The 144,179-nt window shown below is 37.5% G+C and overlaps 2 protein-coding genes across 5 annotated transcripts in view; both read left to right on the top strand.

Moving 5' to 3' along the window:
• The window catches only part of MNDA (myeloid cell nuclear differentiation antigen), a 17,964-nt gene extending 4,367 nt beyond the window's left edge, over positions 1–13,597 (top strand). The window contains exons 2-7 of the mRNA XM_003820984.6: positions 6,245–6,529; positions 7,391–7,527; positions 8,067–8,234; positions 9,678–10,094; positions 11,819–12,007; positions 13,283–13,597. Coding sequence (XP_003821032.3) covers positions 6,265–6,529; positions 7,391–7,527; positions 8,067–8,234; positions 9,678–10,094; positions 11,819–12,007; positions 13,283–13,330 — 1,224 coding nt within the window. The 5' untranslated portion in view covers positions 6,245–6,264 and the 3' untranslated portion in view covers positions 13,331–13,597. The remainder of the gene's footprint in view (positions 1–6,244; positions 6,530–7,390; positions 7,528–8,066; positions 8,235–9,677; positions 10,095–11,818; positions 12,008–13,282) is intronic.
• Positions 13,598–89,043: 75,446 nt separating this feature from the next.
• On the top strand, positions 89,044–134,580 carry PYHIN1 (pyrin and HIN domain family member 1). Of its 4 annotated transcripts, XM_057302372.2 has the most exons (8): positions 89,044–89,268; positions 94,387–94,671; positions 95,916–96,034; positions 96,571–96,738; positions 99,469–99,891; positions 101,283–101,471; positions 102,368–102,535; positions 134,201–134,580. In XM_057302372.2, exons 2-8 carry the CDS (start codon positions 94,407–94,409, stop codon positions 134,225–134,227), a joined length of 1,359 nt encoding a protein of 452 aa, XP_057158355.2. In that variant the 5' UTR covers positions 89,044–89,268; positions 94,387–94,406; the 3' UTR covers positions 134,228–134,580. The 4 variants fall into 4 exon arrangements, with proteins under 4 accessions (XP_057158355.2, XP_003821030.4, XP_008972714.4 ...); XM_003820982.5 differs by lacking the exons at positions 89,044–89,268; positions 134,201–134,580 and adding an exon at positions 131,145–131,264 and having other exon boundaries at positions 94,392–94,671; XM_008974466.4 differs by lacking the exons at positions 89,044–89,268; positions 134,201–134,580 and adding an exon at positions 131,145–131,264 and having other exon boundaries at positions 94,407–94,671; positions 95,889–96,034.
• The last annotated feature ends 9,599 nt before the right edge of the window (positions 134,581–144,179 follow it).

Genomic DNA, 144,179 nt, shown 5'->3' with positions numbered 1-144,179 from the left:
CATCAATTGAGATGATCATGTTTTTTTTGGTCTTTCATTCTGGTAATGTGGTGTATTATCTTAATTGATTTTTACAAGTGAAAAATGAGCATCTGTGTATTTTTCCTCATCTTTCAGGAATAAGAGAAATGTTTTCAGTCTTTTACCATTAAGAGTGTTAATTGATTGTTGTATGGTGAGCCATCATTGCATTCCAGGGATAAACCTTAAATGGTCATGATGCATAAGTAAATTTAACGTGCTATATAATTATGTTCGCTAGCATTTTGTAAAAAAAAAAATGCATTGACATGCATAAGGGATATTGTTGAGAAAATTTTATTTTTCTAGTGCCTCTGGCTTTGCATTGGAGTAATGCTGAGTCATACAATGAGTTTGGAAGTGTTCCCTCCTTTTCAAATTTTGAAAGACTTTGAGGAATTTTGGTCTTAATTCTTCTTTATATATTTGGTAGAATATACCAGTAAAACCACTTAGTCTGGACTTTTCTTTATTGAAAGGTTTGTGACTTCTGATTCAGTCTCCTGACAAGTCATAATGACTGTTCGGATTTTCTATTTCTTTATGATTCAAAATTTGCAGGTTGTATGTTTCTAATAATTTATCCATTTATCCATTTCATTTAGGTTATCCCACTTATTGATGTATAATTGTTCAAAGTATTCTCTTTATTTCTGTGAAATCTGTTGTAATGTTCTCTTTTTAGTTTCTGATTTTATTATTTGAGTCTCCTTCTTTTTCTTCTATGTCAATTCAGTTAAAGTTCTGTCAGTATTATTCACATTTTCAGAAAACCAACTCTTTTTTTATTGATTTTCTTTATTATTTTTCTAATCTCAATTTTACCTCTAATTTTTATTTTTTCCTTCCTTTTGATGGCTTTGGGTTTAGTTTGTTCTACTTTTTTAAGTTCCTTATGGTGTAAAGTCAGATTATTGATTTGAGAGTCTTCTTTGTACATGTAGTTGTTTAAATCTGTAAATTACCCTCATCACCATATTCTTTGCATTTAATGAAATGATGTGTTGTGTTTCTATATAATTTCTCTAAATATGGATTTAAATTTGACTTGTGATTCTTTGTACATGTTTCATTGTTTGTGTTGTTTATTTTCACAGGGTCATGAATTTTCTAGTTTTCTTTCTGTTGATTTCTACTTTTATTCCATTATGATAAAAAATATACTCTGTATGATTTCAAATGTTTAACATTTATTAACACTTGTTTGGCATCCTAATTTGTGGTATATGTTGGGACAATGTTCCATATGTTCGTGTGAAAAATGTGTATTCTACTGTTGTTGGCTTTACTGTTTTGGATATATCTGTTAGATATAATTGGTCTATAAGTGGTCTATAATGTTTTTCAATATTTATTTTTTCCTAATTTTCTTCTGTCAGATTGTTCTACCTATTATTGAAAGCGGAACATTAAAGTCTCTTACTATTACCTTAGAGTTGTCTATTTCTCCCTTCAATTCTGTAAATGTTTCATATATTAGGAGCCCTGATGTTTTGTGCATGTATGTTTCTAATTGTCATATCTTCTAGGTGAACTGGCCTTTTTAACACTATGTAATATTCTTTGTCTCTTATAACACTTTTTGACTGTTATTTTTATTTTATCTGATCCTAGTATAGCAAACTCTGCTCTCTTATTTAATATTTCAATGGAATATATCTTTTATTCCTTCACTTTCTATCTTTGTCCTTACATCTGTAAAATGAGCCTCTTGTATGCAACATATACTTGGATCCCCTGTTTTTAAATTCATTGTGATATATATGTATATATAATTTTAATATGCCTTTTGATTAGTAAATTTAAACCATTTACATTTGAACTAATTATTGATAAGGAAGAACTTAGAACTTATTGTTGCCATTTTTTATTTGTTTTCTGTATGTCTTAATAGGTTTTTGTCTCTTAGTGACTTCTTTTTGTTGATTTTTTTCTGTAGTGAAACATTTTTATGTTCTTCTATTCCTTTGTGTACATCCTACAGATATCCCTGTGGTCATCATCAGGTTGCATATGATATTCTAAAGTTGTAGCAATCTATTTTTAACTAATAACAACTTAACTTCAATCATATGCAAGATGTTTACTCCTTTACAGCTCCCCAACACATATTTTATGTTAATATTACAAATTGCATTTATATAATATGTACCAATTAACATTGATTTATAAATTGTTTTGCTTTCACATTTTAAATCCTATAAAATAATAAAAAATGATTACAAATCAAAATAGCAAAAGTCATGTTTCATGTTTATGTATATATTTACCTTTCATCAAGAACTTGTATTTTTGTATAAGTTTGAGTTACCATCTAGCATCCTTGTGTTTCAGCTTGAAGAAAACTCTTCAGTATTTCTTTTAGGGTAGATATAGTGGTAATGAAATCCTTCAGCTTATGTTTATCTGGGAATGTCTTAATTTCTCTCATTTATGAATAGCAGATTTCCCAGATATAGCATTTTTGATGGACAGACTTTTCTTTAAACACTTGAAATGTATTGTCCCACTACCTTCTGGTCTACAAAGTATTTGCTGAAAAATGTGCTCATAATCCTATTGAAGATTTCTTGGATATAATGAGTTGCCTTTTTCTTGCTGCTTTTTAAATGATTTTCTTTTTGTCTTTGAGTGTTGGTAATTTGAGAATAATGTGTCATAGTGTAAGTTTCTTTGAGTTTATCATAGTTGCAGCTTGTTTGATTTCTTATATCTGTACATTTAGTCTTTTCTCAAATTTGGAAAGTTTTCAGTCCTTATTTACTCAAATAATTTTGTTATTCCTTTCTCTTTTCCATCACATTTTCAGACTTACATAATGCATATATTGTCCCACTTGATGATGTACTGTAAGTCCTTTATAAGTTCTGTTCACTTTCCTTTATATCTTTTAAAAAAGTTGTCTTCAGCCTTGATAATTACACATGACCTGTCTAAAAGCTAACTGATTCTTCTGCCTATTGGTGTGGGCTGAGGAACCCCTCTAGTGGATTTTACAATGCAGTCAATGTGTTTTTCAGCTTCAGAATTTATGGAAATTTTTCTGGTAATTTCTATTTTTTGTCTATTCTCATTTTTTATTAATCATTTTCCTGATTTTATTTAGTTATCTCTACCTATTTTCCTTTAACTCATTGATCATATTTAAGAGTGCTGTTTTAGTCTTTGACAAGAAAGTCTGAGAGCTGTGTTTCTTTAGAGAAAGTTAGTGAAGATGCATTTTTTTCTTTAAAATTGACCATGTTTACCTGTTTCTTTGTATACCTTTTGTTGAAAACTGGACATTTGTAAAAACAGCCCCCTCTCAACCATTGTTAACTGGCACCACTCAGGGGAGGACTTTTGCTCTTCAGCTAAGTATGAAATATAAACATTCTCTGAGGCCTATCTGGACGTGTGTCTTGCCTGGGCTTATGTGTATGCATTTTTTGTAATTCTCTCATATACACACTGCTTTTAAGCCATAATTTCCCTAAGAGCCACACTTGCCTCTTTTCATGACCTTAGATGTTCTACTGTATTCCTCTATTCATAATCTCTTGCCTTCTGGCACCCAGGGAGTAGCAGATCCCATGAAGCTCTCACAAGCTGGAGCACCCACCACTACATTTTGCAGCCTCAAATCTGACATTTAAACTATGCCACCATTTCCATCAATGCTCCAAGTCATGTGAAGCAGTTACTAGTCCCTCAAGGAACCTACAGAGAAGCTATAATGTTGCAAAGCAGTTCCACACTTTTCCTTCTATTCCAAAGGAAGAATGAGGAATTAGGAAATTTCCTCCTGATCACGTCACACCATTCAAGGGAGAAAGTTAAACAGGGACAAAGAAAAACACCTAGAGGTTTTCCACTATTTTTAGTGTGGCTTAATCTTGGTTTGGAATTTCCTTTGTTGCAACCATTTCTTAACAGCTGAAAACATTAGTTTGGTTCATAAATTGTTCTTTATTTGGTGTTTCCATGGTATAATGAAAGTCTGGAACGTCCTTGTCTGCAATCTTGCTAATGTCACTCTCAGTAAGTAAGAGAACAATTTTTTAAACCATAATATTCAAATAACATTTTGACCAGATACAAAATTTTAGTTTGAAAAATATTTTTGCTTGAAAACTGATTCACAGCACTTCACCTGAAACCCCTGGGACAACTCTGATTTTTAATTCGTTTTTTTAGGGGGGGATTTTAGAAAGACTACTTAATGCATACATTGTATGTAGGCACTGCAAGTGTCCCAGTAGAGGTAATATCAACATCCTAATATCAAATGCATTAAGAGTTCTTCAACAAATCATGCCACTATTCACATTAAAGTGAGATGAATAAGGAAGATTAAAAATAGCCACTGTATTAGTTCCTTCTCACGCTGCTATGAAGAAATACCTGAGACTGGGTAATTTATAAAGAAAAGAGATTTGATTTACTCACAGTTCCGCACGGCTGGGGAGTCCTAAGGAAACTTACAATCATGATGGAAGGCACCTCTTCACAGGGTGGCAGGAGAGAGAATGAGTGCTAGCAGGGGAAATGCCTGATGTTTATAAAACCATAGATCTCATGAGAACTTGCTCACTATCACAAGATGACATTTCAAGATGAGATTTGGGTTGGGACATAGCCAAACCATATCAGCCACGTATTACTTCACATTATATTTCTAATTTGCAAGATGATTTTGCTACCACACTTCCCTGCTAACTCTCATCCCTTCCCAAGCCCCCAAACCACACAAATCTTTTCATCCTTCAGTTTCTTCTTAGGTTTTAAAATTGCAGACATATAATTATGGATCAGTACTATGTAAAAATTACTTTCTTAACCTGCTGCAGACTGTTCAATCAGATTATTTAATCTTTGTAGGTGTTCTACTCAGTATATCTGGAAGATTTTATCATTTTGCTTTTAATATTCTTTGGCTTTACTATATGTGCCCATATGTGAAATTTCTCTTTATCTGATAGGTTTAAACACAGGAACACTCATGTTCTCCCAAAAGAGAACAATTTACAGCCCTAAGAATTTGGACATTCTAATTATATAAAAGTTGCACAAACACATGGTCACCAACCTAAAGGAATACCCGTAAATTTAAACAGAAAACTGGAATATACATTAGGAACTGAATGCCCTTAGGTAGTACACAAGGGGTTAAAGAGGCACACATAAGTGAGAGTGGGACCACAACAGCTCGCAGAAGATAAAGCCTCAATTAAGCATTAAAAACTCTAAGGAAGTATTCAGAGGAAGAAAACTGGGAATGCTTTCCCAGATAGCAGGAAGGGAATTAGCAGTAAGAAGACCTGAAAAAGAAAGACATATTGTGTATTTCTAGAGCATAAGGTATAAGAAATTCAAAAGTAACAGACACACACAAAAAGAAAGATACAGTTTATGCAAGGCCTTTCAAGTCATGCTGAGTAGAAATCTATACTAATAAAAATCAAAACTCATTGAAGGATTTCAGGAAAAATAGAGTCATGTCTTTATCCATAAAGAAACCTACTTGGTTGTCTGACAGAAACCTTTTAGTAAAAGTAAGACTAGTTGGAGGTAAATAATTGACTGTAAAAAACAAATGTGCAAAAAATAAATGCTGCAATTCCACACTAGAGAGCAGATAGGAGGACGGCAAAATGACAATTTTATAGATGCATAGGACACAGAGAACAAGTTCTAAGCCCCAGGGAGAAAAAGTGCTAATGGGAGCTGATTAGGGAGAGCCAAGAAGGACTAGAGTCCATTCCACAACTCAGAACTGTAGTGCTGTGGCAGAAGGTTATTCACATAAGGTGAGTGGCTGCAGCCCATTTATACTTAGGCCACTTTGGTCATAGTGGATAAGGGAAGAATCAGGAACCAAGAGGTAGGCATTGAGGGATAGGCTCAGGCCCCAATAAAATATCAGAAGAGGAACCAGGGACTTTGACACCACAAAACCCATACTATAAATACTGCAACAATTACCTGTTTCCAAACATCATTTCACCACATACACCTCTGTCCCAACTTATCAACATTAAAAGGGAAGAACTTCACTGAACCTCCTAATAAAGCAAGTCTTGATCCATTGTTCACAGTGACATATCTGGTAACTTAGTCCCTTTTTCTTATACGCATCCAAGGACAACATTTTGGCCTGGGACACTCACTCACAAAAGCATATCTCATTTTTTAAAATTGTCTGCATAAATGTGTAATATTGTGTGTCATTTTTACTTTATAGGCCAAGCTATAACTTCAGAAATGGTGAATGAATACAAGAAAATTCTTTTGCTGAAAGGATTTGAGCTCATGGATGATTATCATTTTACAACAATTAAGTCCTTACTGGCCTATGATTTAGGACTAACTACAAAAATGCAAGAGGAATACAACAGAATTAAGATTACAGATTTGATGGAAAAAAAGTTCCAAGGCGTTGCCTGTCTAGACAAACTAATAGAACTTGCCAAAGATATGCCATCACTTAAAAACCTTGTTAACAATCTTCGAAAAGAGAAGTCAAAAGGTAATAGAGAAAACCTTGCACATAGCTACTCTGCCTTGAGTCTCCCCAGTCTTCAGTAGAACCCCACCTTGGTCATAGCTGGTACATCCCTTTTCCAATTTATAACTCAGCAGTCATGGGGATGTTGGCACCTCAGAGACTGACCAGTTGGCAATTTAGAACATTCTGTTTCATATGAAAGAGATTGATATATTTAGAAGAATGTATTTGAGGTAAGGATAAAAAACCAAAGACAGGGATTTATGAGAGGGTGAGTGTTTCAGTAAATCAAAAATGTCAGAAAATGAAAAAAAAAAGCTACTTTAAAAAATGTGTTTTATTTGAAATATTTATATTTAACCAATTTATGCAGCAAATAGTTCTATTAAGAGACGTGTAGAATTTTTCCACTTAATAAATCACTGTTCTTTTTTTAATTCAAAAGCCAATATTAGCACTTTGCCACATTACAATTCAGATCATATTTCCTTTCAGGTCATATTTCTGTCATTTGAACAGATATTGCACAGAACATGACCAGCCTGTCAGCATCATGAAAGCCTTAGATATTTAAAAGAAATGGTAGGAGAACAAGACTGAGAAAGGGTTGATTGAGGCACATGGAGTTCACAGGAAAGGAAGCATGTTCTCACTGTAAAGGGGAGGAGTGAGTAAAGCACTGAGGAGAATGAGACAGTGCCTATGCCTACCATGCTGCTGTTGGCCTCCTAGCAGCCAGGCTGGGTTAATGCAGTAGAGGTAACAGGCAAATCCGAACTCTCATGCAGGAGGTGACAGCAGGTAATATTGAAACTGCCTCAGCTGTCTTAGATAAGCTATTCCACTCTAGGCCTATTGTGCCCTTTTCTTTTCTTTTGTCAGTTGCTAAGAAAATTAAAACACAAGAAAAAGCTCCAGTGAAAAAAATAAACCAGGAAGAAGTGGGTCTTGCGGCACCTGCACCCACCGCAAGAAACAAACTGACATCGGAAGCAAGAGGGAGGATTCCTGTAGCTCAGGTAAGCTTGAGAAAGAGGAGCACGACTGAAGCCTCACAGAAGATACTCTGCTATGGCACGTGGCTCTTTACTAATATCTCAACACAGCTTAGATTTACCAAATTAGTAATTATGGATCTTCTTTGTGATGAGTAAAGAGTTAGGTATCGTAAAAATGTAATAAAAAATTTCTGTGACATAAATATATTATCATCTCCATTATAAAAATGGGGTAATAATCATATTGGATATACATCTTGCCCATCCTTACACAAATCTAGATTTTCTCATTCCAAGTCCAGTGCTCTTCTCATCACACCACAGTGGTGATAACACTAATGCATCTGTTGAAATCATCCATCTACTTTTTAGTGCAACAATCTATGCCCAATATTATCTATTGTCCATATCTTCAAGTGACAGATTGTAATTCCCTGGGGTTTCCAAGGACATCCCATCCAACATAAATAGAACTTAGTATGTTGTAATGAAAAAGTGAAAACTTGCTCTGCTTCTTTTGATACTAAACCCCATTAACAGGAAAATTAAACTACTTTCAGAAAAGAAAAACTCCAAACAAAGAAAAGACTGAAGCCAAAAGGAATAAGGTGTCCCAGGAGCAGAGTAAGCCCCCAGGTCCCTCAGAAGCCAGCACATCTGCAGCCGTGGATCATCCCCCACTACCCCAGACCTCATCATCAACTCCATCCAACACTTCGTTTACTCCGGTACACTCTTCCTGGTCCTCTTCTCCATTTTTTTTTAACCCAGTCACAGTGCATTCCACTGTTACTATTGTTACTCTCATGCATAACTCTTCATATTACTGATTTTCTGTGGGAAAACTGTTTTCCATATTATGATAACTTGTTTACATTGGTGAGAAGCCACATGCAAGTAAAGTCCAATTACCTACAGGTAATCACTGTGTGTAAAACACCAGGACAGACCACTAAGCATTTCTGGTCTGTGCAGGTAAGTAGCCTGGCTCCTAGTACCAGTACATACAAGGCCATGGCTCATCTTTGCTCCCCACACTTCCTATTACAGATCTGCCAACGTTCTCTTCAGAAAAGTATTCTGCTGCAACTCAAATAGGCCAGGACACTGTGGAGAGAGGACATACGAGATAAACAAACTTGTCCTTTTTTCATTGTTGTTAGCATTTTAGCCACTGTGAAATGCTGTGTATACACAGTCGAGGACATAGCTCTAACCAGAAATCCTCTACCTGAGACTACTTACATGCTAGCCAGGCCAAGTCTTTCCACTTGTAAAAGCACTGTTTCTTGGGAAGAAACAAACGAGTTTGGCCCTCAAAATGGCAGAGTACACTAGTGATCATTAGAATTTCTAATGAATGTTTGATCATTAGAACATCTAATGATGTTTGAGGCTTCTGGTGGGCATGGTTCTTCATTTTTAATGCTGTCCAAGTTGTTTTCACTTTGTTGATTGTCTTTGATAATTTAAGTAGGTAGAGGAGATATTTGGATTTGTTATTATATTCTAATCTTTCTTTAAAGTTTCTTCACAACAATGTTTTCATCATCTGCTACTCTAGATTGTTCATGCAGAAGATCATGCTTTGCTTCAGGAAGATTATTCTGAGTCAATGAGGGTGATTTAATTTCCAAGCCTGTTGTCTGCTACCTTAGGCTTTCAGTAGCTAAACTTTACCAGCTCATGTGCCTTTCCTTTCTGTTCAGCAATCCCTGTCTAGCCTAGCCCCCAGCTGTGAAAGTTGTTGGGTCGAAAGCTCTGCAGAGTCACTCGTGCAGAGTGACTTTGTATTCCTGCTCAAAGTTTTTGTTGTTGTTGTTTGTTTGTTTGTTTGTTTTTGAGACGGAGTCTCGCTCTATCGCCCAGGCTGGAGTGCAGTGGTGCGATCTGGTCTCACTGCAGGCTCCGCCTCCCGGGTTCATGCCATTCTGCTGCCTCAGCCTCCCGAGTAGCTGGGACTATAGACGCCCGCTACCACGCCCGCTAGTTTTTTTGTATTTTTAGTAGAGATGGGGGTTTCACCGTGTTAGCCAGGATGGTCTCGATCTTCTGACCTCGTGATCCACCCGCCTCGGCCTCCCAAAGTGCTAGGATTACAGGCGTGAGCCACCGCGCCCGGCCTCCTGCTCAAAGTTTTAAGTTTATTTTCTTGTGTCTGCCCAACACAGAATCAGGAAACCCAGGCCCAACGGCAGGTGGATGCGAGAAGAAATGTTCCCCAAAACGACCCAGTGACAGTGGTGGTACTGAAAGCAACAGCGCCATTTAAATACGAGTCCCCAGAAAATGGGAAAAGCACAATGTTTCATGCTACAGTGGCCAGTAAGACTCAATATTTCCATGTGAAAGTCTTCGACATCAACTTGAAAGAGAAATTCGTAAGGAAGAAGGTCATTACCATATCTGATTACTCTGAATGTAAAGGAGTAATGGAAATAAAGGAAGCATCATCTGTGTCTGACTTTAATCAAAATTTTGAGGTCCCAAACAGAATTATCGAAATAGCAAATAAAACTCCCAAGATCAGTCAACTTTACAAGCAAGCATCTGGAACAATGGTGTATGGGTTGTTTATGTTACAAAAGGTAAACCCTTAATTTTGTTTTAATTTTCTCTACCATTACCTGGAACTAAATGTCTTAATTTGCCAGACTTACTGTCTGAATATTGGAACACAAGAATTTATATTGACTGGAGATAGTGATGAAGTTGTCCCACAAAATAGGAAATAGGACTAAGTGACCTATTAACTTTCTTACGCCAAAATAAATGTAGGGACTTTGAAAAAAAGTTAGTAAGAAATATTGGCAGTAATGATCTGTTGTCAGCCACAATGAACTAGGACAATACAGGGTCCAAATCAACGGGAGCAAGCTAATAACATCATCTCTTTCAGCTCCATCCCAATGAGCACTGATAATTTTACTTTGAGTTTTGATAAATTTATTTTAAGTAATGAATTGTGCTACCAAGGTTGAATTCTGGTTGTGACATAATTTTGGAGTAATAAGTGGATTGACTGGTATGCTCATAAATGCAAATACGTTCAACAGCTATCCATACAATCTAAACATTTGTGCTTAGATCAGTTGCCCTTCTATCTTATTTATTTATTCATTTATTCATGAAGATAGCATTGAACAACTGAGAAATATTGAATTCCATGATACTTAAAGGATAAGGCAATCTCTTCATATTATTTACAAAAAAAAAATAATTCCAAGGCACAGAGTTTTATTGATATGTCCATGTCCAAATTCAAGATGCTAGTTAGGATAATGCATTCCATCCCTTTCTCCACTCTAAAACATTACACATTTCTATGAACTCAACTAACATTTTATATGATTGACTGCTTTATAACCCTATATACATGTCTTCCAATATAGCCCCTTAAATTTACCTCCACATTTTCTCACACTCTCTTTAAGAGATCTTGCTTATAAATGCAGTTACAGAATTGATGAGTAATAGCTTAAGTGTGTGAAACACTACAGAGTATGAATGGAGGGAGTTAGGTCAATGGGGACAAGATATTGGAAAAGAATAAGTAATGAGGAAGGCTGAGAAAGAATGAATGATTGTGTTATAGAAGATTTTTCCTTTAAAATTTCTCATAATCTGAAGTAACTCAGGAGTGGAAAACCAAATATTGTATGTTCTCACTTGTAAGGAGGAGCTAAGCTATGAGTACACAAAGGCATACAGAGTGATCTAATAAACTTTCAAGACTCAGAAGGGGGAGGCTGGGAGGGAGGTGAGGGATACAAAACTATATATTGGGTACAATGTACACTACTTGGGTAATGGCTGCCCTAAAATCTCAGAATTCACCACCATATAATTAATCCATGTAACCCAAAACCATTTGTACCCCAAAAGCTATTGAAATTTTTAAAAATTAAAATAATAATAAAGTGAAATTCCTCATAATCTACTGAATGAATAATTGTAGAAAGCATACATTTGTTTTTCCACAGGACCATGAGCCAAGAAGTTCTATAGGAATGTTTGATTCCTCTATATCTAGGTGCTTTATTTACTCTCAGCTGATCTGAAGGTGGTAGCAGGAGAAAAAGAGGGAAATATTTATTGTTGTATAATTGCAGAAAGAAAAATACCTTGAGCAGGAAAAAAAAATGCTGGATAATAAAAGATGGACCCTGTGAGATGGCAGGCCAAGCCACATGTATGATCTGTACCTGTCATTCCTGTCGTGCATATTGCATTAACTTTGTCATGAGACTCTTTCTCATCTATATGATACTAACAATCCTCTCAGAAACAGGATGTTAATCTTCTTTTGCAGAAAAGCGTACACAAGAAGAACACAATCTATGAAATACAGGATAATACAGGATCCATGGATGTAGTGGGGAGTGGAAAATGGCACAATATCAAGTGTGAGAAAGGAGATAAACTTCGACTCTTCTGCCTTCAACTGAGAACGGTTGACCGCAAGCTGAAACTGGTGTGTGGAAGTCACAGCTTCATCAAGGTGGGAACTGGATAGAGGAGAATGAGTTTGCTAAAGAGGCAAATAATTTTGCTTAGGCTTTGGGAACACCAGGTTCCTCATGTATTACTCAGAGAGTCCAGCGAGTGGAAGGAGAACCTAAACAATGCCCTTGCATTTGTAACTGGAAGATTTTCAAAAGGATATTAAGGTAAAGGCATTCATACAGCTCTAGAAAGGATACAATACTAGTGTTAATTGATTTAAAGATGTGTCTAGGGGCAGGGAACATAGGGCTCAAGAGCAAGGGCTTTGAATAAGACAGATCTGATTTGAATCCTGGATTTAAGAAGCACTAGTTGGCTGATATTGGGGAAACAGTTTCATTGGTCCTCTAAAATAATGGAAGTCTCCACTTCATTGGGATGGTTTAAACATTCAGACAATGTATACATATTAATTATCTCACAACCTGGCACATCATAATAAACTGATCTGTGGTAGATAGTTTTATTTTTAGGAAGGTAAAGCATTGGAGGGACTTTTAGGCAAAGGAAATGATACATGAAAATTCCAAAAGTGTGACACAGCGTAATGAGTTCTGTACAACTGAAATTCAGTAGATGCAGAAGACTGTGGGACCCAAAGATTAAACAAAAGGGACTACTGAGGCCCAAAGATGAAAAAGAAATAGAAGTGTGGCTTTTTCAAAAGTAAATTAATGGAAACTTTATTGTTGAAAATACATGAAAAATTGAAACAAAATTATGCAGAAGAATGCCTGATCACTTTGATATTTTAGCAAAAAATATTCCGGTGTCTTATCTATGGAGTTGCATTACAGAGCAATTAGGCTTGGGGCAGAGATATCTATTAGAAGTTGTGTGCTGGATTCACTCATATCCTTACTGAAGAGAGCTTATTGTTGGAAATTCAGGAATTGTATGCACTGCTTGCTAAAGATGTGGTAGTTTGAAATCAGCCATGTGAAAATATGTATGCCACCAGACTCTGCAAATGTTACAAATCGAAACTTTTAAAAAAAATTGGGTAGTTTGTTAACCAGGATACCACAGAAGTTTATTTCAAAAATCCATTCAGGAAGGAAAAAGACAAACAGAGATTAGTTAATGGGGGGAAAATGAGTTTTTTGAAGGTAGATCTTCATAACTTTGTGACTAACGAGCTTTCATAGGGGATAAGGAGAATAATGTAGCCAATGGGAAGAAAAGATATGGCAGGTGAAAGGAGAACTATAAGCAGAGCTTCATTTCAATATCGAGGGTCTCATTATGTCTTTCTTATCTCTCTTTAAAGGTCATCAAGGCCAAGAAAAACAAGGAAGGACCAATGAATGTTAATTGAAATATGAAAGCTGAAATGCAACAAACAACTTCCGCTTAAAACAATTAAGTTGTTAATAACTGTGATTTTGTAAATTTCAGTAATTCATTTAAATGATTTTTCAGTAGATATATTCTAGCATATTAAGAGCTTTTATAACTGAGTTATAGATTAGTTTGCTTTCTGGAATAAAATTTTCTTCTTATAGTCTTCCTTTTTTTTAAATATTACATTTTGCTTTTATGACATTCACAAGGCAAAAAATAAAATATCTTTTTTTGAAGGACATTATTTTCCCAAAGTCTTGTCTATGTTCTCTTAAGATCAATAGTGAGCTGCTTGAGGCTGAGTACTTTGTGCATTGTGAAGCACATTCTAGAGATGGGGAGAGACACATGGGGCCTTATCCACATTGGAGTCTATATTGTGATCTTCAGAGGATAAGTCCGCAGTAAAGGCTGTGACTAAATTTATGTAGCCCATGCTTAAATGAACAAATACCGTGGCCTAGGGAAGTAGCAGATCTAGAGGAAAGGATTCCTTTATGCAACTGTGTCCTCCAGAAGGGGGCCGTTGGGGTAATTGGTTTCTCTGAAGGGGACAACAACGGTTATTTGCATAAAGGTACCAATCAATATATGCAAGATGCTTTCCCCTCCTTATTTGGTGTGGATTATCATATCCATTATATTCCATTTTTCTGACTTGTAGATACATCTACATATGTATTCAAAATCAGAGCAACTAAAAACATAAAACAAACATTGACTGATCTGAGGGGAGAAATATACAGCAATGTAATAGTAAGAGACTTTAGTACTCACAATAATGAAGAGATTATCCAGGCAGTTATTCAATAAGATAATAGCAGACATCAACAACTCAATATACCAACGGACCTAACAGATACAAACAGAACATTCTACACAACACCATCAAAATACACATTTGCCTCAAGTACGCATGGAGCATTGTCCACAACATGTCACATTCTAGGTCACAAAACAAGTCTTAATGAATTCCAGAAGAATAAAATTATAACGAGCATCTTTTCTGATTATTATAGAATTAACCTAGATATAAATAACAAATAAACAACTGGAAAACTGACATATATGTGAAAATTTAAAAACATGCTTCTGTATAGCCAATGGATCAAAGAAGAAATTAAAAGGGTAATTAAAAAAATGAGACAAATGAAAATGAAACCACAATATACTAAAATGTATGAGATACAGCAAAAGGAGTTCTAAGAGGAAAATTTATAGTTATAAGCATTTACCTTAAAAAAGAAAGCTCTCGAGTAAACAACCAAATGCCTCAGGGAACTGAAAAAAAGAAAAACAAATTAAGGCCAAACCTACAAAGACTGAATTAAGAAGAAACAGAACACCCGAAAAAAACAAATGACAAACAAGGAGATTAAATCAGTCATCAAGAAACTTCCAACAACAACAACAAAAGGCCAAAAACCTGATCACTTCACGGGTGAATTCTACCAAACATTTATGGAATAATTGACTCCAATTTTTCACAAATTATTTCAAAAAAATCAAAGAGGAGGGAACACTTTCACACTCTTTTTATATGAAGTCAGCAATACCCTGATAGTAAGGCTGCACAAGAACACTACAAGAAAAAAATATATATAGGCCAATATACTTTATGAGCATAGGTGAAAAAAATCCTCAACACTAGGAAACCAAATACAATGGCACATTAAGAGGATTATACGCTATGATAAAGTAGGATCTATCCTTGAGATATAAGAATCATGCAACATATGAAAATCAGCCAATCTGATACATAATGTATGTTAGCAGAATGAAGGACAAGAAACATATGATCATCTCAATCAGTGCAAAAAAAAGCATTTGACAAAATTCAACATCCTTTCATGGTAAAACTTATAGACAAATTAGATAAAGAAGTAATGTACCTCAACACAATAAAGGCCAATTATCACAAGTGCATAGCTAACATCACACTCAATGATAAAAAGTTGAAAGTGTTTCCTCTAAAATTAGGAACAAGACAAGGATGCCCATTCTTACCACTTCTATTCAGCATAGTGACAGAAGTCCTAGCCAGAGCAATCAGGCAAGAGAGAGAAGTAAAGGTATCTGAATAAGAGAAGAAGAAATCAAATTATCTCTCTTTGCTGATGATATGATTCTATACTTAGAAAATTCTAGAGACTATGTCAAAATGCTACTAAAACTGATAAAATATTTTAGTAAGCTTTCAGGATACAAAATTAACATACAAAAATTAATAGCATTTCTATACACCAATAATACCCAGGCTGAGAGTCAAATCAAGAACACAATCCCATTTACAATAGCCACAAAGAAAAGGAAATATCTGGGAATACAGCTAACCAGGGAGGTGAAAAATCTCTACAAGAACTACAAAGCACTGCTGAAAGAAATCAGAGATGACAGAAATAAATGAAAAAATATTTCATGCTCATGGATTGGAAGAATCAATATTGTTAAAATGACTATACTGCCCAAAGCAATTTACAGAGTTAATGCTACTCCTATTAAGCTACCAACGTCATTCTTCACAGAATTAGAAAATGCCTATTTTAAAATTTATATGGAATCAAAAAAGAGCCCAAATAGCTAAAGCAATCCTAAGCAAAAAGAACAAAATTGGAGGCATTACATTACCCAACTTCAAACTCTACTATAAGACTACAGTAATCAAAACTGCATGGTACTGGTGCAAAAACAGACACAGACCAATGGAGGAGAATAGAAAATTCTGAAATAAAGCTGAACACTTATAACCATCTGATATTTGACAAGGTGGACAAAAACAAACAAGAGGGAAAGGACTCTCTATTCAGTAAGTGAACTCCCTATTCAGTAAATTCAGTCACTGACCAGCCATATGCAGAACAATGAAACTAGACACTTACCTTTCAACATGTATAAATTAACTCAAAATGGATTAAAGATTTCAGTGTAAGACCTCAAACTACAAAAATCCTGGAAGAAAACCCAGGAAATAACCCTCTTAACATCCACCTTGAATAAATTATTTAGTTAAGTTCCTAAACGCAATTGCAACAAAAACATAAAATGATAAGTAGGACCTAATTAAACTAAAGAGGTTCTATGCAGCAAAAGAAACTGTCAACAGGGTAAACAGAGAATCTACAAAATGGGAGAAAATATTCACAAACTATGCATCTGACAAAGGTCTAATATCCAGAATCTATAAGGAACTTAAAATAACAAGCAAAAAACAAAAAACTCCATTAAAAATGGGCAAAGGACATGAATAGTCACTTATCAAAAGAAGACATACGAGTAGCCAACAAACATATGAAATAATGCTCATCACTGTTTATCAGAGAAATGCAAATTAAAACTACAATGAGATACTATCTCACACCAATCAGAATGATGATTATTAAAAAGCCAAAAAGCAACAGAGACTGGCAAAGCTGAGGAGAAAAGAGAATGCTTATAGAGTGGTGGTGGGAATGTAAATTAGTTCAACCACTGTGGAAAGCAGTTTGGAGATTTCTCAAATAACTTAAAACACAACTACCATTCAACCCAACAATTTCATTACTGGGTATATACTCAAAGGGAAATAAGATCATTATACCAAAAAGACATGTGCACTTGTATGTTCATTGCCATGCTATTTACAATAGCAAGGACGTGGAATCAACTTAGATTCCCATCAGTTGTGGACTGAATAAAGAAAATATAGTACATATACACCATGCAGTATTATGAAGCCATAAAAAAGAATAAGACCATGTCCTCTGAAGCAACATGGATGGAGCTGGAGGCCATTATCCTAAGCAAATTAAGGCAGGAACGGAAAACCAAATATTGCATGTTCTCACTTATAAATGGGAGCTAAGCAGGGAGTACACATGGACATAAAAATGGGAATAATAGACACTGTGGAGTACTAAAGAGGGAGAGAGAGGGGAGGATGTGGATTGAAAAACTACTAGTTGGGTACTATGCTCACTACCTCACAACGGCAGCAACAAAAAAACTATAGCTAATTAATGTTGATGAAAGACTACCTTCTCGCCCTTTAGGATCAGCAGCAACAACAAAAAAAGGTGGATGATCACTTCACTTCTATTCTACCATGTAGCTGAGGTTCTTATCTAGTATAACAATAAATAAAATAAATAAAGATTAGAAAAGAATTATTTGTCTATAAACTCTATTCATATATGTTAATTATCTGCATAAAAATTATAACAAATAAAATAAGAAAACTACTAGAGTAAGTAAAATTAATCAAGATAGAAAGTGAGATCAGTATATAAATCCAACTTATATGCATTTGCAACAGCCAGAAATGAACTTTAAAAAATAAAATATGCTACTGAAACTAACAAATACAAAATATTTAGAAATAAATATAATAAGAGATACGCAAGTCCTTTATATTGAAAACAACAAAACACTACTGACATTAGAAATATAAATAAGTGGATCATGTTTGTCGGCTAAAAGATTCAAAAGGTTTTAGATGTGCATTTTCCTCAAATTGATCTATAAATTCAAGGAAATCCTAGTCAACATCACAAAAGGCTTTTTGGTACAAATTGACAGGCTGAATATGAAACGTATATGAAAATGCAAGGGATCTAGAATAGCCAAAGCAATTTCAAAACATAAACACAAAACTGGATAATTTGTACTCACTGATTTCATGACTTATTATAAAGCTATAAAGATAAAGGCACTGTGATAATAGCAGAAATAAAAACATATTGGTCATTAAAATAGAACAGAGAGTCCAGAAATGGATGATTCATAAATGATCAATTGGTGTTTTATGAAATAGCCACTGGAATTTAATAGCAGTAAAATAGTCTTTTCAAAAAATGGTGCTGAAAACATAATGAGCATTGACTTGAACTTCATCCCACACAGAAAAATATTAATTGAAGGGAGATAATAGATTAAACATGAAACCCAGAACCATAATTCAGTATTAACACAGAGGAGAAAATCTGCGTGAACCTGGGATAGACTACACTTTTTTAGCATGTAAATAACAGTAAATGGAAAAGAAAAGTTAATGACCCGGATGTCATCAAAATTTAAAATGTCAGTTCTTCAAAAGACATATTTAAGAAAAGAAAACAACAAACTCCAAACTGGAATAAACTATTCTCAACACATATTTGACAAAAAATTTGTAACTAGCATATGCAAAGGATTCTTAGAATTCTTCAATTCTATCAATGCTTCAACGAAAAGGCGGCAAACAACTCAATGTAAAATGACACAATATATGAACATTCTACAGAAGATGCGCGGATTATAAATAAGCACATGAAAATTGTTTAGAATCTTTAGTTATCAGGGAAATGCAGATGAAAATCATAAAGAGATACAACTTCTTACAGGAATGGCTGAAATTATAAAGGTATAGTGAATATAACAAGTGTTAGCAAAAACATGGAGCAATGGAAATGCTCATATTTTTCTCTTGGTAATTGTCGAATACTACAACTACTTTATAAAATAGTTTTCTTAAAATTTTAAACAAACACTCGTAATATTATCAAGCATTCCACTCTTAGATAACCCGGGGCGGGGGGAAAAAGTATACACTGACCAGTTTTGTGTGGTGGTATGTGTCTCTAATCCCAGCTCCTTGGAAATCAGGTGGGAGAACTTGAGCCCAGTAGTTGGAATCCAGCCTGGACAACACAGCCAGACTTTGTCTCTTAAAAATAAAATTAAAATTTGGATTTAAAAAAGCACACACATTTACCATGATCTTGAACAGGAACGTTCATAGCAATTTTATTTGTAATAGCCAAAAGCTGAAAAAGTAAAACCAAAGAGAATAAACTGTAATATATTCATACTATGGAATGCTACTCAACAATATAAAAGAATAAATCTGTCATATATATTATGACACAGATAAATCTCAGATTTTATTGAGAGAAAAGGCCAGGAACATGAAACTGTGTGTTAATTTTTAAAACAAAATAAAAAGAGTTTCCGGTTTCATTGATCTCTCTCTTGGCTTTTCCCAAATTTTTGTGTTCTTCATTATCTCCGTCTTTTCATTTACTATGAGTTCAGTTTCCTAGAGTTCTTTTTATTTATCTGTTTTTTGTTTTGTTTTTTAGATTTCTAAGGAAGAAGCTTATTTATTTTAAACCTCATATTTTTAATAGAAGTATTTGAAGCTATAATTCTCTCTGAACACTGAATTAGCTAATCTCACAGTGTTTGAAATGTATTGTTTTTATTATTATTTAGTAAAAATATTTCCTAATTTCCCCTCATGGTTTATTTTATGAAGTATTTAGAAGTGTATTAATTTCTAAATATTTATAGATACCTTAAATATATTTTTGCTATTGTTGTTTAATTTTATACTGATCAGAGAACATACTTTGTATAATTTTTTTGTTTCTAAATTTATTGCTTTTTCTTATTAACCAGAATATCACCTATCTTGGTGAATGATTTGTGTGCAATTGAAAAGTATATTTCTGTAGTTGTTGGTGGAAGTGATATTAAACACCAATTAGGTGAAGTTGGCTGGTATCATTATTTAATTCTATTATGACTGTATATTTATCTACTTGTTTTATCAATTACTGATAGATTTATCGAAATTTCTAACTATAATTGTAGTTTTATATATTTTTTAAATTTCTGCAGATTTTCCTTCTGTTTTAAGCTTGTGTTTTAAACTCATTTGTTATAGCTCTTTGATGACTTCAACCTTGCTAATTATAAATTGTACCTTATAAATCCTTGATAATATAGCCCTTGCTTGGAAGTCTACTTTTTCTGATATTCATCCAGTCATTTCAGCTTTATCATTATTTGAACTGGTGTGGTAAATATTTTACATCTTCTTATTTTTAACCTGTGTCTTTACATTTTATTTGAGTATCTGGTAAACTGCAAGTATGTGGGTCTTGCTGTTTTACCTGTTCTGAAAGCATTTGCATTTTAATTGGAATGCTTAGGTTATTTATATTGAATAAAATTTTTAATGTGTTTGGGTTTAATGCTACTATCTTGCTACCATTTATTTTCTATTTATCTGTCCTGTACTTTTTCCTACTACTACTATTACTGTCTTTTAGTACAGATGGTCCTCAAATTATGTTCTTTTATTTGTGATTTTTCAACTGTACATAGGTGGAAAAGGGATATGCATTCAGTAGAAGCTGAATTTTGAAACTTAATATTTTCCTGGACTAGTGATATATACTATGATACTATCTCACAATGCTGGGAAGTGACTCAAAGCACAGTTCCCAGTCAGCCATAAGATCACAAAAGTACACAACTGATACTATACAGTGTACTAAGTAAAATTTTGATTTATGATAGTTTCAACTCACAGTGGGTTTATCAAGATATAACCCCATTATAAGTTGAGCAGCATCTGTATTCCATTTTATCTAAGCTATTGGCTTAATAGCTATATGAGTTATATTTTTAATCTTTTGCTCTAGGATCTATAATGTACATCTTTAACTTATTTCAATATACTTTCAAATGTTACCACTTCACATAAATGTATGAACTTTATAACATTGTTCTTCTATTTTCTTACTTGTGTTGTTTGTGTTCTTTTTGTAATGTATTTTACTCCAGCTTATTTTATAAACATAATAATATAGAGTTATTTGCTTTAAACATTTTATTACTTTTAGAGTATATATATATACATATATATATAAATGGAGAACACATCTTCCCTATGTATTCATATATTATTTATTTCTATAATTTTTTATTACTTTGTGTATATTCAAATTTCTATCCGATATCATGTTCCTTCTGCCTAGAGACTTTCCATTAACATTTTAATGTATCTATTTTCAAGTGAAAAATATTCTTAAATCTTGTTGGTCTAAAAACGTCCTTATTTTACCTGCATTTTTGAAACATATTTTTAATGTATATAGAAATCTAATTATGTATTTTTCTTTCAGTACTTTAAGTATGTTATTTCCTTATCTTATGGTTTTGTGTAGTTTTGTCAGAGGCATTTGAATAAGAGCAACTCCATCTTGGATAGGGGCTGGGTAAAACAAGGCTGAGACCTACTGGACAGCATTTCTAGGAGTTTAAGGCATTCTTAGTCACAGGATGAAATAGGAGGTTGGCACAAGATACGGGTCATAAAGACCTTGCTGATAAAACAGGTTGCAGTAAAGAAGCCAACCAAAACCCACCAAAACCAAGATGGTGATGAGAGTAACCTCTGGTTGTCTTCACTGTTACACTGCCACCTGTGCCATGACAGTTTACAAATGACATGGCAACATCAGGAGGTTACCCTATATGGTCTAAAAAGGGGAGGCATGAAGAATCCACCCCTTGTTTAGCGTATAATCAAGAAATAACCACAAAAATGGGCAACCAGAAGCCCTCAGGGCTGCTCTGCCTATAGAGTACCCATTCTTTATTCCTTTACTTTCTTAATAAACTTGCTTTCACTTGACTGTATGGTCTTGCCCTGAATTATTTTGTGAGTTCCAAGTACCTTCTCTTAGAGTCTGGATCAGAACCCCTTTCCAGTATGAGTTTCTGATAAGAAAATGTGTGCTCCTTCTTATTTTTGTTCCCCTGTACAGATTGTGCCTCTTTTCTTCTAGTTCTTTTAAGACTTTCTACTTATCACTATTTCAGCAATTTAATAATAATCTGCCTCAATGTGGTTTTCTTTGTGTCTAATCTGTTTGTGGTTTTTTGGATTCTTTGTGTGAGCTCTGGATTTATACTTTTTATTAAAATTGTATTTCAGTTCTGGTTTCTAGCCTAACACAGAAGGAACTTAGAAATTATCATCTACAGAAGATAGCTTTAAAAAATTGAAAAATTAACAATTATTTTTAGATTCATGAAAGAATTGAGATCACAGGAAAGATACACTGCCCCAAAAATTCTGAGTCACATGCAAGCAGATATGGAGAATCAGAATTATGAGAGCACAGACCTACATGAAGAAATCTCAATGGCAACCTGTATCAGGATAAGAAAACCTTAACTGTAATTGATTAATTGCTGGATGTTCAGTGTGGAGAATTTTGAGGATTTGCATCACAACAGTGCCCTTCTTAGGAAAACCCCACACTTTTGTGAGCTTTACCTTGAAGAGCCTAACAGGTTCTCACTGTGATAACCAGAAACAAAGTCCTTGAGTGATTCTGTCAGGGAGAGGGGGAAAGTAGCCAGTTTGATATATTTCCAGAGCACTCTGTTCTCTGTAACAAGACCTGTCCTCAAAAGACTACTTCACCAGCCCCCTAACCAACTGAGATTTTGCCAGAGCCTGATATGGGGGAAGGGAAATACCTAACTCCTACCCTCTCTAGCTGTCCTGTTACACCTAAGTTTGGGGGAAGGGAACTGAGAAGCACTTGTGAAGGTCAGGGCCCAGGGACACAAGCTTCCTAAAAGACTGAAACTTAATCATATGTCTATAGAACGCTTCTCTTCCTCCCACCCCTTACACTACATCAATAGGGTTCCTATATAATAACAGGGCAATACAAATAAAAGATATACATATATCAGAAATTATTTAAGCAGTCTCTATACAACCCCACAGATAACTGGGGAAACAAACATAAGGGTTCCAGAAGAATTTTTAGCCTCTAACACTGATAGCAGCAGGAGTCAGACATATGCCTAAGCAGATAGGGGTGTGTCCCTGGTGAAACCCCACCTTCAAGCGGAAGATACTTGAAAGCCAAGCTACAAGTCCCAGGTAAATCCATGAACCAGATTAAGAACCCCTCTTCCCATTTGGCACACGTTCCTCTGACTGATCCTCACTGGTTACCTATGTTACATATACTTACCCTTCCCTAATTGCTTTGTACACTGTTGTGTTCACTATTGAGTGATGTCTTTGTTTTAGCCTTTTTTGCCTACTCACAAACCAATCGGCACATACTCACCTATTCTGAACCCATAACAGCCCCAGACTCAGCCACACTGGGGGAGAAACCACTCAATTCTGGACGGTTGACCATTCTCACATCCCTTCTCCACTGAGAGCTGATTTGTCGCTCAATAAAATTATTCTCTGCCCTCCTCACCCTTCAATTGTTAGTATATCTTCATTCTTTTTGGATGTGAGACAAGAACTTGGGAACTACTGAATGTGGGTACAAGCTATTACACAGGTGGGCTGGGGGATACACCTGGCCCAGCCACCTGAGCCAGTGCACAAGCCAGGTGCAGCCCGAGTGTCTCCTGTAGCAGGTAGCATGGTCAAGCAAGGTCCAGGCAGGGGGACATCACTAGCCAAAGATCCCCATCTTACAAAGTAACTGAGAAAAATCCTGTGTCTACACCTACAGCTCCAGCAAAGAGTAAACAAAGCCTAACACCTAGCCAGAAAAACATGAAACCTCAGTTATTTTTAACCAGTACTTGCTGTCCTGTTTTCCAAAAATCATAAGGCATACAAAAAGACAAAAGACACAACCCAAAGTGATAGAGAGGGCATGCATCAGAACCAGACTCAGAAATGGCAGTGATGTTGAAATTATCCATCTAGGGATTTAAAACCACGCTGATTAATATGCTAGGGAATTTAATCTTAAAAGTGTACAACATGCAAGAACAGCTGTGTAATGTATGAAGAGAAATGAAAACTTTAAGATAAAATCAAGATGAAATTCTGGAAATAAAAAATGCTATAGAAAAAATGAAAAGTGTATTTGTTGGACCCATCAACAGTTAGGCATTGCTGAGAAAAGAATGAGTGAAATGTCAGTAGAAGCTTCCAAAATTGAAATAGAAAGAGAAAAAGAATTAAGAAGGAAATATCTTGAACTGTAGAATATTTAAAGACATAATGTATGTATAATAAGCATACAAGAAGAATAAAAAATGAGAAAGAAAAATAAATATTTGAAGTAATATTGACTGAATTTTTTCCACAAATTAATGATAGACACCCAACCACAAACCCAGGAATCTCAGAGAACCAAACAGAATAAATAAAAATGACACCCACACATATACAGATTGGAGAAAATCAAAGATAAAGAGAGACTCTTGAAAGAAGTCAGAAGAATAAAATACTCTCATTATAGAAGAGCAAGGATAATAATAATATCAGACTGCATATCAGAAACCATGCAAGATTGTTAAAATTCAACAACCAGAAAACAGTTCAAATTATAAAAGATTTGAACAGACAATTCCTCAAGTAAGATATATGGATGTAAAATAAGCACATGAAAAGATCTTCAACATCATATGTCATTAGAGAATTACAAATTAAAACAAAATGATCCCACCACACCTATTACAATGGCTATAATCCAAAATGCTGACAATAGCAAATACTGATGTAGATTTGGAGCAATAGGAAACCTCAATCACTACTGACAATGAAATTTGAGACAGCCACTTCAAAAGACATTTTGGTAGTTTCTTACAAAACTAAACAATTTTTTTTTGAAATGGAGTCTCGTTCTGTCGCCCAGGCTGGAGTGCAGTGGAGTGATCTCGGCTCACTGCAAGCTCCACCTCCCAGCTTCACGCCATTCTCCTGCCTCAGCCTCCCTAGTAGCTGGGACTACAGGCGCCTGCCACCACGCCCGGCTAATTTTCTGTATTTTTAGTAGAGATGGGGTTTCACTGTGTTAGCCAGGATGGTCTCGATCTCCTGACCTCGTGATCCGCCCACCTCGGCCACCCAAAGTGCTGGGATTACAGGCGTCAGCCACCGCCCCTGGCCCTAAAACTAAAAAAATTCTTACCACACAATCCAGCAATCATGTTCTTTGATACTAACCCAGAGTTGAAAACTTAAGTCTACACAAAAACGTGTATACAAATGTTTCTTGTTGTCAAAACTTGGAAGCACCAACATGTCCTGTAATAGATAAATGAATAAACAAATTTGGTACATCCATACAATGGAATATTATTTAATAATAAAAAGTAATGAGCTATCAAACCATGAAGATACATGAAGGAATCTTAAATGTATATTGATAAGTGAAAGAAAATAATATAAAAAGGCTACATACTGTTTGATTCCAACTACTAAATGTTATTTTGGAAAAGGCAAAGCTGAGAAGACAGTAAAAAGACCAGTGATTGCCAGGAGTTCAGGAAGAGGAAAGAGGAATGAAAAAGTGGTGCCGGTGGGGAGGAGCCAAGATGGCCGAATAGGAACAGCTCCGGTCTACAGCTCCCAGCCTGAGCCACGCAGAAGTCGGGTGATTTCTGCATTTCCATCTGAGGTACCGGGTTCATCTCACTAGGGAGTGCCAGACAGTGGGTGCAGGTCAGTGGGTGCGCGCACCGTGCGCTAGCCGAAGCAGAGCGAGGCATTGCCTCACTTGGGAAGTGCAAGGGTCAGGGAGTTCCCTTTCCCAGTCAAAGAAAGGGGTGACAGACGCACCTGGAAAATCGGGTCACTCCCACCCGAATACTGGGCTTTTCTGACGGGCTTAAAAAACGGTGTACCACGAGATTGTGTCCCACACCTGGCTCGGAGGGTCCTACTCCACGGAGTCTCGCTGATTGCTAGCACAGCAGTCTGAGATCAAACTGCAAGGCGGCAGCGAGGCTGGGGGAGGGGCGCCCGCCATTGCCCAGGCTTGCTTAGGTAAACAAAGCAGCCCCGAAGCTCGAACTAGATGGAGCCCACCACAGCTCAAGGAGGCCTGCCTGCCTCTATAGGCTCCACCTCTGGGGGCAGGGCACAGACAAACAAAAAGACAGCAGTAACCTCTGCAGACTTAAATGTCCCTGTCTGACGGCTTTGAAGAGAGCAGTGGTTCTCCCAGCACGCAGCTGGAGATCTGAGAACCGGCAGACTGCCTCCTCAAGTGGGTCCCTGACCCCTGACCCCCGAGCAGCCTAACTGGGAGGCACCCTCCAGCAGGGGCACACTGACACCTCACACTGCAGGGTACTCCAACAGACCTGCACCTGAGGGTCCTGTCTGTTAGAAGGAAAACTAACAAACAGAAAGGACATCCACACCAAAAACCCATCTGTACATCACCATCATCAAAGACCAAAAGTAGATAAAACCACAAAGATGGGGAAAAAACACAACAGAAAAACTGGAAACTCTAAAAAGCAGAGCGCCTCTCCTCCTCCAAAGGAACGCAGCTCCTCACCAGCAACGGAACAAAGCTGGACGGAGAATGACTTTGATGAGCTGAGAGAAGAAGGCTTCAGACGATCAAATTACTCTGAGCTACGGGAGGACATTCAAACCAAAGGCAAAGAAGTTGAAAACTTTGAAAAAAATTTAGAAGAATATATAAGTAGAATAACCAATACAGAGAAATGCTTAAAGGAGCTGATGGAGCTGAAAACCAAGGCTCGAGAACTAGGTGAAGAATGCAGAAGCCTCAGGAGCCGATGCAATCAACTGGAAGAAAGGGTATCAGCAATGGAAGATGAAATGAATGAAATGAAGCAAGAAGGAAAGTTTAGAGAAAAAAGAATAAAAAGAAATGAGCAAAGCCTCCAAGAAATATGGGACTATGTGAAAAGACCAAATCTACGTCTGATTGGTGTACCTGAAAGTGATGGGGAGAATGGAACCAAGTTGGAAAACACTCTGCAGGATATTATCCAGGAGAACTTCCCCAATCTAGCAAGGCAGGCCAACGTTCAGATTCAGGAAATACAGAGAACGCCACAAAGATACTCCTCAAGAAGAGCAACTCCAAGACACATAATTGTCAGATTCACCAAAGTTGAAATGAAGGAAAAAATGTTAAGGGCAGCCAGAGAGAAAGGTCGGGTTACCCACAAAGGGAAGCCCATCAGACTAACAGCTGATCTCTCCGCAGAAACTCTACAAGCCAGAAGAGAGTGGGGGCCAATATTCAACATTCTTAAAGAAAAGAATTTTCAACCCAGAATTTCATATCCAGCCAAACTAAGCTTCGTAAGTGAAGGAGAAATAAAATCCTTTACAGACAAGCAAATGCTGAGAGATTTTGTCACCACCAGGCCTTGCCTAGAAGAGCTCCTCAAGGAAGCACTAAACATGGAAAGGAACAGCCAGTACCAGCCACTGTAAAAACATGCCAAATTGTAAAGACCATCGAGGCTAGGAAGAAACTGCATCAACTAACGAGCAAAATAACCAGCTAACATCATAATGACAGGATCAAATTCACACATAACAATATTAACTTTAAATGTAAATGGGCTAAATGCTCCAATTAAAAGACACAGCCTGGCAAATTGGATAAAGTGTCAAGACCCATCAGTGTGCTGTATTCAGGAAATCCATCTCACGTGCAGAGACACACATAGGCTCAAAATAAAGGGATGCAGGAAGATCTACTCAGCAAATGGAAAACAAGCTAAAGAGCATAGTTTACATTAGAATTCGCTCTGATGTTGTGCATTCTGTGTTGGTCAGGCTTGAGCCTAGAGGCTCAAGTGATTCTCATGCCTCAGCTTCCTGAGTAGCTTGGATTACAAGTGCGCACCACCATGCCTGGCTAATTTTTGTATTTTTAGTGAAGATGAGGTTTCACTATGTTGGTCAGGCTGGTCTCAAACTCCTGGCCTCAGGTTGATCCACCCACCTCGGCCTCCCAGAGTGCTGGGATTACAGGTGTGAGCCACCTTGCCTGGCCCTTTAATGCATCCTTTAGGGCTCAAACCTCAAAAGAACATTTTATCTGTTCTATCTAAAAATAACACTACTAATTACTTACTCAAATTAATATATTGAGAATTCACAACAATTAATCTTTTGCTTCCACAAGAGATACTTTATCAATGTAAGATCTGCCTTGTGTTGTTCTGTGCGAAGCAGAGAGAGAGTAGTGTCCGTAACAAGAAGCAGTTGGGTTCACTGTTTGCTGCTAAAGCCTCTTTTCTATTTCTTGCCCTTACTCACTAATCTACTAAAATTTCTTCAGCACATCATTCTCTTGTCTTCTTAAAGGTTTTCATCTTGCTTCTTCTACCTGAAAACCTCCTAATTTGGTCAAACCCATCCATTTTCTGGGTCTCAGTGTTTGTGTTAATGTCTCCTCCTTAGGAAATCCTGCCTTTGATCCTTTCTCAGGTTAGTAGAAATCTTGTTGGTGTTTACTTTTGTAGAAGCTTTTTTTCTTCTTTTTCCATCACTTAAGACACAGTAGTTAATGGATATTTGTCTTTTCAACCAATCTGTAAGTTTCAGGAGTAGGGGTACCTGGCTGCCTTTTAAACCACTTTATCCCAGTTGCTAGTTCATTGTCTGCCTCATAGTAGATTGTGAATAAATACACTTACCAAATAACATAATAAATACCTGAGTGTAGTATGCCCTCCATATCCATAGATTCACCTAACTACCCATTGAAAATATTTGTTAAAGGAAAAGGATTTCCTTTGAACTGAACATGTATAGAATATTTTTTCTTGTCACTTTTTCTTGTTCGGGCTGCATTCCACTGTTACTGTTGTTACTCTCATGTAGAACAACTATTTACATAGCATTTATATTGTATTAGATATTATCATCTAGAGATAAAGTATGTAGTAGTATGTGTGCAGGTTATATTCAAATATATTCAAATTAGATATTACCATCTAGAGATAAAGTATGCAGAGATATTATCATCCAGAGATAAAGATCTTATATTATCTAGAGATCGACACAGAAGACTGGTGATTTATGCATTTCCAACCTGGTTCATCTCATTGGGACTGGTTGGACAGTGGGTACAGCCCATGGAGGGCGAGCTGAAGCAGGGCAGGGCATTGCCTCACCCGGGAAGCCCAAGGGGTTGGGGAATTTCCCTTTTCTAGCCAAAGGAAACCATGACAGGCTGTACCTGGAGAAACAGTAGACTCCTGACCAAATACTGTGCTTTTCCCACAGTCTTAGCAATCAGCAGACCAGGAGATACCCTCCAATGCCTGGTTTGGCAGGTCCCACGCATACAGAGCCTTGCTCACTGCTAGCGCAGCAGTCTGAGATCAACCTGCGATGCTGCAGCTTGACAGCGGGAGGGACATCCACCATTGTTGAGGCTTCAGTAGCTCACAGTGTTAACAAAGAAGCCAGGAAGCACAAACTGGGCGGAGCCCACTGCAGCTCAGCAAGTCCTACTGCCTCTATAGATTCCACCTCTGGTGGCAGGGCATAGTAGAACAAAAGGCAGCAGACAGTTTCTGCAGACTTAAACATCCCTGTCTGACAGCTCTGAAGAGAGCAGTGGTCCTCTCAAAAAAGCATTCGAGCTCTGAGAACGGACAGGCTGCCTCCTCAAGTGGGTCCCTGACCCCCATGTAGCCTGACTGGGAAACATCTCCCAGTAGGGGCTGACAGACACCTCAAACAGGCAGGTGCCCCTCTGGGATGAAGCTTCCAGAGGAAGAATCAGGCAGCAATATTTGCTGTTCTGCAGCCTCTGCTGGTGATACCCAGGCAAACAGGGTCTGGAGTGGACAGACCTCCAGCAAACTCCAACAGACCTGCAGCTGAGGGGTCTAACTGCAAGAAGGAAAACTAACAAACAGAAAGAAATAGCATCAACATCAACAAAAAGGACATCCACACCAAAACTACATCTGTAGGTCACCAACATCAAAGACCAAAGGTAGATAAAACCACAAAGATGAAGAGAAACCAGAGCAGAAAAGCTGAAAATTCCAAAAAACAGAGCACCTCTTCTCCAAAGGATGTCAGCTCCTCGCCAGCAAGGGAGCAAAACTGGATGGAGAATGACTTTGACCAGTTGACAGAAGTAGGCTTCAGAAGGTCGGTAATAACAAACTTCTGTGAGCTAAAGGAGCATGTTCTAACCCATCACAAGGAAGCTAAAAACCTTGAAAAAAGACCAATGACTAACTAGAATAAACAGTGTAGAGAAGACCTTAAATGACCTGATGGAGCTGAAAACCACAGCACAAGAACTTCGTGACACATGCACAAGCTTCAGTAGCCAATTCGATCAAGTGGAAGAAAGGATATCTGTGATTGAAGATCAAATTAATGAAATAAAGCGAGAAGACAAGATTAGAGAAAAAAGAGTAAAAAGAAATGGACAAAGCCTCCACGAAATATGGGACTATGTGAAAAGGTGAAATCTACATTGGATTGGTGTACCAGAAAGTGATGGGGAGAATGGAAACAAGTTAGAAAACACTTTTCCGGATATCATCCAGGAGAACTTCCCTAACCTAGCAAGGCAGGCCAACATTCAAATTCAGGAAATACAGAGAACACCACAAAGATACTCCTCAAGAAGAACAACCCCAAGACACATAATTGTCAGATTTACCAAGGTTGAAATGAAGGAAAAAATTTAAGGGCAGCCAGAGAGAGAGGACAGGTTACCCACAAACGGAAGCCCATCAGACTAACAGCTAATCTCTCAGCAGAAACCCTACAAGCCAGAAGATAGTGAGGGCCAATATTCAACATTCTTAAATGTCCAACAATGATAGACTGGATTAAGAAAATGTGGCACATATACACCATAGAATACTATGCAGCCATAAAAAATGATGAGTTCATGTCCTTTGTGGGGACATGGATGAAGCTGGAAACCATCATTCTCAGCAAACTATTGCAAGGACAAAAAACCAAACACTGCATGTTCTCACTCATAGGTGGGAATTGAACAATAAGAACACATGGACACAGGAAGGTGAACATCACACACCGGGGCCTGTTGTGGGGTTGGGGGATGGGGGAGGGATAGCATTTGGAGATATGCCTAATGTTAAATGACGAGTTACTGGGTGCAGCACACCAACATGGCACATGTATACATATGTAACTAACCTGCACATTGTGCACATGTACCCCAAAACTTAAAGTATAATAAAAAAAAGAAAAGAAAAGAATTTTCAACCCAGAATCTCATATCCTGACAAACTAAGCTTCATAAGTGAAGGAGAGATAAAATTCTTTACAGATAAGCAAATGCTGACAGATTCTGTCACCACCAGGCCTGCCTTACAAGAGCTCCTAAACACGGAAAAGAACAACTGGTACCAGCCACTGCAAAAACATGCCAAATGGCAAAATCATCAATGCTATGAAGAAACTGCATCAATTAATGGGCAAAATAACCAGCTAACATCATAATGACAGGATCAAATTCAAACATAAAAATATTAACCTTAAATCTAAATGGGCTAAATGCCCCAGTTAAAAGACACAGACTGGCAAATTGGATAAAGAGTCAAGACCAATCGGTGTGCTGTATTCAGGAGACCCATCTCATGTGCAAAGATGCACGTAGGCTCAAAATAAAGGGATGGAGGAAGATCTACCAAGCAAATGGAAAGCAAAAAAAAAGCAGGGGTTGCAATCCTAGTCTTTGACAAAACAGACTTTAAACCAACAAAGATCAAAAGAGGCAAAGAAGGCCACTACATAATGGTAAAATGATCAATTCAATGAGAAGAGCTAACTATTCTAAATACATATGCACCCAATACAGGAGCACCCATGTTCATAAAGCAAGTCCTTAGAGACCTACAAAGAGACTTAGACTCCCACATAATAATAATGGGAGACTTTAACACCCCACTATCAATATTAGACAGATCAATGAGACAGAAGTTTAACAAGGATATCCAGGACTTGAACTCAGCTCTGCACCAAGTGGAACTAATAGACATCTACAGAACTCTACACCCCAAATCAACAGAATATACATTCTTCTCAGCACCACATCGCACTTGTTCTAAAATTGACCACATAATTGGTAGTAAAACACTCCTCGGCAAATGTAAAATAACAGAAATCACAACAAACTGTCTCTCAGGCCACAGTGTGTTCAAATTAGAACTCAGGATTAATGAACTCACTCAAAACCACACAACTGCATGGAAACTGAACACCCTGCTCCTGAATGACTACTGGGTACATAACGAAATGAAGGCAGAAATAAAGATGTTCTTTGAAACCAATGAGAACAAATACACAACATACCAGAATCTCCAGGACACATTCAAAGCCATGTGTAGAGGGAAATAGCACTAAATGCCCACAGGAGAAAGCAGGAAAGATCTAAAATCAACACCATAACATTACAATTAAAAGAACTAAAGTAGCAAGAGCAAATAAATTTAAAAGCTAGCAGAAGACAAGAAATAACTACGATCAGAGCAGAATTGAAGGAGATAGAGACAAAAAAACTCATCAAAAAAATCAATGAATCTAGGAGCTGGTTTTCTGAAAAGATCAACAAAATAGATAGACCACTAGCAAGACTAATAAAGAAGAAAAGAGAGAAGAATCAAATAGATGTAATAAAAAATGATAAAGGGGATATCACCACCAATCCCACAGAAATACAAACTACCATCAGAGAATACTATAAACACTTCTACACCAATAAACTAGAAAATCTAAAAGAAATGAATAAATTTCTGGACACATACACCCTCCCAAGACTAAACCAGGAAGAAGTTGAATCTCTGAATAGACCAATAACAGGTTCTGAAACTGAGGCAATAATTAATAGTCTACTAACCAAAAAAAGTCCAGGACCAGATGGATTCACAGCCAAATTCTACCAGAGGTACAAAGAGGAGCTGGTACCATTCCTTCTGAAACTATTTCAATCAATAGAAATAGAGGGAATCCTCCCTAACTCATTTTATGAGGCTGTCATCATCCTGATACCAAAGCCTGTAAAGACACACACACACAAAAAGAGAATTTTAGGCCAATATCTCTGATGAACATTTATGTGAAAATCCTCAATAAAATACTGGCAAACCAAATCCAGCAGCACATCAAAAAGTTTATCCACCACAGTCAAGTCAGCTTCATCCCTGGGATGCAAGGCTAGTTCAACATACACAAATCAATAAATGTAATCCATCACATAAACAGAACCAATGACAAAAACCACATGATTATCTCAATAGATACAGAAAAGGCCTTCAACAAAATTCAACAGCCCTTCCTGCTAAAAACTCTCAATAAACTAGGTATTGATGGAACGTTCTCAAAATAATAAGTGCTATTTATGACAAACCCATAGCCAATATCATACTGAATGGGCAAAAACTGGAAGCATTCCCTTTGAAAACCAGCACAAGACAAGGATGTCCTCTCTCACCACTCCTATTCAACATAGTATTGGAAGTTCTGGCTAGAGTAATCAGGCAAGAGACAGAAATAAAGGATATTCAATTAGGAAAAGAGGAAGTCAAATTGCCTCTGCTTGAAGATGAAATGATTGTATATTTAGAAAACCCCATTGTCTCAGCCCAAAATCTCTTTAAGCTGATAAGCAACTTCAGCAAAGTCTCAGGATACAAAATCAATGTGCAAAAATCACAAGCATTCCTATACACCAATAACAGGCAAACAGAGAGCCAAATCATGAGTGAACTCTCTTTCACAATTACTACAAAGAGAATAAAATACCTAAGAATCCAACTTTCAAGGGATGTGAAAAACCTCTTCAAGGAGAACTACAAACTACTGCTCAAGGAAATAAAAGAGGACACAAACAAATGGAAGATCATTCCATGCTCATGGATAGGAATAATCAATATCATGAAAATGCCCAGGGTAATTTATAGATTCAATGCTATCCCCATCAAGCTACCACTGACTTTCTTCACAGAATTGGAAAAAACTACTTTAAAGTTCATATGGAACCAAAAAAGAGCCTGCATAGCCAAGACAATCCTAAGCAATAAGAACAAAGCTGGAGGCATCATGCTACCTGACTTCAAACTATACTACAAGGCTACAGTAACCAAAAGAGCATGGTACTGGTACCAAAACAGAGATATAGACCATTGGAACAGAACAGAGGCCTCAGCAACGACACCACACATCTACAATCATCTGATCTTTGACAAACCTGACAAAAGCAAGGAATGGGGAAAGGATTTCCTACTTAATAAATGGTGCTGGGAAAACTGGCTAGCCATATGTAGAAAGCTGAAACTGGATCCCTTCCTTAGACCATATACAAAAATTAACTCAAGATGGATTGAAGACTTAAATATAAGACCTAACACCATAAAAACCCTAGAAGAAAACCTACGCAATACCATTCAGGACATAGGCATGGGCAAAGACTTCATGACTAAAACACTAAAAGCAATGGCAACAAAAGCTAAAATAGACAAATGGGATCTAATTAAATTAAAGAGCTTCTGCACCACAAAAGAACCTATCATCAGAGTGAACAGGCAACCTAGAGAATGGGAGAAAATCTTTGCAAGGTACCCATCAGACAAACAATCCCATCAAAAAGTGGGCAAAGGATATGAACAGACACTTCTCAAAGGAAGACGTTTATGCCACCAACAGACATATGAAACAATGCTCATCATCACTGGTCATCAGAGAAATTCAAATCAAAACCGCAATGAGATACCATCTCACGCCAGTTAGAATGTCAATCATTAAAAAGTCAGGAAACAACAGAAGCTGGAGAGGATGGGGAGAAACAGGAATGCTTTTACACTGTTGGTGCCAGTGTAAATTAGTTCAATCATTGTGGAAGACAGTATGGCAATTTCTCAGGGATCTAGAACTAGAAATACCATTTGACCCAGCCATCCCATTACTGGGTATATACCCAAAGGATTATAAATCATGCTACTATAAAGACACATGCATGTGTATGTTTATTGCAGCACTATTCACAGTAACAAAGACTTGGAACCAACCCAAATGTCCAACAATGATAGAATGGATTAAAAAAATGTGGCACATATACACCATGGAATACTATACAACCATAAAAAAGGATGAGTTCATGTCCTTTGCAGGGGCATGGATGAAGCTGGAAACCATCATTCTAAGCAAACTATCACAAGGACAGAAAACCAAACATCTCATGTTATCACTCGTAGGTGGGAGTTGAACAGTGAGAACACATGGACACAGGGTGGGAAACATCACACCCTGAAGCCTGTTGCGGGGGTGGGAGCCTGGGGCGGGGCTAGCATTAGGAGAAACACCTAATGTAAATGACGAGTTAATGGGTGCAGCAAACCAACATGGCACATGTATACCTATGTAACCTGCACGTTGCACATGTGTACCCTAGAACTTAATGTATAATTTTTTTAAAATCTCAAAGAATTAGATTCCCTAGCATGAGGAATTTATCTTACTGGATTTTTTTTTTTTTTTTTTTTGAGACGGAGTCTCGCTCTGTCGCCCAGGCTGGAGTGCGGTGGCGCGATCTTTGCTCACTGCAAGCTCCGCCTCCCGGGTTCACGCCATTCTCCTGCCTCAGCCTCCCTAGTAGCTGGGACTACAGGCGCCCGCCACCACGCCTGGCTATTTTTTTTGTATTTTTAGTAGAGACGGGGTTTCACCCTGTTAGCCAGGATGGTCTCAACTCCTCCTAACCTCGTGATCCGCCCACCTCGGCCACCCAAAGTGCTGGGATTACAGGCGTGAGCCACCGCGCCCGGCCTCTTACTGGATTTTTTAATGCCACTATCCAGAAGTGATTAAATAGCAAGTTCAAGTGATTAAATCTGATCCAATCACTACACTTTTCCTTTAAAATTGCTATTAGGTTTTGTAAGTAAGGAAGTGGAGGCATTTTTCTAAGTGCATTAACTCTCAAAGGCCACAAAAGTATGTTTTTAAACTTATGGATCAAGTTGTGTGGATACGATTTCAGACCCCCAGAGGTTCTTTCAATGTGTCTAATGTCCAGCACAGCGCACCTGGTCAGAGTTTCGTTGTAACTTACAGCACCATGTTTTCTTTGGAGTGTTGTTCAGGGGTCTCTTGCATCAGAATGGCCTGAACTGCTTGTTAGGAATGCAGCTTCCTGATCTTACCCTCCAGTTTCTGATTCAGTAGGTCTGGAGTGAGCCTTGGAAAACTGCATTTTATTTAGCATAATCCCCTGGGGGATTGGGGGCTCCCCAAACTTTGAGAACCACCGCTAAGGGCTATTACGTTTCTGCAGGCAAACGTATTTTTCTTTTTTTGTTTTATGTAATACAAAGTAGGAGTTTAAGAATTTATTTTTGGTAAAACTAGAACACTGTCTTCAAATTAGTAAGAGCCTTGTGTAGGAGAAATATTCTCTTCAAAAATCCCTCCACGAAATTGATCTTAAAAAGACTAGCTGAGTCAAATCCTAACAGATCTGTCCTGTATCTGGCTGCCACCTTTCAAAATTGCTGACCTTACGCTTACGTATTCGAATGCTTCCTGGAAGTCAAAACATATTTTCAAAAGTTTCTAATGGAAAAGAACTAAGCCTGTCACTTGGTTTTAAAAGGTGGAAATTGAAATAAGACAAAATGGTTGAGACTAATTTCACATCACAAGAATACAGGTAAGAAAAGAATACAAATTTCCATAACTTCTATCAACTATCTTTTAGGTTAAGGATATTATGAAATAATCCTTCCCTTCCCAACCAACAATGAAGATGATTGATACAGCCATCATACTGAAGGATTCCTACTGTGTCAGCAATTATATTAATTTCTTATAGAAATATAAAGAGTATAACCTTCAAAAACTGGGTATTGTTAAATTATACATTGGATTCTGTTAAATGATAACAAATAAATATAAATATAAATAGTTAAATTAAAAATATATAGATATTACTTAATAGGTATAAGATACTCAAATTTATGAATGTACTTAAGTTTCTTTGTTTTACAATGAGAACACTTGGACACAAGAAGGGTAACATCACACACCAGGGCCTGTTGTGCAGTGGGGGGGAGGGGGAAGGGATAGCGTTAGGAGATATACCTAATGTAAATGACGAGTTAATGGGTGCAGCACACCAACGTGGCACATGTATACATATGTAACAAACCTGCATGTTGTGCACATGTACCCTAGAACTTAAAGAAAGTATAATTTTAAAGAAAGTTTGTTTTAAAATTTCATGCATTATGAATTTACTATGTCCCCTATTACAATGGTCTCTGCAATGAAGAGACCCTCACTGTCCTATTATGTTCCCCCAAGTAGTTTTATAATTTCTTTCATATGAGTCCTCTTTCTTCAGTCTACATTCCACTGTTACTATTGTTACTCTCGTGTATAACTCTATTGCTACTGATTAACTTGTTTTGGTGAAAGTGTTTCCCTGTTGTATTAGATAGGGTTCTCCAGAGAGATAAAACCAATAGAATGGATGGATGGATGGATGGATGGATGGATGGATGGATGGATGGATGGACAGATGAATGGACATACAGACAGACAGTTCAGAAGGAATTTGTTAGAGGAATTGGCTCACTGGGTTATGGAAACTGAGAAGGTCCAGGACAGGGCAACTGTAAGCTGGAGACCCTGGGATGCCATTGGTGTTGCTCAGCCCAAATCTGAAAGCTTCAGAATCAGGGAATCTGATGGCATAATTCTGAGTATGAGGCCAAAAGCCTAGGAACCTGGGGACCACTGGTGTTAAGTCCTGGAGTCCAAAGGCCAGAGAGCCTGGAGTTCTGATGTCCAAGGGCAGGAGAAGAATGTTCCAGCTCCAGGAGAGAGAGAGAAATCACCTTTCTCTGCCTTTTTCATTCAATCTAGCCCCCAGCACACACACACTTACAGCTGTTTGGCTGACGCCCACCCAAGTTGAGAACAGATCTTCATAACTCACTCCACCAACTCGCATGCTAAGAACAAGAAGTTCTTAGCTGAGCTCCTATAGCTCAGGTAAGCTTGAGTAAGAGGAGCAGGCTTCAATTCCCACAGAAGAAACTGCCATGGCTCTTCCACTCTGTCTCTCCAGCAGGCAGTTTTTCTTCATTAGTTTCTTATCAAGCTTCAGATTTATCAAATTGCATAATAATTAATCTTGTTTGTAAAAAGCAATGAGCTAAACACTTTAGTAAATATATATCGCACAAATATAGTATCTTCACCCCCCAATAGAGAAGAGTGTTAACTTCAGGTTCAGAGGGGAAAATGCTTTGTCCATATTTATAAAAACCTAGTTTTTTAATTGCAAGTCAGTACATCCCCAAACACTAGTACTTAGAGGAATGATGTGTATAACTTTCTAGTGTCTCTTTTTTTTTTTTTTTTAATGAAGCCATCTATGCCCTGGTCTTACGATAGGCCAGGAAATGTGCACCAATCCTTTGTTTCCAGAAAGACAATTGACATATAACAAACCTACTACCCAGTAATGAAAATGTGCTCTACTTCATTTGTCACTGAAAACAAATAACAGGAAAATCAAACCACTTTCAGAAAAGAAAAAACCCAACCAAAGAAAAGGCTGGAACCAAAAGGAGTAAGATATCCGAGGAGCAGACTCAGCCTCCCTGTCCTGCAGGAGCCGGCATGTCCACAGCCATGGGCATTCCCCACCTCCCCAGACCTCATCATCAGCTCCACCCAACACTTCCTCAACTGAGGTACACTCTCCCTGGTCCCCTTTTGCTTTGTTTTCTTCAACCCCAAATATAAAAATTTTATCTCCTACTTAAAAATAACATGGATAATTAGCTAAATAATCCAATATATATACTGAGAATTAGCTAGAGTTTAATCTTTTGCTTCCATAGGATACTCGATAAATTTGATATTATCTCTGACATCAGGAGGTTTTCTGTCCTGTGTTGTGTGGGAGAAATATAGAGAGGTATGGAGTTCAGAATAGTACAGGTAGATACAGCAGTGCGTTCACAGTTTACTGCTTCAGTCTCTTTTACGCCTCTTCCCTCTGCTCAATAACCTGTTAAAGTTTCTTTGATCCACATTATGTTCTTTTCTTCCTCAGCGTTTTCACACACCATAGTCCCTCTCCCTGTAAAACTCTTAAATGGCTAAATAGAGGTACTCTGTGGATCCCAATATTGATATTCTGTCATCAGGGAATCATCCCTGGAACCACATTCAGACTAGGTAAAATATTTACGGTGTTCACTTTAGTAGAATCTCATTTTTTCCTACCAATTATGTTAACTACAACTAATAAATGTTTGTTCATTCAATTTATTCTGTGTTGTAAGATTACAAGCTGCTTGTTGATCTGGTGAATCCCTGTAACCCAGAGATTTCTTTGAGTGACAGAAATTACTGAAATGTGAATCTGCACAGCTAATGAAGGACAAATGAGAGTTATCTAATCCAGCCATGAAAACCATGAAGGTTATATTTTTGTGAGGCCTAAACAGTACAAAAACAAACAAAGTGGTGGAATAGGATGGAGAGTTGAAATTGTGGAAATCCAGGCAGAAGGAAGACTATACACCACGTCTTGGAAAATAAAGGAAGTGGGTTGCAATTTGTAATTACATGTTCATTCTTATTAGGTTGTACTACTTTTAAAGTGGACTTCTCATATTTTACTATATCTCACATCATTGTTCATCTGATAATATATGAAAACTCCAATGTGTTTCTTATTCCAGAAAGGGGAGTAATTCTTATTCATGAATAAACACTGAAGGAGAAACATTATGGATCATAGTGGGAAAAGCCACAATACCATCTACATTCTCTCTCTCTCATTTTTTCTACTTAGGTAAAACATGATTACTTTAGAACTTGAGGAAATGGTTAAAACCCACAAGTCAAACAAAAGGTAATTAATTTTTAATTAATTGAAACCTTCCCAAGCAGATATTAATAAACTTTTCTCCGTATTTTTAGATATACTCTTTATAAGTTTACATTTTTTGCAATATAGTATCCTACAATGATTACTATTTTAGTACTTGTTTTATTCATTTAACTATCAGATCTATCTTTTCAAGTCTACGAATTAAAATACAAATTATTATTTAGTGGCAATGTAATGTTGAATTGCATAAATATTACAGAATTTATTTAAAAAATAATTCTCTATTTACTTCCAATATCCCAACCTCAATGCCTGTCCTAGGAACATTCATGCACCTGTGCCCTTTGAGGCTCCTATTATGTCCTTTAGAGTAGTTGTATAATTTATTTCATATGTGTACTGTAACCTTCTTGTCAACTTGAAATTTGTTGTTACTAGTGTTTTAGAAAAGTGTTCCTTGTGTTATGTTAGTTGGCAATATTAATGTAATCAATTAAAGTTAAATCCTAGTAAAGTCCAAACACCCACAGATGTTCATTCATTGTGTTCAGTGTGACAGGACAGATCATTTGCCTCACTTCTGGTGCACAGAGACAACTAGCATATTTCTATACAATACAGGGTCTAAATAATTAGGTTACGTGCCAATAGTTTCGTCTCTTTTTACTCTATCCCAACTGGAGCTCATAATTTTACTTTGGATTTTGATATATTTATTTTGAATAATGAATTGTACTACCAAGGTTGAATTCTAGTTGTGACGTGTAATAAGAATAATAAATGGATTGGCTAATTTTCTCCTAAGTGCAAATACTTTCAGCAGCTATGCATATGATCTAAACATTTGTGCTGTCTCCCTTCTGTCTTATATACTTATTTATTTATGAAGATAGTATTGAATAAAAATTTCGAATTCCATGATACTTAGAAGATAAGGTAATCGAATCCTCTCATTTACAAAATAATAATAATAATAATAATTAAAAGGCACAGTTTTACTGATATGTCCATGTCCAAATTCAAGGTGACAGCATGACACATTCAATTCCTCCCTCATACCCCTCAAAAAAATTACAAACTGCTATGAATTCAACTAACATTTCACATGATTGACTGCTTTATAACCCTACATACATACCTTCTAAGTTAGCCCCTTAAATTTACCTCCAGATTTTCTTACACACTCTATAAGAGATCTCGCATATAAATGGAATTATATAATTGATGAATAATAGCTTCTGTGTTTGAGATACTACAATACAGGAACCATGGATGTAGTCAGGAATGAAAAATGGCACAATATCAAGTGTGAGGAAGGAGATAAGTTTTGATTATTCTGCTTTCATCTAAGAACAATTAACTACAAGCTAAAATTGATTTGTAGAATTCACATTTTTATCAAGGTGGGAACTGGATAGAGGAACATTAGTTTGCCAAAGAAGTAAATGATTTTATTTAGGCTTCAGGAACACTAGATTCCTATCCTGTTACTCAGACAGTCCAGCAGGTGGGAGGAAAATCCAAACAATGTCCTTGCACTCATTTCTAAGTAGAAGAGTTTTTAATGATATTAAGGAAATAGTATTCTTATAAGCTTCAAAGGAACATTCAAAAGGATTATAATACTTGTGCTAAGTAATAAAGTATTTAAAGAAATTAGGATGACAGGGAAGTAATTTCATATAGTGTTCAAGAGAAAGGGTTTTGAATAAGACAAATCTGATTTGAATCCTGAATTCAACACTCATTAGTTGATTGATATTGGGGAAATAGTTTCATTGATCCTCTAAAATAATGGAAGTCTCCACTTCATCAGCATGGTTAAAATATTAAGTGAGACAATGCATATTTATGCATATAAGTTTACATATATGTAAAATTTATATAACATATCTCACTGCCTAGTACATCGTGAGAAATTAATCTATGGTAAGCACTACTTTTCCTATCACGGCAAAGATATTGGAAGGGGATCTAAGCAATGAAAATGACATATGCAAATGCTCTAAAGTGTGAAACTGCACTGTGAGTTCTGTACAACTAAAATTCTATAAAGAGTTTCTATGAAGAACCTATGGAAAGGTGCAGCACAGAATAAAAATTGGGGGCAGGGGCAGGTGGTAGAGTATAGCTGTTTGTCAGAAATAAAGAAATAGAAAATTCATTGTGAAAAACAGATAAAACCTAAAGATTTTATGCAGAAGAATGTCTGATCACATTGACACTTTAGCAAAAAAAAAAAAAAAAAGGTATTGTGGTAACAATTCTAGAAGTATGCATTAGAGAGGCATTAGGTTAGAGCAGAGATATCAATTAGAAGCAATGATGTGCCCAAGTCAGCTCTCACCAGAATACTTATTGCTAAGTATCTGGGGATTTTATGAGCTGTTTGTAAAATCTTTGGAAGTTTGAAATTAGCCATAGTGGAAATATTTATGCCAGCAAAATATGCAAATGCTACAAATAGATATTTTCTAAAATTGGGCAGCTAGTTTACCAGGACACCACGGAAAGTTTCTTCAGATTTCTATTTAAGAAGGAGAAAGACAAACAGGGCTGTGATGAATGGAGTAAAATATTTTTTGAAGCTATATCCTCATGATTGTGTGACTAATTAAGTGATGATGTTGAGAAAGAGAAAAGATTTAAGGAGCATTCAAAGATGATTCAAGAATATTATCCAGGCAACTGTATAAATGGTGCTACTGTTCACTAACATCAAGAAAGCAGAGAACAGCACAGTCTAGGAAGTGAAAACATGTTGTTTGGACAAGTTGACTTTGAGCTACCTGTTGGATATCTAAGAAATATCTCTCTATCAATCTGAAGATATATAGATCTGTATAAACAGATCTGGAACAAAAAAAGTAATTTTGTACTGGTGAGTTATGCACTTGTACATTTAGAGATACATGTTAAAATTATAGGTTTAGATGATATTATCTAAAATAATTGTATAATTCTACACTTATACTAATAGAAAACTGAGCACTCACTATGTTTAGGGAAGTGAGACAATAATGAAGCTATAATAATTATTCCCATATCATAGATAAAGATACCGATGCTCAGAAAATGTAAGCAATACACACCAATTGAAACAACTAGTTAGCGGTGGAACTGACATTCCAGCCCAGGCTGTGTAGATTTAGCATGCAGATTCTTAAGCAAGGTGAATGAGAAGATCAAACTGCCATAGACGGAGCCATGGAAAAGTTGGATACATATTTGGGAGTGACTACAAGTAAAGGATGCTACAAATGAGGATGAAATTACGTACACAGAGAGGTCAAAGATAAAGTGGAAATATGTATAATATGCATCAAAAATAAGTTTAACAAGGAAGAGGGTCAACACAGCTCATGTCAGACTCAAATAAACAAGGAAGTCTTGGAATAATTTCATCTTAAACCAAAAATTGCTATACTTTAGTGAAGGGCAATTGCTGATTCCCAGAAGAAGAAAACATGGCTAGCTCTCCATAACATCATACTAAATATCTCATTCTCCAAAAGCACACTAACGACAAGCACAAAGGTTCACAATAGGAGCCTTGATAACACTAACCAAAGTTAAATTTAAGTACAAATGATTAAAATGGAAATAGTGACATAATCAGGCAAACAGACGTATATATGCACGTAAATCGTTCCACATCGCAGATTCCCTAATTCAACAATCCTTTCATTTAAATTGAAACAACAGTAGTTGTACTGTGAAAAACTTTACCTAATATCCTCCTGCCAACATTCTGCCTAATTAAAATCTTCCCTGAATGTTTTGCACTGAGTAAATAAGCTATTCCTTGTCACCTGTGGTACTGCCTCACTGCCTTTGTGGAACTCCTGCTCTGTTTAAATGTACCCATAATGGGCATGAGAGCATATCTCTATTCAGGCTCCAGACCACAGCTGGGAGCAAGCACTCAAAAGATGATAATACGTTAAAGTAGATTGCTGAGAGAGAAGCAATGACCGTTGAGATTGGAGTAAAAGAATAATGTAGTCGAGGAGGAGGAGGCAAGATGGCCGAATAGGAACAGCTCGGGTCTACAGCTCCCAGCATGAGCCACGCAGAAGACGGGTGATTTCTGCATTTCCATCTGAGGTATCGGGTTCATCTCACTAGGGAGTGCCAGACAGTGGGTGCAGGTCAGTGGGTGCGCACACCATGTGCCAGCCGAAGCAGGGCGAGGCATTGCCTCACTTGGGAAGCGCAAGGGGTCAGGGAGTTCCCTTTCTGAGTCAAAGAAAGGGGTGACCAACGCACCTGGAAAATCGGGTCACTCCCACCCGAATACTGCGCTTTTCCGACCGGCTTAAAAAACGGTGCACCAGATTATATCCCGCACCTGGCTCGGAGGGTCTTACGCCCACGGAGTCTCACTGATTGCTAGCACAGCAGTCTGAGATCAAACTGCAAGGCGGCAGTGAGGCTGGGGGAGGGGAGCCCGCCATTGCCCAGGCTTGCTTAGGTAAACAAAACAGCTGGGAAGCTTGAACTAGGTGGAGCTCACCACAGCTCAAGGAGGCCTGCCTGCTTCTGTAGGCTCCACCTCTGGAGGCAGGGCACAGACAAAAAGACAGCAGTAACCTCTGCAGACTTAAATGTCCCTGTCTGACAGCTTTGAAGAGAGCAGTGGTTCTCCCAGCACGCAGCTGGAGATCTGAGAACGGGCAGACTGCCTCCTCCAGTGATTCCCTGACACCTGAACCCCGAGCCGTCTAACTGGGAGGCACCCCCCAGCAGGGGCACACTGACACCTCACAAGGCAGGGTACTCCAACAGACCTGCAGCTGAGGGTCCTGTCTGTTAGAAGGAAAACTAATAAACAGAAAGGACATCTACACCAAAAACCCATCTGTACATCACCATCATCAAAGACCAAAAGTAGATAAAACCACAAAGATGGGGAAAAAACACAACAGAAAAACTGGAAACTCTAAAAAGCAGAGTGCCTCTCCTCCTCCAAAGGAACGCAGTTCCTCACCAGCAACGGAACAAAGCTGGATGGAGAATGACTTTGACGAGCTGAAAGAAGAAGGCTTCAGATGATCAAATTACTCTGAGCTACAGGAGGACATTCAAACCAAAAGCAAAGAAGTTGAAAACTTTGAAAAAAATTTAGAAGAATGTAAAACTAGAATAACCAATACAGAGAAGTGCTTAAAGGAGCTGATGGAGCTGAAAACCAAGGCTCGAGAACTACATGAAGAATGAATGCAGAAGCCTCAAGAGCCGATGCGATCAACTGGAAGAAAGGGTATCAGCGATGGAAGATGAAATGAATGAAATGAAGCGAGAAGGGAAGTTTAGAGAAAAAAGAATAAAAAGAAATGAGCAAAGCCTCCAAGAAATATGGGACTATGTGAAAAGACCAAATCTACGTCTGATTGGTGTACCTGAAAGTGATGGGGAGAATGGAACCAAGTTGGAAAACACTCTGCAGGATATTATCCAGGAGAACTTCCCCAATCTAGCAAGGCAGGCCAACGTTCAGATTCAGGAAATACAGAGAACGCCACAAAGATACTCCTCGAGAAGAGCAACTCCAAGACACATAATTGTCAGATTCACCAAAGTTGAAATGAAGGAAAAAATGTTAAGGGCAGCCAGAGAGAAAGGTCGGGTTACCCTCAAAGGGAAGCCCATCAGACTAACAGTGGATCTCTCGGCAGAAACTCTGCAAGCCAGAAGAGAGTGGGGGCCAATATTCAACATTCTTAAAGAAAAGAATTTTCAACCCAGAATTTCATATCCAGCCAAACTAAGCTTCATAAGTGAAGGAGAAATAAAATACTTTACAGACAAGCAAATGCTGAGAGATTTTGTCACCACCAGGCCTGCCCTAAAAGAGCTCCTGAAGGAAGTGCTAAACATGGAAAGTAACAACCGGTACCAGCCGCTGCAAAATCATGCCAAAATGTAAAGACCATCGAGACTAGGAAGAAACTGCATCAACTAATGAGCAAAATCACCAGCTAACATCATAATGACAGGATCAAATTCACACATAACAATATTAACTTTAAATGTAAATGGACTAAATGCTCCAATTAAAAGACACAGACTGGCAAATTGGATAAAGAGTCAAGACCCATCAGTGTGCTGTATTCAGGAAACCCATCTCACATGCAGAGACACACATAGGCTCAAAATAAAAGGATGGAGGAAGATCTACCAAGCAAATGGAAAACAAAAAAAAGGCACAGGTTGCAATCCTAGTCTCTGATAAAACAGACTTTAAACCAACAAAGATCAAAAGAGACAAAGAAGGGCCATTACATAATGATAAAGGGATCAATTCAACAAGAAGAGCTAACTATCCTAAATATATATGCACCCAATACAGGAGCACCCAGATTCATAAAGCAAGTCCTGAGTGACCTACAAAGACACTTAGACTCCCACACATTAATAATGGGAGACTTTAACACCCCACTGTCAACATTAGACAGATCAACGAGACAGAAAGACAACAAGGATACCCAGGAATTGAACTCAGCTCTGCACTGAGCAGACCTAACAGACATCTACAGAACTCTCCATCCCAAATCCACAGAATATACATTTTTTTCAGCACCACACCCCACCTATTCCAAAATTGACCACACACTTGGAAGTAAAGCTCTCCTCAGCAAATGTAAAAGAACAGAGATTAGGACAAACTATGTCTCAGATCACAGTGCAATGAAACTAGAACTCAGGATTAAGAATCTCAATCAAAACCGCTCAACTACATGGAAACTGAACAACCTGCTCCTGAATGACTACTGGGTACATAACGAAATGAAGGCAGAAATAAAGATGTTCTTTGAAACCAACGAGAACAAAGACACAACATACCAGAATCTCTGGGACGCATTCAAAACAGTGTGTAGAGGGAAATTTATAGCACTAAATGCCCACAAGCGAAAGCAGGAAAGATCCAAAATTGACACCCTAACATCACAATTAAAAGAACTAGAAAAGCAAGAGCAAACACATTCAAGAGCTAGCAGAAGGCAAGAAATAACTAAAACTGAAGGAAATAGAGACACAAAAAACCCTTCAAAAAATTAATGAATCCAGGAGCTGGTTTTTTGAAAGGATTGACAAAATTGATAGACTGCTAGCAAGACTAATAAAGAAAAAAAGAGACAAGAATCAAATAGACGCAATAAAAAATGATAAAGGGGATATCACCACCAATCCCACAGAAATACAAACTACCATCAGAGAATACTACAAACACCTCTACGCAAATAAACTAGAAAATCGAGAATAAATGAATAAATTCCTGGACACATACACTCTCCCAAGAGTAAACCAGGAAGAAGTTGAATCTCTGAATAGACCAATAACAGGATCTGAAATTGTGGCAATAATCAATAGCTTACCAACCAAAAAGAGTCCAGGACCGGATGGATTCACAGCCGAATTCCACCAGAGGTACAAGGAGGAACTGATACCATTCCTTGTGAAACTATTCCAATCAATAGAAAGAGAGGGAATCCTCCCTAACTCATTTTATGAGGCCAGCATCATTCTGATACCAAAGCCAGGCAGAGACACAACCAAAAAAGAGAATTTTAGACCAATATCCTTGATGAACATTGATGCAAAAATCCTCAATAAAATACTGGCAAACCGAATCCAGCAGCACATCAAAAAGCTTATCCACCATGATCAAGTGGGCTTCATCCCTGGGATGCAAGGCTGGTTCAATATACGCAAATCAATAAATGTAATCCAGCATATAAACAGAGCCAAAGACAAAAACCACATGATTATCTCAATAGATGCAGAAAAAGCCTTTGACAAAATTCAACAACCCTTCATGCTAAAAACTCTCAATAAATTAGGTATTGATGGGATGTATTTCAAAATAATAAGAGCTATCTATGACAAACCCACAGTCAATATCATACTGAATGGGCAAAAACTGGAAGCATTCCCTTTGAAAACTGATAGAAGACAGGGATGCCCTCTCTCACCACTCCTATTCAACGTAGTGTTGGAAGTTCTGGCCAGGGCAATTAGGCAGGAGAAGGAAATAAAGGGTATTCAATTAGGAAAAGAGGAAGTCAAATTGTCCCTGTTTGCAGACGACATGATTGTATATCTAGAAAACCCCATTGTCTCAGCCCAAAATCTCCTTAAGCTGATAAGCAACTTTAGCAAAGTCTCAGGATACAAAATCAATGTACCAAAATCACAAGCATTCTTTTACACCAACAACAGAGAAACAGAGAGCCAAATCATGAGTGAACTCCCATTCACAATTGCTTCAAAGAGAATAAAATACCTAGGAATACAACTTACAAGGGATGTGAAGGACCTCTTCAAGGAGAACTACAAACCACTGCTGAACGAAATAAAAGAGGATACAAACAAATGGAAGAACATTCCATGCTCATGGGTTGGAAGAATCAATATCATGAAAATGGCCAAACTGCCCAAGGTAATTTACAGATTCAATGCCATCCCCATCAAGCTACCAATGACTTTCTTCACAGAATTGGAAAAAACTACTTTAAAGTTCATATGGAACCAAAAAAGAGCCCGTGTCGCCAAGTCAATCCTAAGCCAAAAGAACAAAGCTGGAGGCATCACACTACCTGACTTCAAACTATGCTTCAAGTCTACAGTAACCAAAACAGCATGGTACTGATACCAAAACAGAGATATAGATCAATGGAACAGAACAGAGCCCTCAGAAATAACGCTGCATATTACAACTATCTGATCTTTGACAAACCTGAGAAAAACAAGCAATAGGGAAAGGATTCCCTATTTAATAAATGGTGCTGGGAAAACTGGCTAGCCATATGTAGAAAGCTGAAACTGGATCCCTTCCTTACACCTTATACAAAAATCAATTCAAGATGGATTAAAGACTTAAACGTTAGACCTAAAACCATAAAAACCCTAGAAGAAAATCTAGGCATTACCATTCAGGACATAGGCATGGGCAAGGACTTCATGTCTAAAACACCAAAAGCAATGGCAACAAAAGCCAAAATTAACAAATGGGATCTAATTCAACTAAAGAGCTTCTGCAGAGCAAAAGAAACTACCATCAGAGTGAACAGGCAACCTACAAAATGGGAGAAAATTTTCGCAACCTACTCATCTGACAAAGGGCTAATATCCAGAATCTACAATGAACTCAAACAAATTTACAAGAAAAAAACATCAACAACCCCATCAAAAAGTGGGCGAAGGACATGAACAGACACTTCTCAAAAGAAGACATTTATGCAGCCAAAAAACACATGAAAAAATGCTCATCATCACTGGCCATCAGAGAAATGCACATCAAAACCACAATGAGATACCATCTCACACCAGTTAGAATGGCAATCATTAAAAAGTCAGGAAACAACAGGTGCTGGAGAGGATGTGGAGAAATAGGAACACTTTTACACTGTTGATGGGACTGTAAATTAGTTCAACCATTATGGAAGTCAGTGTGGCGATTCCTCAGGGATCTAGAACTAGAAATACCATTTGACCCAGCCATTCCACTACTGGGTATATACCCAAAGGACTATAAATCATGCTGCTATAAAGACACATGCACACGTATGTTTATTGTGGCATTATTCACAATAGCAAAGACTTGGAACCAACCCAAATGTCCAACAATGATAGACTGGATTAAGAAAATGTGGCACATATACACCATGGAATACTATACAGCCATAAAAAATGATGAGTTCATGTCCTTTGTAGGGACATGGATGAAATTGGAAATCATCATTCTCAGTAAACTATCACAAGAACAAAAAACCAAACACCGCATATTCTCACTCATAGGTGGGAATTGAACAATGAGATCACATGGACACAGGAAGGGGAATATCACACTCTGGGGACTGTGGTGGGTTGGGGGGATGGGGGAGGGATAGCATTGGGAGATATACCTAATGCTAGATGACGAGTTAGTGGGTGCAGCACACCAGCATGGCACATGTATACATATGTAACTAACCTGCACAATGTGCACGTGTACCCTAAAACTTAAAGTATAATAAAAAAAATAATAAAGAAAGAAAGAAATAAAGAATAATGTAGCCAATGGGAAAAACAGGCATTGTGCATAATGAGGGGAATTATAAGCAGAGCTTTATCTCAATTGGTAGGAGATTTCATTGTCCTTCTTATTTTTCCTTCAAGGTTATAAAGACCAAGAGGAACAATAAAAGACAAAAACATTGTAATTGAAATCTGCAAGTGGAAATAAAGAATCCTTCTTCAAATCAATTAGGTAATACTAGCACTGATGTTATACTAGCACCGATGTTGTAGAAGTTGAGATGCTTATTTAAAGAATAGATTCAGAAGATATATCCCAGCATATTAAGAGTTTTTATATCTGAGTTATAGATTAGATTGCTTTCCTTTCTAATTTCTTTTCCTAAATTCTGTTTTTTAAGAATACTATAATTTTCATCTATAATATTCATAATGTAAAAAATAAATTTTCATTTTTAAAGAACATTGTTCCCCCAAAGTGTTGGATATGCTGTCTTCAGTGCAGTAGTGAGCTTCTTGAGCCTGAGCACTTTGTTCACTGTGAGGGACGTGCTAGCGGGGGTGGAGAGAGACACACAGGGCCTTACTAATATTGGGGTCCACATTGTGATTTCTACAGGAAGAGGCCCCCCATGAGAGTCATGTGTATATTTATGCAGCCAATGCTTACATGAATAAACACTGTGCCCTCAGGAACGTTTCAGTAGGTCCAGAGGAAAGGATTCCTTTATGCAATTATATCCCCCAGAAGGAGAACGTTTGGGTAATTGTTTCCTCTGAAGGGACAACACTGGTGATTTTCACGAAGGCACCAGTGTGTGCAGGAAGCGTACCCCTTCCTAGTTGGTTTGGATTATTATGTCTCATTTATTTCATGTGTAGACACATCTCATTATTAGTACTACAAGTATATTTTCATATTCTCACTTTTTTTTTTTTTTTTGAGACAGTGTCTCACTCTGTCGCCCAGGCTGGAGTGCAGTGGCGCAATCTCAGTTCACTGCTAGCTCCGCCTCCCGGGTTCACCCCATTCTCTTGCCTCAGACTCCTGAGTAGCTGGGACTACAGGCGCCGCCACCACACCCCGCTAATTTTTTGTATTTTTAGTAGAGACGGGTTTCACCTTGTTAGCCAGAATGGTCTCCATCTCCTGACCTCGTGATCCTCCCACCTTGGCCTCCCAAAGTGCTGGGATTATAGGCGTGAGCCACCGTGCCCGGCAATATTCTCACATTTTAAATGTATGGATTCCAGACAAAAGTTACTCAGGTAGGTATACACATAGAGTAAAAGGCAATAAAAAGTAAATGAAATTTACTCTAAATGACAGTAAATATCATCTAAAGAAATGTAATATCTAAAATCAATATTTTAAAAGTAACTATTGCCTTCTGTTTCTAATAACTGCAAAGCAGCATATCCATCACAAGCAATAACGTAACTCAGAATAATATGAGGTGACAGTTTTTAGGCTTTGAGCCACAGGCAGCACAAAGATAAGATCCCTGATAGGAGGAAAATTCACAAGGTAAGTGCCACAGTTTCCCAAGTTCTCTGGCCTGGGAGGACTTCCTGACTACAAGCCAGTGAGCATTTGACAAAGGCAAGTGCAGCTGTCACACAGGGATGAGTAGTGAAGACCAATTTTTATGGTACCTGAATAGCTGGGATCTAGAGAAAAGGGACCTATAGAGAGGAAGTAGCATTCATTAGCTGAGTCCTGAGCTGCACATGTAGGAGGTGAGACAGTGTGAAGCTCACCAGAGAGTAGCTGTTATGGGGCTGATGACAGAACAGAAATACAAGAAAGTGAACAGTGTTGGGGGATATTGTAGGTTGCTAGAATGGGGATACATCTTTTGTACCATGTGCATCTACCTCACAAAAAAGGAAGGTTGCATCTGTGGAATAAAGACTGTGTGGTAGACTAAGGACTACTCTAGATCCATCCTAGCAAAGACTGAAACCAAGCCTCATCATGATTCTGAGAAAAGAGAGAATCTGAGTTTTTTCAAAATAAAGGAGGACAGGAAAGTTTTTAGGATTTACATAAATATATCATAGCAACCCATAAAACCAAGCCTACAAGTATGAATGATCAGACAATAATTGAAATGTCATGAGAATAGCAGCAGCAACAACTACAAAGTCTTCAAAGATTGTCCAACAACCAAAAATCTGTACAAGATATTATTTATATAATGCAGGATCCAATTCAAAGTTACAAACCTGCAGTGAGAGAAAAAAATGTGACCCATATACAAGAGAGAAATTAGGGGGAAAATCCAGTAGAAACTGATGATGGAATAGCACAGTATTGTATTTTCCAAAGTTGTTAGGGCAGTTATCAAAAATATGTGCAATAATCTGAGATAAAATATTCTCAAATAATTAAAGGCAAATATGACCTAAATAAGTGAATAGATAGGGAGACTCAGTAGAGTACCAAGTCAAGATTCTTGAACTGGAAATTTCAAATATTTGTAATAAAAAACATATTCACGAATTTCAATAGGCCTAGCAGCAGATTTCTCCGCAGAAGTCTTGCAGGCCAGGGGTGAGTGGAGTGATATATTCAGAGTGCTGAAGGAAAAAAGTGCTAACCTAAAATATTGTAACCAGCAAAGCTATCCTTCAGAAAGAAACAAGAGATAAGGACATTTCCAAACTAACCAAAGCTGTGGGAATTTATCACCACTATGCCTGCCTTAAAGAAATGATAGGGTTCTTCAAACTGAAAGAAAAAACTTGTCCATGTGAAACAAGAAAACGTCTGAAGTATAAAAATCACTAGTAAATTATGTAAACAGAAAAATTTAGAATACTCTCATACTGTAGTTATAGTGTGTAAAGCACTCATCACCTTAAAAATTAAAATATAAAACTATTAAAAATAATAGTTAACTACAATAATTTGTTAAGACATAGACAATATAAGATGTAAATTATGACACCAAAAATTCAATGCATAGGACAAGAATTGAAGTAAAGTATACAGGTTTTGTGGGGTTTTTTTCTGTAATTGAAGTTAAATGGTTTTAAATTTAAAATAACTTGTTAAAATGAAAATATGCTTTTGTTAGCTTCATGGTAACCACAAAACAAAAACTTACAATAGATACAATAAAACTTAAAAGCAATAAATCAAAATATACTACTAGAGAAAAATTTTAAAACGACTCAACTATATGGTGTCTACAAGAGACTCACTTTAACTGTAATGATATAAATAGGCTGAAAGAGAATGAAATAAGATATTTCACACAAATTGAAAACAAAAAAGCAAGCTATACTTATATTAGATAAAATACACTTAAAGTCAAAAACTGTTAAAAAAAAAAAAGACAGAAGAGTCCATTATGTAATGACAAAGAGATCACTACAGTAAGAGGATGTAACAATTGTAAATAAATATGCACCTAATATAAGAACACCAACTACATATAGAAAGTAAATATTAAGAGACTTAAAGAAAAAGACTGGAATACAATAATAGTAGAGAAACTCAAAACTCCACTTTCAGCAATGGACAGATCATTTAGACAAAAAATCAACAAAAAAACTTCAGCATTAAATGGTATTCTAGACTAAACAAACCTAACAGACATTTACAAAACATCAAAACATTCCTTCCAGTAGCTGCAGGTACGCATTCTTTTCAACAGCACCTAGAGTATTATTTCCAGACTACACACATTCTAAGCAACCAAATGCCAAACAAGTCTTGTTTGTTTGTTTGTTTGTTTGTTTGTTTGAGACAGGGACTCACTCTGTCACCCGGGCTGGGGTGTGGAGTGCAGTGGTGTGATCTTGGCTCACTGCAACATCCACCTCCCAGGCTCAAGCAATCCTCTCACCTCAGCCTCCCTCCTGAATAGCTAGGTCTACAAGTGCACCGCATCCAGCTGATTTTTTTGTGTATTTTTTATAGAGATGGGGTTTCACTATGTGGCCCAGGCTGATCTTGAACTTCTGAGCTCAAGCTATCCTCCATCCTCAGCCGCCCAAGGTGCTGGGATTACAGGCACAAATCTTTAAAAAATGAATAATATCAGGTATCTTTTCCAACTACAAGGGAAGAAAACTAGCGATTAATTAGAGGAACATGGTAAATGTACAAATACATGGAAATTAAACAACATGCTCCTGAGTAACTAATGGGTTAAGAAAAAAGAAAAAATACAAAAATTTCTTGAGACAAATAAAAATGGAGACACAGCATACCAAAACTTATGGGATACAGTAAAAGTAGTTCTGAGAAAAAAGTGTATAGCAGTAAATGCCTCCATCAGAAAAGTAGAAAATCTCAAAAAAAAAAACAACCTAAGGCTCCACCTCAAGAAATAAGAGAAAAATGAGAGCAAATAAACTCAAAACTAGTAGAAGGAAAGAAATTATAATGATCAGAGCAGAAATAAGTAAATAGAGATTTTTAAACTACAGTTTTTCATCACAGTTCTATAAAGTTATATTTTCTATATTCTGCAGATATTTTATCAGATACATGGATATTTGTAATTAATGTATCTCCTTGGTGAATAGAAACTTTTATTAAGTAGCAACACTCTGTCTCTAATAATTATCTATGTCTTAAAAGTCTATTTTGTTCAATATATTTGGTTATCATCTTTTCCTATTTTTTATTTTCATTTCCTTATGCTTCAACTGAATCTCTTATGAATAGACTCATAAGAACATAGAGCTGATTTTTTTAAAGAAATTTTATCAATCTCTCTCTCTATTAAGTTTAGTTCACTTACATATAATGTGATTATTTAAAAATCTAAACATGTTTTAACAGCTTATTTTTTATTTCAATTTGAGCAAATTTTCTACATTTTCATTTAACCCCTTTTTTTGCTTCTTAAACATTTATTTCTATAGCTTTTCTCTAATAAACCTGGAGCTTTAGCTGGTTCTCTTTTCCCTTGACTCTGTCCCTCCCCAGTCATGGTGATATTATCTAGAATTTTTCTTCTGTGCTATTGTGATTTTCCTTCCCCTTGCTTTTTTTTGGCCCTAATTTTATTTGTTACATTTAATTTTACTAAATTATTTGACCATACTTAGGCCCTACACACTTGCAACATTGCCTGGATTTGTTTTTCTTCTTATTTGGGTTCTCTGGATGTGGGTCTCCAAACTGCAAATTTTCAGAAGCCTTGCCTGCTTGAGAATAGATGCATCATTCTTGAATATGAATGGCAGCTTAGCTTTATACAAAGTTTTAGGTTTAAAATTATTATGCTTCAATACACAATACCTTAACTGAAACACTGGGACAAAGTAGATTATAGAATTCAGAATTATTTAGATTTTTGGAAAGGTAAGATATGCACATAACTTATATATGTAAAATACTCAGCAATATTAAAATCAGTACGTGGCTATTTAAACTCAAAATTTCTGCAACAATGTTTTTTTCTGTTCCCTGTTTGGTTTATTTTTGTTCTGATCTTTATTATTTTCTTTCTTTTGCTAACTTTGGGTTTAGGTGGTTCTTCTTTTTCTAGGTCCTTGAGGCATAATGTTAGGCTATTAATTTGAGATCTTTCTTTTTTTTTAATGTAGGCATTTGTAGGTCAAAGGATACAAAGTAGCGGATAGGTAGAATGACAAGGTTAGAGATCCATGTACCAAATAAGGACTAAAGTTAGTAAAATAGTACTAGGAATTTTTGTTAAATAAGTAGATTTTAGCTTTTCTTGTCACAAAAAAGTAGCTGTTTGAGATTATTAATATATTCATCTGCTTCACTCTAGTAATCATTTTACTGTCTATATTATACCCACACTTCATATTGTAAACCTCAAATATACACAATAAAATCTATTTTTTAAAAATTCTGCATCAAGCAATATTGTACTGAGTGGTATAAATAGTGGGTATAAATAGCCTAACATTAGTTCAATTCTGACTTTGCTTCCAAATAAGTATTGATTGAAAATTTTTTTAAGTAATAAATTTTTTGAGCTTTAAGAATTTTGTAATTATGAGTAATGATTTCACTAGATGTGCCTTAAATATCACTCCAGTCTCCAGATTTCTGCTGTCAGTCTGAGTTTTATTCCGTTGTATATGATGTGTTTTTTATCTCTAGGTGCTTCTTCTTGCTGGTGTCCTTTTAATTACATTATGTGTGTAGGTGGTTGTTTCTGTTTCCTTCTACCCAGTTTGGCACATTGTATTTTTTTTTATTGAGAACACTTATCTCTCTTTAATTCTTGGCATTTACCGATGTATTTTATTCACATACACCTCCCCTAATCCCTTCTACATGTTCCTTTTCTCCTAAAATTACTGCTATTGGGATGTTGACAACTCTATACTTTTTGTCTTTTATGTTTTCTTTTATTATTTCAACTTTTTTCTGTTTTGCTGCTTCCTTCTGTGGGAGTTACTCAATATGAACCTCTAATTAAGAAATACAAATTTTTTTTCCATTCCATAATTTAACCAATGCCTTGTATTCTTTATTTTGACTACCAAATTTTATTACTGGATATTTCCGCTTGACTATTTTATGATTTCTTTTTCTTATTTTAGCTGCTAATTAGGTATATTTGGCTTACTGATTTTAAAATCATGCTCCCTCTATTATTGTATTTGAGTTCAATAGGTACATGTTGTTTGGTTTGCAGTTTTACTTTCAAGGTAATTATTAAGGTTTTTGTTGTTGTTAGATAAATTTGCTCTTCAGATATATACACAGCATTCCCTGTGACCTCATAGCCCCATAAAGGAATGTACTACATTGTTTGGTAAAGTCTTTTGCTTGGTAAAGTCTAATAGCCCAAAGGCAAATTTTGCATTTGGGACAGTCAGACATTAGGAAGATGATTTCAGAAGCAACAAGTTCAGACACCGCAAAACCACAGTTAATCTCACCATCCCAGGCAAAGTATTAATCATAATTTAAATTTTAAATCTTTAAAAGGATTATCTTTAGGAAAAGTCAACTTCTCTGTGCGATAATACACCAGCACCAGGGCTATGAGGGATAACGGTGGAAGAATAATTTACACTTGTTCTATCTGCTGCTTATCCTGACCTATCTCTTGCTCTGTCCTAGTTTCATCCTTGTAGACTCCGGTATCAGGGCCTCTGTGGGGAACTGACAAGCAAAGACTGCTGTAAGGCAACATGAGGGATAAACAAGACTTTACTGTTTAAAAATGTTCTAAATGAAGCCCCCAGATGTTCTCTGCCCCAAGCTGCAGCCTCCACCCACAACCCACACAGAAGACACCAAGACAAAGACTTTGCTATAGTTAGGGAGTCTCTCAAAGAATTTTGCTTGTTTGTTAAATCTAAAAATCTCTTCTTACTCTGTAGTTTCTCCAAATTTTATTTAAAAACTTGGGGAACAGAGCCAGCAGCCTGTGCCTGTTAGCCATGTAGGCTTAGGTGGTCACAGATGGAGCCCTTTTTCATCATTGCCACTTTAAGCCCATTATTTCTTGGCCACCTCAATGATGTATGTGAACATCTCAAGACAGCTCTACTTTTCCAATATGTGCTGTCTTGATAGTATACGATGGGACACTTTCTAAGGCCCTGCCTGCTTAAACATGCCACACAGAAAATTTAGGGTTATTGAATGGTTGCTATTCCTATCATTTTGTCAGAGTACTTAAGTAGGTAGGGATATATTACAAATTTATAATATTCTTCTTACATTTCCTAAAGTGTCTTTATGGCAATACTGTTATCCAGACTTTATATTGAGTAATGAATCCCATTCATCCAAGAAGTCTAACTGAGGAGGCATATTGCTCAGTTAAGTGATGACTATATAAGTGCATGAATTAATTTTGCCAACTTAGTATCCCACAATGAAGGATTCTATTCTAGCACTTAGGCATAGGAGGTGTAGAAAAGTTTTTAATTTTAGTATGCCCAAGACACTACTTCTATTTCCTTCTCAAAGAATACAGGCCTTACTCACATATTTTTATTTTTAAATTTTAGGGCCTAATAGGGACATTAAAGGTCCTAAATGCTGTTTCTTGGAGAAATTTCTCTTTTACTTGCTCACATTCTTCTCTGTAAGAGACTTCTGTCACTTTCCAGACTGATTTTGTTAGGTTTTCAACCTGGTGAGGACACTTCTCACTGAAGTTCAATGACTCTGTGCATTAATACTTGGGATGAGAGGAATTCATGTAGGTTATGAAGATATCTGCCAAGACCAGCTGGTCGGGGAGACCCTAACCCAGCGGCACTAGAGGAATTAAAGACACATACACAGAAATATAGAGGTGTGAAGTGGGAAATCAGGGTTCTCACAGCCTTCAGAGCTGAGAGCCCGGAACAGAGATTTACCCACGTATTTATTAACAGCAAGCCAGTCATTAGCATTGTTTCTATAGATATTAAATTAACTGAAAGTATCCCTTATGGGAAACTAAGGTATGGGCCAAATTAAAAGGATAGGTTGGGCTAGTTAACTGCAACAGGAGCATGTCCTTAAGGCACAGATCGCTATTGTTTGTGGCTTAAGAATGCCTTTAAGCGGTTTTCTGCCCTGGGCGGGCTAGGTATTCCTTGCCCTCATTCCCGTAAACCTACAATCTTCCAGCTTGGGTGTTATGGCCATCATGAATGTGTCACAGTGCTGCAGAGATTCTGTTTATGGCCAGTTTGGGGGCCAGTTTATGGACATATTTGGGGGGGCCTACTCCCAACAGATATCTTTTCCCCGTGAGGATTTCTTTCATTTCCCATCAGCTGTGTAATTTTTTTTTGCCTTTATTTTGTTCATTTACTAAATATCCATCTGACTAGTTTGGATTATTGAGCATTGCTCTGAGTTGCTATTTTTTTAGGTTAGTAATTTCTGTGTTATCTCTCAGAGTACCAACAGAATATATCATTCCTTACGAACTGATTACAGGAAAAAGAGGCAGGATAACTTCCTGAATCATGTTTATTCCTGCTGTGTATCCTCTACCTCCGATCTCTGGATTCTGGCCCTTTATGAACTTTTCTTATGTTACTCTCTACCCTTAACCTAAAGACCAGCTCCATGAGTCCACATAAGCAGCAACCTAAAGCCCATAAGCAATCCATGGACCCCCATATCATCCTTGCTTTTCTCCAACTTACTTCTGCTTTGGTGGAACCATTCAGAGAGCTTCCAAATCCAGACTTCAGCTACCTTCTCTACCACCCAAGTTTGAATTAAAACTATTAGCATTCTTTCCTTTAAACAGCCTTTGATCATGCAGCAAAATTGGCTGTTTTGAAGGACCCATTTTTCAGTCATAACCTCATCCTATTTGCAGATCATTTAGTTACCACAATAATGTTATCACAATATTGAGTTACCACAATAATGTTACCACAATATTGAGTTACCACAATAATATCCGCTGATTGGTTCGATTTATTTAAGACTGCAGGATTTACAATACTCTGAAGCGTATCCACAATCCTTAAAAAAACAAACAAAAAAAAACAAAAAACAAGAAAACAAAGAATTTTTCACATCTTCTTCCCTACCAGAAGTTCAGTGTTCTTCCAAATATTGCAAGCCTTCAACACTCTCATGATATGAAACTGAAGCCACTTACATTTAATCTATGAGCAATGCGAAAATACTTGAGCAATCATGACTTCAATCATCGAGATAATACAGTTTAGTCATAGTTAAGAGGGCAGTTGGTGACAAATTCCTTTCTCTGTATTTGAGAAGGATCTCCATATTTGTAATGATGTTCTATCTCTGACAAGCTATGGGTTTATCAACACTTAATAATTGGATGAATGATTCATATAGTATATAAACCAAAATTGATTTCATAGCAGACCCTCCCCCATCCAGGAGATGCAGTCAAATATACTGGCAGCGATAGACAATTCTGCCACTGCCACTCTGTGAATAGTAGAAGATGGAGAAATGGCTAGGCATGTCTCATCTTTCTCCTTTGATATTTTAGCTGTATTCAAGGGACATTTACATCTCCTGGATAATAAAGTTTTAATATCAAAATTTAAGTCCCCTGGAGAATAACCTTCCAATATCAGAATTTGTTTCAGGCATGAATACATTACCAGAAAATAAAAAAACAATTCTGCCATCATTTTTTATTTCATTTTGATAAATTATTTACAGGAAAGAAATAGTTTAGTTTCTCTTGCTAAGGGTATAAAAATCTAAGATCATGGATGGGAGGAGTTACACAATTGTTCCATAACTTTGCCGTCTTCCTGGGGCATAGAACAGTATGATGAAGCCAACACTAGTAAAGTTTTAAGTGACTCAAACCAATGCCATTTTTTATTGTTACCTTTCAAACTACTTCACTTTCTTAGCCTTTCACAAGATTATAACATCCTTCAGCTCAATTTTTTGGACAGTTTTAATGATTTATTATTCTATTAGTACAAAACTGTTATTTCTACATTTTCTGGAGAAAAAAAATCAAAGTCTAGAATACTGCAAAAGAAGTTCCAGAGAGGTGACACCTGTGGGGATTTGCATAAAAATTTGGGAACTCCTTTGTTAACCACAAGATTACAGAGGAATTTCTTTTTTTCTTTTTTTCTTTTTTTTTTTTTTTTGAGACAGAGTCTTTGCTCTGTGACCCAGGCTGGAGTGCAATGGCACTGTCTCGGCTCACTGCAAGCTCCGCCTCCCAGGTTCACACCATTCTACTGCCTCAGCCTCCCGAGTAGCTGGGACTACAGGCGCCCACCACCATGCCCGGCTAATTTTTTGTATTTTTAGTAGAGACGGGGTTTCACCATGTTAGCCAGGATGGTCTTGATCTCCTGACCTCATGATCCACCCACCTCCGCCTCCCAAAGTGCTGAGATTACAGGCGTGAGCCACCAATCCGGGCCAGGTACTTTCTTTTTCTTCCTTTTTTCTTACATTTTTCTTTAGTATATCTTGTCATGCTTAAGCCTGAACAAAACACTTTATCTGTTCTACCTAAAAGTAACTCCACTAATTACTTACTCAAATGAATATATTGAGAATTCACAACAATTAAACTTTTGCTTCCACAAGGGATACTTTATCTATGTAACAGTGTCTCTGACCACTAAAAGTTTTCCTATTGTGTTGTTCTGTGGAAGAGACAAAGAATGTATTGTACGTAACAACAAGCGGTTGGGTTCATGGTTTGCCAATCAAGACTCCTTTATACTTCTTACCCTTGCTCACTAAACTATTAACGTTTCTTCCACATGTCATGCTCCTTTCTTAAAGATTTCTATCATGATTCTTTCACCTGCAAACTTCCTATTGGTTAAAACTATCCTTGAATGCCAGTGTTAATGTCTCTTGTTCAGAAATACTTCCTTAGATCTCCTCCCAGGCTAGGAAAAAATATTACCTAGTGTTTACATATGTATGATCTTATATTTTCTTCTGCCACTTATCACTGTAGTTAAGGATATTTGTCTTTTTGAGACTACAAGTCTCAATAGTAAGAGTTCCCTGACTGCCTTTTAAACACTTTATCACAGTGGCTATTTCAGTACTTGCTTCAGAGTAGGCTCTGAGTAAGTACAATTACCCCATGGCATAATGAATAGCAAGGAACAAAATCAAGTACCAGTAATTGTTTCTATGAAAAAGAGGCCAGGCACAGTGGATCACACCTGTAATCCCAGCACTTTGGAGGCCAAGGCGGGTGGATCACCTGAGGTCAGGAGTTCGAGACCAGCCTGACCAACATGGAGAAACCCTGTCTCTTCTAAAAATACAAAATTAGCTGGGAGTGGTGGCATATGCCTGTAATCCCAGTGACTCGGGAGGCTGAATCAGGATAATTGCTTGAACCTGGGAGGCGGAGGTTGCAGTGAGCTGAGATCACACCATTACACTCCAGCCTAGGCAACAAGAGCAAAAACTCCGTCAAAAAAAAAAAAAAGAGAGAGAGAGAGAGATTCATAAGCTGCCTGACAAAAATTTCCAAATAATTGTTTAAAGACACCCAGCATATTTCCGGGAATACAGAGAAACAATTCAATGAAATAAGAAAAACAGCAAATGACCAAGACCAAAAGAAGTAATATAGCACAGAGATTAAAATTAAAATTAAACACAATCTCTGGAGCTGAGAAATATAATGAATGAATTGAAGAAAATGTAGTAGAGAACATCAACAGCAGTACTGACAAAGGAGGAGAAAGAAAGTGTAAAACTGAGCACCAGTTATTTGAAAATATATAAGAGAACTAAAAGAAAAAAGGAATTCAAAGGAATAAAGAATGCTTAAAGGATTCATGGAACAGCATCAATAGAGCAAATATCTAAATATAATATAAGAAGAACAGTGAGAAAAAAAATGGAAAAGTTATTTTTTAAAATAATAGCAAAAAGCTTTCTAAATCTGGAGAAAGTTGTAAAAATCCAAGTAGAAGGTGAAAGACTCCAACTAAATTCATTTCAATCAAGACTACACCAAGATACATTATAATCAAACTTATAAAAGTTTGATGTGCCCATGTGTTCTCATTTAGCTCCCACTTATAAGAGAACATGTGGTATTTGGTTCTCTGTTCCTGCATTAGTTTGCTAAGGATAATGGCCTCAAGCTCCATCCATGTCCCTGTAAAGAGCATGATCTCATTCATTTTTATGGCTGCGTGGTATTTCAAAGTGTGTATATACCACATTTTCTTTATCCATTCTATCACTGATGGGCATTTAACATGATTCCATGTCTTTGGTATTGTAAATAGTGCTGCAATGAACATACACATTCATTCTTCTTTTTCAATAAGATATTTACACAAGGAAAACTGCAGTTTCCCTGACTAACAAAGTAGAAAGCTATGAAAATTTACGGAAGGAGTCTCAAAATTGCTTCTCTTCTCTGGGAGGAGACAGCAAATGGGTTTGAGAGCTATTTCACAGCACAGCATGAAATAGTTGGCACTAACCAACTTAAGTGACCCAAACTAGTGAGGTTTTTTTTATTATCTTTCAAAATATTTTATTTTTTTAGCCTTTCACAAGTTTATAACATCCTGCAGTTTAGTCTCTGGAGAGTTTTATCAATTTATTTATCTATTCTTATAAGGCAAATAGTGATTCCTGCACTTCTGAAGAAAATATCAAGATATAGACTACCATGGAAGAAGTTCGAATGAGCAAAAAGCTGTGGGGATTTCTGTAGAGAAAGATCTGGGTACCTATTTAGTAATCACAAAATCACAGAAGCATTTTGTCTTAATTAACACACTTTTCTCTTGTTCCTCTTTTGCTCTATTTTCTATAACTCATAATATGATTTGAACTTCAAAATAGCATCTCATTTCATCTTCTACCAAAAATAATTCTGATTATTATTTACTCAAATGCATATATTGATAATTAACTATATTTTAATATTCTGCTTCTACATGGGATACATGGTGAATTGATATATTTTGGGCCTCAAGAAGTTCTCTTTCACTTTTCATGGGGAAAATCAAAGATGTGTAGCATCCCTAGCAATACATGTGAGCACCGCGGTGGGTTCATTGTCTACTACTGGAGTTTCTTTCACACTTTTCCCTTCACTTACTAATCCATTAAAATTTCTTCAACATCCTTCTTCTACTTAGGAGTTTTATAAACCATGTTTCTCTACCTGGAAATCTCCTAAATTGGTCAAATCATTTCTTCCTCAGGCTAGGAGAAGTCTTCCTGATGTTCATATGTGTAGGACCTTGGGATTTTTTCTACTATAATACTTATGACAATTGTAATTAGTGAATTAATGTCATTTCACTGACACTATAAGTTTCAAGAGTAGGAGTACACTGTCAGCCTTTTAAAAACCCACTTCATCCAAGTGACTAGGACAATATCTGCCTCATATTACACTCTCAATAAACACAATGGCCCATTAAAACAATGAATACCAATTACCAAAATAAGAATCTTCAGGGTCCAATGAAGCATATGTGAAGATCATCTAATTCAGGAAAGGGAATAATGTATAAATTGAGGTGAAAAGAATGTCCAACCACAAACATAGAAGTAGAAGAAAAGGGAAGAGAGTTGAAGGATTCGGGAAAATGCCAGAAGAAGGAAAAGAACACATTAACATCTAGAGATAATATGAGTTGCATTTTATAATTGAATGATTTTTATTAGTTTTTATTGAATTTTTCTGCTCTGAAATATGAATTTTCTAGTCTCTTATTATGTCCCCCAGATATCAGAGATAGTCTAACAATTCAGTTAAATATCTCTGACCATCTGAAAAAGAAAATACTTTCTTTTTATTTACACTTAAGAAAGGATAAAAATTTTGATGGGCTGGAGTAACAAAAAGTGGGCACTGAGATCCTGCAGAACAATTGGCAGCTATTCCAGGAGAACACATAGGGTTCCATTCAGGGTGGCCACACTGGCCCTACCTATTTTGAGCCTGATTGAAATAGGGTTGCCACATACTCATCCCAACCAAGGCCACCAGCCCCAGCATCCCCTACAAATATTTGTTGGGAGCAATAAGCAGGTAGTGTGGGACACAATGGTGATATCCTTTGCCTTGGCCTTGCCTCTGCCCCCTGCCCCTTGCTGCTAGTTATTTCACCACCGCTGATGAAGGTTGGCCTGACTCTCCCAACCCTCTAAGCCATGGGAAATAAATTGGCATGTCTAGCCCTACCACTGTCTCACCTCCATCCCCCATTGGGTACTCTTCAGCCCCTCATACTGAGCAGCCCATGACTACACTACCAGAGGTCCCACCAGGCTATTAAAGGAGACTGTTGCTGCAATAAAAGCAATAATAATAAAGAATTGCAAAGAAAGATCAAGCAGGAAGAAGTGAGCTTTCCATACCAGACTACAGAGCAAGCAATTTTTCCTAAAGAAAATGAGGAATTATTGAAGATTATCAATCATGGTAGAATCGTGGCTTTGTAGAAAGATAACTGGTTTTAAAGAACTGATTAGAGTAATTAAGCCTGGAAGGAGAAAAGCCAAACAACTGTTAAAATAATCTCAGTCATTAAAGACTATGATTTTGTACCAGGGAGCAGGTAGAAGTCCAGCAAAAGGACAGGAATATGGACATTTAGGACACAAATAACATGGTGCAGCACCAAGTATGCAGCCACCGCAAGCAACACTCTCACATTTGAAAGAGCAGAGGAGACGCCTGAATCTCAGGTAAAGTTGAAAAGGAGGAGCAGACTTAAAGTTCCACAGAATAAATTGCTATGGCTCATCCATTCAATCTCTCCATCAGGCAGCTATTTATTCATTAGTTTCCATCATGTTTCAAATTGACCAAATTGCCTAATAATTGATCATCTTCTTTCTGCAAGGAAATGAACTAAAAAAAATTAGCCAGGGGTGGTGGCAGGTGCCTGCAATCCCAGCTACTCGGGAGGCTGAGACAGAAGAACTGCTTGAACCCAGGAGGCAGAGGTTGCAGTGAGCAGAGATTGTGCCATTGCACTCCAGCCTGGGCAACAAGAGTGAAACTCCATCTCAAAAATAAATAAATAAATAAATAAGCACAGACCAAAATTAGTATAAAAAGGAAATAATAGAGATCAGAGCAGAAATGAGTAAAATAGAGGCTAGAAAAACAACACAAATAGTTAATAAAACTAAGAGTAGGTTTTTTGAAAAGATAAAAAAAGTTTACAAACCTTTAGGTACACTAAGAAAAAGAGAGAGAAGACTTATATCAAATAAATCAAGATTTAAAAAGAAGTTACAATTGACACCATAAAAATAAAAAGGATCATGAGACCAATATAAACAACTAAACACCAATAAATTGGATAACCTAGAAGAAATCAATAATTTCCTGGATACATACAACTTGCCAAGATTGAATTGCAAAGAAATAGAAAATCTGAATACAGCAATAACTAGTAAAGAGATTGAATCAGTAATAAAAAGTTTCCTAGTAATCAAAATTGATGTTTACTAGGATGACCTGATGGCTTTATGACTTAATTCTACCAAACATTTAAAGAAAATCTAATACTAATTTTTCTGAAACTGTTCCAAAAATCTGGGAGGAGAAAATCCTTCCAACACATTTTATGAAGTCAGCATCACCTTGATATTATTAATAAAACCAGACAAGACATTACAAAACAGAAAACTACAGGCCAATATCCCTAATGAATATAGATGCAAAACTCCCTAAGAAAATGTTAGCAAACCAAGTTCAACAACACATTAAAAAGATCATTCACCATGATCAAGTGGGATTAATCCCAAGGATGCAAGGATGACCCAACAGACACAAATTAATAAATGTGATACATTACATGAACAAAATGAAAGACAAAATCCTTATGACCATTTCAAAAGACACAGAAAAAAATTTTGATGATACTTTAACACTCTTTCATGACCAAAAATCTCAATAAATTAGGTATAGAAGTAATGTACCAAATATAACAAAATCACAGCTAACACCATACTGAAAGTCAAAAGGTTAAAATTTTTTCCTTCTAGATATGGAACAAGAAAATGATGCCCACTTTCTCCACTTCTATTCAACACAGTAACGGATTTCATAGCCAGAATAATTAGGCAAGAGAAAAAATAATAGGCACCAAAAGTGGAAAGAAAGAAACTAAATTGCCTTTTATTTGCAGATGACAAAATTTACATATAAAAAGGTATAAAGAGTCCACCAAAAAACTGTTTGATTTAAACAAATTCAGTAACATTACAGAATGCAAAAGTAATGTACAAAAATCAATAGTGTTTTTATACATTAACGGTTAACTACATGAAAAACAAGTCGAGAAAACAATAGCATTAACAATAGCTACAAAAACAAAATATTTAGGAATAAATTTAACCAACAAGGTGAAAGAGCTCTACACTGAAAACTATAAAACATTAAGGAAGGAAAATGAAAAAGACACAATTAAAAGAAAATATATCTTGTATTCATGGATTGGAAGAATTAATATTGTTAAAATGATCGGACTACTCAAAATGATCTATAGATTCAATGCAACCTCCATCAAAATACTAATGATATTCTTCACAGAAATTAAAAAACAGTCCTAAAATGTATGTGGAACAATGAAAGACTCTGAATAGCTAAAGCAATTTTCAGCAAAATGAACACGGCAGGAGGCATCACACTATCTGACTTCAAAATATACTACAAACCTATAGTAACCAAAACAGAATGGTACAAGCATAAAATAAAACACATAGACCAATGGAACAGAATAAAAAGCTCACAAATGAATTCACACATTAACAGCCAATTGGTTTTTGAAAAAGGTGCCAACAACATACAATGGGAGAAAAACGGTCTCTTCAATAAATGACTTTTGGAAAACTGTATATCTACATATAGAAGAATGAAATTAGACATTTATCTCTTGCCACATTAAAAAAAAAAATCAAAGAAGTCTGACCAAGAGGGCTGAATAGCATTCTCAAGTGATTGCCTTCCTTACAGGAACACCAAATTGAATAACTATCTACATAAGAAAGAACCTTCAAAAAAATAAATAAAACTCAGTGTGGACACCAGCTTGGCCACAGTGAAATAGAGCACCAAGCAGGCTCCTAGGATTCCTCATTCCATGCCTTGGCTCCGGGATGGCATTTCTTAACCTGCCCTGGACCAGAGGGGAGCCCACTGCTGTGAAGGGAGAGACCCAGGCCTGGAAGCATTCACCACAAGCTGACTGAAGAGCCCTTGTTCCTTGAGTGAACATCAGCAGTAGCCAGGCAGTAATTCCTGTGGGCCTGGGGCAGTGCTGGCCACAGGAACACCTCTGCTTGTGGAAACAGGAGGGAAGAGTGGGAAAGACTTTGTCTTATGATTTGGGTGTCAACTGAGCTGCAGTAGAACAGAGCCCCAGATAAATTCCTAAGGTTCCAGACTCCAAGCCCTGGCTCCTGGTGCCAGGCCTGGATACAGGCATTCTGGGACCTGTCCTGGGAAGAGGGAGAGTGAACAATGCTGAAGGGCAGGACACAAGTATGGCTGGATTTGGCACCCTCTAAATGAAGAGCCCTTGGGCCTTGAGTAAACACTGGCAATAGCCACGTAGGGGTTACCATGACCCTTGAGTGAGAACCAGTGCTGTTCTGGCTTTTGGTCTGACCCAGGGCTGTTCCAGTGGTTATAGCCATAGGGGTGCTTGTGTCACACCTCTCACATCTCCAGGTAGCTCAGCATGGACAGAGAGACTTTGTTTGGAGAAAAAGTAAGGGAAAAGAAAAAGAGCCTCTTTCTGGAAATCCAGGGAATTCTCTTTGATATTACCCAAGACCACCAAGGTGGCACTTCTATGGGTTTGCAAGATTTACAGTATTACTGGGCTTGGGGTACCCCCAAATGCTAATATGGCTGCAGTGACAAAAGACTTAGATCACAACATTCAATTTCCTTTGAATACTTGGAAAACCTTCCCAAGAAGAATGGGTACAAACAACCCCAGACTGCAAACATCATGATAAATATTTCACTTTTCAATGTCCAGACATCAACAAACATTCATAAGCATAAAGACCATCCAGGAAAACATGGTCTCATGAAACAAACTAAATAAGTCACCAAGCACCAATCTTGGAGTGACAGAGATATGTGACCTTTCAGACAGAGAATTTAAGGTAGCTGTCTTGAAGAAGCTCAGTAAAATTCAAGATAACACAAGATAACAAGAAGGAATTCAAAATCCTATCAAATAAATTTAACAAAGAAATTGAAACAATTAAAAAGAACCAAGAGGAAATTCTGGAGCTGAAAAATTCAGTTAACTTACTAAAAAATACATCAGAGGTTCTCAACAGCAGAATTGATCAAGCAGAAGAAAGAGTTAGTGAGCTGGAAGATAAGCAATTGGAAAAAGCACAGTCAGAGGAGAAAAAAGAAAAAAATAGAAAAAGAATGAAGTATACCTACAAGATATAGGAAATAGCCAAAAAATGGAAAATCTAAGAGTTATTGGCCTTGAAGAGGAGAGAGAGGGACATCAGGGTAGAAAGTGATAAGAAACTAGAAATTCCATTACTGAGTGTATACCCTAAGAAATATAAATTGTCTTAATATAAAGACACATGCACATGTATACTCATTGCAACACTATTCACAATAACAAAGATTGGAATCAACCTAAATGCCAATCAGTGGTATGCTGGATAAAGAAAATATGGTACATATACACCATGGAATACTATGCAGCCATGAAAAGCAATGAGATCATGTCCCTTGCAGGAGCATGGATGGAGCTGGAGGCCATTACCCTTCGCAAACTAATGCAGGAACAGAAAACCAAATGCTGCATGTTTTCACTTATAAGTGAGAGCTAAATGATGAGAACACATGGAGATGTAGAGGGGAAACACACATTGGTAGCTATCAGAGGGTGGAAAGTGGAGAGTAGAAGGATGGCAAGGATCAGGAAAAATAACCAGAAGGTACTACGCTTAATACATGGTTGACAATATCTGTACAACAAACCCCAATGGCACAAGTTTATCCATATAACAAACCTGCACATGTACTCCTGAAATTAAAATAAAAGTTAAATTTAAAAAATGACATATAATGGAGCTTCAATATGTCTGGCAGCATATTTCTCAGTGGAAACCTTACACACCAGAAGAGAATGGTATGACATATTTAAAGTACTGAAGGAGAAATCTCAAAATTTTTTATCCTAGAATAATATGTCCAGTGAAAATACCCTACAAACATGAAGCAGAAATAGCTTCACAGACAATTAAAAGCTGAGGGATTTCATCAAAACCAGACCTGTCCTACAAGAAATGCTAAAGGGAATTCTCCAGTCTGAGAAAAAGCGATGTTAAAAAGCAAGAAAATATTATCTGAATGTACAAAATTCACTGATAATGCTAAGTACATAGGCAAACACAGAATATTGTAATTTACACTGTAATTGTGGTGTGTAAACTACCCATATGTTAAGTAGAAAGACTAAAAGACAAACCTGTCAAAAATAATAACTATAATAACTTTTCAAGACATAGTATAATGAGATATAAATAGAAACACAAAAAAAGTAAAAACTCAGAGGGGATGAAGTTAAAATGTAGAGTTTTTACTAGTTTTCTTGTTGCTTGTTTGTTTATGCAAACAGTGTTAAGCTGTTATCAGCTTAAAATAATGGGTTATGGTAACCTCGAACCGGGAAACATACAACAGATATGCAAAAAATAAAAAGGAAGAAACTAAATTATAACACCAGAGAAAATCACCTTCACTAGAGGAAGATAGGAAGGAAAGGAAGAAGGAAGAGAAGACCACAGAGCAACCAGTGAACAAATAACCCAATGGCAGGAGTAAGTCCTTATTATCAATAATAACATTGTATGTAAATGGACTAAATTCTCCAATCAAAAGACATAGAGTGAATGGATAACAAAACAGGACCCAATGATCTGTTGCTTACAAGAGACATACTTCAACTCTAAAGATTAAAATTGAAAATAAAGAGATGGAAAAAGATATTCCATTACAATGGAAACAAAAACAAGAGCAGGAGTCACTATACTTCTATCAGAAAAAAAAAACAGATTTCAATAAAAAAATAAAAAGAGACAAAGGTCTATTGATATTATAGACCTTGTACAAGGTCACATAAATGATAAAGGGGTCAGTTCAGCAAGAGGTTATAACAATCGTAAATTTATAAGTTTCCAACTTTGGAGCACCCAAATATATAAAGCAAACTTTATTAGAGGTAAAGAGAGAGATAGACCCCAATGCAATAATAGCTGAAGACCTCAACACCCCACCTTCAGCATTGGACAGATCATCCAGACAGAAAATTAACAAAGAAACTTTGGACTTAATCTGCGTTGTAGACAGAATGGACCTAATAGATATTGACAGAATGTTTCATTCAACTGTTGCAGAATATATATCCTTCTCCTCAGATGTATTATCCTCATGAATAGATCACATGTCAGGCCACAAAACATGTCTTAAAAAATTCAAAAAAATGAAATCATATCAAGTTTTTTTTACTATAATGAAATAAAACTAGAAATCAATAACAAAAGGAACTTTGACAACTATACAAACACATGGAAATTAAACAATATGTTCCTGAATGACCAGAAGGTCAATGAAGAAAGTAAGAAGAAAATTTAAAATTTTCTTGAAGTAAGTGAAAATGAAAGGAAACAAAACATACCAAAACTATGTGACATGGTAAAAGCAACACTAAGATGAAAGTTAATAGCAATAAGCACCTACTCCAAAAAACAGAAAATCTTCAAATATACAACATAACTATGCATCTTAAAACCTAGAAAAGCAAGACAAAACTAAACCCAAAATTAGCAGAGAAAATAAAGATCAGAGCAGAAATAAATGAAATTGAAATGAAAAAAAAAATTGAAAAGATCAACGAAATAAAATGTTGTTTTTTTGAAAAGTTAAGCAAAATGAACAAACCTTTAGCCAGACTAAGAATAAAGAGAGAAAACTCAAATAAATAAAATCAGAGATGAAAAAGGGGACATTACAACTGATACTGTAGAAATTCAAGGGATCATTAGAGACAACTATGAACAATTATATGCCAATAAATTGGAAAACACAGAAGAAATGGATAAATTCCTGGACTCATACAAACTACCAAGACTGAACCATAAAGAAATCCAAAACCTGAATGGAACAATAACAAGTAATGAGATGAAAGCCGTAATATAAAGTCTCTAGAGGTTCCTCAGAAAATTAAAAATAGAACTACCATGTGATCAAAGAATCCCACTACTAGATATGTATATCCAAGGGAAATAAAATCTATTATGTCAAAGAAATACCTCCACTTCCCTGTTTGTTGCAGACTATTCTCTATAGCCAAGCTATGGAATCAATCTAAGTGTTTATCAACAGAAGAATCGATAAAGAAAATGTTATATATATATATATATATGTATATATATATACAAAATGGAAATGCAATTTAGCCTCAAAAAAAGAGAGAAATCTTTTGATTTCTAACAACATGGATGAACTTGGAGGACATGATGCTAAGTAAAATAAGCCAGACACAAAAAGATGAATGTCTCATGATTATACTTATATGTAGAATATTAAAAAATTGATCTTATAGAAGTCAAGAGTAGAATCGTGGTTACTAGATGATAGGGTGCCTAGGAGGAGGGTGGGAAGGGAAAAGGATATACAAGTACAGTTCAATAGGAAGAATAAGTGCAAGACATCTATTGTATAGCATATTGACTATGCTATATGATGATATATTATATCCCAATAAATACAGAAAGAATGGATCTTAAGTGTTCCCATCCCAAAAATAATACCTATGTGATGTAATTCATTTGTCAATTAGGTAGATTAAAACATTTCACAATATATACATGCTTCAAAACATCATATTGTACAGAATAAATATACACAATTTTATCCAACAATTTAAAAAAATAACACTAATAATTAACTACTTAATCAAATGTATATATTGAGAATTCACTACATTTTAATCTTTGGCTTCCCCAGGAACACTTGATGAACTTAACATAATCTCTGACTGCAGAAAGCCTTCTCTTCTGTGTAGTTCCAGGGGAGGGGGAGAGAGGTGTACAGTCCAGAATAGTATAGGTGAATATAGCTGTGGGCTCACTGTCTACTCCTCCCATCTCTTTAACACCTCTTTTCTTTGCTCACTAATCTGTTCGAGTTTTCTTTGACACACAGCATGCTCATTTCTTCTTCAGGATTTTCAGACACCATATCTCTTTCACCTTAAAACTCTTACTTCTCCAACCCTATCCACTCTCTGGATACCAATATAGATATATCATACTCAGGAAATCCTCACTTAGACCTCTGTAGCCTAGGTAGAATCTTCATGGTGCACCCTTTGTGAGGAACTTCTTTCTTTTCTACTATTTATGACAATTGAAGTTAATAAATATTTTATTTCCCTCCTTACTCCGAGTTCCAATGTTAGTCTACTTTCTCAGTCTGTGGACCACTGTATTCTAGAGGCTATTTCAGTGTCTGCCTCATAGGAAGCTCCCAATAAATATACTTACTCAATTAAAAAAAATGAAAACTAAGTCCTAAGTTATGACTCAGTCCAACTAAGGAAAGGACCAAATGAAGATCATCTGGCACAGGCAAGAAGTTGATACCTATTATGAGACCAGCTTTAATGTATGCATGCATCTGGGACTAACAACTAATTGAAATTCCAATGAAATTTATTCCAAAAATTAGTGTTCTATATTTATTTGATAGGTAAAGAAAGGGGATAGACTAGCATAGGCCACAAGCAATGAAAGCACAACACCAGCCACAATTTAAACATGCTCTATTCCTCTTTTTCTTTATTATATTTTGTCTTAATGCATAACTCTTTCAGAAAGAGTAGGAAATGCAAAGAACTAGTCAATCAAACTGAAAATAATTAAATTTAAATTATCTGAAACTCCAGCATCCATATTATGCCCCTCTCAGATTTATTTTTAGGTAAATATATGCATTTTTTCGAAAATGGTTTTAAAAAATATATTGTCCTATTATATCTCTGTGAATAGTTGCATAATTTGCTTTATTTTCTGTATTCATCTTTTGGTTGCTTGTGAGGCTGAATATCACTGTTACTATTAATATTCTCATGGATGAATTTACTGTTACTGATTAACTTGCATTGGGAAAGGTGTTAGGCTGAATGGGTCACATAGATGAGAAGTCAGATACAGTTAAGTCCAATCAACTCACAGGTGATCACTGTGTATAGTATCTGAGGTCAGACCACACCAGGAGCTACCGGTTTGTAGATGAGGCTAACCCATGCCTCCAGCACTTTTTCTTATAAACAACCTTTCCTTCATTAATGTATTATGCTGCAATTCACAGGGACCTAGATGTCATCAGGAAGGACTTTAAAGATAATCCACTCTGACCCTTGGTTTTCTGTAAACATGCTACCTCCTAGAGCCCTGACATTAGGAAATACTGCATTGCTGGCAAAAGGGATAGTGAGGGAGGGCCCTCTGAGAAGGTCTAGCCTAAGGTATATGTATGTCTGTACAGTACTAGGAGTTGCTGTCCTGCATCTTGTTTTCGTTTGCTTGTTTTAGAGAGGAAGTCTCATTAAGTTCTCTGGCTAGAGTGCAGTGGCTATCCACAGGCATGATCATACTGCACTGCAGCCTGAAATTCCTGGACTCAAAGGATTTTCCCACCTCACTGCTGAGAGTAGAGGCATGCCCCATCATGCCTGGCTGCATCTTGTTTTTAATCTGTCACAGTCATTTTCTCATGTGTACAGCAGTTACTATGTTCTCAGGAACTGAATATTTAGTTTTCACTAAATGATAATTTTATCTATAAAATTCAGGATATAGGAAATAACAATATCCTGCAGAGAGGAAAATGTCACAATATCCCCTGCAAGAAAAGAGATAAGTTTCAACTTTCCTGCTTTCAACTGAAAAAAAAAAAAAAGAACCAGAGGTCAAAACTGACTTTTTAAATGGATAGTTTATCCAAGCGAGAGTCAGATGTGGTTATCCCTAATATAACTAATACGTTATATGCATTACGAACATTTTCTTACAGTGCTTGCTGTGTATTTTCAGTGTTTACTTTTCCATGAAAGGCAAAGTAAACACAGTGAAAATACCAGTTTTACAATGAGGAAATTAATTTGCTTTAAGCTTTAGGAAAACCAGATTTTTGTTTTTTTATATTTAGATTCCAAGCAGAAGGCATGAGAAACCAACTGATGCCCTTGTACTCACATTTAAACAGAGAAACTTATTAAAATATATTAGTAGAATGACATTTATTATAGGTTTCTGAAAGATATAAAACTTGTACTAACTAATAAAATATTTGAGGAAATTAAGAGGTCAGGAAACTAATTTAACATTGTGGTCAAAAAGATAGACTTCCTCTACATCTGGCTCATTAGTTACATGAGATGGGAGAAATAGCTTAAATATTCATCATGAGATCAGTTTAAAAGCCAGGAAGAAAAACTTGATTAAATTTGATTGCATGTAAATTCTAAATGTCTTTATTTTTAAAAAAAAAGGCAAAGTAAACACAGTGAAAATATACAGCAAACACTGTAAGAAAATGTCTGTAATGCATATAACTAATACAGGGTATGTATTCACAATATGGGGATGACCACATAGTCTCTTATTTGAACAGCCCATTTGCAAAATGGGCAAAAGATCTGAATAATCACTTTATTCAAATGTCAAATACACATGATCAGATGCTCAACATTACCAGCAATTAATGACTTCCAGAGCATCAACCTATATGGTACAAGATATTAGCCAAGAACAAGAGAGGATGTTTAACAGCTAAAAATAATTTATTGTGACTTTTACAGGAGCTTGAATACCCTCATTGGTAGAGTCAACATTAATAAAATCTGAATTATTACCATTGATATGGCCATGTCATTTTTATTGGCAGGTGCTAGAGAAATGCTACTTATACATGTAGCATTTACAATTAATACATGTAGCATTATAATTAATACATGTAGCATTAAACAATTATCAGGAGCATTCTGTCTATTAAAATGTAATCTTCCTTCAACCCTATTATCCACTTACATTTATATATTAAAACACATTATATATGACAAAATTAATACTCAGCTATTTCTTTGAAGTTTTGATTTTATTATATAAATGTAAAATTTGCATTTCAGTCCCTAATATCTTATTACTTAAAAATGTTTTATAGTATTTGTTATAGGGTAAAATTTATATGCAAAGAAAATTCATGCAAATCTATTTGGTGGCTTCATGACCTCAGGAGTGCACACCCTGTAGTTTGAGAATGTAGTGTTGTACTATGCATAATAGCTAACTACTAAATATTATATTACTGTTTACAAAATGCTTTCACATGGAGTCTCAAAGATGAAAAGAAAAAACAAAACATTCAGGGACAACTACTTATCTCTGGAATGAGAAGATAATTACTTTAAGTACTCAGCATGGAATGCCTGATATACACTTGCTATTTATTGTAATCTTCCAATGATTACATTTTCAATTAGGTAGATGACTTACCTGAGGCCACACAGCTAGTAAAAGGACTGAACTCAAGTTTTCTGAATGCAGGTGCTCTGTTCTTTCTTTTGCCAACTGCCTTCTTACAATACAGAGTGCAATGGCATATTTCTTTTTATTTAAAAAAAAGAAATAAAGAAAAACAAGGTTGGTGTTATTGGCTGTGATTTGGAAGGCACCAACGCAAACATCAAGTCCTATTATAATTGAAGTATTAGCAATTATTTTATTTTCCTAAGTCATTTATCTCTCTTCAGCTAGAATATCTGCACAGCTTGATCCCTCACTTTTTTTAGATTTCTGCTTAATTGACCACTCCTAAGCTTGACCTTCAGTGAACAAATGCTGCAAAATGGCACATGACACCATAAGTCTCTATTACCTTACATGACTTGCATTTCTTCATAGCAGTTATCTACTTGACATTATGGTATATAAGCTATTGCCATTCATTTATTTTTTAATTGGCAGCCTGCTGAAATAGAACAGATTGTGGGCAAGGACTTTGTTATTTATTTCTGTACTCCTACCACCTAGAATAGTATTGCACATACTATAGGTATTATATAAACATTTTAAAAAGAAATTTGTGGTAAATCAACTGTCTAGACATGCCTGCCTAAGAATGCAACCCTAAGAATCTCCACTTACTAGGCTTTATTGATACATTTGGTGTTAGTAATCTAGGGCCAGAGTTAGTTGAGCATGGATACCAAGTGTCTTCACTGTACATTCTCCAAGGGGGATTTCCAAGCCAGAAATAGCGTAGATGAAAAACAGAACAAACCACTAAACCATGTCTACTTGTGGAATAATTTCAAAACGGAAAAAGTTGAGAAGGCTTTTCAAAATCTAAGATATTATGCCAAATATATAGCACTACACAGAATCAAGGTAGGAAGCTTAGAAACTTGTGTCTCCAGAAGGAGTAATCCAACTTCCTATGGTTGCACTGTGCAAGCTACTCTAGATTCTAAGAAGGAAGTAAAACATGGTGTACTGCAGGGAAACTCAAAGTAATTGAGTTTGTTTGAATTTTCAGACTAAGCTGATAGAAAAACATGGTTTATTTTAAAGGTTCTGCTATCAGTTATTTTTTCATCATAATTTAACTGGTGAATCTGATATTTATTTAAGCTCTGAGTGTATTTTTATTCAGGTTATGCGATATGGTTTGGCAGTGTCCTCACCTAAATCTCATCTTGAATTGTAGTTCCCATAGTCCCCACATGTCATGGGAGGAACAGGATGGGAGGTAATTGAATCATGAGGGCTGTTGCCCCATGCCATTCTTGTGATAGTATGTTCTCATGAGATCTGATTGTTTTATAAGGGGCTTCCCTTTTCATCCACTCTCATTTCTCTCTCCTGCTGCCATGTGAAGAAGGATGTGTTTGCTTCCCTTTCCACCATGATTATAAGTTGCCTGAGACTTCCCCAGCCCTGTGGAACTGTGAGTCAATTAAACCTCTTTCCTTCATAAATTACCCAGTCTTGGGTATGTCCTTATATCTGCATGAGAATGAACTATACAGAGAGTGGGGTTCTTCTATAAGGATATCTGAAAATGTGGAAGCAACTTTGGAACTAGGTAACAGGCAGAGGTTGGAAGAGTTTGGAGGGCTCAGAAGAAGTGGAAAATGTGGGAAAGTTTGGAAATTCCTAGAGATTTCTTGAATGTCTTTGACCAAAATGCTGATATAAACAATAAAGTTCAGGCTGAGGTGGTATCAGATGGAGATGAGGAACATTTGGGAACTGGAATAAAGGTAATTCTTGCTATGCTTTACAAAAAGACTGGTGACATTTGGCCCCTGCCCTAGAGATCTGTGGAGCTTTGAAATGGAGAGAGATGATTTAGGGAATCTGGTAGAAGAAATTTCTAAGCAGCAAAGTGTTGAAGAGAAAGCAGATCATAAAAGTTTTAAAAATCTGCAGCCTGACAATATGATACAAAAGAAAAACCCATTTTCTGGGAAGAAATTCAAGCCTCCTGCAGAAATTTGCATAATTAATGAGGAGCCAAATGTTAATTACCAAGACAATGGGAAAAATGTCTCCAGCGCATGTCAGAGGTCTTCATGGAAGCCCATCCCATCACAGGCCCAGAAGCCTAGTAGTGAAAAACGGTTTTCTGGGCCCCCACAACCCACTGCTCTATGCAGCCTTGGGACATGGTACCCTGCATCCCAGCTGCTTCAGCTCTAGCCATGGCTGAAAGGGGCCAAGGTACAGCTCAGACCATTGCTTCAAAGGGGTCAAGCTCCAAACCTTGGCAGCTTCCATGTGGTGTTGGGCGTCTGGGTGCACGGAAGTCAATAATTGAGGTTTGGGAGTTTCTGCCTAGATTTCAGAGGATGTACGGCAATGCCTGGATGTCCAGGCAGAAGTTTACTGCAGGGGCAGAGCCCTCATGAAGAACTTCTGCCAGGGCAGCGCAGAAGGGAAATGTGGGGTCAGAGCACCCACACATGGTCCCCACTGAGGTACTGACTAGTGGAGCTGTGAAAAGAGGGTTACTGTTCTCCAGACCCTGGAATGGTAAATCCACTGACAGCTTGCACTGTGGGCCTGGAAAAGCCACACTCAATGCCAGCCCATGAAAACAGCCAGGAGTGGGGCTGTACCCTTCAAAGCCACAGGAGCAGAGCTGCTCAAAGCCATGGGAGCCCACTTCTTGCATCAGCTGACCTGGATGTGAGACATGGAGTCAAAGGTGATCATTTTGGAGCTTTAAGGTTTGATGAGTTCCCTATTAGATTTTGGACTTGCATGGGGCCTGTAGCCCCTTTGTTTTGGCTGGTTTCTCCCATTTGGAATGGGTTATTTACCCAATACCTGTATCTGCATTGTATCTAGAAAGTGACTAAACTGATTTTGATTTTATAGGCTCATAGGTGAAAGGGACTTGCTTTGTCTCAGATGAGACTTTGGACTTGGACTTTTGACTTAGTGCTGGAGTGAGTTAAGACTTTGGGTGACTGTTGGGAGGGATGATTGTGTTTTGAAATGTGTCCCCACCCAAATCTCATCTTGAATTGTAGTAACCATAATTTCCATGTGTCATGGGAGGGATCCAGTGGGATGTAATTGAATCATTGGGGCAGGTTGCCCCATGCTATTCTCGTGATAGTGACTGAGTTCTCACAAGATCTGATAGTTTTATAAAAGTCTTCCTTCTTCCCTCAGCTCTCATTTCTCTCTCCTACTGCTATGTGCAAAAGAACAGACTTGCTTTCCCTTCTGCCATGATTGTAAGTTTTCTGAGGCCTCCCTAGCCCTGCAGAACTGTGAGCCAATTAAATCTCTTTCCTTTATAAATTACCCAGTCTCGAGTATTTCTTCAAAGCAGCATGAGAACAGACTAATACACTTTGTCATAATATTCTGCAATTACAAAGTCATAAACATTTAAATTACTGTCACAAAGCTAAGAAGAAATAACTTGTCATATTCCAAACTCCTGGAGGAGCTCAAGCTCTGCTTTCTAAGTAATCCCTTCTCTGCCTTACTACTCGGTGATCACTAGACTAGGATCCCTGAGTGAGATGACTCAGTTACATTTTGGCTCTATCAGCAGCCACATGGCATTGGCTAGGGAAAAATAAAGATCAAAATAGTAGGCATTTGCACCACTAATTTTCTGCCATCTTGTATTTTCATAATTTGTGATTTATTTCCCTTTCTGACACCATAAGCTAATATAGTAAACATTGAAGAATACAGGAACATTATTAACTGGGCACATAGGAGTCTTTTTCCTTGTACCAAACATTCTCAGGCACTAAATCCAAAACTTAAAATGCAATAAAATCCATATACCACTTACTCATCACTCATAAATTATTTTTCTCTTCTTCACATGTTAACACCCAAAATCAAGCAAAAGCTATTAATAAATCTAAGTTCCAATGAAATTTGCTCGTGCTGCTGAACAAATCTAAGTTAAATTATAGATAGATATTAGTAACTAGAGGTAAGAATTCCCAAAACTAGATGTTGGGGTGAAGAGTTAACTAGTGATAACAGTAGAGAATCTCATTTCCAATTTCAGGGATAAATAATATCAGGGGAAATCCTGAGAGACAAAAGTGGAAGTACAGAAGTAAAGATGAGAAAATAAATTATTAACTAGGAAGATTCTTCAATGAATGCTTCCTAGAGTATGGTCTATTATAGATAAATTGAGCAAATAGAGGATGGAGATAACAGAAATTAAAGGTACAGAGTACAGTGCTATCGTTTAAATGCTTTTGTCCCCTACAAAACCAATGCTTAAACTTAGTACGCAAAACAACAGTGTTGGCAGGTGAGGCCTAATGGGAAGTGTTTAAATGATGAGGGCTCTGCTCTTATAAATGGATTAATGCCACTATAAAAAGAGCTTGTGGGGGTGAATTAGCTATTTTTTGGCTCTCTTGTCATGTGAGGACACAGCAAGAAAGCCTCATCAGATACTGATGCCTTGACCTTGGACTTCCAACCTCAAGAATTGTGAGAAACAAATTTCTGTGCTGTATAATTACCCAGTCTATGGTATTCCATTACAGCAGCGATATGCAGACTAAGACAGTGGGAAAATATGCCTTCTTCATTGCAGAAAGGGTCAGAGAACAATAGTTTTCATTAACCAGAAATGTCATTATCTCATATATTCTCCATGTGCCATGCAATGAACATGAGATGAATGGTGCCAGTTCTGGTTATGTACCGTATATTAGAACTTGTCCACATCATCTCTGAAGTTTCCATATGAATTCACTCTCCTCTCTGGCTCCAATACTAAGTCTCTCCTTTATTCCACTACTTTCCAAAGTAGAGAAATCAACCCTAGAACTACAGAAGCCCTTTCTGCCAACAGAATTTTCTGGAGTTTATGGTATTTGTTCAGGGCAAAAGGAAAATCAGGCAAAACCACAATATAGACTATAAAATTGCAGAGGAGAACTAGGTCTGAGAAGCATTCAAGTGGGAGAGGAAGGAATGCCACAGTTGTGAAAATGTGTTCTGGGTAGGTGACTGCAAAGTGAGGGGTAGAAATGTCTAACCCAACTGGAGAAAGCCTACTGGTGCCAGAATAACTGCTGCTTCCCAGAACACCCACCCTCCCCTAGGAATGTGGAACAGGCTGCAGAGCATCCAAACAATACCCTTACGCAGGAAGGAAATAGACTAAGAGTGCAACCAGATGGCTTAATAGGCCATCAGTGACTGTTTTTACCCTCTTTTCCCATTCCCTTTTCTTATGGCTTAAAAGACAAGTCATGCATGTATTGCAAAGGCAGAGATCTGCCTCTTCTTGCTATTACCCAAGATGGCCTCACATGTATCCCCTGAATAAATCTTTGACTACCTACCAATTTGGAGTGGTCTGCTCCTTTCTTTGGTCTGAGCTTGCCCTGTTCTTATGAAGGGTAGATCTTGATCCAGCAGGGAGTTTTCCCAACAGTCACCTTGCTATTTAACTATATTCACTCACTGTGCAAGTATCCCAACTCCATTATTCCAACTTGTTTACAGAATTCAATTCTCTTTAAAACTTATTATATACATAAATCACAATGTATATGCATTAAGTAGAACACACTCTATGAAATACAGAATAACATGGAAAAAATTGATATAGTGGGGAAAATAAAGCATAATAACAAGATTGAGGAAGAAGATAAGCTTTGACTCCTAGTTTCAACAGTTCAGTGAAACAAAGATGAGAGCTGATATCTGACTTTCATAGTTTCATTCAGATGGGAGTTGGATAGACAAGTGTTAGCTTTGCAAAGGATAAAATAATTTAGTTTAGGCTTTGGGAAAATCAGATTCCTGTGTTTTAACATAAAATGTTCAACCCAAGCAGGAAGCATGAGAAACCAGTCAATGCCCTTGTGCTAATATTGTAAGTGGCAAGGCTCTGGAATAAGATAGACCTTGTTTGAATCTGGCTCCAACCCTAACTAGTCACATAATTTTGGGAAAATAGCTTAAATGGTTGCTACAGACTGAATTGTGTCACCCAAATTCATATGATGAAGCCCTAACCCCCAGTGTGATGATATTTGAAAATACGAAGCCTTTGGGAGATAATTCTTTTATGACATCAGGGTCTTCATGATGTGATTGGTCCCTTTTAAAGAAAAGGCATCAGATCTCTCCCTGTCTCTCTGTCTCTGTCTCTCTCTCTCTCTCTCTCACACACACACACACACACACACACTCACACTCTCTCTCACTCACTCTCTCTCTCCCTCAACCCCCACCAAGTAATGACCCAGTATGAATATGGCTATCTGCAAGCCAGAAAGAGGGCCCACACCAGAAACTAAGTTGGCTGGCACCTTGATCTTGGAACCCCAGCCTCCAGAAATTGGGGAAATGCCTGTCGTTTAAACTACCCAGTCTATGTTATTTTGTTATAGTATTCTGAGACTCAAGTCGACTAAGACAATAGTCTTCTCTAAAATGGGGAAACTCTGCCTCATAGGTTTGATTTGAAAATCTAGTGACATAAAGCACATACATTATATTTTACAGTCTTCTAGTGCATCATGAGAAATCAATATGTGGTAGGAATCATTGTTCTTTGCAAGATAAAAACATTTAAAATATTCATACTATTGAGTATCAATAGTATCAATAGCATTGAGAACTATTTCACACTATTGAGTATTTAGGACATCAAGGTCTTCATGATGTGATTGGTCTCCTTTAAAGAAAAGGCATCAGATCTCTCTCTGTCTCTCAAAAGTGTGAAATAACTTTTCACACTTCTCAAGATACTCAAAAGTGTGAAATAACACAAATAGTTCCACACAACTGAAACTTTGGTATATGCAGAAGGGTATGGAAAATGAGGTCAGAATGGTAAAATAGTAAGCTACCTTTTTTCATAAAGGGAGGAATGGAAGTTTCACTGTGAAAAAAATAGGTACATAATTAGGAGATTTTATGCAATAAGAGGATGAATTGAAGGCAGCACACTCATTCCTCAGCTAGAAATTAGAAAAAACAGATGATGATGATGATGATGATGTTTATTATTATTATTATTTCGAGACAGAGTCTTGCTCTGTTGCCCAGGCTGCAATGCAGTGGTGCAATCTCAACTCACTGCAACCTCCACCTCCTGGGTTCAAGTGATTTTCCTGCCTCAGCCTCCTGAGTAGCTGGGACTACAGGCGCCTGTCACCACACCTGGCTAATTTTTGTATTTTTACTAGAGATGGGGTTTCACCATGTTGGCCAGACTGATATCGAACTCCTGACCTCGTGATCCACCCGCCTCAGCCTCCCAAACTAGGAAAAACAGATTATTAAGTATTAAGGAATTTTTCTGCTGGTTGTCAAATATTTTGCATTATAAAGGCAGCAGAGGAGGTGATATTTATACCACAGGAATCAGCAATTGCTACAAATCAGAGCTCTTCTATAGTTGCTACAGTTAGATTAATATCTACAGTTTTGCAACTATGTTCTATTTGTTGCATTTGTTCTTTGTTTCTTTGCTCCTCTTTTTCTGCCTTTTATGGTTTTAACTGAGCAATGATTTTTTTCTTTTCTTCTCAACATATGAATTATACTTTTTAAAAAATGTTTTATTGTTTGGCTTAGAGTTTCAAAAATATAGCTTTAACTCACCTAAATCTATCTTTAAATATTACTGTATTGCTTTATGTATACAACACATACCATATAACAGAAAATCCCCATTCCTCCATTTTTTCCCTGGCTCATTTCTTGTATTTATATACTATAATGACTGAATACATCATTACTATTATTACTTTAAAGAAAGTTATCTTTTAAATCAATTCAAAATCAAAATTTTTAAAATTTAATTGACTTGCATTTATGCCTTCTCTGATGGTCTTCTTTTCTTCATGTAGATCTGATCTCCTTCACTTTTGAATAATAATTTTGCCAGATATAGAATTCTAGATTGCCATGTTTTTTCTTTCAATACATTTAAGCATTTCATTTTATATTCTTCTTTCTCTTATTGCCTCCAATGTTTCTGACAAAAACTCCACAGTGATTCTTGGAATTGTTTCTCTATATATAATACAATATTTTACTTTCCTGACTTTGATCAAGATTTTTCTTTGACTTTTCTGCAGTTGAAATATAAAATGTCCAGATATGATTTGTTTTTCAGCATTTGTCACAGTGGATAATATCTGAGCTTCCTGCATCTGAGGTTTTGGCTCCGGCTGGTTTTAAATATTTCTTGGCAATTATTTCTCCAAATACTGATACAGGAGATAGAAAGAAATTATCTTAGGCAGATAGTGAAGGCAAAAGAGTCCTTGGCAGAACTTCCCTTCTAACAAAAAGAAGCCCAAAAATCACTTATTTTCTAATAAAGAGCAGCCTGAAAGATCGAACTGCAAACATAGAGAAGGAAGCTGGGAGCTTGCATGGGGGGATGCTGGCAGCTGCACCGATAGAAAAGGCTACCTGGTACCAGGCATGTTCATCATGGGGCTCCACCTTTCCTTTTTTGTTAGCATGTGTACAGTAAGAAAGAAATATGCAACATGGAGTAGCTACCCACCTGCATAATAAAAGATGGGGGTAGGGGCAGCCAGAGATTCGGGCCCTATGCAGATGGCACAGCTGGTCCTAACCAGTTTTTCACACCCTGTGTAGATCAGACACCGTCTCCCCACTAGCTCATCTATAAAAATCTCTGCATTTCACAGCAGATCAGCAACCATTTTTCCGGGACTCCTCTCTGTAGCAGAGAGCTATTCTCCTTCTTTTGTCTATTAAAATTCAGCTCTAAACCTCACCCTTTGTGTGTGTCTGCATCCTTGATCTCTGTGGCCATGTGACCAAGAACCTCAGGTGTCACACCAGACAAAGAGACCATGTCAGTACTTTTTATGCTTCCTTCTTTCTTTCTTTCTGGCTTTTCAATTATGTATTTGCTACATCTTAAGATATCCCACCACAGTTATTAGATATTCTGTGGGCTGGAGGGCTTAATATTTTTTTCCTTTGCATTTAGTTTTGGAAATTTCTATTGATCTATCTTCAAGGTAACATTCTTTTCTAGATTATGTCTGGTCTATTGATTATTTTCAATTTCTGTTACCATTGTTTCACTTCATACATTTTTGTTTGATTTATCTCTTAGTGTTTTCTTCTATCTGCTTATGTTACCCATCTGTTCTTGTATGCAGTCTACTTTTTCCATTAGAGCACTTAACACATTAATCATAGTAATTTTAGATTCCCTGTCAGCAAATTTCCACATGAGGATCATATCTGAGTCTGCTTCTAATGGTTCTTTTGACTCTTGAGACTCTGTTTTTCCTTGTCTTTAGCATAACTTGCTTTTTCTTTCTTTTTTTTTTTTTTTTGTCAAAAGGAAGACATATATGATCAGGTAATAGGAACTGAAATAAACAGACCTTTAGTATGAGATTTTTTGTTAGTCTGGCTAGTTGTTAAAACGTTATTTACTTTTTGTCCTAAATGTCAGTGCCAAAGGCTTCAGAATCTTTTACTGTCCTTTTTGTCTCTCCTCTTGCCTTTGAACTTCCCTGAGCATCCTCCTCAGAGAGTCTACCAAGAATAATCAAGAAAAATAAGGGAGGATAATATAAATGGCCAGTATCAGGAATGGAAAGGGATGACACTACAGATGTTAAAATGGTAATAAAAAATTATGAAAAATATTATGCAAATAAGTTTACTTACTCACATAATTCCTGTAAAACAAAAATGTATTAGAAAAAAAATCCTATGAAACACAACTTACCAAAACTGTCTTGTAAGGAAATAAAACAACTAAATATTTTTATATCTATTAGAGAAAGAGAAGTTGTAACAAAAATCTTTCCGTAGTGAAAGTTTTGGGAATAGACACTTTATGAATTCTATCAGACATTTGAGGATAAAAGTTTACCACGTTTATACAATCTGTTTTAGAAATGCCAGTTTGCTGTCACACCAAAATTAAAGATATTACACAGAAACTAAACAAAAACCAATTCTCACATGAAAATAAATGCAAAAACACTTTTAAAATATTGAAAAATTATACTTACCAATATACTTATCAATATGATAAATTATAATGCATCATTAAAAGTGTTTTATCTCAGGGATATAAGATTGGTTCAACATTTAAAACTCAATCATCTTTCCCTCTTCCTTGAGAAAGAGAAAGCTATTTACTTGAGAGACAAAAGGAGAAGGCACCTGATTGAGGTGGCTGATGGCCATGAATGCATAAAGCAATCTTGCTAACTGAGGCTCTCAACAAATGGGTTTTGTTCTGACTCTTAGGGATAATTAGAGAAAGGTTTTAACACTCTCCATTTCCATTTTCCTCTCTGAGATCACAAAAATTATTACAAGGTTTTATCCATGGGTTTACAATGGACTTTAAAAGTCCCAAATGTGGTTTCTTGGTGTGATTGTGTAAGAGAAAAGCTTCAGCTGAATTAAGTTTAAAAGAGTTTAACTGAGCAATGAACGATTTATTATTCAGGCAGCCTCCCAAGCCAGAGTAGGCTCAGAGACTCCAGCACAGCCACATAGTGGAAGATTTATGAAGAGAAAAAGAAAAGTGAGATACAGAAAATGGACATGAGATAAAGAGCTGGATTGGTTATAGCTCGGAGTTTGCCTTATTTGAACGCGGTTTGAACAAGTTGGCCACATTTGATTGGCCAAAACTTGGTGATTGACACGAGTATACTACAGTCTGTTTACACTTCCATTTAGGCCATCATTCACGCTGTATGAGAAACCTTTAGGCTGAACTTAGAATATGTAAGAAGGCAGCTTTAGGCTAAACGTGATTTAACATTGCTCTTCTACTTACTTTTGCTTTTCTCCTTAGAGGCTTTCTGCCGTCTCCTAGACTGATGACTGGGTACAGATTGACAAACGTTTTCTATAGTAAGCCATACAGCAAAATCTTTACATTCTGCAGCCGGATGGACTCTGTTGCTAGTCAACTCTTCATTGCACCATGAAGTAGATATTGACAATGCATAAGTGAATAATCACAGTTGTGTTTCAATAAAATTTTACTTACAGAAGTGGATGGTGTGTTAGTATTGTCCCACAGGCAGTAATTTACTAACATCTTGGTTAGAACATTAATCTGGTGGGAACTTTTCCTGAGGACTTTGAATGAGCATGGGAATTAGTACTTCAGATGATAAAAAGTCATGAAGGTTCATCCAGACTTTTTCCCCCTTATCAGGAGCTCTTGTATGTTCTATTAGTGAGCTTTCTGTGTGATGGCACAAATTGCAAATTATTGCCCACTGCTTCAGAATCAGTACAAATGCACATTTTTAAAGCATTTCTTTGCTTCATCTATTACAATTTTATCTGCACAGTATGGATTATGGAGCAATGTTCTGAATTGTCTTCATTGGTGACAGTAATTTGTATGTTGTATGCTGGAGTCCTAACCAAAGGCATTACTCTACATGCAATGATTACCAAAAAGGGGAAACAAAAATGTCCTGAAACATGGTAATTTCTACCAAGTTTCCTCTACTCTCTGACCTTTGAATTGGGGTAACCTGACCTTCCTAATATCACTCTCTACCTACTATCTACCTACTATCTACCTACTATCTTAAGACCAACTTAGTGTCTCTACATTAACAGCAACGTAAACCTATAAAAGAAAACCATGAACACTCGAAGGTATTTTTATGGCCATCCTTCCAGATCCTCCTTGCTTTTTCTTAACTTACTTTTGCTTTGATAAAGTTATCATATGGCTCCAAATCCAGACATCAACTATCCTTTCCATGACCCCAGTTTGTACTAAGGCGATCAGCTTTCTTCTGTTCCATAGATGGCCTCAGATCATTTGTATTATTTGTGAAGGAAACCAAAAATACTTCTCAAAATACTTAGGACTGTTAAGTTAAAGACAGAAAATGGAGGGGAACATACTGCCTCAGGCACTATTTGCCTGATGGCAGGACATAAATCCGTATTTACTGGAGAAAGCACCTGCTTTTCAGCCCGGAGAAGGCGCCACCAGGAACCTGAGGAATCTGGGAACAGATTTTACTACCTTCCCACATTTTCCCACCTTTTAAATGACTGGAACTGCTTTCTCCTTTGCTTTTCACTGTATAGAATGTATGGCTCTTTATTGAAATACTATTTAAGCAAGGTTTCTAAGCCACAGCCTGGAGAAAGAAATACTTTTGAACTGAGGCCTATCCCTTGTGATGAGTAGAGCACACATTAATAAACTGCTTGTTTTTCTTTTGTTAATTTGACGTTTGTTTTCAGGAGAGTGTCAACTAATAACCTAAAAAGGGAAATTTTAAAAAAACTTGTTTTCTCCCCTACAGCTGTATTTCGGGCCCCATTTTCCACTCATGGCCACATCCTGCTTGCAGATCTGCTGCTGGGTTAACACAACATCATCTGCCAGTTGGTGTCGTTTATTTGACATCTTGGGGTTATAGTACTCTGAAGGACACCCACTGCCCTTAACAGAAAAAACACTGCTGAGCAAAGGGTTTAACAGGACTCTCGCTCTACCAGAAGTTCAGTGCATTTTCCATGATGTTCAAGGCTTCGATGCTGTCATGTTGTGAGCCCACTATCCACTTGTGTTTTTCCATGAATAATGAAGGAAACCTGAGTAATCATGAATGTAATCATTGAGGTAAAGTAACCTAGTCATAGTCAAGAGGACAGCTAGTGTTAAACTCCTTTATATATATTTGAGAAAGGATTTATATATTCATAATAACTTTCTGATCTGGAAAGCCCTAGGTTTGTCAACTATTAATAACTGGGTGAATGCTTCAGGTAGTATTTAAACCAATTGCTATTTCATAGCAGACATTCTCCCATGCAGGAGATGCAGTAAAGTACTGGCAGCAATAGATGCTCCTACCAAGATCTCCCCCTGCAACCGCACAGGAAAGGAGGGAGAAGAAACCACCTTGCTTCTCTCATATTTGACAATCATTCATCGGAATAGAGGTCCCTAATGTCCCACATGTAAGCCTGCTGGCTAAGAAAGTTCTAAGATTGGAACTCCATTCAGATATCAACATTTGTAAGAAAAAAAATTTTAAATATAACTTTGATATAAATTTTACTTTGATTAAGATACCTACAGGAAAGAAACTGTTCATTTTCTCTAACAGGATGGAAAGCAAACAATACGGGTGGGAGGAGTCTGCACGTTGTTTCACAACTCCTCTCTCCCCAGGGCAAAGCAGAGTATGAGGAAGCCAGCACTGGTCAAGTGACTCTAAGAAGGGCCATTTTCCCTTGTTGTCTTTGAAAATACTTCATTTTCTTAGCATTTCAGGAGATTATAACATCCTGTATTTCAGTTTCTGAGAGCTTTACTGACTGATTTCCCTATTCAAAACAATCCTCATTTCCTACATTTCTGAAGGTCTCAAGATCTGGACTACTGTTGAAGAAATTCCCAGTAAGGTGAGTACTGTGGGTATTTTTTTATAGAAAAGATCTAGATGCTTCCTTGAAAGCCACAAAATCACAAGGGAAAAATCAATATTGGTTCTTCAGGGCAGTGGGGTGAGGGCAGTAGGGCTGGTATCAACTATATTCAGAAAAGTGAAAACTGCAGTTAATACTTCCAATTCTTTACTTACTTCAAAGATAGTAGATATCCTTTATTCTACAACTGGGGCACAAATGAAGGAATATGCATTTTGACCATTGCAGATTTTAAAACAAATTCTCTGAGTATATATTCTCTGAAGTTAGAAACCTTGGTGGCCATTGGGGTCTGGGCAAAAGACAAGATAATGATTTCATTCTTTTTTATGGCTGCATAGTATTCCACGCTGTATATGCATAACATGGATACAGCTAGAGACCATTATCCTAAGTGAACTAACACAGGAATACCAAATACTGCATGTTCTCACTTATAAGTGGAAGTTAAACACTGAATCCATATGGGCACAAGATGGGAACAGTAGACGCTGGGGACTGCTTGAGAGGGAAAGGTGGGAGCACTATGTGGGTTGGAAGGCTATCTATCTGGTACTATGCTCGCTACCTTGGTGATGGGATCACCAGACAACAAGCCTCAGCGACACACAGTTTACTCATTTAACAAGCCTGCACATGTACCCCCTGAACCTAAAATGAAAGTAGAAGATAAAATAAGACAAAATAATGATGTGCACAAAGTATCAGGAAATAATATTAAGTAAAAAACACATCTAGACATACAGCTGTATTTTATGGTATCTCAATTTTACAAAACATGTTCTCACACACAAACATATGTGAGAACGTTTTGTAAATAATATTATTCTACAAATGCAAACACATAGTAGAAAATGTATCCGTTTTGCAAACACAATTATTCAAATAATTCAAATAATTCAAATGTGTCAATATTTTCATAAGTATGTTTAACTTTTACATTAGCATCATTCTATACAAGATGTGAAAGGCAGTTTTTATTCATTTTAAGATTACTTCCTGCCCTCCTGAAAGTTAATGATGTTTTATTTTTCTAGTGGCAAGGTACAGGGGAGAGGCATGGAAGTCAATTTGAAATAGATTTATATTGTCAAAGTTCAGAATTTTTAGAAGACTTTCTGTATAGCCTGGTGCAATATCTCAGTGTACTTGACTAGAATATGAGATTTTAAATGTTGATTTCAGGATTTATATATGTTAGATAAATATTGCTATCAATTTTGTTGCTCAAATTTGTAAAAATGTTTTTTTACCTTGTTCATTTAGTATTGGAAGATATAGAACCTCCTATTATAAGACTGTAATTTCTTGTACTCCTCTCAAATTCATATATATAATATATAGATATGCTCACATGCATAGTTGTATAATGTATATTATGTGTGTATGTGATCATGCATACATGTTTCCAAACATAAACATACACATATAAATATATATATTTGTGGCACCATGTACATATGTGTGTATATGAAGATAAATATATTATATAACATTATATTATCATGAAGGACTATACAATAATGAAAAATAATATACATTTATTATTATTAGATAAATCTATAATTTAAATTATTGTATCTTCCCAGGAATTCAACCTTTTACCATGTGGTATCTGATAATACTCTTTGTCTTAAGATCTTTTAAAAATGATTCTAACATAGATAAGCTGGCTTTCTTCTAGTTTCTCCTTGCATGATAATTTAAATTTTTTTTCATCTTTCAGTGATCTTTTACTGACAACATACATATAGAAATTTTAAATCAAATTTGATAAAAGTTGTCATTTAACTAGTTAACCTCTTTATGTATAGGCTAATAATTAACATATTTTGGCCTGCTTCTGCTATCTTCACTTCAATTTATAACACTTCTATATTCTCCTACTTGTCTGTTTTTAAAACTTATATTTCCATCTCACCCTTTAAGACAATTACATTAGTAAACTCATATTCTTTTTCTTCCCTCCCTCCACCATGTTGGTATACTTTCTGTTTCTCTTTTCTTTGATCAGGGCTTTCTTTTTAAGTCATAGGCACACATAATCAAGTTCGTTTTTCATTCTTACTTGTCTTTTGGCCTGCAGCTTTTTAAAATTTTTTTTTAATTTTCTATTGAAAAGTACCTCCAAAAATGTTTCTGTGTGCATCTTTGTCTGGAAAAACTACTGATGCCTTGAGGTTCAGAGAATAGTTTTTGAGGATCTTATGTTTAAATATCATTTTGTTTAGATTGAAATTCTAGTTTTAAAATTATTTTTTCCTTCAAGACAAGATGAGAGCATTTCTTTTGTACCTGGGGGGCTCGGTATGTTTTGAAAATCAGAAGTTGGAGGTTTATAAAGATTACTTAATGCACATTTTTCTAGAATCCCCAGTGTTATCAGTGTCATTACTACAAAAGCAAAAGCGCTAATATTTCAGCATCAAAACATATGAATATTTGTGTTTAAGTGGAATAAATAAAAATCATACATAGCCTCCTGTAAGCTCACATCTGGTTTCATTTTGCAAATAAATTGTGTTGTCATACTCACAAAACAAATCAAAACTTCCCATTTCTAAACTTTTTGTTTAGCAATTTATATGGGACTTTGGGCCAGCATTATATAAAAATGATTCCATTCTCCTCTTTCAAGTAGATTTGTTGTTGAGAATCAGTTTCAATCTAATTTTTGGATCTTTGCAGGTGATCTAAAGCCTTCATTCTTGGAGGCTTATGGAGTATTTATTTGTTTTTTATGTTCTTCAGTTTCACTATATGTCTTTGTATATATTTTTTCCTTCATTCTATGCTTATCAATCTGAGGACACTCATGTTCTCTCAAGAAGAAAGCAATTAACCGCCCCAGGAATTTAAATATCTAAATTACACAAGAGGTACACAAATACATGTTTTCTATAATTAAAATATTTGTTTTTGTATTTATTTTTATCGAGGTGGAGTTTTGCTCTTGTCACTCAGGCTGGCGTGCAGTGGCATGATATCTGCTCACTGCAGACTGCACCTCCCGGGTTCAAGCAATTCTGTTGCCTCAGCCTCCTGAGTAGCTTGGATTATGGATTACAGGCACCCACCACCATGCCTGGCTAACTTTTGTATTTTTAGTAGAGACGGGGTTTCACCATGTTGGCCAGGCTGGTCTTGAACTCTTGACCTCAGGTGAACTGCCTCCCTCAGCCTCCCAAAGTGCTATGTTAATTTAAAAAGGAAATAGGAATCCATAGCATGCTTTGAGTGTCATCATGTGCTAAAGTGCACTGGTGCTAAAGAGGTCCAGAGGAGTAACACTCTGTCCATAAGGGCACTCTGAAAATTTCTAGAAGACAAACTCTCAGTTGAGTCTAAAATGTTGTAGGAGAGGCAGTCAGAGAGAGGAATGTGGGAATGGCTTTCCAGGCAATGAAAAGAGAATTAGCAAAGTCATGAAGCATGAAAATGTTTCATACTTCTGAAACGTAAGATATAAGGAACACACAAGTGCCAGAGGTTAAAAAAAAAAAAAAAGAATGCAGATTATTCAAAGTCTTCTGAAACAATACAAGAAGCAAGGAATGTATTGAAAAGAAAATGGGCAAATATTGAAAGATTTCAGTGGGATAAAAATGTGGCTTATAGAGAGAAATGTGGATCTGTGAAATGAAAATGAATTAGACAAATCAAGCCTAAAAGAAAAATCAAGCAACTATTGAAATATTCCAGCCAATAAATCCTGTGTTCCTGCAATAGAGAAAATGTAGATGTTCAGGAAAGTGATAGTTTTATGGGCACAGAGGACAAATATGGCAGGGCCCAACACCAAGGAAGAGGATACTGATGAGAGCTGACAAGAGAAGAGTTAAGGAGAATAGGGTCGGCGCCCCAGCATGAAACTGTAGTGCTGCGGCAGAAAGTTATTCATATAAGGTGAGAGGCTGCAGCCCATTTACACCTAGGCCACTCCAGTCATAGTTGTGGGTGTGGGAAGATTTAAGAAACAACAGGCAGGTTTTGGGGGATAGGCTCCAGCCCCAATAAAGGATGGGAAGAGCAACCAAGCACTTTGACACTCCACAGCCCATACTCTAAACACTGAGACAATTCCTTGTTCACAGACCTCCCTCTAACACCTGGACCCAATTCAACTATCCTCATTCAATGGGATGAATTACTTGGACATTCCTAAAGCAAAAGTTCTTCACTCAATTTCTACAGTAACACATTTGGTCATTAAGTCCTTCTTTATCACACATATTCATGGACAACTCTTTCTTTATTATTATTATTATTATTATACTTTAAGTTTTAGGGTACATGTGCACAACGTGCAGGTTTGTTACATATGTATACATGTGCCATGTTGGTGTGCTGCACCCATTAACTCGTCATTTAGCATTAGGTATATCACCTAATGCTATCCTTCCCCCCTCCCCCTACCCCACAACAGTCCCTGGTGTGTGATGTTCCCCTTCCTGTGTCCATGTGTTCTCATTGTTCAATTCCCACCTATGAGTGAGAACATGCGGTGTTTGGTTTTTTGTCCTTGCGATAGTTTGCTGAGAATGATGGTTTCCAGCTTCATCATCCTGATACCAAAGCCTGGCAGAGACACAACAAAAAAAGAGAATTTTAAACCAATATCCTTGATGAACATTGATGCAAAAATCCTCAATAAAATACTGGCAAACCGAATCCAGCAACACATCAAAAAGCTTATCCACCATGATCAAGTGGGCTTCATCCCTGGGATGCAAGGCTGGTTCAACATACAAAAATCAATAAACGTAATCCAGCATATAAACAGAACCAAAGACAAAAACCACATTATTATCTCAATAGATGCAGAAAAGGCCTTTGACAAAATTCAACAACCCTTCATGCTAAAAACTCTCAATAAATTAGGTATTGATGGGACGTATCTCAAAATAATAAGAGCTATCTATGACAAACCCACAGCCAATATCATACTGAATGGACAAAAACTGGAAGCATTCCCTTTGAAAACTGGCACAATGAACAACTCTTTCTTATGGGCCACTTATTCACATAGGCATACATCTTCTTTTAAATTGTCTGTATACATGTGTAACACTATATACCATTTTTCTCTTGCAGGCTCACTTATATCTTTAGAGATGGCAAATAACTACAAGAAAATTGTTCTACTGAAAGGATTAGAGGTCATCAATGATTATCATTTTAGAATTGTTAAGTCCTTACTGAGTAACGATTTAAAACTTAATCCAAAAATGAAAGAAGAGTATGACAAAATTCAGATTGCTGACTTGATGGAGGAAAAGTTCCCAGGTGATGCCGGTTTGGGCAAACTAATAGAATTCTTCAAAGAAATACCAACACTGGGAGACCTTGCTGAAACTCTTAAAAGAGAAAAGTTAAAAGGTAATTGGGAAGAGGGAACACCCACTCCCTGCAACGATCCCCACCCTTCCCAACCTTGATTAGAATGCCACCTTGGTCGTAGCTGATACATCCTTTTCCCAATTTGTGATTCACTGGCCATGACAATGTTGGTACTTCAGATGCCAACAAGTTGACAACTTATGGCATTCCATTACTAAAGTGGATTGACGTATATCGGAGTTGAGGTGCAGTAAAAGAACAAAAAGGAGAGGGAGTTGAAGAGAGACTGAGACTTCTAGTACATTCGAAAGATTACATAATGACAAAATAAAATTATAAAAATTGTTGTTTATATCTGAGATATGTACATTTAGTCAATTAATGTGTCCATTCTATTGAGAATATTCAACACACCATCATCCTTTATAATACAAAAGATAACAATACTTATATGTAAGCATTGCTCCCGGAAGTGTGAAGACCTCCCCTCTTGTCATGTCATTGAGTTAAAATAATTAAAACAAAGTCAGCCTGGCGCTGTTGCTCACGTCTGTAATCCCAGCACTTTGGGAGGCTGAGGTGGGTGGATCACGAGGTCAGGAGATTGAGACCATCCTGGCTAACAAGGTGAAACCCCGTCTCTACTAAAAAATACAAAAAATTAGCCAGGCGTGGTGGCAGGCACCTGTAGTCCCAGCTACTCGGAGGCTGAGGCAGGAGAATGGCGTGAACCCGAGAGGCGGAGCTGGCAGTGAGCCGAGATCGCGCCACTGCACTCCAGCCTGGGCGACAGAGCGAGACTCCGTCTCAAAAAAAAAAGAAAAAAAGTCAAAACTCACCATATCTCACCTCACAAACCTATTTAACATCTCCTTTCACTAGTTTCTGTAATTTAAATAGATTATCTGGAGAATATGACTAAGCAGTCAGCATCATGAGAACCTTACGTTTTAAAAGGAAATGATAGAATAGGATTGGGAAAGGGTTTGACTGAGCACATGGAGTTCAGAGGACAGGAAGGATGTTCTCACTGCACAAGGGAGGAGTGATGAAAACACTAAGGAGTGTGAGTCAGTGTTTGTGCCTTTGTTTCTCCTGCTGACCTCCTGGAAGCCAGACTAGGCTAATACAATAGAGATAGACTAAAATACACCTGAACCCTCAAGCAGGAGCTAAGAGCAAATAGTATTGAAACTGCTTCAGGTGTCCCCGATCATCTGCTCTGGGTTTATACATCTTCCTTTTCTCTGCATTACTTGCGAATAAAATTGAATCCATTCCAGTCAAAGGAATAATCCCATCTAAAAAGACGAAACAGAAAGAAGTGGATCCTGCTACACCTGCATCCACCCCAAGCAACCGTCTCACAGCTAAAGGAGCAGAGGAGACTCTTGGACCTCAGGTAAGCTTCAGGAAGAGGAGCAGGCTTCAAGTCTCACAGTGGAAGCTCTGCTGTGGCTGTTCCACTCAATCTGTCCAGCAGGCAGTTATTTCTTCATATGTTTCCCATCAAGTTTCAGATTTATCAAATTACATAATAATTGATCATCTTTCTGCAAGGCAACAAGTTAAACTCTTTAGTAAACATAATGTAAATATATATAAAATAAATATAATATTTTCATCCCCAATAGACAAGGATGTTAACTTGAGAGTCAGATAAAAAATGTTTGCCTATGTTTACAAAAGCCTAGTTTCTTAACTGCAAGTCAGCATGTCCCAAAACACAAGTAATTAAGGAATGATGTGTGTTACTTTCTCTGCTCCCTTTTTAAAAATGAAACCATCTATGCCGTGTTCTTTCAATTGGCCTGGGGATGTACTTAAGTTTCCAAGAAAAACAATTTATATACAATAAATATATTACCTTGTAATGAAAATGTGCTCTGCTTCATTTGACACTGAAAGTAATTAACAAGAAAAATAAACTACTTGTAGAAAAGAAAAAAACCATCTGAAGAAGAGACTGGAACCAAAAGGAGTAAGATGTCCAAAGAGCAGACTCGGCCTTCCTGCTCTGCAGGAGCCAGCACGTCCACAGCCATGGGCCGTTCCCCACCTCCCCAGACCTCATCATCAGCTCCACCCAACACTTCCTCAACTGAGGTACACTCTTCCTGGTCCCCTTTTGATTCATTTTCTTCAACCCAAAATGTAGGAATCTGATTTCATCTTCTACTGAAAAATGACATCAATCATCAGCCAGTAAATCAAATGTATAGACTGAGAATTCACTGCATTTTAATCTTTTGCTTCCACAGGCATACTCGATGAACTTGACATTATCTCTGACTGCAGGAAGTTTTCTGTCCTGTGTTGTTTGGGGAAGAGACAGAGAACTGCAGAATCTGGAACTTTCAGCAATGGACTCACTGTCTACTGCCCCCATCTATTATACACCCATTCCCTTTGCTCACTAATTTGTTCAAGTTTCTCTGACATACACCATGCTCCTTTTTCCTTTAGGATTTTCACACACCATATTTCTTTCACCTTTAAACTCTTACCTGACCAACCCTATCCACCCTCTGGATCCCAATATTGAGATCTTATCCTCAGGGAATCCTCACTTAGACCCCTGTAACAGGTTAAATCTTCATGGTGTTCTGTTTCCTAGGAACTTCTTTCTTTTCTACTGTTTATGACAACTGAAGTTAATAAGTGTTTATCTTTCCCACCTACTCAAAGTAGTTCCAAGATTAGGGCTAGTTTGTAATTCTGTGGACCACTGTAAACCAGGGCCTAGTTCAGTGTCTGCCTCATGGGAAGCTTCCAATAAATACCTTTACTCAATGAAAAAATGAAAACCCGGTGGCTCACGCCTGTAATCCCAGCACTTTGGGAGGCCGAGGCAGGTGGACTGCCTGAGGTCAGGAGTTCGAGACCAGTCTGGCCAACATGGTGAAACACCATCTCTACTAAAACTACAAAAAAATTAGCTGGGTATGGTGGCGTATGCCTATAATCCCAGCTACTCAGGAGGCTGAGGCAGGGGAATTGCTTGAACCAGGGAGGTGGAGGTTGCAGTGAGCTGAGATCGCACCACTGCACTCCAGCCTGGGTGACAGAGCGAGACTCCGTCTCAAAATAAAAAAGTAAAAAAAAAAAAAAAAAAGGAAACCATATTCTAAGATATGAACCATTACAGCTAAGCAAATGACAAATAAAGGTCATCTGACTCAGTCAAAGATACCTATTGTGAGGCCAAAAGGTTGTAAAAACAAAGAGAAGTGATGGAATAGGGAAGAGAGCTCACGAGTTTGGGAAAATGTAGGCAGGCAGAAGACGATACACCAAGACTTACAAATGAAAGAAAGTAAATTACAATTAATAATTGCATGATTCTGATCATCCTTATAATGCTGTACTCATCTCAAATTTGGACAGGTCAGCCTTACTATATGCATGTATCAACAATAGTCTAAAAACTAATTGAAACTCTAATGAGATTTATTATAAAAAAGAATGTTCTATATTTCTGATACACAATAAAGGGGATCAATTATGATGGGCAACAAGTGATGAAACCACAACACCAACCTTAGTTTGCTCTATTCCCTTTTTTCTTACATTTGATTTTGTATTAATATAAGACTATTTCAGAAAAAAAGGAATAAATGCAGACAAACCAGATCAAACTTAATTAACTTTACATGAAATTCCAGCATCCATAACATGCCACATTTCTCTATATACCCTCTCATATTTACTCCTATGTATACACATATTTTTTCTGAAAATATCATCATACAATGTAATGTCCTATTATGTCTCTCTGAGCAGTTATATGATCCCCTTCATGCAGGTCCTGTATTCATGTGGCTCCTTGTGAGGTTGCATATCAGTTACTATTAATATTCTCATGGATGAATCTACGGTTACTGATTAACTTGTGTTGGGAAAGGACTTTTCTGTTTTAGGCTGAATGGGTCACATGGATGAAAAGTCAGATCAAATAAAGTCCAATCACTCACAGATGATCACTGTATATGGTATTCCAGATCAGACCACTCCAGGAGCTGCTGGTTTGTGAATGAAACAAACCTACCTATTCCTCCAGTGCTTTTTCTTGAAATTGAACAACTTTCCCTTCATTAATGTGTTCTGCTGCAAATTAAGGAAACCTGGATGTTATAGAGAAAGGATATTAAAGACAATCCACTCTGATCCTTGGTTTTCTGTCAGCATGCTACCTCCTAGAGCCCTGACATTGAGAAAGACTGCAATGGTGGAAATGACACTCTGTAGAGTGCCTGTAGCCTGAACCTACTGAGATGAGGGCATTCTGAGGGGTTTAGCCCACAGGTGTTCTCACCTGCTTTAACAGCATTTATCTTAGGCAAGAAAAGTATGAGTTGTATGCTAAAAATTGCCCTGTCTACATTGGTAATAACTAAACACTGTTGATGTATGTGGTTTGTGGTGGACACCCTTTACCATTTTCAGCGCTATTCAATTGTATTTTGTCTATTTTTATGCTCTGGCATTTTAAGCTGGTAAGAGTAAAACTACAACTCATTATTTTATCCTAAATTTATTTTAAGTTAATTCATGATGATCGGCTCAGCATCCACTTGTCTTTTGTTGCTATTATATCTTACATTTTAAGGATTATTCTGTTTAAAGAAAGTCTTCTTTTACTATGTGGTCTCCTATATTACTTCCTCTGGCTATGAGACTACTTCAGAATATCCTCTCCTTCCCTGTATCCTGGCCCCAGCTCTACACATCTATAACTTTTTGGGGCCCAATGTTGTGACTTGAGGTCACTGAAGAGCAATTCTGTATTCCTCACTCAAAAATTTCTTTTTTGTATTCCTTTTGTATCATGCGCAGAGCCTAAAACCATTGGCCAACCGTCAGGCAACTGCCAGTAAAAATATTTTCCGAGAAGACCCAATAATCGCGATGGTACTAAATGCAACAAAAATATTTAAATATGAATCCTCAGAAAATGAGCAAAGAAGAATGTTTCATGCTACAGTGGCTACGCAGACACAGTTCTTTCATGTGAAGGTTTTAAACATCAACTTGAAGAGGAAATTCATTAAAAAGAGAATCATCATTATATCAAATTATTCCAAACGTAATAGTCTCCTAGAGGTGAATGAAGCCTCTTCTGTATCTGAAGCTGGTCCTGACCAAACGTTTGAGGTTCCAAAGGACATCATCAGAAGAGCAAAGAAAATTCCGAAGATCAATATTCTTCACAAACAAACTTCAGGATATATTGTATATGGATTATTTATGCTACATATGGTAAGGCATCAAAGCTATTTTGTGGCATTTTCTACAATAACACTTGAAATTAAAAGCCCTGATGTGCTAAATGGAAGTTTGCATATTTACTTAACATTAAAACTCAGGACTCTCTCAAAACTACTGACAAGTAGATAAAGTCTTCTTCAAGGTTAAGACCAGGATTAGGAGAACTATTAATGTTCTCATTCTTTCCAAAATATCACCCTGAAGTTCTTTAGTAAAACATTCACTGAGAAACCTTGAGACTTCATCAGCTATGACTATCTATTATGAGTCATAACGATCAAAGATAGTGAGGGATCTAGATCCATACAAACATAATACTAAACTTATTTCTTTGATTATAATCTCAATTGTAGCAAAAATCACATTGTTTTCATTTTGAATACAGTATTGTTCTTTGAGGCTTGAGTTCCAGTTTTGACAATCAGGGCAAGAAATGAATTGACTGTTTATACCTGGAAGTCAATTGCAGTAAACAGGTAGGACAATGTTCTGACCAAATGAAATGCATTCATCCAAAAGTATTGAAGGGCTGAGAAATATAAATTTGGGTGATACTTGGAGAATCAGGTAATCTGTACTTGTATATTAGATATGTCGCAAAAAAAGAGCAGAAAAATTTTTCTGATATGTTACTGTCAAAATTCACGAAACTAGTTAGCTTGAGACATTCCAACTCAGAAAACCATCTATACCTGGCTATTGAGTCCAGTAATTTCTTAGATGACTGACAGCTCATGATCTGTTATATTTATTTTCTAGAATGACCTCTTATTTTACCAGCATTGCTTTCTGTACACACTCTTAAAGAAATTCTTAGAAATACACATCCAGAACGATGAGTAATAGCCTTGATGAGCAAGAAATTGGAATGTTTGAGCTTAAGGACCTGAGTTCAGGATGGGAGCAGATGTTGAAAGAGATTCAGTAAATGGAGAAAGTCAAAAAAGTAATTAGATAGTTACTAGAAGCTTGTTTTTTATTACAGATTCCTCATAACATAGTGAATGATGAGTTGTAACAGATGCCCATTCTTTTTGCATAGCGGCAGAGGCCAAATAAGCCTACCAAGGACTTCAGGTTCCTTTGTATCAAGGTGCTTTGGGAAGCATAGCAGTCTTGGAGGTGAAAGAAGTTGAAAATGGGAAGATAACTCATTGCTCTAGAACTGTAATAGAAATACTTAGAACATTAAGGACTTAAACAAAAAGGATATTGAAGGAGAGCTCTGTGAGATGGTCTCGACTAAGGCATATGTATTATATGTCAATACAGTACTAGGAGTTGCTGTCTTGCATCTTGTTTTTAATCTGTCACAAGAGACTTTCCTGTATGCACGGTAGTTACTATGTTCTCACAAACATGATATTAATTTTTTGTTGCAGAAAATTGTAAATAGGAAGACGACAATCTATGAAATTCAGGATAAAACAGGAAGTATGGCTGTAGTAGGAAAAGGAGAATGCCACAATATCCCCTGTGAAAAAGGAGATAAGCTTCGACTCTTCTGCTTTCGACTGAGAAAGAGGGAAAATATGTCAAAACTGATGTCAGAAATGCATAGTTTCATCCAGGTGAGAAATAAAGAAACAAATATTAGTTTTCCAAAGATGAAAATCATTTGCTTTAAGTTTTAGGAAGCCATACTTCTGTTGTTTTACACTTAAAATTCTGCAGAGTTCATGAGAAACCAAATAATGCCCTTGCGCTTACATTTAAATAGAGAAAATTATTAAAATATATTAAGAGATGGACAATTATCTTCTTCAAAAAGACATGAAACTTGTGCTAAATATTAAAATATTTGAAGAAACTAGGAGGCCACGGGCCTAATTGAAGTTAGTTATCAAAACCAAGTTCTTTGCAGTAAGACAGGCTTGGTATATATCTTGCTCATTGGTTGCATGATATTGGAGAAATAGCTTATATGTTCCTCACACAATTGGTTTGAAAATTAAATGAGATCATGGATATACATTTTGTAGCCCATTGCCTTCCTTGTACCTTGTGACAAACCAGTATGCACTAGATACTACTGCTCTTAACAAGGTAAAGACAGACATTGGAAAGACTTCAGGCAGAGAAAATGTTGCATACAAACAATAAAAGTGAGAAAAAGCATAGTGAGTTCTGTACAACTTTGGCATATGTGGAAAGGTATGAGAAATTCATGCAAGACAGGTAACAAGCAGCCCTTTTCTCATCTGTCTTATGCCATAAAGACAAAAATGGATTTCATTTTAAAAAATAAGTGAATAAAGATTTTATTTTACTAAGAATGTTAGATCATTTTACATTTTAGCAAAAAAATATATTGGCAGTTGCCTGGAGGAATACATTAGATAGAGGCAATCTTTGAAGGTAATGACATCTATTAGAATTTAATAAAGGATGATATTCTCACATATTTAAAGATGTTATGCTTTCCCTAATATTAAAAAACATTAAACAAAAAAATGAATACTTTCAGATACAGAAAAATACAAACCAGAGAAGTCATGACTCCAGGAGCATGGCACTACCCCAGGAACAGAGTCAGCATCCAAAACCTTCAGAGGCCAGCACAACCCTACCTGAAAGCCATCTCAAGACTCCTCAGATGCCACCAACAACCCCATCCAGCAGTTCCTTCACCAAGGTACAATATCCTGGGTCCCATGCCTCTTATCTCCCAAATATAAATTACAAGGATCATTAGACTGTTGAAAGAGTTTCTCTTCTAATCCCTAACTGTGTACAATCTCTAGATAAAATTAAATCACCCATGTATTTATTGAATGCATACAGTGAGATACTACCACATGATAGTCTTTGCTATCTAAAAGATATTTATTTGTGCAATGATTGCTGACCACAAGAGGGCTAGTATCTTGTGTTGCTCCACCTATGGGAGGGGAAATGGCCAGAGAAGTAGAGATGAAGACAAAGAGTGTGTTATGACCCACATTCCAATTTCTTTCACAACTTTCCCCTTTGCTTATTGGTATTATTTCTGAATTTATTTTCAGTATTCCAAGTTGAAATAAATATTCGAAGTATATATTTGGAAACATGCTATTTCATTGTTGGGAATCTATTTCTCCCATCTCATCACTGGCAAGAATTTCCTTAAATTTCAGACACCAACTTAAGTATTTTCCTCTGGCAAGTCCTCAATGATACAAGATAGCAGAACTGTTGAGTCCTCCTATTGTTTGCTTTTACAGGGCCTCCTGTCAATGAGAGTAAAGTACTAATTTCACAGAAGTGAACAGAGAGGCTTATCATATAAGATGTTTTCCATATTTCCTTGATCTGGGGTTTCCCTTAATAGGGTCAGTGTAGCACATGATATATTTGTAGAAAAGAAAAAAACTACAAGTCCCAGCATAGAACATGTAACGACAATGTTCTATGTTTGAGCATTTAACTAGGTGTTTGGTCTTACATGTTGTTCCTGATGTACATTATCTCATTCCTTCTTCATAACCATCAAGAGGATGCTACTTTCTGTCCCAATTCACATAGAAGAAAATAAACGCATGCAAACATAAAAAAAAAGTCTTCCTCAAGTTCTCAAAGACAGTGTTAGAGTCAGGATTCATATCCAGCCCTATTGAAATGTAAAACTTGAACAATTTATGATTATATGTGGCTTTAGATTAAAAGTTGAGATATACTAATGTCAGCAATTTATTTTACAAATTTCAGAATTGACAGTGTCATTTAATGAGTATGTTTGCATAGCCCAGGCTCTGCAGGGCTTCTCAAAAATAATGAGGTACCCAGAATGAACAAAGTGTACTGTCATAGAGAAGCCACTCTCCAGAATTAGAGTCCTCTCATTCTTCTCTATAACAGAGTGCTTTTTATATATTACATAACTGAATTCTAGAAGTGGTAGAACTATGGAAAGTAACCTATTAATGAATGGTTAAAAAATCAGTGAAAATAGAGAAAATTATATGATTGAGGAGACCTATGTCCTTGCTTTTGGAAAAAAAATGTTAAAAAACATTTACTGCAAATGCTCAAGTAGATTGTTAAGTATTTCTAAATATGATTAACAGCCCTGAGGATTCTGGTTAACTTATGCAGACTACAAAACAGCAGAATTCTGCATCTGGAATTGTGGATTTGAAAGAATCCTTCTAGCACAGTGATTAGATAGATAGATAGATAGATAGATAGATAGATAGATAGATAGATGAAACATAAAGCCGGATTTCCTACAATCTAAAGAACAGACAACAGGTACCCATTTGTGTATTTCCTTGACTAGAAAGACTTAGTTTATAAACACCCATCAGACATTTTCAGAGTGAAGTTTGTAATTCTGGTTTCTGTGTATGCACAAGAGATTTAGGGAATTTACATTTATACAGATATTCCAGAGAACATTCACAAAGAAAGGGTCCTGTTAAAATGGATAAAATATTTATTATGTTGTGACTCATATTGAAAATTATTGACCAGAAAAAAATAATCTATTTTCCTCCCAACAATTAAGGACCCAACCACTGAAACTCCTGACCTCAATCTCCTAATCAGCCCCAGAGCAGAGTGAGCCTCAGCAAACTGCAGTGAAGAACTCATTTCCATATGGGTTCCAGCATCAGGTTTCTCAGTTATGCCCAAAAACCACATCATGCAGTTTCTTACACAAGATACTATCTTGCATTTCCCATTCCTGTGCTTCACAACATCATAATTACTAGGGTGATTGGATCATGACAGGTACCTCATTGATCCCAACTGAATACAATCTTTTTAATAAAATTTATTATCATTAGTTAAGTATATTCTTTGAGACCTTATTAGATTTTGTCTTTTGGTGTTTACAAAGTATATGTTCATGAAATCATTCCTGACTCAAGAGGATTACTGTCTTTTGTTGGTCCAGGTGTAGAGAGAGATTGTGGGGATATAGCCAGATAAAGGAAGATGAATACAAGAATGTGTTCATTACCTATATTCCAGTTACCTTTCATCCTTTCACTTTGTTTATGACCATACCTCAGGTTTTATTTTAAACTCTCCATGGTCTTTTCCAAATCAGAAGCTTTGACAAAGATTGCTTCCTTTGCTGGGATCATTTTCTCCAGTCTCTTCTCTAACCCACCTCTCCAGCCTAAATCCCTTCCTAGGACAAGTTCTCACTGGTACCTGTGGGGGTTTGTCCTGCAGACCCTGACCCAACAACAGATGAATAACGTACAGTGACACAGATATTCTGCCTGCCAGTTCGGCTAAGGGTCCAGACCCATCACAGACACCAAGGAAGGTGCTGTAAAGAGTAGCAGCCACAGCCTCCACTAGCCAGCCCTGCGGGCATTTATTTAGCACAGATTTAATTGACAAAGGCTTTGAGTCAACACACCTGTAGGTAATTAATCTGATCACCAACCCCCAAGTAAAGAGCGATTATGCACCCACGGTTGATCAAAGGTTGGTCTTAAGACCACAGAAGTAAACAAGCTATTTAGATAAACTACCTTCCTTTGTATCCACTTTAAGCTATTTACTCAAGGTAAGGATTAGGCTGCTTTCAGCCATAGCCCTATCTTGAGACTTTTACAAAACCTTCCAGCCTTCCAAGAAGATTTGTGTCTATGTCCTAGAACTTCATCTTAAAATTTTTCCACCAGCCTGACTGAACTACAACATGTCCCCCTTTTCTGTTTTCTGCATCAGGTTCTCTTGACTGAAGCGTACAGATGTGTGCAGCAACAAGTATGTTGGGCTGGGCGGTCATTGCTATTATTCTGGCTTTGCATCCTAGAATTAGCAAATAACATAAGATAATCATGAATATAATTAGCAGCATTCTTTTCCAGTCAGAGTGACCCCCAGGAGCAGGCGTCGAACCAGTAGAGATAATCTTGCACACCCTTCCATATGGCTGTTTGTTGGGTGTGTGGACCTATAGTGTGAAAGGATTCTAAAATTTTAGTTTTAAGTTGCTTTATGTCTGCTGCCAAATTGTCATGAAAGGTTTCCCAGAGGTGTTGTTTCACCTCATTCCAAGCATGTATTGATTGATTCCATGGTAGAGAAATGATACAGATATGTTTATTTCCCCAGTCGCAGTTTCATTGCTGTTGGAATGCCAGTGCGTCTTGTTGCTCCCCCACATATTCTAAGGCAGCCTCGAGGGACTGCAGTAATGCAAGAATCTTTTGATCTATACCTTGCTGTAAGAGAAGTTTATTAGACACATTTTTGGCCATATTATCTATAAAAGCAGCTGTTTGTACTGATTCAGTAATAGATGCAACAGCCATACTAGCAGTTGCCAGGATGACTATGGCTGAGACCATAAAGGCTATAAGTGTGCCTACGAATCTTTTGAGTCTGACCTGGGACAGGGGACGTTCTAAGGTGGCAAGGGCAGAGGAACCTTGCCAATCGCATGTCAACTTGACTGGTAGGAATGCCTCAGATTGTCTCCTTAATATCATAACACTAGCAATATTTAAATTAGATATATTGTCATTAGTGATACATGAGGCAAACCAAGCCTGTCCCTGCACCTGGGTCACAAAGGCGGAGTTTTGGGGTGTCATGCAAATATCAGTTCCCATAAGGAAAACATATGGATGGGGAGTGCAAATTAGGCACTGATCAGTGTGATTACAAGTGAAGGCTATAGTGTAATTGTGACTGGAATTATGATATGTCCCATGCCAGGTGTCAGAGGAGGTGCTAAGATGTCCCAGGCACCATAAAGTGTCATGGGGTGGCAAGGACTTTACTTGGGGTCTGGGATAACCCATCCCCCCATCAGCCCAAATCATAGGGGAACGTGATGAGGTTACAAAACTGTGATTGATGCCATGATGGATGAGGACATCAGTAAGGCTGCCCTGCAAACAGCTGTGTGGGCTCCAGTCTAAGATGTTATAATTGCCTAGTTGGAGGCTATGGGCTTGTTCCCCATGACAGACCTCCCAGCTAAAGTGGAATTCATTACTTTCCTGGCTTGTTTTGTTTTGTTTTGTTTTTATTATTATACTTTAAGTTTTAGGGTACATGTGCACAATGTGCAGGTTAGTTACATATGTATACATGCGCCATGCTGGTGCGCTGTACCCACTAACTCATCGTCTAGCATTAGGTATATTTCCCAATGCTATCCCTTCCCCCTCCCCCCACCCCACAAGAGTCCCCAGAATGTGATGTTCCCCTTCCTGTGTCCATGTGTTCTCATTGTTCAATTCCCACCTATGAGTGAGAATATGCAGTGTTTGGTTTTTTGTTCTTGTGATAGTTTACTGAGAATGATGATTTCCAATTTCATTCATGTCCTTACAAAGGACATGAACTCATCATTTTTTATGGCTGCATAGTATTCCATGGTGAATATGTGCCACATTTTCTTAATCCAGTCTATCATTGTTGGACATTTGGGTTGGTTCCAAGTCTTTGCTATTGTGAGCGCAGGAAGGAATGTTTGGGAAAGCGGCATTAATTGCATTACCCAGTTTGAGGCTGCCTGCAGCTAAGACTGTTAAGGCATTTCTTTTGCCATGATGTAGCCACATTTGGGTTTGGGCAGGTACACATTAAGGGTTAGAACCTTTATAACTTACACACAGTGGAAGGATAGTGGAGTGATATGTAGTGTTATCTGGCACCTTAGTCCAATGTGTGCCATTATTGAGAGACCCCATTGGGTGTAAATCTAACCCTCCTAGCCAAGCAATCACGTTATTAAAGGCTGGAAAGGGAGTGTCTGCCCAAGTGACAGGGCGAAAGAGAGGCAGATCTAAGATATGAGCCCAGTAGAGTTTAGCAGGTACAGGTTGCAGACAAAGCGAGAGCATAAAAAAGGAACAATACCCTAAGTGATTTGCAATGTACAACAGAAAGCATAGCAAGAAGCAAATTATCTGGAGTGAATGGTGTCTGTGTCAGGAGCAGGATTCATTCAGCCTCCTGAGTTGTCCTCTTCAGCATCCCCCAGGTAATGTCCGGGGCTTGTGTCATCCGAGGAAGCCACATTGTCCAGGGCTGCGGGTCCTGCAGGGTTAGTTCCTTCATTTCTGGTACCAGGTTGGGTCCTAGCCACACTGTGATATGGTTTGATGTGTCATGCTGGAATCCAAAGAGGACCTGGGGTGTGTGGACACAAGCATACCCTCTTCCCCACGTTAATAATTCACTTGGACCACACCGTACATTACCGTTGACATCTTTCCATAAAACTGAAGGTTGTATGCCTAGAGAGGTTTCAGCAAAGTGCTTTTCTACAGCTGATTGAAATGTGTCATCTAAATTTTTAAAATTAAGCATAAATAAGGCTTGTGCCAATAGCGTGGCAGGGTATTTACCCATACTCCCCCTTTTCTGTTTCTTGAGCATATTTTTAAGGGTGGAGTCGGCACGTTCTACCATGGCTTGTCTTTGGGGGTTATATGGGATGCCTGTGGAATGTTGGCTATTCCACATGTGACAAAATTGTTGAAATTGTGAGCTGGCATAAGCTGGACCATTATCAGTTTTAATTTTTGTGGGCTGTCCCATAAGTGCAAAAGTTAATGACATCTCCAGTGGATTTTCCAGGAAGAACGTGTGCACTAATTAGATGAGTGTTAGTATCAACAGATACATGTACATATCTTAGTTTTCCAAATTCAGGGATGTGTGTAACATCTGTTTGCCATAACTGATTAGGTTCTAGTCCTCTAGGGTTAACACCTGTTGAAGGAGGAGATGTGCCTGTGAGCTCGAAATCTGGGCATTGTAGGATAATTTGTTTAGCCAGTCTCTGGGTAAGTTGAATTTGCTTAGATAAGTTTCTCCAATTTTGGTGGAAAAATTGATGCGATTAGGTGGCTTTGTCAAGCAGTGATGTCATAACCTGAATGTCTGCTTGTTCATTGCCATAAGCCAATGGGCCAGGCAGTGAGCTGTGGGCTGGAATGTGTGTAATAAAAATAGGACGTGTATGTTGATCTAGCAATTGCTGAAGTCAGAGAAAAACAGCACACAGGGCGGGCTCCAGAGTGGACTTAATTAGGGCTGTCTCAAGGTTCTGCAATAAATAGAGTAAGCAGAATCACTAACTATATTGATGGGCTGAGTGGAAAAAGTTTCCAAGGCCAATATCAGAGCCCCAATCTCAGCTCCCTGAGTGCTAGTAAACCCAGATCGAGTGATTGAATTATGTGGTCTCCACCAGACTAGCGCTTTTCCATGTTTACCGGAACCATCAGTAAACAGTGTTAAAGCATTAGGTGTGGGGGGAGTGAACTACTTTTGTAGGTAAAACATTTACTAGACTTTTTGGGAATGATGAAAATGGGTGAATCCCAAGGGCTATTAAGAGAGTATCATCCATAAAATGAATAACCTTGCAATCAGGAATTTTTTTTTCTACTGGGGAGCAAAGTTTGCTCTTAATTGCTCCTTAACTAACTCATGGGCCTTTTGTAATTTTTCTCCCTTTAGAGGTTACCGTTTTACTTAAATTGGATTTGGAGAGAGTCACGTTAGGGGTAAGAGAGAGATAACAGTGGCCATTATTAGAAAGAAGTTTTTTAAATTTTAAATTTTTTCTTAAATCTTAGCATAGAATTATAATCTGGGATGTCGCTTGTATACAAGGAGCACATGAAATTTTGCTGTGGTCCGCCTGCGGAGCTGGAGAGCTAAGCAGGTGGGCCCCAGGGTGGTGGCTGCGTTGCGCTTGCCTAGGCGCCGCTTTTGCCTGTGTCGGTTTTTTTTTTTTTTTTTTTTTTTTCCTGTGCCGCTCCCTCCGGCTGCCTGTTGGGTGGACCTTTCTGCAAGTGCCTCCTGCCCCTCCCCAGCAGTCTAGCTCCTGCAGCTGGGCCTGGCTTCCTGTCGTGGCAGCTGTGCAGGCTGAGTTCCTAGGAGCATTAGCTGGCTGCGGATTTGTGAGCTTCCCCGCTGCCGAGCCTTTCTTTCTACCTACTGCTTGCTTGGCCGCACAACTCCGGCCTCTGATGCTTTTCAAAATCTTTTTATAAGCGTTAAAAAAAAATGGGTTTATGATTGCCTTGTTGATCTTGCATTACTGGGCAGGGGAACGGCTCCCCTTTTAATGCCGCTTAAGACAGGGTTCCATACCTGGAGCATATCCCGTCTTTTTTCCCATCTATTGGAGGAGGGAGCTCAGGCAAAACCTCCATTCCTCTTTGTTATTTTGGCTTGGTGATATTGGGGCTGAGGGAAGAGGAAGTAGTAAGGCAGGTGATGGTTCCTCCTCCTTCCCCTTTTTAGGCTCTTCTGGTTGCAACGAACCAGAGCCGCTCTAACTAAAGCCCATAGCGTTAGGGCTGTTACTGGGCCCCATTGCCCTTGAGCATAATGTTGTTTAAGATTTCTCCCAGAGGGAGGAGCCAAGATGGCCGAATAGGAACAGCTCTGGTCTACAGCTCCCAGCATAAGCGACGCAGAAGATGGGTGATTTCTGCATTTCCATCTGAGGTACCGGGTTCATCTCACTAGGGAGTGCCAGACAGTGGGCGCGGGTCAGTGGGTGCACGCACCGTGTGCGAGCCGAAGCAGGGCGAGGCATTGCCTCACTTGGGAAGCACAAGGGTCAGGGAGTTCCCTTTCCGAGTCAAAGAAAGGGGTGACCGACGCACCTGGAAAATCGGGTCACTCCCACCCGAATATTGCGCTTTTCGGACTGGCTTTTCGGACTGCAAGGCGGCAGCGAGGCTGGGGGAGGGGTGCCCGCCATTGCCCAGGCTTACGTAGGTAAACAAAGCAGCCAGGAAGCTCGAACTGGGTGGAGCCCGCCACAACTCAAGGAGGCCTGCCTGCCTCTGTAGGCTCCACCTCTGGGGGCAGGGCACAGACAAATAAATAGACAGCAGTAACCTCTGCAGACTTAAATGTCCCTGTCTGACAGCTTTGAAGAGAGCAGTGGTTCTCCCAGCACGCAGCTGGAGATCTGAGAACGGGCAGACTGCCTCCTCAAGTGGGACCCTGACCCCTGACCCCCGAGCAGCCTAACTGGGAGGCACCCCCCAGCAGGGGCACACTGACACCTCACAAGGCAGGGTATTCCAACAGACCTGCAGCTGAGGGTCCTGTCTGTTAGAAGGAAAACTAACAAACAGAAAGGACATCCACGCCAAAAACCCTTCTGTACATCACCATCATCAAAGACCAAAAGTAGATAAAACCACAAAGATGGGGCAAAAGCAGAACAGAAAAACTGGAAACTCTAAAACGCATAGCGCCTCTCCTCCTCCAAAGGAACGCAGTTCCTCACCAGCAACGGAACAAAGCTGGATGGAGAATGTCTTTGACGAGCTGAGAGAAGAAGGCTTCAGACGATCAAATTACTCTGAGCTACGGGAGGACATTCAAACCAAAGGCAAAGAAGTTGAAAACTTTGAAAAAAATTTAGAAGAATGTATAACTAGAATTACCAATACAGAGAAGTGCTTAAAGGAGCTGATGGAGCTGAAAACCAAGGCTCGAGAACTACGTGAAGAATGCAGAAGCCTCAGGAGCCGATGCGATCAACTGGAAGAAAGGGTATCAGCAATGGAAGATGAAATGAATCAAATGAAGCGAGAAGGGAAGTTTACAGAAAAAAAGAATAAAAAGAAATGAGCAAAGCCTCCAAGAAATATGGGACTATGTGAAAAGACCAAATCTACGTCTGATTGGTGTACCTGAAAGTGATGGGGAGAATGGAACCAAGTTGGAAAACACTCTGCAGGATATTATCCAGGAGAACTTCCCCAATCTAGCAAGGCAGGCCAACGTTCAGATTCAGGAAATACAGAGAACGCCACAAAGATACTCCTCGAGAAGAGCAACTCCAAGACACATAATTGTCAGATTCACCAAAGTTGAAATGAAGGAAAAAATGTTAAGGGCAGCCAGAGAGAAAGGTCGGGTTACCCACAAAGGGAAGCCCATCAGACAAACAGCGGATCTCTCGGCAGAAACCCTACAAGCCAGAAGAGAGTGGGGGCCAATATTCAACATTCTTAAAGAAAAGAATTTTCAACCCAGAATTTCATATCCAGCCAAACTAAGCTTCATAAGGGAAGGAGAAATAAAATACATTACAGACAAGCAAATGCTGAGAGATTTTGTCACCACCAGGCCTGCCCTAAAAGAGCTCCTAAAGGAAGTGCTAAACATGGAAAGTAACAACCGGTACCAGCCGCTGCAAAATCATGCCAAAATGTAAAGACCATCGAGACTAGGAAGAAACTGCATCAACTAATGAGCAAAATCACCAGCTAACATCATAATGACAGGATCAAATTCACACATAACAATATTAACTTTAAATGTAAATGGACTAAATGCTCCAATTAAAAGACACAGACTGGCAAATTGGATAAAGAGTCAAGACCCATCAGTGTGCTGTATTCCGGAAACCCATCTCACATGCAGAGACACACATAGGCTGAAAATAAAAGGATGGAGGAAGATCTACCAAGAAAATGGAAAACAAAAAAAGGCACGGGTTGCAATCCTAGTCTCTGATAAAACAGACTTTAAACCAACAAAGATCAAAAGAGACAAAGAAGGCCATTACATAATGATAAAGGGATCAATTCAACAAGAAGCGCTAACTATCCTAAATATATATGCACCCAATACAGGAGCACCCAGATTCGTAAAGCAAGTCCTGAGTGACCTACAAAGAGATTTAGACTCCCACACATTAAAAATGGGAGACTTTAACACCCCACTGTCAACATTAGACAGATCAACGAGACAGAAAGTCAACAAGGATACCCAGGAATTGAACTCAGCTCTGCACCAACCGGACCTAACAGACATCTACAGAACTCTCCACCCCAAATCAACAGAATATACATTTTTTTCAGCACCACACCACACCTATTCCAAAATTGACCACATAGTTGGAAGTAAAGCTCTCCTTAGCAAATGTAAAAGAACAGAGATTATAACACTATCTCTCAGACCACAGTGCAATCAAACTAGAACTCAGGATTAAGAATCTCACTCAAAACCGCTCAACTACATGGAAACTGAACAACATGCTCCTGAATGACTACTGGATACATAGCGAAATGAAGGCAGAAATAAAGATGTTCTTTGAAACCAACGAGAACAAAGACACCACATACCAGAATCTCTGGGACGCATTCAAAGCAGTGTGTAGAGGGAAATTTATAGCACTAAATGCCCACAAGAGAAAGCAGGAAAGATCCAAAATTGACACCCTAACATCACAATTGAAAGAACTAGAAAAGCAAGAGCAAACACATTCAAAAGCTAGCAGAAGGCAAGAAATAACTAAAATCAGAGCAGAACTGAAGGAAATAGAGACACAAAAAACCCTTCAAAAAATTAATGAATCCAGGAGCTGGTTTTTTGAAAGGATCAACAAAATTCATAGACCGCTAGCAAGACTAATAAAGAAAAAAAGAGAGAAGAATCAAATAGACACAATAAAAAATGATAAAGGGGATATCACCACCGATCCCACAGAAATACAAACTACCATCAGAGAATACTACAAACACCTCTACACAAATAAACTAGAAAATCTAGAAGAAATGGATAAATTCCTCGACACATACACTCTCCCAAGAGTAAACCAGGAAGAAGTTGAATCTCTGAATACACCAATAACAGGAGCTGAAATTGTGGCAATAATCAATAGTTTACCAACCAAAAAGAGTCCAGGACCAGATGGATTCACAGCTGAATTCTACCAGAGATACAAGGAGGAACTGGTACCATTCCTTCTGAAACTATTCCAATCAATAGAAAAAGAGGGAATCCTCCCTAACTCATTTTATGAGGCCAGCATCATTCTGATACCAAAGCCAGGCAGAGACACAACCAAAAAAGAGAATTTTAGACCAATATCCTTGATGAACATTGATGCAAAAATCCTCAATAAAATACTGGCAAAACGAATCCAGCAGCACATCAAAAAGCTTATCCACCATGATCAAGTGGGCTTCATCCCTGGGATGCAAGGCTGGTTCAATATATGCAAATCAATAAATGTAATCCAGCATATAAACAGAGCCAAAGACAAAAACCGCATGATTATCTCAATAGATGCAGAAAAAGCCTTTGACAAAATTCAATAACCCTTCATGCTAAAAACTCGCAATAAATTAGGTATTGATGGGACGTATTTCAAAATAATAAGAGCTATCTATGACAAACGCACAGCCAGTATCATACTGAATGGGCAAAAACTGGAAGCATTCCCTTTGAAAACTGGCACAAGACAGGGATTCCCTCTCTCACCACTCCTATTCAACATAGTGTTGGAAGTTCTGGCCAGGGCAATTAGGCAGGAGAAGGAAATAAAGGGTATTCAATTAGGAAAAGAGGAAGTCAAATTGTCCCTGTTTGCAGACGACATGATTGTATATCTAGAAAACCCCATTGTCTCAGCCCAAAATCTCCTTAAGCTGATAAGCAACTTCAGCAAAGTCTCAGGATACAAAATCAATGTACAAAAATCACAAGCATTCTTATACACCAACAACAGACAAACAGAGAGCCAAATCATGAGTGAACTCCCATTCACAATTGCTTCAAAGAGAATAAAATACCTAGGAATCCAACTTACAAGGGATGTGAAGGACCTCTTCAAGGAGACCTACAAACCACTGCTCAAGGATATAAAAGAGGATACAAACAAATGGAAGAACATTCCATGCTCATGGGTAGCAAGAATCAATATCATGAAAATGGCCATACTGCCCAAGGTAATTTACAGATTCAATGCCATCCCCATCACGCTACCAATGACTTTCTTCACAGAATTGGAAAAAACTACTTTAAAGTTCATATGGAACCAAAAAAGAGCCCGCATCACCAAGGCAATCCTAAGCCAAAAGAACAAAGCTGGAGGCATCACACTACCTGACTTCAAACTATACTACAAGGCTACAGTAACCAAAACAGCATGGTGCTGGTACCAAAACAGAGATATAGATCAATGGAACAGAACAGAGCCCTCAGAAATAACGCCGCATATCTACAACTATCTGATCTTTGACAAACCTGAGAAAAACAAGCAATGGGGAAAGGAATCCCTATTTAATAAATGGTGCTGGGAAAACTGGCTAGCCATATGTAGAAAGCTGAAACTGGATCCCTTCCTTACACCTTATACAAAAATCAATTCAAGATGGATTAAAGACTTAAACGTTAGACCTAAAACCATAAAAACCCTAGAAGAAAACCTAGGCATTACCATTCAGGACATAGGCATGGGCAAGGACTTCATGTCCAAAACACCAAAAGCAATGGCAACAAAAGACAAAATTGACAAATGGGATCTAATTAAACTAAAGAGCTTCTGCACAGCAAAAGAAACTACCATCAGAGTGAACAGGCAACCTACAAAATGGGAGAAAATTTTCGCAACCTACTCATCTGACAAAGGGCTAATATCCAGAATCTACAATGAACTCAAACAAATTTACAAGAAAAAAACAAACAACCCCATCAAAAAGTGGGCGAAGGACATGAACAGACACTTCTCAAAAGAAGACATTTATGCAGCCAAAAAACACATGAGAAAATGCTCATCATCACTGGCCATCAGAGAAATGCAAATCGAAACCACAATGAGATACCATCTCACACCAGTTAGAATGGCAATCATTAAAAAGTCAGGAAACAACAGGTGCTGGAGAGGATATGGAGAAATAGGAACACTTTTACACTGTTGGTGGGACTGTAAACTAGTTCAACCATTGTGGAAGTCAGTGTGGCGATTCCTCAGGGATCTAGAACTAGAAACACCATTTGACCCAGCCATCCCATTACTGGGTATATACCCAAAGGACTATAAATCATGCTGCTATAAAGACACATGCACACGTATGTTTATTGCGGCATTATTCACAATAGCAATGACTTGGAACCAACCCAAATGTCCAACAATGATAGACTGGATTAAGAAAATGTGGCACATATACACCATGGAATACTATGCAGACATAAAAAATGATGAGTTCATGTCCTTTGTAGGGACATGGATGAAATTGGAAATCATCATTCTCAGTAAACTATCGCAAGAACAAAAAACCAAACACCGCATATTCTCACTCATAGGTGGGAATTGAACAATGAGATCACATGGACACAGGAAGGGGAATATCACACTCTGGGGACTGTGGTGGGGTGGGGGGAGGGGGAAGGGATAGCATTGGGAGATATACCTAATGCTAGATGACGAGTTAGTGGGTGCAACGCACCAGCATGGCACATGTATACATATGTAACTAACCTGCACAATGTGCACATGTACCCTAAAACATAAAGTATAATAAAAAAAGAAAAGAAAAAAAAATAAGTTAAAAAAAAAAAAAAAGATTTCTCCCTACTTGCTCCCAGAGCTCTACATCTAGCATGCCTTCTTTTAAGAACCATGGATTATGGGTAACAACAGTTTGCATTAGTTCCCTTAATTGAGCCTGTGAAACTGAGGCTCCGCTAGCCTTAAGCAGCTGTTTCAGTATTTTATATACTGTTTCTGTTGAGCTGATAACTTTTGTCCAGGGATGAAACCCTGGTCTGAACAATCCCCACCCCCGCCAAACTTGGAAATCCCAAGCAGGCACTAATGACTTACTGACTCACTGACCGTGCAGTTTTTTTCACCTTCGTTTTTGGGAGGTCCGTTGCACTCCCTTTGCAGCGTTCCTCACACAGGGCACCAGCTGCAGGGGTCCATCCTGCAGACCCTGACCCAACGACGGATGAATAACAGACACTGACACAGATATTCTGCCTGTCAGCTCAGCTAAGTGCCCAGGCCCCTCACAGACACCAAGGAAGGTGCTGTAAAGAGTAGCAGCCACAGCCTCAACTAGCTGGCCCTGTGGGTATTTATTTAGCACAGATTTAATTGACAAATCCTTTTGAGTCAACAAACCTGTGGTTTTTGGTAATTTGGTTGCCGACCCGGACCCTTTAGAGAGCAATTATGCACCCGCGGTTGATCAAAAGTTGGCCTTAAGACCACATGAGTAAACAAGCTATTTAGATGAACTACTCTACCTTCCTTTGTACCCACTTTAAGCTATTTACTCAAGGTAAGAAGTAGGCTGCTTTCAGCCATAACCCTATCTTGAGACTTTTACAAAACCTTCCGGCCTTCCAAGAAGATTTGTTATAACTTCATCTTAAAATTTTTCCCACCAGCCTGACTGAACTACCACAGGTACCCACGTTTCAGATTAGATGGGGTCCTCCCGTTGTTGGTTCTCTCAGGTCCTTCATTTATGAGTTTCCTAGCACCCTTTACTTTTCATGATAGGGTTTGAACAACTGGAGTGAAGGAGTGATTTTCCCCCTTTCTATACCATAAGTTCAGATGGTAGGTAGAGTCTACCCCAGAGGAACAGAATACAAGAGGGGAAAGGTCAGTTCATGCTATGTGCATCAATTCTTATTCCAGATTACCTTTTCCTCTGACATGATGGGGTACTTACCTGCACTCAGGGTTCAGAAGCCTGTATTTATGGTGAAAGGGCAGGAAACTTGGAGGAAAAGCAAAAGAATTAAATCACTATTTTTACAATCATTTCTCACCCAAGCCCTAAGCTGCATTCTGACCCAGCAACAGACACCTCCACCACCTTATATACACCCTGGAAGATAAACTTCCTATATACAAGCTCTCTATTTTGTTTTCATTGTTATCATTGTAGTTCTTAGTTTTAATTAACTATATTGCCTCAATAGTTTATTCAAGTATTATTTGAGCTAGCAGGCTGTGTCTTTTTGCCAACTTGGCACAAGTGGCTATGAATGGAGCCCTTGCTCAATCATTGCAACCGCAGATCCATATTCTCTTGGCCACTTCAATATCCACTTAAATGAACATCTCCAGACAACAATGCCTTTCTCACTTACACTGATTGAATGGGATTATGTAGTAATTTCTAAATCTTACCTGCCAAAATCTTAATCACAACCCTTGCTAAAGCTGTACAGATTATTCTGCTGTACATGAACATCTGTAGAGCACAGCAATCCCAGGAGGATATTATGCCTTTATGGCCTCAAATACCTAAACACATCATGCAGCCATTTATTCTTGGGTGTCCAACTACCACCCGAAAAAAAGAGTATCCAACTACTTACTTATGGCTCACTAGGTGAGCAGGAAAGTCTTGTGCCACTCACCATGGGTTTGCCAAAAGATTTTGTCTGATATAGGTTCTATATGGATTGGGACTTAAAACAAGAAGCAGCCTATTCTTATCATTGATGTCTTATGTTATGTTAACCTAAAGCCAAAAACACAAATTGACATGAATCAGGACCAGGGATGGTAAGGAAAAGAATTACTCTGAGAAAATTTTTTTAATAATTTAAAATACTAGTCAACCAGAGTATATATTTTCTCATCCAAATTCCACCATTGTGATGGACTGTTTTATTTGGCTGTTTTTGAGAAGATAGTAACTCAAGATGTTTTTGTCAATAAGTGGTAGATATGAATAAAGAAGTTTCTTTAACAAAATACTTTCTATACCAATTTGATCTAGGGTTTCCATGAGAAAGGTAAACAGGGAGTATGAGACATAAGTGATCAGAGTAGACATCCAAGTCCCTGCAGAATGAGTATGATACCAAACATAAATGATATTCTACTTTCTGAGTATTTACAGGGTACTGGTTTTTAAAACCTGCATTCTATATGTATATGTATATTATCACATCCCTTTTTCATAACACAGTGATGAGAATGCTACTCACAGCCTTATACATAAGAGAAAACTGAAATACATACGATTTAAAAATATTCCCCAAGTTTACAAAGATAGTGAGTGTGCTAAATGTAAATTATATGTACTTTATGTATCTTTTCTTATTTGTTCTTCCTTACACTAACTTGATGATGTCATTATTAGTCACATTTCATATTTCTAAATACTGAGGAAATGAGAGGTTAAATCTTCATTTAAGATACTGCTTTTGAGGGCCAAGATGACTAACTAGAAACAGCTAGTGTGCACCACTCTTGTAGAGAGAAGACAGTAGCAAGTAAATGCTAGATCTTCAACTGGAACATCCAGGTGGACCATTGAGATCCACTGAGAAAACAACTTTACCCATGGAGAATAGAGAAGAGTGACACATGACAATTGCTCACCTGGGAATGGCACGGAGCCAGAGGAGGCTTCTCCACTGCAGGGAAATGGTGAGTGAGTGAGAGTCTCTGGGGACCCATACTTCTGCCACAGACCTTTGCCACCCTGGGCTCAGGAGATACCCCTATGAGACCACCCCACTGGAGCCTTCAGACTGAGAGGGAAAGCTAAGTGGAGCCTGGGCAGAGCCACCACTCAGGCATACAAGGAACCCTTGGAGCCTTGGATCCAAGTATCCTGGAATTAGCGGCTGCAGCTCTGGCAATAGGGGAGGTCAGGCTGCCTCACAGGCCTTCAGGAAAGGAGCTGATTCCACGGGACTAAGCAGCACTGGACTGCAAGCCTCGCCTCCACTGCACCTCACAGGATAAAGTCCACTAGCCTAGTCCTCCAGCCACCCCCCTGCCTGAGCTCATGGGCCGGTAGCAGCTCTGCACTTCCCTGGGATGGAGCCCCCAGAGGGAGAGGAAGCCCGCCATTTTTGCTGTTTCACAGCCATTGTCACGGCTGCCTTCAGGCCCTGGAGAGTGTGTGGTGATTAGGGACTGGCTGGATCCCCAGCACAGCACAGATGCCTCATAAAAAAGTGGCCAGACTGTTTTATACGTGGATTCCTGATGCCAGTTCTCCTCACTGGGCAGGACCTCCTGACTTCAGACTCCAGTTACTCCCTACCTGGGCTTTGGTGACTATAGCATCTCTATACTTCCCTGGGATGGAGCTCCTAGAGGAAAAGGTAGGCTGCCATTTTTCCTGTCTTGCAGCCCTCGCACCAGTTGCCTTCAGGTTCTGAAGGATGGGCAGTGATTAGTGATGGGCGGATCCCCAACACACTGGAGCCACCCCACAGAGAAGTGATCGGACTGTTGTATCCGTGGGTCCCTGTTCACATTTCTCCTCACTGGGTGGGGCCTTCAGGCCTAGGACTTGAACACAACTACCCTGCCCCCTCCTGAACACTTCAGTGGAAAGCAGCTTTGCATTTGTCTCAGGAGAAAATCTCAAAGACAACCCACAACTCCTCCACCATTGCAGCTGCAGTGGCACTGCCCTAACTGCTCTCGAGCCGGGAAAGAAACAAAGGGCCTGGTCACTACACTGGCACCTCCAGCACACAGCAGCGAGCATTGGAGAGGAGTCCAGTCTCTCTTCCCTATGAGTTCCCAGCCCTACTCTTCACCAGACAGGGCTCCTGGCTTTGAACTGCAAAACAGCTGCCCCACCCATGGCTAAGCATACGGTCTGCTAGTGACTCTGTGTTTCCCTGGGGAGGGGGTCCCAGAGGCAACTGACAGCCCCACTGCAACAGCCACAGCAGTGGTTCTGCCCCTGATCCCCTTAGTCCAAGGAAGAAACAAAGACCCTGAGAGTTTCACCTGCGCTTCCAGCATACCACAGTCACCATACAGGCAGCAAAGCACAGTCTCTCCTCCCTATGAATCCTCAGTGCCCCACTCCTCAACGAGCTGAGCCCCTAGTTGTGGCCAGCAATGTAACTTCCCATTCTCTAGCTGAACATTCCCAGTAGCAGTGGCTCTGCCTCTCTCTGAGGTGCAGCTCCCAGAGGCAACCAAAAGCCCCTCTGCCACTGCTGCTGCAGTGGTACTGCCCTGCTGCCTTCAGACTGGGGAAGGAACTGCAGTTGCCCTAAGGAGAAGAACTCAGTCTACCTCTCTTGTGACCCACCCGTAGCCCTGCTCTTCACCAAACCGGGACCCTCTGGCTTGGGCCCACAGCACAGCTGCCCCATCTTTGGCCAATTGCACTGGCTGATAGCAGCTCCTCGTTTCTCTGGGGTGGACCACCAAGAGTCAAGTGAAAGGCCCTCTGCCATAACCACTGCTAAGGTTTCTTCTGCTGCAGCCTTCAAGCTGGGGAGGGAACATAAAATCTGAGCTCACCCCAGAGCTGCAGTGTGCCAAGCCAAGATCTGGAGCCAGTACTCAAGTGGGAAAGGAGCCCACACTTTCAGAGCACTGAGAGGGAGCACGCCCTGCATATGGCAGAGCAAGAGCCTACCTACTGGCCAATACACTTAAGCACCACCTACTGGATCACAGCCCAAAACTTCAACACCAAAAATATTTTGCTAATATAGACCCCTGTGTAACCATGGACAAGAATTTAGCTAGAAATTAAAACCCTGCACAAAGCCTCAGCTCTCTAACAACATCCAGGAAAGAAGGTTTCTAACTACTCAAAAGAAACAGTGCAAGAACTCTGGCAATTCAGAAAGCCAGAGTGTCTTGTTTCCTCCAAAAGATTGCACTAGTTCCCCAGCAAGGGTTCTTAACCAGGCTGAAATGGCTGAAATGACAGAAATAGAATTCAGAATATGGGTAGGAATTAAGATAATTGACATTCAAGAGAAAGTTAAAACTCAGCTCAAGAAATCTAAGGGTTTCAATAAAATGATACAGGAGCTGATAGAAAAAATGGCCATCATAAAAAAGAACCAAACTGATCTGATAAAGCTGAAAAATACATTACAAGAATTTCATAATGCAATTGCATGTATTAAGAGCAGAATGAAATAACCTGAGGAAAAAACCTCAGGGCTCAAAGAAATAGCTCAATCAGAAATGAAATAGAGAAAAAGGAATTGAAAAGAATGAAAAATCTTCTGAGAAAAATGGGATTATGTAAAGAGACAAAGTCTAGAACTCATTGGTGTCCCTGAGAGAGACAAGGAGAAAGCAAACACCTTTAAAACATATTTCAGGGTATCATCCATGAAAAATTCCCCAACCTTGTTAGAGAGGCAAACTTTCAAATTCAGGGTACATAGAGAAATCCTGTGAGATACTACACAAAAAACCATCCCCAAGACACATAATCATAAGCTTTTCCAAGGTCGAAATGAATTTTAAAATGTTAAAGACAGCTAGAGAGAAGGGGCAGGTCACTGGGCAGGTCACCTACAAAAGGAACCCTATCAGACTACAGCAGAACTTTCAACAGGAGCCTGACAAGCCAGAAGAGCTTGGGACCTATATTCAGCATTCTTAAAGAAAATAATTTCCAAGCAAGAATTTCACATACAGCCAAACAAAGCATCAAAAATGAAAAAGAAATGAGATCCTTTTCAGACAAGCAAATGCTGAGGGAATTTGTTACCACCAGACCTGCCTTATAAGAGATACTGAAAGGAACACTAAGTATGAAAAGGAAAGAACATTACCAGACACTACAAAAACACAATTAAGTACACAGAATAGTGACACTATAAAGCAACCACAGAAACAAGTCTGCATAATAATTAGCTAACAACACAATGACAGGATCAAATCTGCAGATGTCAATATTAACCTTTAATGTAAACAGGCTACACACTCCACTTAAAAGGCACAGAGTGGCAGGCTGGATAAAGAAGCAAGACCCAATGGTATACTGTCCTCAAGAGACCTGTCTCATATGCAATGACACCCATTGGCTCAAAATAAAAGGACAAAGAAAAATCTACCAAACAAATAGAAAGCAGAAAAAAAAAACAGAGGGTGCCATCATAATTTCAGAAAAAACAGACTTTAAACCAACAAAGAGTTAAAAAGACAAAGAAGGGCATTTCATAATGGTAAAGGCTTTGATTCAACAAGAAGACCTAACTACCTTGAATATATACACACACAACACAGGAGCACCTAGACTCATAAAACAAGTTCTCAGAGACCCACAAAGAGACTTAGATTAACATACAATAATAGTGGGAGACTTCAATACCACACCGGCAGTATTAGATCGATCATTCAGGCAAACAAAAAAAAATAGCAAAGATATTCAGGAACTGCACTCAATACTTGACCAGATGGACCTAATGGACATTTATGGAACTCTCAACCTAAAACAATGGAACACACATTCTTCTTACTGCCACATAGCACACACTCTGAAGTCGACCACACGATCAGATATAAAACAATCCTCAGCAAATTCAAGAAAACAGAATCATACCAACCACCTTCTCAGAACACAGTGCAATAAAAGCATAAATCTATAGTAAGAAAATGGCTCCAACCATACAATTACATGGAAATTAAACAGCCTTCTCCTGAATGACTTTTGGGTGAATAATAAAGGCAGAAATAAAGAAATTCTTTGAAACTAATGAGAACAAAGATAAAATACATCAGAATCTCTGGGACATTGCTAAGTCAGTCTTAAGAGAGAGGTTTGTAGCACTAAGCGCTCACATCAAAAAATTTAAAAGATCTCAAATTAACAACCTAACATCACAACTAGAAGAACTAGAAAAGCAAGAACAATCAATCCCCAAGCCAGCAGGAGAAAAGAAATAACCAATATCAGAGCTAAACTAAAAGAAATTGAGATGTGAAAAAAACAGACAAAGATCAACGAATCCAGGAGTTCATCTGTTGAAAAAATTAATAAGAAAGATTGCTAGATAGACTAAAAAAAGAGACAAGATCTAAATAAACACAATTAGAAATGACCAAGGGAAATTACCACTGACCCCACAGAAATACAACAATCCTTCAGAGACTACTATAATCACCTCTATGCACACAAGCTATAAAACCTAGAAGAAATGGATAAATTCCTAGACACATACAACCTCTGAAGACTAACCCAGGAGGAAACTGAATATCTGAATAGACCAATAACAAGTTCTGAAATTGAATCAGTAAGAAAAAGTCTACCAACAAAAAGTAGCCCATGACCAGATGGATTCACAGCCAAATGCTATCAGATGCATAAAGATGAGCTGGTACCATTCCTACTAAAACTATTAAAAAAACTGGGGAGGAGGGACTCCTCTCCAATTCATTCTATGAGGCCAGCATCATCCTGATAACAAAAGGCAGAGACACAACAAAAAAAGAAAACTTCAGGTGGTTATTCTTGATGAACATACATGCAAAAATCCTCAAAAAAATACAAGTAAACAAAATCTAGCAGTACCTCAAAAAGCTAGTCCAACACAATCAAGTAGGCTTTATCTCTGGAATACAAAGTTACATACACAAAACAATAAATGTGGTTCATCACATAAACAGAACCAAAAAGCTACATAATCATCTCAATCGATGCAGAAACAGCTTTCAATAAAATGCAACATCCCTTCATGTTAAAAACCCTAAATACTCTAGACATTGAATGAACATACTTCAAAATAATAAGAACCATTTCCAACAAACCCACAGCCAACATCATACTTTATGGACAAAAGCTAGAAGCACTCCCCTTGAAAACTGGAACAAGACAAGGATGGCCTCTCTCACCATTCCTATTCAACAGAGTACTAGAAATCCTGGCCAGAGGAATCAGGCAAGATAAAGAAATAAAAGGCATCCAAGTAGGAAAAGAGAAAGTCAAACTATCACTTTTTGCAGATGACAAAATCCTGTATTTAGAAAAACCCATAGTCTCTGCAGAAAAGCTCTTTGATCTCATAAACAACTTCAGCAAAGTTTCAGGATACAAAATCAATATACAAAAATCAGTACACATTCCTATAAACCAACAACATCCAAGCTGAGAGTCAAAACAGGAATGCAATTCCGTTCACAATTGCCACAAAAATTGACAAAAAGATTTATTGTATTCATCAAGGTTGGAAATCACCATACTACATTTTTTTCTAGAGCAGGCTATTTGTGGGATGAGAGGGTTTTCTTAGAATGTAGTCTGTTTTGTATATTGTGTCTTATGTGACAGGCACTGTGTACATCACTTTGGATCCATTTTTCTCATAATCTTCAAATCAAAATAATGAGGCAATCATTTCATTTTTTACATGAGGAAACTGAAGCTTGGAGAGGTTAGGCAATCACAGAGAGGCTAACCAAGGAGGTAGTTATTAACAATAAGAATTACAAAACACTGCTCAAAGAAATGAGGGAACACAAACAAATAGGAAAAGTTCCATGCTCATGGATAGGAAAAATCAATATTATTAAAAATGGCCAGATTTCCCAAAGCAATGTACAGATTCAATGCTATTCCTATCAAACTACCAATGACATTCTTCACAGAATTAGAAAACACAATTTTAAAATTTATATAAAACCAAAAATGAACTTGAATAGTCAAAGCAATCCTAAGCAAAAAGAACAAAGCTGGAGGTATCACTTGACCCAACTTCAAACTATACTGCAAGGTTACAGTAACCAAAAGAGCATAGTACTGGTACAAAAACAGACACATAGACCAATGAAACAGAATAGACAGCCCAGAAATAAGGCCACCCACCTACAATCACTGGATCTTTGACAAAGTTGACAATGACAAGCAATGGGATAAGGACTCCTTTTTCAATAAATGGTGCTGAGATAACTGGCTAGCCATATGCAGAAGATTAAAACTGGACCCCTTCCTTACACCATATACAAAAGTCAATTCAAGATGAATTGAAGGCTTCAGTGTAAAATCTAAAACTATAAAAACCCTGGAAGATGACCTAGAAAATACCATTCTGGATATAGGGCCTGGAAAAGACTTCGTTTTGAAGATGCCATAAACAATTACAACATAAAGAAAAAATGACAAATAGGACTTCATTAAACTAATGAGCTTCTGCACAGCAAAAGAAATTACCAACAAAGTAATCAAACTATCTACAGAATGAGAAAAAAAAATGTGCAAACTTTGCATCCAACAAAGATCTGTTATCCAGAATCTATAAAGAATGTAAACCAATTTACAAGAAAAAAATGAGCCACCCCATTAAAAAGTGGGCAAAGGATGTGAACAGACCCTTCTCAATAGAAAACATACACATGGCCAACAAACATGAAAAAATGCTCAACATCACTAATTATTAGAGAAATGCAAATCAAAACCACAATGAGGTAACATCTCACACCGATCAGAATGACTGTTATTAAAAAGTCAAAAAATAACAGATACTGGTGAGCTTGCAGAGAAAAGGGAACACTTATATACTGCCAGTGGGAGTGTTAATTAGTTCAGCCATTGTGGAAAGCAGTGTGACAATTCCTCAAAGAACTTAGAACAGAACTCCCATTTGACCCAGCAATCCTAGTACTGGGCATATGCCCAAAGGAATATAAATTATTCTACCACAAAGACACATGCATGCATACGTTCATTGCACCACTATTCACAATAGCAAAGACATGGAATCACCCTAAATGTCCATTGACGTTAGACTGGATAAAGAAAGTGTGGCACATGTACACCATGGAATACTACACAGCCACAAAAAACAATAAGATCATGTCCTTTGCACCAACATGAATGGAGCTGGATGCCATTATCCTAAGGAACTTAATGCAAGAACAGAAAACCCAATGCCACATGTTCTTACTTATAAACAGAGCTAAACAATGAGAGAACACATGGACCCAAAGAGGAGAACAACAGACACTGGCGCCTACTTGAAGATGGAGGATGGGAAGAGGGAGAGGATGAAAAAACAATTCTTAGTGGGTATCAAGCTTAATACCTGGGTGATGAAATAATCTGTCCACCAAACCCCTGTGACATGCAGTTTTCCTATGTAACAAACCTGCACATGTACCTCTGAACCTAAAATAAAAGTTAAAAAAATAATTTTTGGTCTTACAGTCAACATTCAAATCCAGCCTTAATGAACTCTAAAACTTAAGTATTTCATGGTCATATATTGCTTCCAGAGTCAGAATGTAGATGTTAAAATTTCTGAAATATTTTTCTATATATTTAAAGTCAGACATTGTTATGGTTTGAGTTTGTTTCCATAATTCAGGTTCTGCAAGGCTTCTCATGAGAAATTAGGTAACTGTGACTCACTATTTCGTTCTTTCTCTTTCACTGCCATGTTAAGGCCTATGAATCAGATGCCTATATCTTCAGTAAATGGGCAGGCAACTTGAAGCTAAGGTAAAAGGAAAACTGAGTCACTATCTTCCAATCTAGTATCTTACCCATTACCATATTGCACTCTGACCAACCTTCTTTCTGCATCACTAATACATGTGTACCAGTTGAAGACAGGACTCCTATGTAAGGAGTTCTCATTTTTACATTTTGTTTTGTTGTTGCTTTTGTTCTTTTTGACTGGTCAATTCCAATAATTCATATTTCTCTGTACACTTTCTAAAATTACTATTTGTGGATAGTGCTATCAATCTAACCTATTTGCCATCTTACTTCAGGTGGTTAGATGGAGCCCATTCCTGGTCATTATCAGCTCTGATCCATTTACTCTCTGCTACTTCAAAGACAAACATTTAAAGACAATCCATTTTCTGACGCATAATGGCTTAGACAAAATGGAGTGACAGTTTCTAAGTTCTTTTGTCTAAATATGTAATACAGCCATTTCTACATTCATAGGAATTATTCTGCTGTACATAAACTCCCTTAAATACAATAATTTTAGAAAGAGGCATGTATCTCCATGGCCACCTACACCTAAATGTATCATGGACCTTTTCTGCTTTGGTGACCCACTCCAAGGTTGTCTCACCACTCAATCTATGATTCACCAGGTGAGCAGGAAAGCCTTGCCCATTTACTCATCAAGGGTTCACTCAAAAATTTGTGTATGATATAGGTTCATTATGCTTTGGGATCTAAACCCCGAAGAAGACAGAAGCATGACCATCTGTCATGACTCATCTAAAGCATAGATCACAGAATGGCATGAGTCATGATCAGGGATGGTATTAGGGAGAAATTACTATGAGGAAAATAATCAGCAATGATTTAAATTAATATTCAACCAAAGCTAAGATCTTAGGCATCCAAATTCTGCTTCTGTAATGAAAATGTTTTTGTTTATATTTTATTATGTATATTTGTTAATGATTTAGGGGGTACAAGTGCAGATTTGTTACATGGTTAAATTGCGCAGTGGTGAAGTTGGGACTTTTAGTGTATCCATCACCTGAATAGTGTATGTTGTACCCATTAGATAATCTCTCATCCGTCACCCTACTCCCACACTTCCACCTTTCTGAGTCTCCAATGTCTATTATCACATCCCCTCTATGTCCAATATCACTTCTTGGCCTTTCCACTAAGATAACTGTAATATCTGATCTTATCAGTTTTGACTTATTTTGAAGAAATACTTGTTCAATTCACTTTTATCAATGAGATTAGACTACTAGCTTTGGTAGAAGGGAATAGACTAGCTTATTTAATATTCTTCCCATACCTCCTCAATGAGATTTTCTACAACTGGGTCAACATAAAGCATAAAATATCTGTGAATAGAGCAAACACACAAACACTGCATATACTATAACAATGAAAATAATAATGATATTTCTTCTTATTGAGCATTTACTGGATTCTGAAGTAAAGCTGTGTTTATTATAAAATGTATAGTATATATTCTTTATTGCATATCCATGAAGATACAACCTATATCTCATTTCACATATGAGAATCATGAGGTTCAGAGAAGTTAGAAATCTCTCCCAAGCTAATAAAGATAATTAGTATTAGTTGAAAGATTCATATTCAACTTAGTCAACTAAAAAGTTTTTGTAGTTGAGGGAGTATGTTTCTTCCAGTGTGAGAGAGTAGATATTAAAATATCTGTAATATATCAATAAGCATTTCAAATAGTGTTGAATTTTACATTTGTTTTTATAATCCAGACTCTTCAAGCTTCTAAAACAGGATGAGGTGCACAAGATGGCTAGGGTTTGTTGTCCTCACTTGGAAACCATCATAAGCAAACAGATCTTTCAGCACTTTCCTTCCATCTCCTTAAGGACAAAAGAAAAATATTATGGAAATCTACAAATAGAAATGAATGAGAGTGATTTGATATTGGAAGTAGAATGTCCTTAATTGTTTTCCTTAGTAAAGAGAGTGATTTGATATTGGAAGTAGAATGTCCTTAATTGTTTTCCTTAGTAAAGAGAGTGATTTGATGTTGAAAGTAGAACGTCCTTAAGTGCTTTCCTTAGTGCTTAGAGAGAATCACATATGATTTTCCAGACACCCATTATCCTTACATTAACAAGAGATATATATATATAAAGACATGTTCTGGGAATGCCCTAGTGCAATCTGAAACGGTTGTGATTGCTGTTGGGAATCCTGAAGGATTTTGGATACCTGATGCAAATCACTGGATAAACAGAATCCTGACTGGAACTGTGCTTTCAGAGAGTGCTGATAACAAAATGAAGATCAGTATCCCCAAACAACTGACAACTGATTTTTCTGGGTCCTGAAGTGCAAACTACAGGAATCCTTTGTGTATTTGCTTGATGAAAATGGCTTTCATCCATTTGGCTAACATTGTTCTGAAACTTACTACCTTATAACTTAGGAGCGTTACTTAACAAAAATAACTCCAGCAGAGGTGCTTGACCAAGTTAGCCTAGATGAGTTTTCACCAGAAACAGAGCCAGGACCCAATCACACACCTACAGAATTTCAGTCAATAAAACGAAGGCCGAAATGCCATTTGTGAATGTGCAGGTGAAGAGGTTAGGATATCTAAAGTTATGCTGCTAGCCAGAGAAAATGCAAGAGGGAAGACAATGTAAAAAGAATAAAAGAAAAAAATAAATTAAAAAATCAAACCAGATAGATGATGATGTAGATACGTATAGATATAGAGGCAGATACATAATCAGGCTTCATCTCATAGTGAAACCATTAATCAGAAAAGTCGATCTTTTCTTCAGAACATAGATGCCAGAATCACCCAAACATATGACTCCAATAAGATAGTATCCTTTCAAAGTGGATAGTCTGCATAGGTAAAATTCAGTCATCGGAGAACCTCCAACTCTGAACCATCCTCAGATGTCACAGAAAATGTCACAAACCCCATCTGGTAGTTCTTTAACCAAAGTACCAACTTCTTGTTGCCATTCTTTGTGCCTCCCTTTATTATACTTAAAGGGATAATCAGTATCTTGACAGAGCTTTTCAATCAATCTCTGAATAAATAGTTTTTTATTTTACTATATTTCTCATTCATTTATTAAGTATATAATCAGAGATGCTACTAGATTATAGGATTTTTATGATTTACAAGGGATACATTGATAAAATCATTCCTGACCTAAAGACATTATTGTGATTTATGATCCAGATATAGAGAAAGAGTGGAGGAGAGTACACAAAGATGAAGAAATACAAGAGTGTGTTCCTCTCTTACATTTCATTGTTCATTCACAGATTTCCCTTTTGCTTCAGAACCATAACTCACAGTTTATTTTCAACATTCTTACTCTTTCCTACATGTTTTTGTTTCATATATGGTACTCCCTTTGTCTGGAATCTTTTTCTCCTATTCCTTCACTGGCCTTTATATATTTTTGGGCCAGCCTAAAACTGTCTTCAAGCAAGACCTCCTGATAACCCCATCCAAAAATAAGACAGATCATCTCTTTGTGTCCTTCACATGTCCATTTATTTCCTTTATAATACTTGTCACCACAATAATTATAGTATATTTTCAACCTTGTAAGTAATTGAGATTATATATGCTACCTGCTCAGGTAAGTAAAAACAAAGGTCCATGAATGAGTTTATATCTGTGTGTATCAAATCCTATTCCATGCTGCCTTTTACTTACCAGTAAGTTGGACTGTGTAGTCACCTGCCTCTGTGCCACAGCACCCTCTATCAGCAGTGAACAAGAAGTCAACTTAGAGAAAGAAAAGGGGAGTATTAAGTCATTATTCTCTCATCTAGTTTTTCACCCAGGCCCCAAGATCCACACTGACCCAGCCTACAGCCTCAGTGACTCCCCCACACCTATGAGTTGAAGACAGACTTATTCTTTACAGGAGTTTGCTATATGTGACTGGATTTTTCTTTATTATTTTGTTATTGTTACCCAAAGTTCATATTTTCCTGAAGAGTGTCTACAGATTTTCTCTGGTGGATCAGTAAGCAGGCAGTCATCTTGGCAGAAGTGGCCTCAAATAGACCCCATGCCTAATCATTTCCAGCTCAGATCCATTTTCTCTTATACTATATGCTAGTTTCTGTGTATGCTGAAATGTGGGTTAAGAAAACTAAATGTATGCCAGCATCCAGAGAGATTAGCAGAGGGAAGATTCTATAAAAAGGGATTTTCACACACACACACACACACACACACGTATACACACATGTATTACATCCAACTTATATAGGAAAATATTAAGCAGAAAAAAACAGTTCTTTCTGTCATAAAGTGAAAGACTAAATTACCCAAATTTATGACTCCAGAAGGATGAAACCCACCCAGGAGCACAGTCATCGCCTGCAAACTTTAGAATCACCTCACCAACTGTGGCCCCTCCTCTTTCTTCTGATACTTCCACCAACCGCCATCCAGCAGTTCCTTAAATAAGGTACCACCTTTCTATTTGCATTGCTGTACCTCTAAAATATAATTGTAGGGGTAATCAGAGTCTTCAAAGGGATTCTCATTTAAATTCTGACTATATATTATTTCATTATTTTACTACATTTCTCATTCATTTATCAATATATAATTGGACATGCCACTGGATTCTAAGTCCTTCAATACTCACAAAATATGCATTCATGAAATCATTTCTGTCTTCAAGAAGATTACTGTTTTTCATTGGTGCAAATATGGTGTATGTGGGGAGGTATCCAGACAAGGAGAGATGAATACAACAGTATGTTCGTACCTTCTATTCCAGTTTCCTTTCACAGTTTTCCACTACGACTAATGACCATAAGTTAGGATTGATATTCAAAATCCCTGTTTCTTTCCATAGCTAGTGTCTTGACATATGCTACTTCCTTTTTTTAGAATCCCTTACTCTCATCTCTTCATTTGCCCCAATATATTTCTGGGCCAACCAAAATCCCCCCTTCCTCAGAAAAATACTGCACTGATATTCTCCTCCTGCCATAGAACACATCATGCCAAGGTGTCCTGAACATTTCTCTTTATTTTATTTAGAACATTTATTAAAATTCTAATAATGAAGTGTTTTTCAACCACACTTGATAATAAGTACGGTTTATAGATTTCTTGTCCAGGGAACATCAGACAAAGGTGAACTAATGAATTTATATCTAAGTGTTCCAATTAAATCCCAGCCTGCTTTTGGTCATGATATGACCAGTGGAGTCACCTCCACCTAGGGAACAGAAGACTATGATCTACAGTGAGAGGGAAGGTGATGAAAGAGAAAGGCAAGAGGAGAATCATGTCACCACTCTTTTAGTTGAAGACATGTCACCATACAGACTAGTTGAAGACAGATTACCTATATACAGGAGTTCTCAATTTGTGGTCGTTTTTTGGTTTGTTTATGTTTTTGTTGTTTTTGATAAGCCCGAGAATCACATTTTCCTCAATAAATTATATGTAATTTATTTGAGAGTCAAAGCTAGCATGTCCTCTTTAGCCATCTTGGCTTAGGTGACCATGGATGGAACGCATATGTAGTCATTACCAGCTCAGACCCATTTTTCTGTTACTTAATAGACATAATTGAACATCCCAGGACAACATTCTGGAAAAGAACTTATTTTTCCTGCATTTTGGCTTTGAAGGGACTACGCAAAGTTTGCCTAGGTTCTACCATTTTAAATACGCATTATGGTCTGTTTCTATAGCCGTTAGATTTATTTGACTGCATCTAAACCTCCCTTAGCCCAGGAATCCCAGCTAGGGTCCTATGTCTCCTACACCTAACCACCCATATAGCCATTTCTTCTTTGATATCTAGCACTTCCACAGGATGCCTGGAAAACACATCCTGTTACTTCCTCTGTGATTCACTAGCTCTGAAAGAAGTCCTTGCTTTTGTATATCATAGATCATCCCAATAATACTGTGTTTGTATTAATTATTAATTTGTATAAATTTTTCTATGCTTTTGGATTTAAAGTCAAAAGCAGACCATTCTTATTTTTCATCTTTTGTCATGACTCTCCTAAATCAAAGAGCCCAGAATGGTTGGGAAAACAAATGGAGATATTACTGGCACAGAATTACTATATGGGAAAAAACGAAGCTATTAGTTTTATTCCCAATCACTACAACTTTATCTGGGTTTTCCACAAGAGGATCAACATAAATCATAATTCATTTCTGGATCAGGCTGACATAAAAACCTTGCATAGTCTTTAAATAACAATGAAAACAATATTTTTCTAACTGAGCTTCTACTGGGCAAAGCTGGAAGTGAAAGTTATGTTTTTATGTATATGATTGCATTTACTCTTCAATACACCTCTTATGAGCACAGTAGAAAGACCATGTTCCAGGGAAAAAACGTGTTCTGCTCTAGACAAGTTAAGTTTGAGATTCCCACAGGACATCTAAGAATTATCCATCTGATATATAGAGCTTAAACTTGGGTAATTTTGGCTGGGCCTTTTACTGAATTACATCAATAGAGACATAGTTGTTAAAACAGTGGATGTGACTAAAAGTACCTAATAGAATGGAAATAATGATGTCTCTCATTTACCGAGTATGCAGAATGACTCAGACTATTCTAAGGGTTTTTCAATAATTATCTTCATTAATCCTTTATAATCCAATTGTTTCACATATTAGCTCATTCAATTATTTGTGGTACACAATGAACAGAAGAGGGAGTTAAATTTGAGGGTGGTCAACATACCTCATAACAGTCCTAAATTACCAAGGATGTCCCTAAGCAAATCAGAACACAAAGGTAGCTGTCTTTTGTGAGAAACATCTCTGTGTAGACAGAGATGGTTGGATCTACATGACAAAGTTTATGCTGTTTGTCACATATATTCATGTGGGATTCTTGGAACAAATGAAGGCTAATATTGGAATGCAAAAAGATCAGAATAAAGGCTAACACATTCAGACACACAAAAATGCAAAGGCTTTCTGATTGCTCCAGTTCTCAGGGACATTAGTCAAAAGTCTCAAGCCTTCCTTGACAGCAGTTGCACCAGGAATACATTTTGTAGGCTCCTCCTACCTTTCTGCCCAATGAGAAGTTTCCCTTTAGCCCTTGTCGTTGGACACACCAGCTCCTTTCACTATCTTATTATTCCCTGACATCTCCTGCCCTTTCACGTGGGCTCATGCTGGGTAGGAGTGAATATCGTATTTCATGGTCCCAACAGAGGGGGAAGATGTGACTCCAAGGACAGGAATTCATTAAAGGAGATAGGTGAGAATGAGAAAAGAGTGCTTCAGATGGAAATGGAAGAAGAGATGTGGCTCACAGGGAGGAGAGGCAGTGTGATTGAAGAAAGAAATGTATGACTACCTGCATCTCAACGGGTTTATTTTTATCTCTTTATGCTTCAAGGTCACCAAGGAAAAGGATATCAAATAACTACTGTTCAATCTTTACTCAAGTGTGGAAATTTTGCCTGAAGTCCTCCACCTAAAAACCTGATGCCATTGGTAATGATGTTTATGAAGATAAGATCAAAGCACAGAAAATAATATATGTATATAATACGTATATTATATGTATATAATACATATAATAATATATGTATATATAGTGTGTGTGTATATATATATATATATATATATATACCAGCTATTAATTCTAGGAAATGGAGTATTAAGGGTGCATTTTATTTCATTAGTTTTACTTTTATGCATTTTCTTCATATCATATTTTGCATTCAGAATTTTCATAATTTGAAAAAAAATAAACTTTTTTTTTCTTAAAGAGTGCTTCCATAGGAGTTTCTTTAATCTATCTGTGAGTTATGTAAAAGCAAATAAACTGTGGCCTGCAAATCAGGGTGGGGCACACAGATTTATAGTTTGGATGGGATCTTTAAGGAATAGGCCCTGGTTAAGACAGAACTGACTGTGCCCTGCCCAAAGAATCCAGACCAAGGAGCAGGTAGGGGTGAAATCCAGCCTATGATTCTGTTGCAAGCACTGTGTCCTGGGAAGGAGTTGCTCTAGCCAAAACTAGAGATATCTTTTCAGAAGTGGACTCCTGGAGGGGGAATAATTGGGTAATTTGCTTGCCAAACCAGGCACTTTCTGGTGATGTGCATGAAGGCACTTGCCTATGTTAGAGGAATTCCTGGCCCTGTTTAATGTAAATTATCTGCTTCTATACATTTCCTTCAGCACCAACAACTCCTCAGGAGCTCTCCAACCATATTTCCTCTTCTCACATTCCACTATATGAATCCATCAGAAAGTTGCCCAGGCAGACAGTTAACTAAGGCAAACTGAAGAAAAATTAATTTATTTTAGAGTAGAATGGCAGAAAGTCAGTATCTAAAACTTACAATGTATTTATGGATCATATATTTGGCACCTGGTGCAATTATTTTGTGTCACTTAATCTTCCCCATAGCTCTAGAAGGTTGACAGTTTTCTCCTTTTTACTCTCCATATATAAAAAAAAAAGGGCACAGAAAGCAAATTTACTTTCGAAGTGACACTTAGGTGGTCTTATATAGTCCTTGATTTAACATCCAGGTCTGTTGTTCTGGCTTGGGTTAGGTGTGCTAATGTTAGGAGAACAGGGATAAGATGCAAATTAAACAATGAATAAGACAGATTCCACCTAAGATGGAGAAAGCTGAAAAGAGCCTCACTCTCACCGTTACAATTATGAAAAAGTAGATAAATGCAAAATAGCAATCTTCTGTACTCATCAGAGAACTGTGGTGATCTGAAGCTATATATGCCCAATTAATCTAAGGAAAAGAGGCATTAAAGTTCTGCCTTTATGGTTTGGACCAACAATCCAAGGAATAAGTGTAGTTTTTTTTTCCTCTTGCCCTGCACCTTTCCGATTATGTCTTTTATCAGACATAAAGGTAAGAAAGTATGATAAATTCAGATACCATGAATAAGATTTTTTAGACATTCTTTATTGCCAAATATCATTGCTAATATTTATATGTGTGTGTGTATACATATATATATATATATATATATATGATAATTTGGTTCATTTGGGAAAATCAAATTTTGAAGGATGTTTTGAAGCCACCGAATTTTTTCCTCATGTGCAGTGAAAAAACTGAAATTCAGAGATGGAGTGAAGTGGTCAAAATCACATCATTCAGCTAGTTAGGAAACAGATTTCATCTTGAGAAGATGTCACAAACTGCTAAAACGTCCTCCAAATTCAAATTTGACTTATGGACACTGAGAAAATAAGTGCTTTATATACAAATGATATTGGTATTCTGAGCTACTCAAATACATAACATTCATATTACTTTACGTAAACTAGGTATAATGGACCACTCTTGAGTATGTAGATGATGGTAATTAAGTTAGAGAATGAGTCATTTAGGTGCTTTGTCTAATGTGTTTGCTGATTTCTCCCTGAAATTTTAACTTCTAAGGACAGTCATGTCTATAAATGAGATAGGAAAGAAATTATCTTCCACCCAAAAGAATTAGCCTGTTCACTGTGTTTTAATTTAAACAGCGTCAACCTCTAATGCCTTGACCCCACTCTTTCTTATATTTTTATATCTTACTACACATCAGAGCTCCTACTTGGGTCCACTAGTAGGTGAGAATCTGGGGCTTCCCCTAACTTTGAAATGTGTGAACCAAAGAGAAAGACAGAACAGCTCACAGAGATCTAATCTACCCTCATAGACATCTTAGAGATCAGTTTGTACCAAGTGGTTCTCTGCAAGAGGCAGTGAAATAGCTCTGAGAGGATCTCTAGTGTATTAGCAAATGATTATGATTGGAAGAGGCAAATCCAACACTGTTAGCAACATTATTTCTCTAAAACCACATAGTGAGGCATGTATTAGAATTTTATGATGATAAGAACACGTGAGATCAACCACTTAACAAATTTCAAGTTTACAATACAGTATTAGGAACTATAAGCACAGTGTTGTGCAGCAGATCTACAGAGCTTATTCATCTGGCATATCTGAAGTTGTATACCCATCGAATAGCAGCTTCCATTTCCCCCTTCCTCCAGCCCCAGCTAACCACCATTTTATTTTCTGCTCCTGTAAGTTTGGCTATTATAGATACTCTACATAAGTGGACTCATGCAGTATTTATTCTCTTATGACTGGCTTATTACGCTTAGCATAATGCCCTCAAGTTTCATTCATACTGTAACTATTGCAGAATTTCATTCATGCTGTAACTATTGCAGAATTTCCTTCATTAAGAAAGAATAACATTCCATTATATATACACACCACATTTTCTTATCTATTCATTCAAAACTGGGACATTTAGGTACTTTTTACATCTTGTCTATTTTGAATCATACTGTAATGTACATGGGAGCGCTAGTAATATCTGTTCAACTCCTATTTTAATTATTTTGCATAAATACCAAGAAGAATAAATCTTGGGTCATATGGTATTCATATTTTTTCTTCCAACTTTTATTTTAGATTTAGGGGCTACATGTGCAGGTTTGTTACATCAATACATTACATGTTGCTGGGATTGGCATACAAATGATTTTGTCACCTAGGTAGTAAGCACAGTACCTGATAGGTAGTTTTTCAGTCTTCACCCTCCTCCCACCCTCGACCTTTAAGTAAACCACCAGTGTCTATTGTGCTTCTTTTTGTGTCCTTGTGTACTCAGTGTTTAGCTCCTACTTATTAGTAAGAACACGTGGTATTTGGTTTTCTGTTCCTGTGTTATTTTGCTTCAGATAATGCCTTGCAGCTGCATCTATGTTCCTGCAAAGGACATGATTTGTTGCAGGAAGTCAGGGACCCCGAATGGAGGGACTGGCTGGAGTCATGGCAAAGGAACATAAATTGTGAAGATTTCATGGACATTTATCAGTTCCCAAATAATACTTTTATAATTTCTTATGCCTGTCCTTACTTTAATCTCTTAATCCTGTTGTCTTCATAAGCTGAGGATGTATCTCACCTCAGGACCACTGTGATAATTGTTAACTGTACAGATTGATTGTAAAACATGTGAGTTTGAAAAATATGAAATCAGTGCATCTTGAAAAAGAACAGAATAGTAGCGATTTTTAGGGAAGACAACCGTAAGCTCTGACTGCCTGCGGGTTTGGGCAAAACGAGCCGTATTTTTCTTCTTGCAGACAGCCTATAAACGGATGTGCAAGTAGGAAAGATATTGCTAAATTCTTTTCCTAGCAAGGAATATTAATATTAATACCCTGGGAATGGAATGCGTTCCTAGGGAGAGATCTATAAACGGCTGCTCTGGGAATGTCTGTCTTGTACAGTTGAGATAAGGACTGAGATACGCCCTTGTCTCCTGCAGAACCCTCAGGCTTACTAGGGTTGGGGAAACTCCGCCCTGGTAAATTTGTGGTCAGATCGGTTCTCTGCTCTCGAACCCTGTGTTCTGTTGTTTAAGATGTTTATCAAGACAATACATGCACCACTGAACATAGACGCTTGTCAGTGGTTCTGCTTTTACCCTTTGTCCTGTTCCCTCAGAAGTATATGATCTTTGTTAGACCTTTACTAGTGGTTCTGCTTTTTGCCCTTTAAAGCATATTATCTTTGTACCTACTCCCTGTTCTTACACCCCCTCCCTTTTGAAACCTTTAATAAAAACTTGCTGGTCTGAGACTCAGGCAGGCATCATGGTCCTACTGATATGTGATGTCACCCCTCGTGGCCCAGCTGTAAAATTCCTCTTTGTACTGTCTTTATTTCTCAGCTGGCTGACACTTATGGAAAATAGAAAGAACCTACATTGAAATATTGGAGTCAGGTTCCCCCAATAATGATTTTGTATTTTTTTGGCTCCGTAGTGTACCATGTTGTATACGTACCACATTTGCTTTATCTAAACCACTGTTAATGGCCAACTAGATTGATTCCATGTCATTACTATTATGAAAAATGCAATAAGCATACACATGCACTTTGGGAGGCTGAGGTGGGTGGATCATCTGAGGTCAGGAGTTCGAGACCAGCCTGGCCAACATGGTGAAACCCTGTCTCTACTAAAAATACAAAAACTTAGCCTTTCGTGGTGGCAGGCACCTGTAGTCTCAGCTACTTGGGAGCCTGGGGTAGGAGAATCGCTTGAGCCTGGGAGGCAGTGGTTGCAGTAAGCCAAGACCGTGCCATTACACTCCAGCCTGGGGGACAAGAGCAAGACTCTGAATCAAAAAATAAAGAAATAAATAAACAAACAAACAAAAAAACCATATACAAACACGTATCTTTTAGTAGAACAATTTATATTCCTTTGGGTATATACCAGTAATGGGATTGCTGGGTCAAATGTTAGTTCTGTTTTAAGTTATTTGAGAAATCTCCAAACTGTTTTCAACAGTGGCTGAAGTATTCAGCAAATAGCATCGGGATCACTGGCTAGCTGTATGAAGAAAATTAAAACTAGACCTCTTCCTTTCACCATATAAAAAAATATGGCATATAATTGGCATTTCCACCAGCAATGTATAAATGTTCCCTTCTCTCTACAACCTCACCAGCATCAGTTATTTTTTGACTTTTTAATAGCAGCTATTCTGACTGGTGTGAGCTGGTATCTCCCTGTAGTTTTGATTTGCATTTCTCTAATGATTAGTGATATTGAGCATTTTTCACATGCTTGTTAGTTGCATGGATCCTCTTTTGAGAAAGATCTATTCATGGCTTTTAACCATTTTTAATGAAATTGTTTGGTTTTTGCTTGTTGATTTAAGTTCCTTATGGAGTCTAGATATTAGACCTTTCTCAGAAATCATAGTTTTCAAATACCTTCTCCCATTCTGTAGACTATCTTTTTATTCTGTTGATAGTCTAATTTGCTGTACAGAAGATCTTTAATTAGATCTCACTTGTCAATTTTTGTTGTTGTTGCTACATTTGCTTTTGGAGTCTTTGTCATGAAGTCTTTGCCAAGGCTAATGTCCAGAATAGTATTTCCTAGATTTCTTCTAGGGCATTTACAGTTTTAGGTTTTACATATATACGTTTTTTTTAACTTTATATTGAGTAGATTTTTTATATGGTGAAAGGAAGGGTTCCAGTTTTAATTTTCTATATATAACTAGCCAGTTATCCTGACACTGCTTGTTGAATAGGAAGTCCTGTTTCCATTACTTGTTATTGTCAACTTTGTTGAAGATCCAATGGTTGTAGGTGTGCAGCTTTATTTCTGGGTTCTCTAACCTGTTCCACTGGTCCATGTATCTGTTTTGTTCTAGCACCATGCTACTTTGGTGACTGTAACTTTGTAGTATAGTTTGCATTTGGATAGTGTGATGCCTCCAGGTTTGTTGTTTCTGCATAGGATTATTTTGGTTATTTGGGATCTTTTTTGGGTTCCATATAAATTTTAGAATAGTTTTTCTAATTCTGTGAAAAATGACATTGGTAGTTTGATCAGAATAACATTGAATCTGTAAATTGCTCTGGAGAATATAGCCATTTTAACACTATTGATTCTTCCTATCCATGAGAATGAAATGTCTTTCCATTTGTTTGTATCATCTCTAATTTCTTTTAGCAGCATTTTGTAACTCTTGTTGTAGAAATCTTTTACCTCCCAGGTTAGCCGTATTCCTATGTGTTTATTCTTTGTGTGGCTATTGTGAAAGGAACTATGTTCTTGGTTTGGCTTTCAGCTTGGGTATTATTAGTTGTATAGAAATGCTACTAATTTTTGTACATTGATTTTGTATCCTGAGACTTTGCTGAAGTTGTTTATAATTTCTGGGAAATTTGGGGCAAAGGCTATGGGGTTTTCTGGGTATAGAATCATATTACCTGCAAAAGGAGGTAGTTTGACTTCCTCTCTTTCTATTTGGACGTCTTTTATTTTTTTTTCTCTTGCCTGACTGCTCTGGCTAGAACTTCCAGTGCTATGTTGAACCAGGAGTAGTGAGAGTGGGCAAATTTGTCTTGTTCTGGTTCTCAAGAGGTATGATTTCAGCTTTTGCCTATTTGTGATATGATGTTGGCTGTGGTTTTGTCATAGATGTCTCATTTTGAGGTATGTTCCTTTGATACCTAGTTTGTTGAGGGTTTTTAACATGAAAGAATGTTGAATTTATTGAAACCTTTTCTGCATCTATTTAGATAATCACGTGATTTTTGTTTTTAGTTCTGTTTATGTGATAAATCACATTTACTGATTTGCGTATGTTGAACCAACTTTGCATCCCGGGGTAAAGCTTACTTGATCATGGTGGCTTAGCTTTTGCTGTGCTGCTGGATTTAGTTTGCTAGTATTTTTTTTTGAGGACTTTTGCATCAATATTTATCAGGCATATTGTCCTGAATTTTTTTTCCTTTGTGTTTCTGTCAGGTTTTGGTATCAGAATAATGCTGACCTCATAGAATGATTTAGGGCAGAGTCTCCGCTCCTCAATATTTTGGAATAATTTTGGTAGGATTGGTATCAGCTCCTCCTTATCTATCAGGTAGAATTCAGATGTGAATCTGTCTGATCCATGGCTTTTGTTGGTTCGTAGGTATTTTATTATGGATTCAATTTCAGAACTTGTTATTGATCTGTTTAGGTATTCAATGTCTTCCTGGTTCAATCTTGGCAGGTTGTATGTTTTCAGGAATTTATCTGTTTCTTCTAGATTTTCTAGTTTTTCAGCATAGAAATTGTTCATAATGGTCTTTGAGAGTTTTTTGTATTTCTGTGGGTTCCATGGTAATGTCCCCTTTGTCATTTCTAATTGTGTTTATTTGGATCTTCTCCTGTTTTTTTGTATATTAATCTGGCTAGTGGTCTATATATCTTATTCTTTCAAAAAACCAATTTTTAGTTTTCTTAACTATTTTTGTGAATTTTCACATCTCAATTTTATTTGGTTCAACTTAGATTTTGATTATTATTTTTCTTCTGCTAGTTTGGGGGTTGGTTTCCTTTTGTTTTTTCTAGTTCCTGTAAATGTGATGTTAGGTATAAATTTAAGATATTTCTGACTTTTTGATGTAGGCCTTTAGTGCTATAAACTTTTCTCTTAACACTGCTTTAGCTGTGTCCCAGAGACTCTGATATATTGTATTTTTGTTTTCATTAGTTTCAAAGATTTCTTGATTTCTGCATTAATTTAATTTATTACCCAAAAGTCATTCAGGAGTAAGTTGTTTAATTTCCAAATACTTCTATGGTTTTCACAGATCTTCTTGGTATTGATTTGTATTTTTGTTGCACTGTGATCTGAGAGTGTGGTTGATATAATTTCTGTTTTTTGAATTTCCTGAGCATTGCTTTATGGCCAAGCATGTGGCCAAGCATGTGGCACAGAGTATGTGCCATGTGCAGATGAGAAGAATGTATATTCTGTTGTTGAGTGGAATGTTCCTTATATGTCTGTTAGGTCAATTTAGTCAAGTGTGAAATTTTGTTCCTGAATATCTTTGTTAGTTTTCTCCCTCAATGATTTATCTAACAATGTTAGTAGGGTGTTGTATTCTCCCACTATTATTGTGAGGTTAGCTAGGTCTCTTCATATGTCTCTAAGAACTTGTTTTATGAATCTGGTTGTGCCAGTGCTGAATGCACATATCTTTAGGATAGTTAAGTCTTGTTTGTAGAATTGAACCTTTTATCATTATGCGATGCCCTTCTTCATCCTCTTTGATAGCTTTTGGTTTAAGGTCTGTTTTTTTTTCCTGAAATAAAAGAGCAACCCCTGCTCTATTTTGTTTGTTTTCCATTTGCTTTATAGATATTCCTCCATCCATTTAATTTAAGCCTGTGTCTTTACATGTAAGATGGGTCTCTTGAAGACAGCATGTAATCGAGTCTTGCTTCTTTATCCAACTTACCATTCTGTGCCTTTTAAGTGGAGTGGTTAGCCTGCTTATGTTCAAGGTTAATATTGATATGTAAGGATCTGATCCTGTCATAGTGTTATTAGCTGGTTGTTATGTAGACTTGATTGTATAGTTGCATATTGTGTCAGTGGAATATTTACTTTAGTGTATTGTTTTGTGGCAGGTAGCAGCCTTTTGTTTCCATGTTCAGCACTCCCTGAAGGACCTCTTATAAGGCAGGTCTAATGGCAACAAATTTGCTTAGTGTTTGTTTGTCTGAAAAGGATTATGTTTCTTTTTCACTTACAAAGCTTAGTTCAGCTGGATATGAAATCATGGTTAGAATTTCTTTTGTTTAAGAATGCTGAATGTAGGCCTTTAATCTTTTCTGGCTTGCAAAATTTCTGCTGAAAGGTCCACTGTTAGTGTGTTGAGGGTTCCCTTTGTACATGATCTGCCTCTTCTCTTTTGCTGCCTTTCATATTTTTTATTTACCTTGATCTTGGAGAATTGGATAACTATGTGTCTTAGGGATTGTCATCTTGTGTAATATCTTGCTGGGGTACTCTGAATTTCCGGAATTTACATGTCAACCTCTCTAGCAAGGTCAGGTAAATTTTCAGGGACAATATCTTCAAATATGTTCTCCAAGTTGCTTGGTCTCTCTCCCTCTCTTTCTGTGATGCAAATCAGTTGAAGGTTTGGTCTCTTTACATAAACTCATATTTCTTGAAGTTTCGTTCATATTTTATTATTTTTTCCTGTATTTTTATCTGACTGAGTTGATTTGAAGAACTGATCTTCAAGCTCTGAGATTTCTTTCCTCAGCTTTCCTCAGCTTCTGCTGTTAGTACCTCCAATTGTATTATGAAATTTTTGTAGTGAGTTTTCAGCTCTAGTAGGTTAGTTTTGTTCTTTCTTACAATGGCTATTTTATCTTTAAGCTTTTGTATTATTTTATTGGATTTCTTAGATTCCTTTGACTGGGTTTCTGCTTTCTCCTATATTTCAATAATCTTCATTGCCATCTAGACTTTGCTGGGTAGGTAGCATGGTAGTTTGGAGGTAAGACACTCTGGTTTCTACAGTGCCAGAGTTCTTGCACTGGTTCTTTCCCATCTGTGTGGGCTAATATTTTGCTAGTCTTTGCAGTTGCTGTTCTTTGGATGGGGCTCTTTTAGTTTATATTCTTTAATGTCTTGAGTGTCTAGCTGTGCTATAAGTTGGGTTTAGTTGATTGGCTTTGTTTCTGGATAATTTCATGGGTCCAAGGATCAGCTCAGCACTGTTAGGCTGTGTGCTCTACCCCTAGGGGTCTGAAACTAGGCCAACACCTTTTTTTTGGCCACTTGAGGTAAAGGACCTGCTGCACTGAAGGGGATGAGGTGTTCTCAGTCTACTGTCTAAACCATCTATGTGGGGACATGCTGGCAAAAATGCTTTGGTGGGACAGCAATTGTGGGTCAGTGCTGCCAAGGCCATGCTGAAAGTTGGTGCAGCGAGGCAGAAACTCTGAGAGAGGCCAGCAGATGGGGGCACTCTGATCAAACCAGCCCCACCCTTTGAGCAGATAGTTCA

The sequence above is a fragment of the Pan paniscus genome, chromosome 1, assembly GCF_029289425.2.
Source record: "Pan paniscus chromosome 1, NHGRI_mPanPan1-v2.0_pri, whole genome shotgun sequence".
In the NCBI taxonomy this organism is placed as follows: domain Eukaryota; kingdom Metazoa; phylum Chordata; class Mammalia; order Primates; family Hominidae; genus Pan; species Pan paniscus.
Note: the sequence above shows the minus strand (reverse complement) of the source record. Positions and strands in the feature narration are given on the sequence as shown.

Excerpts from the sequence above, each read along its gene's own strand:
- PYHIN1 (XM_008974466.4), top strand. The coding sequence starts at position 94,407 with ATGGCAAATAACTACAAGAAAATTGTTCTACTGAAAGGATTAGAGGTC. Across the intron at positions 96,739-99,468 it reads CCAACACTTCCTCAACTGAG|AGCCTAAAACCATTGGCCAA; the intron begins GTACACTCTTCC and ends TATCATGCGCAG. Across the intron at positions 101,472-102,367 it reads AAATGCATAGTTTCATCCAG|ATACAGAAAAATACAAACCA; the intron begins GTGAGAAATAAA and ends GAATACTTTCAG.